Source organism: Glandiceps talaboti, chromosome 5 (genome assembly GCF_964340395.1).
Source record: "Glandiceps talaboti chromosome 5, keGlaTala1.1, whole genome shotgun sequence".
Lineage (NCBI taxonomy): Eukaryota > Metazoa > Hemichordata > Enteropneusta > Spengelidae > Glandiceps > Glandiceps talaboti.
In genome coordinates, this window is record NC_135553.1 from 18783184 (window position 1) to 18906997 (window position 123814).

Here is a 123814-nt window from a genome sequence, read left to right on the forward strand (position 1 = left end):
CCAAACTGTAGGATACACAAACTAATACTCAAAACAAGTAACAAAAAGTTCAATCATTTTTACCTCCCGTAAGGGTACGGGAGGTATTAAAAGGGGAATGTCTGTGTGTGTGTGTGTGTGTGTCTGTCTGTCTGTCTGTCTGTCTGTCTGTCTGTCTGTCTGTCTATCTGTCTGTCTGTCTGTCTGTCTGCCTGTCTGTCTGTCTGTCTGTCTGTCTGTGTCATCATTTTCTAAAAATCGGCTGGCTCAATTGTAATGAAATTTTGAATATATAATCTTTAGGGTAATGGCTAGACCTGATTAGGTTTTGAGCCAGATCTGTTAATGTTTAATTAGAGAAATTTGCATATTAATGAAATCAACTAATTATGCAATATCTTAAGACTGCATACTTAAATTTCAATATAATTTAGTATATTCGTTAAACAAAACAGCATACATTTGTCCTATAAAATTCGTCGATGTATCTTAGAGCGTTAATGAATAATTTGCATTAATTATTTTTGGTAATTAGGCTATATCTTAAGAATGCATACTTCAAATTCAACATAATTTAGAACATACATTAACCATAAGAAAACACATATGTCCTATCAAGTTTGTTGATGTACCTTATAGTGTTAATGAATAATTTGCATAATTAATGATTTTCGGTATTTAGGCTATATCTTAAGAATACATACTTCAATTTCAATATAATTCAGTACACACGTTAACCTTAACAATCGCATATGTCCTGTAAAGCTTGTTGATGTACCTTTCAGTGTTAATGAATAATTTGCATAATTAATGATTGTTGGTAATTAGGCTATATCTTACGACTGCATACTTCAATTTCAATATAATTCAGTACATACATTAACCATAACACATTGTGTATGTCCTATAAAGTTAGTTGATGTACCTTACAATGTTAATGAATAATTTGCATAATTAATGATTTTCGGTAATTAGGCTATATCTTAAAACTGCATACTTCAATTTCAATACAATTTAGTACATATGTTCTATAAAACTTTTGATATAGCTTACAGTTTTAATGAAAAATTTGCATAATTAATGATTTTAGGTAACTAGGTTGTATCTTAAAAATGCAAGCTTCAAATTTCGTATAATATGATACATATATCAACCATAATAATACGCACCTGTCTTATGAAGTTTGTTGCTACAACTTTTACCTTTAATGAGTATTTTGAATAATGAACGATATTCAGTAATTAAGCAGTATCATACACTCTTACATACATTAACCTAAGAAAGCACGCTTGTCCAAAAACAAAGCCTGTTACCATTGTTTTTTTTTTTAATTTAATGAGTTATTTGCATAATTAGTGATTCCCTTACGGGAGGCATTCAGTTTAAATCTGGTACGGAATGTCATGATAGTACTTGAAAGGTAGACAATATATATAACAATTTTTTACCTGTAACAATCCTCAGTACGAAAACCAAGCACAGTAGTAGTAAATGTTTAACTTTCACACAAGCCATATTTCCTGTTTAGACTCAAATCAACTCCGTTGAGACTATCAGTGGTAGTTCACACTATGCTTGACGTATTATCTGTACAAGACTATGAAAATTAATATATGCACTCTCTAATAACCATTAGGCTAATTAACACTCAATCTTCTTAGAACGATACTTTCCCTTTTCATTGACCGATCGCCGAGATTGATTGACAGATTCCATTGACCAATCAAAGAGCGTAATTCCGCCATGTGCACTTGCACGTGTCACAGCCTACGACAAACAAAGCAATCTGTCGTAGTTTCTGAGCGTGTATTGAATACAAGGGCCTTGACCTTACGATCGGTTCTCGTATATAATATTTGTTTACAAACATTAAAACTATCGTGAAATACTGGTCATGGGATCGGTATAATATCAATGATCACTATCCCGAAGGATAGAGAGGTTGAATATTATTTTTACACTTTCTGAAGCCGAAAAAATATCGACAATGTTGACCTACACGATCAAGAAGATGGACCGCCATTACGGCAATTTACGTGCATTTTCTGAGGTATGTATGTTGATATTACTGTGATTCAAACTATTTCACCGATCTATTCATAAAATTAGATTTTTTCAGCCCAAAATTGCCTATGATTAGTGCTTTATCTTGTCGGTCATGGTGGCGGCCAAATTAAATGTTGGCCATACCGCATACGATATTGCCGTAGCTGGCGTACAGACGTGCATGTACGTGCAATGTCATGGTGTCATACCCATACGCAGTTATTGGCGGTGTACCCCGTGCTTTCTGTGTGCCAAATTTTATACTCAACTAAAGACTTCATGTATATTTTCACATCTAATGCTAAATATTCCTCTCTCAAGTTTGGCCCGCATAAATCCATTGTCGACAGTCAAACTTGTATTTCTGAGTACGAGTGCATGCAGTGAATGGTTCGGCCTGTGTTTGAGCCGTACTACATCCATCCATGGTTTGACAGGCAAACACGATTAATCAAATGAAATTTTACTGTAAATGTGCAGGGACATAGTTTGGTAACATCAATGAACACCATTTCTTCATTTTTTTATACTGGCCTTCCCGTAATATCGGTATATAGCCCTTTGAAAGAAAGTCGTCATTTCAATTTGTGACCTTTTGACGGGATTGACACACAGGGTGACCTGCATGTTTTTATTTATTGTTTATATTTTATATTCATTACTCCCCATTATGTACTCTTTGGTTTCAGGGATCACATCAATAACTGAATTTTTATCATAATGTGATATATCTTAATGGTGAAAGTATATGTAATATTGTTGGGCCTACATAGGCTATATATGCATTTTAGTAACTACCATTTAAAAAAAAAAATTTGACTGTTTTTATACTATTACCACTTTGACAAAGAAGTTATCAAATTTCTTTTAGATGGAATAAGAGGTCTTTTATCTCTAGGTGTATTTCCTGTTTGCTTTAGTGAATCCAGATACAAAACAAAAATGTCAAGCAACAAGATTGCAATTAGATATCAGAATTTGTGTAAATACCACTGACATGGCTCAAAATCAAAGTTATATTGTTGAAATATTTTGCATCACTTCTTGTGCATCTGATCCATTTCATTTTCAGTAAATTTTTTATTGAAATAATAAAAGCAAGAAATGTGATAAATATCTTCTGCAAGAGCAACCCCAAAAATATATGAATAAACAAATGTAAGTAAATAAACAAAAAAACAAAGATGATTTGTATATGGGGAAAGTATTTATACTTGTACAGTAGTGGCCTATTTTAATTTGTACAACTGGTACCTTATTTCCCATTTAGTGTAATAATTTAGTCATGTAAAAGTAAGGTGACCTTTACCAGAAATTAAAGTGAAAAGAATGTTTTTATATAGTGAAACAACATTACTACATTTGTTACTATATAACCCTTTGTAGTAACAGTTTAAAAGTAATATCATGTCAAAACAAATGAAAAATGGTACTTCATTCATATTGTCAGGAAATTTTATTACAACTAATTAATTTATACTCGTGTGTCATGCATCATAGACATAATAATGTATATCTCACTGTTGTGACACTATGAAATGTTGAAAATAAAAAAGAACGATTGTTTTCAATATTTTCAGAAGACTTAGTGTTCTAAGTCGATGCATGTACATTTCCTTTATTCATATTCCTTTGATGACTTGTGTTGATAATCCATCTAACACCTAATGGTGACCTCAGCATAGCTACCCATTGCTGTCATAGCAACTTAACAACAGTCAACTCATATTTTTTAGAAACAACATCTCCACAAACAATGTTGCAGTCGATTGATGCCTTGAATATCAGATACAGAAGTTCTTCCTGTAAAATAAAACAAAAATATACATGAAACATGAATAATAATGTCATCTCCTTTCTTGTAATTTCAGGAGTGGTTTCTAGTGGATGTTGGTTTGCAGAGTGATAAAGTAACCACATGAAAATGTCTTAACATTTGAAATCCTCTGACTATGAATTAAAAAGGAGATCTTGTAGTGTCTCTGATTTAAAGTTAGGAATTTTGCAGCTGATGGATAACATGGCTTATGTATCAAAAATATTCTACAAGCTACATGAAAACTCATTTCATACTTTGCTACACCTTATTTCATGACAATCAATAGTAACAATTCCTTTGGAATTTCTTTTCTGTTTATAAATATTACAAGACATTATCAAAGACAAACAAACATTGGACTTATTGTCATTTTAAGGAGATTTTGTATTTGGTGTTGGATAATTAAATCACTTCATGAATTGTGAATTTCAAGTTCTTTTCCTTGTGTAATAAATTAGAAATTGTAAAAAAAAATGTCAATTACTATTGTGTAGTTGTATTCAAATGAACTTTACAAATTCTATGATCTAGGAATTTATTTTTTGCGTCTCTATATTTGCCATTTAAAAAAAAAATATCTGGGCTTCACTGGCTTCACAGTTTATATTGGTTCACTTTTGTCAGTGTGGGGGGCCAGTAATGGATGATTGCTTGTAAATGCCAGACAAAGAAATATCCATTTTTGGAGAGCTACAACTTGCTCAGTGCCACAAAGTTAACACTGACTAGGCAAGTTTGAAATAAATATACAACTAGAAAAAAAATTAACATAAAATTAGGAAGTATTTGTTGATCCACTGGACTTCAGAAAGAAAAGAACGTTTTTTTTATTACCATAAGTTATTGTTATGATTATGATTATCAGAAATTGATACTCTGAGAGTATCAGACAGAAAATAATATGCAAAATAACTACAGTTTGAGGTAAACTTAAACGAGTGTCTATTTTTTCAAGTCTAATATGTGTTTCTTTTTTTTCACTGTGCAATGCTTGTGAAAGAAATAGAATTTAGAGTAGAAATGATATGGTACGTTGCAGTTGACTTACGTTGTCGTGTGCAGTGAATAGTTAATTGATGGCGACTGTTATTTCAGAAAATCGTTGAGTTTTGCAGTTATAACGGTCGGCACGACTGACATTTAAAAAATTGTGAATTCAAGGGTGTTTTTTCCCCCTTCAGTTTGCCTACTATACGCCTCTACACTGCACGTACGTCGTCAACATATTACATACCGTGCAGGCCAGGACGCTTATTTCAACTTTTTGATACATCGTATCCTGAAAGTCAAACAAGTGACCTCTCATACCGTAAAATGCTATAAATTGCGCTGTTTCTACTTTTTGCATTTATTTGTATTGAAAGAATAGACATTGCTATGTAATACCATTGAGGATACAAATCAAACCATTTTTTTCGTCAATAACAAACTTGTTATTCATAATATTCTATATCGTAGCGATGCAACGGTGAATCATATTAGTTTACTTCTCATCTGATGATTTATCACGGTCACCTAGTGGAATTTATTGTAAAACAAAAAGTATTGCTATGAAATGTGAAAATCAATGAAAACATCAGTGAAATAAATAAATACGTACCCAGCTGTACAGGAACGGGGACGGCTATGATGTAAAATCTTATTCAACATGCATCTGCCATGTGGTTTCTCATACTTCGATAAAATTTGATGAACTGACACTACCCGAACTAAAATAAATTGTTTCCATCGATGTACCGACCGTAGGAAAGCATATGATACACCATCTTTGCCTTGGTGGCAGTGGAACAATAAAGAACTCTCAAATTATGAATAGCATTTTCAGCGATCGCCACGTTGGACGCCATGTTTTACCTACGACAAACCATGCAAAACGTGCGAAGTTGTCGTAGTAGCAACGGTAACTAAGGGGGGCGTGGCTACAGTGCTCAGGGCGATCGGTCTCACATTGAAAGGACAGGAGATTAGGGTGAGGTTTTTTTTTTTTGTGTTTCTCATCTCCAATGGAATAGTCAGGCGGGTCGGGCGGGCGAAATAAAAAAAAAGGGGGGGCAAGAAAAAAAAATGTATTTTTTCAGTTCTATTCTCTGTCCTTTCTGTCCTGTTAGTCTCTATACAACTTCATTTCTCTTCTCTTTATTGAATTCCTTGTTACAAGTCTCTTTCCTTCATTTTAGCAAGGTTGACAAGTCTAGATCTGTAGAACAACTTTGTAAGAAGATGATCAAATACTTATCATCCTGATGGGTGTATATCTGTAGCCATGAACTATTGTGTGATTTTATCAGGAGTACTAATACTTTCGTCCTATTAATCAAAGTGGCATTGACATCGCTTATAATTTTTTCAAGTTATTCAATTTAAACTTTAGTATGTAACTTTTTGAAACACTTGCGTGATTGTCATCGGAATGTCTTCAAAGGTCATGCATGTCATGGGTCATGAAACGCTATGGAGTCGGTCATTTCCCTGATAACTGGTCAAGAAATTAGGAATGCAGTATGACTTTTACCAATTTTAAGCATAATTTTGAAAATGATGGAAATATTCAAAGCTATTATTATATTGCAGCAAAATGTACCGTGTGACAGTATTAATCTTGAGCCCTGTCCCTCATCAAACCTCAACGGCTTCTGCCATGATGAAAGACACATGCTGCTCTGACGTAACAAAGGGGGTGGGTGGGTGGATGGGTGAGGGGGGGGGGGTTAGACGGCGGTGTTCTGCCAAGGTTTCCAACAAGTGGGGACACAGGCCCCTTGGTCATTTGACAGGGAGTGGGGTCAATTATTATTGTCTATGAAATATTCATATAAATTATCTCAGACCACTATAGAGATACTGTGGTCTGAGATATTCTATTACGTATAGACCATTACCTAACTACATAAAAAATTCCATTCATAATAACAGTTCCCAGTAAGCTATTTTTTGAAAATTGTGTACTACACATTACACCTTAGAAAAAGAAGGCAATTAAGATTATGTAATTTTAAGTGTGTATGTGTCTATATATATATATATATATATAGACACATACACACTCGGTGAGTATCAATCTGCTAAGACAGTGCTCTATACCGCAGTGGCAGAGCGTAATAGTTTTGGTAGTACTGGAACTCTTTCTTGGGTGTAACTCGGAGTTTCACGCATATTGCGATCATCAGACACTCTGATGATCGCAATATGCGTGAAACTCCGAGTTACACCCAAGAAAGAGTTCCAGTACTACCAAAACTATATATATATATATATATATATATATATATATATATATATATATATATATATATATATATATATATATATATATATATATATATACATACATATATAAATGATATATTGTTTAGAAAGATTGGACAGCCAGGTAGTCACAATTTTTAATCTGAATATCAATGAATAGCAGTGCTAGAATTTATAATTCCCTTTTTTCAGACAAGGACAATGAACAACTTCAAAATAAGTCACAGTGAACATATGATTGAATAAAAACTTTGAGAAATCCTAAACTTGAAACCACTTGTTTCATTTTTAAAATTGTTAGTACACTGCTGTGTTTATCATTCCCTCTTCAAATTCATGACATTTTGAAGGAAAAAAATCCCTGACATTAAAAAGTACCAAATGTGAACGAAAAACTTACAAATAATAGTCAAACAAACTTTAAAATACTTTATTTTTTATTAATTAACCGTTACTGGCTGTGTATCATGATTTGGTCCTGCTATATCAAATGACAGCATAGTTACGTACCGTAAACTTGCAATGATACGGAAAGCTGACATTAGGTGTCCTTGAAACTCAGAACTTGAATCTTTAACTATAACTATCAACAAAGTCAAAGTTGGGATGCTCTGTAAATATTACATTATTTTTTTTCTGATTTGCACAACAAGTTCGTTCTTCATGTCTGACCGGGCGCACATGCATCGGCCGTCTATAGCATGTATTGTGGCCATGCCAGTGATTACGCATTGATTCAGTGCCCAACATTCACATGTGTCACTAGCACTGTCAACATCATGCAACACGATCCCCTAACACAGCTTTTTCGGAATCAAAATACACATGTACTCAATACATTTAATTCAACCCATCAACAAATGAAAATCACAACCTGTCCCATAAATTTGGTTCACGAAGGCTTCTGAGCTGTGGCATGGCAGATAGATGTTCCGGTAGCAAGTTCAGTGTTTCGCACACGTCAGTGATTAGGTCAGAGGTCACGACAGTGACAGTAGACAAAACGTGTGACGAGAGACGTCCATTTCGACGTCTCATCTAATCCCTCTAATGTTTTAATTTGTAGATTAAGTTTATGAAAGTTGATCTTATTGTGGCATTTTTTATGTTAACAATAGAACTGCGCGTTGTCACTGTATCCTATATGACGTCAACAAAACTTTCCCTTACGCAGTCAGTATACTTCTTGTGGGATTCACGTCGAATCAGAGCCTGGCCTGGTCCGGCCGTGGACTTAGATAATTTTGATGTCTGCCGTAAAATGAATGCGCCAAAGCGACGCAAGGTGGGAAAATTATTGCTTCATTTGTAATTTTAGGGGGCCAATGTCGCAAGGTCGTGGCCTCGGCAGAACTGGCCTAATACGCCATGGGGAACCTTACAATTTTGCTGTGCTCAGGGGTCGGTCGGAAATAAAAAAACTTTTTTTTTTCTGATGTCGGAGCTGCAAATTAGGGTCGGTCGGGAGATGAGAAACAGAAAAATAAAAAGGGCCGCCCTTTATATACATGACGAAACACTATAAAGAAGGTATATAGAAACTGTTGCTAGTGGGAGGATGTCATTGAATGAACTTATGCTATCATAATTACGTACCAACAGAAACAGAGTATTTGCAAATTGGTTCGTGAAGGGTAAAGGTGTATTCAATCAACCAAATAAATGAGCCTGGGACTGTATTCCGTCCGGACCCGTCGCTTTACGTGCATTTACAATCGCAAAATAATTACGTACATCAGACTCGGTGATAGTAAAGGTAATTCTTCTTCATCAATTTAAAGGCGTAAGGAGGCAAAGTATAGAAATAGTTTAGACGATCAGGAAGCTGTCGACTATTGTATTTGATTTGCTTTTGTAGGATATGTAACTGCATGTAGCCATACTGTTAGTGGAGGTGTAAGTGGTAACGATACTGTATATGAACTAGACTACCGCCTTGATGTCTTTTTACTTGACTTTCAGTTTTAAGCGAACCTCTCTTTTGAAGCATGGTTTCTCATTTGGATAACTGCCAACCGCCTTTATTGCAAGATTCTATGCAAAAGCTCATGCAATATGTTACCACATCTGGCAGTAGCTTTGGAGACACATATAGTGATGCAGCAGGGCCGGCATTTCTGACGTCAACCGCAACCGGAAAATAACCAGCTTGATATATATATATATATATATATATATATATATATATATATATATATATATATATATATATATATATATATATATATATATATATATATATATATATATATATATATACATACACACACACACACACACACACACACACACACACACACACACACACACACATATATATATATATATATATATATATATATATATATATATATATATATATATATATATATATATATATATAACTCTTCGTTAGCGTCTCAGAATATGGAAATCCATGATGACAGAGCCAAAAATTATTACAAATTAAGTTAGAGCACAATATGTAACATGGTATTGGAAGACTAAGACCAACATTTGTTCGGATAAAATAAAGATACTATATATGTGTTGTGTTTGTGGATCATATTAAAGTTTTAATGTGTTCAGGTTGATCATGTATATGTTTTTCTGTTTGACAGGTATAAGCCGGCATACAAAAACCAGCCCCCCCAAAAAAAAAAAAAAAAATAATAATAATAATAATAAAAATAAAAAAAATAAAAAATATTTTTTTTTTAAAAATGCGTGTTACCATGGAAACGACCATCTTTTGAGCCAAATTATATTTTGTCTTCCTGAAGTTCAGCAATGGAAACCTGGAGAGCCACTTATTATAATCAATGTTTTGCAGGATATCTTTATCCTGACATTAATGTAAGGTTTCTATATATCAAATTCTTTCTTGGAGTCTATCTAAAGTATACGAAAAATATGTGATGACAGCCCTGGAGACAGATATAAAGAAAGTTACAACACGTTTTCTAATATGTTGCAGGAAGACTAAGACCAACGTTTGTTCGGATGACATACAGGTACTATTCATTTGGTTCGTATATCATGTTAACGATTTAATGTGTTTATTAGGTTGAGCATTTATATATGCGACAGGTATCAGCCGGCATACAAGAACCATTCTTCAAAAAAATATGCATGTCACCATGGCAACGGCCATCTTTTGAGCCAAAATCACATTTCATCTTCCTGTATAGTCCAGCAATGGAAACCAGGAGAGTCACGTAATGTTTGCAGGACAGCATTAAGCTGAGAATAATGTAAGGTTTCCATCTTTGTTAGAGTCTAACAAAAAAGGAAATATATGATGACAGACCTGGAGACTGACTGGTAGAAAGAAAGTTACCACACTTTTGCTAACATGATGTAGGAGGACTCGGGCGAACATTGATCAATACTAAATACTATGTTTCGGTGTCGGTTTTTGTACTTAAGATTTACTTTGTTTACATCGAATGTATACATATTTTTGTTGGTAATAAATGTTAATCTGTACACATAAATCATTACTACCCCTCAAAATGTGTTACCATGACAACTACCGAGGATTTAGCAAAGTCTAACATCCTTGTTCCTTGGGTGCCGTATGACAAACCAGACAATTGTCTATAGTTTGATTTGCAACAACAAGCAGAAAACATACTTGTTGTCACATATAAAACTCTTTGCTTAAGTCTAGGGAATGGTGAAATGCATAATAATAGACTTTAGAATGAAAGAACAGCTAAATGACTTTTGAGGTGTAATTTTAGAGTGTTGTAAAACTTAAACCAGATATAGGTTATCTTTGTTAGAGGATCATTAAGACACTATTGTCATTAAATTATAAAATACTGTGTATAAACAAGTATATATCATTATTAGCACAACAACAAAAGCATGTTACCATGACTACTGCCAATAACATAGCAAAGTCCCATGTTGTTGTTCCTATGAAATGAGACAAATTGCATATATATATTTTCCATGACATGATTTCCATGAACGGTAAAGATGTATAACTGTTATATTTCCATTGATCATCACCCATTTTGTTTTTTCATTTTTGAGCTCACATATCAATTTGTTTCTTGTCATAACAAATTGACTTAAAACCCAATTCACTCAACAAATAGGCATCTTTTGAATACCGTGTGGTTATTTTAGATATTACTTTGTCATAGTAAATGCTCGAGTAAACACGTTTTTTAGTTTAATCACTTAATATCATTAATATAATTGATTGTTTGACTGACTGACTGATTGATTGATTGATTGATTGTTGTTGTTGTTGTTGTTGTTGTTGTTGTTGTTGTTGTTGTGAGGTGAGGTTATGTTTACGTGTCTCTATTTCTGTGTTATATGCCATAATCTATTGGCCTCACTAATTATGCAACATGAACTGGCCTTTAGAGTCGTGTGCATTGGGATGGGACCCCTTCCATCGTTCATTTTGCCATCAGACTGTGTTTCTGACATTTTTGTCGTAGGCAATTTAACATTACTCACCATGCTATAATTCTCTAACCGCCGCGCACCCCCCCCCCCCCCACCAGCTTCTCCCAGCTTTCACGTTGAGAATTTACGCAATGACGTCATGACAGGTAAGGGGCTTCTTCGGTTGAAAGAAGAAAAGTACGGTTAGTCCATTAAACATATTGCTTTCCTACAAAATATTATTTATCCATTATCGTAATGTGATAATTAAATATGGACCTCATGGGAACTATTAAACCATAGTGTTTTTGTCAATGTACAGAATGTTGCTTTCAGAAATGATTAATTGCCATTTTCTTTATGTTGTTAGTGAAATTGCAATTATCTAATTAATGATTGCATTCCAACCAGTTGGCAAATACATAGCAAATAGAGAGAGAAAGAGAGAGAGAGAGAGAGAGAGAGAGAGAGAGAGAGAGAGAGAGAGAGAGAGAGAGAGAGAGAGAGAGAGAGAGAGAGAGAGAGATAATACATAAAATTTTGGAAAATCACTGACATAGTGATGTTCTTTAACATATGTTGTGTAAATTCCATTGTAATAGAAGTATACTTAAGATGAGAATTAAACATCCAGAATCAGACGAGCTCTCGGGTAGGTGATTCTGGCAAGCCGAAATCTCTTCTCAGTCGTGACTAATTCCCGACTTGGACCTGAACGATCCCGTACGAGAGAATGAGAGTGTGAGTGCTGGAGTGCAACGTTAGATCCATCCATACTTATACCGATCAACTCTATTAAGACACGCACCAATTGCAATTCCTCTTGTTGATAATGATTTGCAATTACTCTCTTGTTGATGCTTGTCAGTATTTATTTATTTATTTATTTATTTATTTATTTATTTATTTATTTATTTATTTATTTATTTATTTATTGTTTATTTGTTTGTTTGTTTGTTTGTTATTTTATGGCGGTAATTTTGATATCGTTCATAGGAATTCGTGGTTACGATCGCTTGACGACCGTGAGTTCGCTCGCCATCACTGGACATTCTGTAGTGTTTTTTTGACAATTTCCCTGTGACACGAAACGTACAGTTCAAACCCTTGTTACAACGTACACAAAGGATGATATTTTGTACGTTTGATAATAAATTTGGCATTCGAAATGCTGCATGGTTATAGATGGATTTCTAGTTGAATGTCTGTTAGGCCCGGCTGTTAGGTTTGTTTACATGGGGGAATTGCAGTAATCACGTGATACAACAAGCAAAAATACTGCTGTTAGTGAAAAATACGCCTCCATATCTGCAGGGCTCTCGACCAATCAGAATGCGAGTTTGGTGATACGTGACGTATAATATGTCATATGGTTTACGTTCTTCTTGACTTTTGTATCGCTCTTAATGACTTACAATCAAAATACAGACAACGTCGAGGTCGACGTACCCTTTAATCATTCTAATTATTCTTGCAACATAGAACATATTACTTATAATTTATTCATCACATTTTGTGAAATTCATACGGCGCTTAAAATTACCATGGCCCACAAATGGCACCACAAACTATATAGCTGTGAATAAAACGTTTACCTTAATTCTTTATAGGAAACTTATTTTCCAAGAATAAACTTTTAATTCTTTAAAAGAAACTTTATTTTTCAAGAATAAACTTTAAAGGAAACCTTATTTTTCGAGAGTTAACTTTTTATTCTTTTTACAAAACTTTTATTTTCCAAGAATAAACTTTTAATACTTTAAAGGAAAGTTTATTTGAAAACTTTTATTGTTAAAAGTTTAATTCAAAGTATTTGTCATGTCAAGCGAGAGTTTGTATGCAAAATAGTAATTACACCCTCACAGAAAAAGATTTGTCAGTGAAACTAAATTGCGCCCTCAAAAGGCAGCTTAGACGATGCCGATTTGTTTTGCTTAATTGATAAATGCACGTCTGTCGTCACACTGGTATATCCCATACACCATCTATTCATTATCATTATATAGGCGTGAAAGAAAGTAACACCTTCAGATCGATCTTGGCATTTTATGGCCAACTAATTTTTTGCATCTGCCGTCTCGTGAAATGCATAAACCAAGTTAAACTTCAGACCACTATGCTTTCTAAAGTAAATTAGATCATAACAATTCGCAGAAGCACACTCGGCTTGATCAGTGTCCTCAAATTCTAATTTTCTTTAATTTTAATTTTTCTGTTTTTTACACCACAAGCTTTACAAACATATGAAAATAATGTTTTCAACACAAGAACGACCACAATAAACATCATGATGATAAATGCGAAAACATCAATAAGATAATACTGCACAAAGGTTAGACGATGTGCTTGTGAGCGAAGATGAGCAGCGCCATCATGTTTAATTACGTGTTCTACCCAAAATGCTGCCTTCTCTGTAGGTCTCATTGGCTGATCTCTCAAGATATCGGATAATCGCTGGGCGTTCATCCTGTAGCTAAAATAAAAAAAAAATAAACGAGGTATTTCATGAATTATACCATACTCAAGCCAAGTTTTTGCCTTTGAACAGAAAATATGGATTATATACCCTGGTCGTTCTACAACTCCACGTCACTAGTATTGTGGTGCTCGAAATATGAGTCAAAACGTTCCAAATCACCTTTACTGTTAGCGACTCATAGTGACAAGACCATCTTAGGTCACTCGTATTTTCCATGGCTGAACGAAGAAAAACGTTTATAAATAATATCTAATTTTACCATTGGAATAATATTATTTAGATTAGCGGGTCGGAGTCGTACACTCATAGTTCTTGGTTTTAGCTTTTCTGTCATAATGTCATTCCGACTACTAGCACAAGTTAAATCCTCACCCGGTATTCATATACATAAATTTAGACACTGTGACATACTTTTGGGGGTATTAACCATTTGGCAGTCTCAATTAATAAACTTCTTCCTAGATCCTGCATACTCAACCAATTCTATGACGCAAACGTGACGCATGTAGCACTGATGCTGATTTGCTGTTATAAATTTGTGTGCATATTAAAAATGTATACTAACTTTAGATGAAAGTGGACTCTCGGTAGACTGTACCACTGTGACAGTACTCGAAAGAAAATATATTCTATATTACAAGGAGTGGTAGTAAGATATTGTCAGAAGTAGGGCATATCAATTATAAATACGGCAAACTCTTTGCTAGTGACAACGATAGCGGAATGCTTATTTCAAACTGAGATCAAATGTAGGCAGATGTACATCGCACAGGGACAATCAAAATGTTCATGAATGTTGAATATATATGTTCTAGTCAGCCTTACTTATTGTTGTCAATCACTTCTCTTACAGAAGTTATCAACTCGTCTTCTGTCAGTGTGGCAACACTGAGTTGAAGTCCCATTCCCTTCGCCTCGACGCGTGCCATGATATCAAACTGGTCACCGAACAACGGTATACCAACCACAGGTACACCATGATACATGGCTTCGTATATCCCATTAAGGCCACCATGGTTTATGAAGAGTTTCGTCTTTGGGTGTCCTATATGTATGATGCAAAAAAACGAGAACGTCGCAGAGAGCATTGAAAATCGTTAATTATGCAATTGACTCATTAAAAGTATAAATCATGTCGACAAACTTCATATGACGTGTGTGCATTGATATAGGTTATTATATGTACCAAATTATATGACATTTGAAGCTTGCATTCTTAAATGGAAAATCATTAATTATGCAAATTACGCTTTAAAACTAAAAACTATGCCAACAGCCTTTATAGGATAAGTATGCTTTGTTATGTTGATGTATATGCCAAATTATATTGAATTTGATGTGTGCATTCTATCTTAGAATATAGTTTAATTACTTAAAATCATTAGTTATGGAAATTACTCATTGAAAGAAAAAGCCATGTCGACAAATTTAATAGGACATGTGCTCATTGCCATGGTTAATATATACACAAATCTATATGACATTTGAAGCTTGGATTCGAAAAATGTACTCTAATTACCAAAAATCATTAATTATGCAAATTACTCATTAAAACCAAATAATATGCCAACAGGCTTTATAAGAAATGTGTACGTATTATGATTGCTGTATGTACGGAATTTGAAGTGTGTATTCTTAAGATAAAGCTTAGTTACTGCAAATCATTAATTATGCAAAATGTTTATTAAACTATAAGCTATACATCAACAAACTTTGCACAACATATGTGCTTTGTTATAGTTAACGTATGTACTAAATTATATTGAATTTAAAGTGTGCATTCTTAAGATATAGCCTGACTACTAAAAACAATCACTTATGCAAATGACTAATTAATGTTCATTGAATGTTTACCGAAAGCTAGTCAGTTTTGTCATTACCATATGAAAGATGTGTAGCAAGTTCCATTAGAATCGATGCAGTAGTTATAGACAGACAGACAGACAGACAGACAGACGTACTAAGTATAACATAACACCACCCCAACCCACCTTACGGGAGGTAAAAATCTGTATGGCCTTTGGGTGGAGGGCTACGAAAATTCTTAGGTTCATTACGTTGGGGCCATGAAATGTTATGAGAGCGCGAATGTAATTAAGGTAAGATCAATAAAAGTCAGATAGGAACTAGATCGAGGCAAGAACTAGTTTGAAGAACTGGATGCCGATCTGGAAAGTGGTGCTCGAGTAATCTCTTAACACAATGAGATAGTGTGTCTTGAGTGCATTGCTGTACTTAAACATGTACGTACGTACCTACACTTGTTATATTTCTGGTAAGAAAAAACTGTGAAGCGAAAATTCTTCTCTTCACCTACCCAATAAGTCATTTTGTGGCAGCCATTTTAATATCTTGGTGTTTACACCGAGGTGTTCTGGAGGATCTCCTTCATATCTCCATATCACCTTCTGTGGTAGCTTGGCTAACGCCCTAGCAAACATTTCCGCTTGCTGCGGTTCCATGGCTTTCACATATGTACCCAACGAGAAAACAACAATGCCGTGTCGTCCCGAACTCTGAACAAATTCTTCCAGTTCCTGTGACGAAATGAGAGAGAATTAATCTGCTACAGTCAGTCATCAGTTACCGTTCACCGGCTTTATTTGATACAACCACGCAGAAAACATTTAGGAAATTTAACTGCACAGCAAGATTCTTGCCAGTTTAGTAAATAAATTAACCAAAGTGCCACCATGCAAACGTCATGGCAACAGTGCACCCGCGTGTCTGCGATAGTACATGTAGTTGCAAAATGTAGCAAGAAACTGCGAACTTGCTGTCTTAGTATAGAATATGCAGTTTAAATTTGTTACTGTTTTCAGAGGGCCTAGGGGGTTGTATCAGATAGCTGGTGAATGGTAACTTGAAACGTGCTGTATGTGTCACACCCAATTATACGAGTTGAAGAGTAAAAACAAAATAATTGTGGGTAATAATTTGTGTAAAAACGAATATATAAGAAGGAAGCCAACGACAGCATCGGCTATTTCGACAGCATTTTACACCCAGCTCGATTTGATACAAAACAGCAAAAAAAAAAAGACGGATAGATTGAATAAAACTCCAAAGAAAGTAAAAATGTATTGATGGTGGGTTGTACACTTTCAGTATAACTTTCTCATTACACAAAGTTTACCTTGTTAAGTGGCGAACCTTCTTTCGTTGTAAGTCCTCCAACCAAGACAACATTTGGCATCAGTGGACGTGGGAATTCCAATGAGAAATCTGCATTAAAGATCCATAGCTCGGCATTGGCAATCGAATCCTTCAAGTGTACATCTGGGTTAATTCCATATCTGACCTTGAACTCATTATAATAATCTAACGTCATCAATGACAAAAAAAGTTGTACCATCAGGTACATCGCAGAATTTTTCAGTCTCTCTGTGAAAGTCATTTTGTCAGTTAGTCCAGACATCATTTCTGGCACATATGCCGGATTATTTGGTACGTTGTATAGACGTGCCATGACAGGTGCTATGGTGCTGGCGGTGAGGGCGATATACTTGACCGATAATACTTCCGCGATAATGGCTGGACAGATATATATCATATCACCGATCATTACATCGAATTTCTTCTCTCGTAATATATCTACGAGTACGTTGTCTCTGACAACAGATTCGCATTCTTCGACCTGAAATGTCAGAGCTTCTGAGCTACTGACGTTCGGGTTCATGATCTCTCCTCTGAGGCCAGCAGCTGCAACTTGGTATAACCAGTATTCGAAAGCGTCTAGAGTATGCATACTCAGATAGACTTCAACATCAAACATTTCTCTATGTTTGGCCGGAACTCTGTGTTCGTACATGTTGCTGATCAGTATTGTAACGTTGTGTCCACGACGGTGTAGCTCTTCCCCGATTGCACTAATAGTCGTGTAATGGCTACCCTCTCCTGGGCCAGGTAGTAGTAGTATCCGCGAGGCTTTACCTTCCTGGAGCGATGCTGCCATCACTGCCAACACAGTTATAAACACAACTTGGATAGAAGTGGTCCCGGTATCCATGATTCAAATGCTACAATCAATCCTTTCAAACCTCCAATACCCAAAATATATACAGTTCACTGAAACACGTACGTGCAGTGTGACTCACATTACAATTTACCTGACCTCATGGTGACCTATGCGTTATATCTATGCCATTGTTCCGTTACTAGGCCAGTTTAAAATATGGAGCACTTTGTACTTTGTCCGCGTTGGCACCAAGTCGACCCATATTAAAAATATTATCTCGTCAAAACTGGATTTACCAATTTTAAAAATGGGCTTACCAATCCTGCGTTGTAGTTCCCTCCCGGGAGTTCCCTTTATATGGCCTACTTTCTTTATGTGTATACCTACCTGATGTCTCAATATTAAATGGTATTTGTTCTAATGTCCCACAACCTTGACGAGCTATCTAATCGGCCTACACATTTTAACAACTGTATGGTTATGGAAATGATTTTCCTATGCACTACATCATCATTATATCTTACACCAAATGAAATATCCATATTATTAGATTTGTTCAAGTCTGTCTGTCTGTCTGTCTGTCTGTCTGTCTGTCTGTCTGTCTGTCTGTCTGTCTGTCTGTCTGTCTGTCTGTCTGTCTGTCTGTCTGTCTGTCTGTCTGTCTGTCTGTCTGTCTGTCTGTTTGTTTGTTTGTTTGTTTTCAGAATGTAGGTAAAATTGTATTCTCAATTGTTAATTCTCATGACGGGAGAGGTAACCATTGTAAATTGCGAACTGGGTTGAGTGATACCTGCTGCACAGGTTTTGTTATGATTCATACAAAAAACATTACACCAAATGTACAAGAGCCTTCATGTCAAGATTACTTGATCAACGCTTCTATTTTGAAGTTAAAATAGGTCACAGTTTTAATCTAAATTTTCTCTCTTTACTAAAGTAACCCCGTGCCTTTGTCTCACTCACCCATTAATTCGTTCATTCAATCATTCAATATCCATTCATTCTTTAGTTCGTTTATTTGTGTGTTTGTTTGTTTGTTTGTTCGTTCGCCTATTTGTTTGTTTGTTTATTTATTCGTTCGTTTGTTTTTGTTCGTTCGTTCATTCATTCATTCATTCATTCATTCATTCATTCATTCATTCATTCATTCATTCATTCATTCATTCATTCATTCATTCATTCATTCATTCATTCATTCATGCACTTACTTATGCATAACACGTCACACACTCATCCAGTCATCCTACTCTACCACTCATCCACTTACAATGATCTACAATGCTTTTATCTAGTCACTCAATTACAGGCTGAACTAGAGACATCAACAAGTTTAAGTAAAAATAGAACCAGAAGAATTAACACAGCACATTATTGTATAGAAAGTATATTTCTTTATTTTAACTGAAGGAAAAAAAGTATTATTAGATGCACCATGATTTATTTTATATGTAGCTACTAAATCTAAAAACAAAGTGACTTAGAATAAATATACAATATATTATAATATAGTCATCAATTTGTTAACTGGACACTCACAAGTGTTTAGCATTTAGGTGCAGAATCTTCTCAATATAATTTCATATCTTCGTCAAATGTTCAAATAACTTGCCACAATTAGAGTTTTGAAACAATAGAACCACTGACGTTAAAATATGATAAATGTCAAATTAACCAGAACGTACTTGTTAAATCCCATATACGTTTATGAATTAATTCGTTATTAGTGTACAATATAACTTTGTTGGCTGACGTTGACTTCAAGTTGGGATCACAGAGCACCAAATGAATTAACGTGGTGTAAAATGGGGAGCAGGAAAACAGATTCCGGTGAATATTAGTCCAGTATATCTTCTTATACAATCATAGCAATCTATCCACCAATTATAGATTCTTAGAAAGAAATTTGGAACAAGAAAGATGCAAAATTGATCCCCATGTTTCAAAAAGTATATTGCAGTTTGATGTCTATGCTCTGGCCAGTCTATTTCCGTCGTGTCTCAGACAAAAATGAGTGATCCATTGAAAAAACTTCAAATTTCGTTACATACTCTATACCGTATACATGTACATTTGTACTCTATTTAATAGTGGTACGTTCAGTATGACACCTATCATATCCCCAAATGGTTCTCAAGTACCCCCCCCCTCCCACCCTAAACCCCCCCCCCCCCCACCATCAAGTTTTTTTGTGTGAAAGCAGCCTTATCATTAGTCTTGCTGCTAGACGTTCGGGCTTTCTTTCGATGCTATAACTATAAGCGAACGAAGTTCGCATGTGAGGGCCTGCCCGAACACTCGGATGTTCCATCCTCGATAGCGTTGTTCGGCTGTGTGTCGTATTTTATCGGAAGAACATCCGAGGGCTAGCTGATAGACTACCTTATCATGTAAATATCAGACTTTCCACCAGGTCACGTCAAGTTCATACCTTGTCATTATTTGCATCCTCTGTGATATACATTTCAACTCGGCGGTCAAGTTTACTGGCTAATTCAAACAAAGTAGGTAACAAACTAAGTACTGGTCTTAAAGCCAACAAGTCCGGTGTTGGAGTATATTCCTTGGCAGTCTGGTGTATGGTAATCTGAGAAATATCACACTGTGGATCCAGTAATTTCTCCCACTCATCAAGGTGACCTTTGACCTTAGCACGACATTTATTTTGTACATCGGTTTCTACCTCGGGGCGAATATTTTGTATATTGCTAAGCAGGTGTTCCTGGGCGTTTTCATGGAGTTCTTTCATTGTACTTATACAGTTCATGTACGCACCGATAGCCCGTTTCATATTGGTGGTCTTCGAAGTACATATTTCGTAGTACTTCTCCACAATGAAGACCGACGCTACTTTCTGCACTGATGGTGGTTTGATTCGTTTCAACGCCGACACAAAGTTAGTCATGTTCAATTCAAATTTGTTATATTCTTCGATGGCTTCACGGTATTGGACCTTGTATTTGTCATGCTGTTTCTTTATTTGTTCCATTACCTCTTTTTTGGGACCTGTGAAAATATAAGTGAGAGAATAAGGAGAAAAGATCCTGAAAGTGGCATATGCTGAGTGTATAGGCGCCTTACTGAAGTGAAAATACTTACATAAAACCCCATCCTATAACATTACCATTTGTCTTCTGGCATTGTTAGAACAGCTGATTGCATAGTAGGAATTTGCTGAACATTTTTTGATACGTATGATAAATTACGTCATCGAATCGTTTATGAGTTTAATCTAAATACCAGATTTGAGTTCAGTCAATTGCAAGTGGTGGTTAAGTAGATGCTTCAGTAAGTATAATACTGTGAGTATCTTTTAAATATGCAGCAATAGTTACACCAAATGCGGATAAATTCAGCTTGTGCCCCTTTAATGTGAAGCTTATTGATGTCTCGGGTAATTTCCACATCCTAATACTAATGGTTTGGGGTTTGGATTAGTATAATGCACCGTAAAACACTATGAAACACGGGAGAAGAAACAAAACGTCATCTGACTCGACAACCTTCTTCTCACATTCTGTCGCAATAAATATCTTAAACATGACGAAAGCAGTCAAAATCAATATCTATACTACGCATTCATCACACAAAAGTGTATGATCAAAAGTAACATGGTAGACAACAGTGATAGACTAACTGACTGTGAGTCCTGTAGAATCTACCTATTGTTTGCCTTATTGTATAAACAGCAGTCTTGCAATGACTCTCTTTCTAAACTTTCTTGTAACATACTAAAACGTTAGCATCTGGCCGCATACTCAAAGGACATTCATTAGTAATCTCACAAGAGGAAATATGTTACAATGCAATGTAAACACCAAACAAGACTAACTAGAAGTCAGTTTATAAGACCACAGACAAGTAAGAAACCAGTGACTTGTATGTCCGATCATGAGAAAAACATTATACTAGTAAGTTCTAAAACGCACTTTCCAATTGACCAGGTATATACAGCTAGCATTGAAGTCACGTTCTACACACAGGTAACAAATCATTACTCTGCATACCAGCGTCTCGATATCAGTCCCACTTACTATGTGTCTTATTTCTAACACATTCCACAATTTCGTAGGAAGCATAGTTAACTTACGATAGCTGTAAAGCGACGAAGCTTGTAAGAACGAACTGATCTGTTTGAAGGTGTTCTCTTTCAGTGGATTTGAATTATTTTTACATACTCCTCTTAGAATTAAAGATTCACGATTATCGAACGCAATTATGATTATTTTAAGAGACGTGTGTACACCATCAAATAATTTATGACTCCGTTAATAGACTAGACTAAAGCAGTTTAAAAATTCAAAGCAAATAATTATTAGCTAGTTAATTTATGCCATAAAATAAGGACACCAAGGCTGTTGCCATGGTGATGTCGATCAGCGAATAACACTGTGTTATGAAGTGAACAATATATACATGGTTAATACAATACATAACTGACATTTACAATGATCTACAAAACTGACTGTTCGTGTACTCTTCAACAATTAAGTATCAAACAGTGCTGTATCGTAAATGTCAAAATATTTATTTATTTTATGAGTTCATTCTTCCACGATAACCTTGCCGTCGAACCAAGCTCATTAGGTTTTGTTTTTTTAAATTTCAGTACACTACACCAGGGAGGGTTAAACTACAAACAGTGAATATACAAAAAATGTTTTATTTATTTCCTTATTCAGCATTTTTACCGAAATTTAAAAGTTTTTAGCACCTTTTTTTGTTATGTACCTAATTCACTCAGTAATGATCTCAGATCAAGTATTCTTTTTATTTATCATTATTATTATTTCATTTAATTCATGAAACAATGCTCCACGTGAGAAGCTGAACCATCCGAGTCGAATCACAGCTTTTTTTCGTATAAAGTTCAATCGTACATGAGATCGGAGTCTTGTTCATTTAAGCCGTCATTTTCCCTGAGCTCTGGTGTCAGTTTCAAGAACAACAAAGTTCGGTGAACTTAACCAAGTGCATCATCAATATTATACAGAGAAATCAGCAGCGAATTCGTACAAAACTTAACATCTATTCGTTTTACTGGTATAACATAAATGATCAATGCCATGCCACACAGTGGCGTTCGAAGCGTTCTGGATATGAGCGTCGTCGTAAACCACAGCCTCTTTTACGGCACCGTCCATCGTCGTAAACTACAGCCTCTTTTACGGCACCAGCTCTGGTTTGCGAGAATGGGTATGAGACGCGTCACATTTTTTTACTGTAAATAATGCAGTAGAGTGTATGTGTAGTCTTACCGGCATACGACATCGGTATGTTCAGACCAGCGGCAGCAGCGGCTAATAATTCTTCTCGGCATACGTGGAATTCATCTTCGTCCATTGATATCTGTATAGCTATGTCCCTGGCGTTAATGTCCTTCAATAACGATTCCGTAACCAATGTCTTCTGCATCAACTTGAGAAGACGATCCCCATCGCCATATCTATCCCATAATGCATCAACGCCGTTTAGAGTTCGACAATTAACAATGAATGTCACACTGCCGTCTTTCAATTTCTTAACGTCGTCAACAGACAAGCTGGGATGGATAGCTGAAACGAAGGAAGCTTGTTAATTCCATCACAAACATGTAATATTTAGCGGATCTATACTTGAAACAAGGACAATAAATTAGTAATTACACCCTAATTTTAAAATCAATATCATTATAAATACATGTAAATAAACCTTTAGAATCGTTATAAGTAACCGACAAGAGAAAGGAACACACACAAAAATAATGACATATAAATAAAAAACTGATGAATTATATGAAATAAACTAGGAAAACTAGGTTGAAGTCTTGAAGTCGTCGATGGAGTTGATTTATTGATAAATTTACAACCTCGCCCCAGCTTCTTGTCAAATCTTATCGTTACTTGTTAGTATCACGCACGTTTGAATTCTTCGCATAGTATAGTTTCCCTATGGTTTTAAATTTGCCTCATATTACGACAATCACTAGATTTTCTTCAGCAAATGTGTGATCAATTGGACCCTTAGTACGATAGCGACAGAGGATTTCTCAAGGCATCCTTTGTACAGCCGTTATAGCCACCCATTATAGTATGATTCACTTGTAATAGCATTTCATGATTTGCATATGGAATTGGTCGAATAACACCATACTGTTTATTATAAATTACAATTCGTCTTTTCGTATTGGAAACCAACCACCGAATAAAAAACTGGCACAACTTAGTGATTAACAGGGTGGTGGCTGATCATTGACCTATTGAGACAAGGTACCCAACTCTTTCAGCATGACTTTCGTCTAAAACTGTGAAATATTAATTCGATTTTTTTTTAAATTATTAGTTGACTGATACCTTCAATTGCGTATCTCGTCGGTGCTGAAAGTTGTTTGTCTTGTAACACCTTATCCAGAAACGAAACCACGATTTCATCCTCGGAATTTCGTGGGATGGGTGATAATTCTACCTTCTCAACCGTGACGTGAACTCGCATCTCGCCTGAAATAGACAAATGCAGGGCAAATTAGCGCGCATACAGATAGTCATATTTGCCACTGAAATACACCATTTTATAATAATTACAGAATTGTGAGTGTTAGAAGCTTACATGGAGGTAAAAAGTCAAGCGTTTCTCAACAAGATATATAAAACTTAGACCCGGAGTCAGGGCCTAGGTATCAACATAAATATCAAACATTATATCGTGACTCATTGTCGAAGTCTAGACACTGTTGCGATGTAGCCATGGCAACGATACATTTAGGCGTAGCATATGAATTATTACAAAAATATTTCTTCCATTTCGTCACTAATTATATATATACTTGACTGTCTCACTGAAACATGGCGACCGCGACGATAAATAGATGTCGCGACCGAATTTCATTGAATTAAAATTATGTCTGCGTATACATCATTAATCTAGTTTTAGAAATGGAAATTGAATTTGTTTACTTCGATAAAACTATAATGGTATTCAAAATCCATCATCTCACTCTATTATATAGACTGCCTGTCAGACTCACGCATTTCTAAAATGAATTGTTTTTCCAAAATTGTTTGTACTGTCGTCAAAAGTTAACTAACGAGTTGATTTCACCCTGAGCAGGATAGTTGTCGAGATGCCTGAGGTCGACATGATTACGGTCGATCTGTTTGATGTTTAATAACGATGGGATTAAAAAAAATAAAGTATTAGACGCCTTGCTTAGGGCTATTATTAAATTTCCGTTGTAACATGGATTTCCCAGCTACAATTCCCTTGGAACGTTACAGACAGTATGAAACCTACACTGGGTGAAATAGGTCAGGTGAGGCAAGCCATACAAACACAAACTCATTATCCGTACAGTGTTCATATCCACACACTTGCGCACAAAACAACTCTTTATTCTGTAACATACAAACCGGCATTTCGTTTGATGGTTGTATTTGGCGCTTCCAGCAAATACTATAGCATTTATTTGTGTATAAAGTGTACTAATAACACAGTAGTCATGACTACCAAATAGACCCAGTACTCGTCTGTTTTCGCATTCAAGACAACCTTGTATCTGTGGAGAAGATAGGTATGTTCTTTCTTGCCATTACCTTTCACAATCTTGACAAAATAAAACATACTCGCCAAGCATATCCTTGTGCAATAGGTAACATCGTGAAATGAATAACTTTGTAATAGTGTACATGAGCGATGTATATTTCGGTATAGATGCAATTGGACATGCTATACGAACATTGAATTCAAATTGTATTCAGCGACGACATATATCCATTCAATGTTCACAGAATATACTGAGGGCAAACGAGGCATGTTCTCATTAATTATTTCATCCAAAATAAAATTGCTTACCAAGAGATCGTTTCACCAGATCTTCATCAAAGTGTACCTTCTTTGTGTCGCCTTCATCTGTTGTGAAAACGACGAATACGACGTTACAAAAGAAACTAATCAAGGAGAATTGTTTAGTGTACACACGTTCGTTACCACAAGGTGTGTTCCCCACGGGTATGCAGCTACAGTAAGCCAATCTGCATATTACCATATCGTATTTTAGGACGTGTTTATTTTCCATTACAGGTAGAGTCCAAATCGCATCTTAGTCGCATGTGTATTTGGATATATTGAACAACTACAAATACACATGAATCTCACTAACTTGTAAATAGCAATGCGTTTTTTAAATGAAAAACATGACTTAATTTGAAAGACATAGAGGTGTACAGAAAAATAATCCCCATTATGTTTAGGTAATGTAAATCACACCGTCTTCTATGTCGGATCATGATCGTGTATTGTTGATACAGCGTAGCCACGGAAATATGACGACGAATTAACATGATTAATTGGCAACGCAAATAGGTTCCAGTGTACTTATACCTACTTGACTCTTAATAGAGTAACTATGTACTTCTCGATTAACCGTTTCTCATTATGTAAACACTGCAAAGTAAATACACAACATGCAACCTTGAATTTACCTTGATCTTCAGCGTGATTTGCCTGAGTCTCTTGCTTTTTCCGGCGTTTCGTACGTTTTTTACCACCGACAGTCTGTTTTAATGAGCGAACTCCAGCGGTTGTGCCAGGTTGTCGTGACGGGTTCAATGTCGACCGAGTCCGCGTAGCTGACGAAGACCGGATCGGACTTTGTTTTCTCCTCGCACCTAAAAAGGAATGCGAAAATATTTTATGTCTCCTGTGTTTTGAAATGCAAGCGTGACAAATTAATTCGATGTAGACCTAATTAAAGCAAAGGTAACACTTCATCTAGTTTGGTTGTAAATAGCATATTTGATGTCCTAAATGTTTGCTCCACTGTGGTATACAGTATACTGCATGGCCGCCCTAAAAAATGACCCTTGTAAGCGATCTACATTTGTTTATACTTCGGAATGCCACCACCATGCAACTTAAAACGTTCAACTTACCTGCGAACTTGCCGCGTTTTCTTTTCTTCGTTTGGGACACTTTCGTTCGATTGAGCTTTTTGACGAAGGCTGCAAGATATTGACGGAATTAGAATGAGAATGAGAATGAGTGAGAATGAGGGGTGGCTCCGTATTAATATTAGGTACGGGGCGTTGCGAAATAAATGCAAAACAGTACAGAGCCTATCATAAAACTGTACCCGAGAGCATTATCAGGGAATTGCATTGTTTTTACAAGAATTCAGTTAACGTGCTGTGACTACCTTCTAGGTATATATGTCACCATTCAAGTTCACTTCTTAAATAACGGTGTGTGTGTTTTCTCTCGAATCATGTACAGTTGAGGGGATTACTGTCTGTGGTGTAAGTTTATATGCATATGACCAGTAAGTTTATACCCATTATGTAAAGTTGGAAGAACCCTGAACTGTTACGACCATTCTACCTGATCCATGAACACTTAAAACATGATAAAGCCTTACTGGCCTAATTCTAATGATTGTAACTGAGCTCATATATACATTCAATTGCATGGTCTGGCAGAGTACAGACTTTTATTGTGAATAGCTGCCACTGGTAAGATACCCAATTCAAAAACCCCAAAAACATTTACACTTTTTGTCTTGATTTCAATGCCTAGCATCTATTAAACTTTCGACTTGAAAGAATTTAGGGAAAAACGATAACTTGACGTATAAACTTTCATTTCCCCCATATCTCGCCCTGTCTACATTTTTATCAGGGGATAAATTTGAAATTATTTGCTGTCAAGATAAACATTTCAATCGCGTTATTTGGAAATACCAACTGGTTGTACGGTAACCCTGGCACCTTGATATCTATGCAAACACGCAGTGATAATAGGCATATGTAGTCTGGGTAACAAGGTGACAACATACTTGTAGCATAGCAATGACAGTTTGAGCATGGCTTCTAATTCGAGACAGGTGTAAACGACACATTTGGGATAAGATGTGGACTGGACTGTAAGATGCGTCGTGTTGTTCAGCCCTATCACTGGCTTCTTAACCATGAGTGCTGGCTGATAGCTAGCGTGGCACGAATGCCTGTATCTTACAGCCTAGATACGTAAGATGAAGTCGACAGTCTAGTGTTAGCCATTATTGTCATGGTCAATAGCTGGGCATCGTCTAGTCTGAGACGTTCGGGCTTTCTTTCGATGCTATAACAATAAGCGAACGAAGTTCGCATGTGAGGGCTTGCCCGAACATCCATCCTCGATAGCGTTGTTCGGCTGTGTGTCGTATTTTATCGGAAGAACATCCGAGGGCTAGCTGATAGACTAGGCATCGTCGTAAACACAACGGGACTCTTAACGGTACTGACGAGGATGTACATGTTGCAGTGGATTTGGCAGTGTATCAGCGGAAAAACTGTGTTCTCCTGTTTGCAACTCGAGAATGGAGCTGCGATAAATCCAACAGATTGGGACGTTTTATTTTGTTAGCTAAACAATTCCTCACAATTCGCTTCGTATGAGTTGGTTTTCGAAAAGTTTCCCAAATTTGATAATTTGACCTCGGTCTGATATTAAAAAGAGAAATCGTAGCCGCACAGTTGTTTCCATGACTACGAAAGTGCGTATACATGATGTGTAGCAGCTTATTCTCTTCACGAGCGTATATCTTTCGAGAAATCTAGTAATACCAGTTTCATGACAATCAACACCAAAGATCATCGTACTTTTCTCTTTAGGTTTTTTAGAATTGGTCTGTTTAGGAGGTGATTAAATTCATATAACATCTCACAGCGACATTGTGTGCACAACCTGTTCACAGCACTCCCATTAACACGCTTGAATTGTTGCATTGTCAGATCTATTTCACGCCAACTCTATTTGCAGATTAAAAGGTCAATGGAGGTCAGTCGACGACTCACTACCGTTAACAATCTGAACAAAAAAAATCCCTGAACAGTATTCGCAAATAACGGTACACACAGGTTGTGAGTGTCTCTTTTATTATGGTTCTGCACGTGGAACTTTATCAACAGGCTGTACATGCATATTATGGTACTTAGTACACAATGATTACTGTGTATGTTAATTGATTTTTTAAATGTCAATTTTACCTTACGAATTCTATGAATAGAAGTGATTGTTAGGTGTCACTTAGTTTTGTTATATTAACGAATCATTTAATTTACGCACGTTTCTTTCGTGTACCTAACTGTAACAGTTGGTATTAATTTTAAAGTATTTTAATCAACATGGTGACGTATTGACTTGATTTAACTCCACATGCTATGTATGAATCACTCAGTAAATCACGTCTATATGTATTTAGCCAAAAATAATTTTGAGTAAAAATATCTAACTTGTAATTTTTTAATTCTAATTCTCACGAGATCAGTGCGAGATCTTAAAATAATGGGTTGCCCAGATCCCCAGACAATTCCCCTCACACACACACACACACACACCACACACACACACACACACACCACACGCACGCACGCGCACGCACGCACGCACGCACGCACACACGCACACACGCACACACACACACACACACACACACACAATGCCTAATACTGTAATAGATTACCTGCTGCTTTCTTCATTCCACATCGCTGCAATACCTCAATTAGTGTTTTCACTGTGGCGTTGGCGGCGTCCTTTTTCTCCCATTCCAGAAGCCAATATAGAGCCTGTGCTCGGATGTCATCGGGATACTGTTCCTGTATCTTCGGTATGCAATTGGAAGTTTGTAACTCGTGGGCCAACCTCTTCCAATGATTTCCTAGTTTTCGAGATGCAGGGTCCCATATGTGTATCATATCTATCGTGGTGACGGCAAACAAAATGATTAATGGAGTTGAAATATAACTTGTAAATTATCAAATTCATGTGTGATATATGAAATGGCTTATGGATGATTAACGTTCAAGTCCTGGCTCCAGCTTAATAGATTAAAGACAATATATCCGAGGTACGTCGTAAAAAGGAAATCTCCGTGTCGTTCCTCGTTGATTTATCTAAGCCTCAATGGTGTGTTGTGTTGTGTTGTGTTGTGTTGTGTTGTGTTGTGTTGTGTTGTGTTGTGTTGCGCTGCGCTGCGTTGCGTTGCGCTATTGTGTTGTGTTCCCGGGTTGTGTTGTGTTGTGTTGTGTTGTGTTGTGTTGTGTTGTGTTGTGTTGTGTTGTGTTGTGTTGTGTTGGGTTGTGTTGTGTTGTGTTGTGTTGTGTTGTGTTGTGTTGTGCTGTGCTGTGTTGTATCGTGCTGTTTAGTTTTGTTTTGTTCAACAGTTACCTCGAACTCTTTGATAACTTCCCTCTATTGTTCTACAGTCTACCACAGCCCCTACTTAAATTTCGTGTAAATCAGCTTTATAGTGCGATGAATTCCATTTCAATCTATCAGTCATCCACCATGTCATGTGTGAAACTCTAGTAGTGATATTCGAGGCACTTACGAGACTCTATGAGTGAATCACAAAGAGGATGTCCTCAGTGTTCACTTACTAATGATAACATTGACAAATAGAAACATCAGCATCAATATATGTTACACCGGGGATAGCCATGACAATTAATATTGAGAGATAAACCACATTTTAGAAGGACTGACTAATAAATTATGTACAACGTGCACGTTTACCCAATTGTATCTCTTTTTACTAACGTAAGTCATGGTTACATCCATTGTCATGTCTAAACATATAGTTTATTACTTATTTACGAACTTTACCTTGAGAGAGCAATTTTATAATATCAATTAATGCGACAATATATCAACGTCTTTATGTGTTCATAATAGCACGGTTTACAGCAGTACGGGTATCGACATTTAGTATTCATGATTTTTGCCGAAAAAAATAACAAAAGACGTATTTACAACCCAAACCATTAAGTCTGATATGGCAAACAATACACATTTACCAAACATCCACTATACGAGATAATCGAAACAAAACGTTTTAGTTCAGCTTTCTGGTACAATTTGGATAATTACGCCCAATTAAATTTTACTGCTCGATTCTTTCGTTATGGTTATGAACTGACATTGTTAGCTATCTGCTTTGTATCGATTTATAAGTCTATCTAAGTTGTTTTACGACTAGGATACAGTTACCACGCTTAGTCCCCATTTTACAAGTTTAATTTTAATGAGGTTCCTCTTATGCCGAAACACATTCTCGTGAGTCAGAGTAGAGAGTATTCTACAGCTAACTGCCGCAAAAGGGCCTGGTTGTTTTGCAACAATTATGGAGCATGCCACAGAGTGCTATGCCTATAAACTTAGTACTCAAAGTATTGGCTGATTACAACTGACCATGAATAAAGCTATGTTGTTGAAATCATATTAATTATGTTGGTGTTTTAATAATGACCACTATTGCTTTGATGTTAGCCGCCACCCCCTGTAGTTATTATTAGTTCTAGATAGAAATTCTTTCAGTCCCAGCATTGCGGGGAATTTCGTGAAAATGATGGCCGGGATAGTATAGCCTCTAGACTAAGTCTCCTTATATATGATCATATAAAAGTTTATTCAGTGGTAAGATATTGGAGGGAGACTCCATCTATGGTTCGATCTACTGGCCTTTGCACAACTTAGGATAGGGGGAATTACGTGCTCCATTGCCAGGTTTGCAATGTGAAATTGTCCACGGCTAGCCTCTACACTAACGGAGGCTGGACGTGTATAACAGACCAATCCTACAACTGCCTAATACAATAGTGCTGTTATATATCTGTAATCTCAATATTGAGGTGTGGTTTTATGACTCATTGGTTGTGGTATACATACCGGCTAAGTAATCGTATAAGAATTAAAATCGGAGGAAATAATAAGAAAATATTACCTGAAGTAACATTATTCTGGACTAAATCAGCTAAGAATTCTTGTCCATTTCTCCGAATAATCCGACAAAGGTTGACAATGTCAAGGTCACCTCGACTATAGAGTTCTCCAATAATAGCTTCGTTCATTTCTTTATTCGTTCCTTTGCCAACTTTTCGTATCTCGTCTGCATTAGATTCTTTGAGTACCCTGTCTCTTACCAGTTCAGCAATTATTGTTCGTGCCCTCAAATTATTGGCCAGCACCATCCTATTGTGAAGCAATGCTGCTTTCAGTGGACTGTCGGCTGTGGAAAGAAAATACAAAATGAAGTCGGTCGAAGAGCTTTATCTTGGACATTCCCTCTGTATTATTTGTCCTCCTCACCGAGACTTTTCTCTGATTACACGATCATCGACTTTTCATACAACTCGCAATTTTATATTTTATATACGATTTGCAATTTAATATTATACTTTTTTTGTTTAAAAAAAAACCTTCAAGGTGTGCTCTAAGATCTGCAACTTGGCAGTTAAATGGAGCTTGTAGCTTCAAATTACTGACAGGCAAACAGCACTTGGTATCTCATTTCGAATTTACATGTAACAATATAAACGAATGTCTTGATATTTGGTGGCAAAACGATTCAGAATATACACAAGTATTGCAGCTGTTCTGTCGCCATGGGCTGTTATCATCCATAGCAGCCTTGTCTCGGAGTTCTACTTGTGACATGTATACATAGGCACACCATTTTGACGGTGGCGCCACAAATATCGAGTGGCTGTATGATTTATACTGATGGTATAGCCCGTGATGACGTCATCGCATGGTGAGAATCCATTGCAAAGTGAAATCACATCACGTTTGTGATTATGTATAATGTGTATTGATGAACTAAAATTGTATAGAATGTACGATCAATGACATAGATATATTGTCATTATGGCTGTGAGAATGTGATTTACAGAAATTGGATTCCTATACCATAAAGAATAAACGCAATGATTTTATTTTTTTAACCATTTTAATTTTTGTTTTTTTTGTTTTTTTGTTTGTTTGTTTTTTGTTTGTTTGTTTGTTTGTTTGTTTGTTTGTTTGTCTGTCTGTTTGTTTATTTATTTATAAAAGGCAATGCATCCAAATATAATATCCAAAATATAAAAATTAGAAATACAAGAATACAAATGCACGTGTCAGATACAAAAAAATATTGAACACCGAGAGGAGTGGGAGAATGTAGAAGTCATTAGATTGGTGAACTATTTACAATGGTGTATGCTATGTATCTGAAAGATCGGGTGTGGGCTTTAGGAATTTGGAATTTTGTCCGTGTGTGTGTGTGTGTGTGTGTGTGTGTGTGTGTGTGTGTGTGTGTTTGTTTGTTTGTGTGGGTGTATGTGTTTGCGTGTGAGGGAGAGAGAAAGAATAGCAACGAAGATAGTCTAGATACACATGCATAGTAAAAGGGAGGAAATAGGGAATGGCGTAAGAGATCCACCCTTTAGGCTGCATTCACAAATAATGGGCGGGGGGGGGGGTCGGAGGAATCATGACAAAATTAGATTTTTTTTCAAGTCCCCCCTTTATAACCAAAAAAAATTCATATCCCCCTCCAAATGGTCAGAAATTTTCAAGACCCCCCCCCCCACACATTTATTTTTATAACATATATATATATAGCCACACACATACACATGTGTACACACACACACACACACACACACACACACACATACATACATATACCTAAATACATACATATATACATACTGTTTTACATACACACATACATGCATGTACATACATACACACATACATACATACATACATACATACATACATACATACATACATACATATTCACATACATATATACATACATACATATATACATACATACATACATACATACATACATACATACATTGTCTCTAATGTAATTGCATGAACATGTTTACATTTGGAATCTCCAGATTTTACTCATTTGCACAGACTTTAACATTACTTGAGTGTATATTGAAGCTGAACACAGGGTAATTAATGTTAGTTGTTTTGTATACAGGAGCGTGTGTATACATGTTTTGCACCCTTTTTTTGTTAAAAGGCTGTCAAATTTTGACATGATTTTTAGTTCTCCAGTTTCACTAATGTTTTTTGGCTGAACAGTGCTGAATTATTTTTTAAAGCCATACTCCCACCCTGTTAACAAATTTACAAGAATACTTTCCAATATTATTTTTGCATAGTGTTTTTAAAATTAATGGATCTAGAGACAATTAGACTACTGTACAGTCTTTTGCAAACAGCATATACAAATTTGCATTCAAAATAAAAAAATACATGTAAAATTTTAAAATAGGGCAACTCTGTCCTTTAAGCCAAACACTGACAGTCTTGTATGTATTCCAAGCAAATAAATACACACCATGGTAGCTATGATGCAGATCCATGGAAATAACAGGTAAAATGGTGGCCATTATTGTATATAATGTTTCAGTTTGCAACAATTCTTTTGTAATTGACTGTCTCTTTGTACAACTATTCATCAATTCTTCTGGTCTTCCATGTTGTTGCTGTCCGGCCTGATCTTGTATACATATAAATTTCACTCTCACTGACTTGAATAGGAGAAAGTTTCACTCAATAATACTACACAATGAGCTCTGCATCTCTAGACATTTTAGATGAGTCTAATTTGCAAAGACTATTAGTCCGTGTGGTTATTATTAGCCCTATGAAGGGTCTCAACAACAATCTTATTTGTAACTATGTATTTGTATTAGTATCAAACCTGTTGATCCACCACCACCACCAACCAAATATCAGTGACAGCCTGACAGTACAGGCTATTTATACTCATTTCACATTTATCAAAATGTGCCTTCAGATGCAGAGCTTGATGTCCTTTGCTCAACACTTTCAATAATCAATCAGGTACAAATGGATAACAAATAATTAAGGGATGGTGCAAATTTAACTTTTAAACGATTAAACTATTTAATTTTTACAAAATTTATTTATATTTATACATTTTTTATTTACCAGTTTACATTCATTTTACAAATATAAATTGTAAGAAATGTCACAAGTACTTTCTGCCTGAAATCATAAGGATTTTAATTATATACATGTTTTTTGGAAGAGTTTTATTTATCATTGTTATTTATTTATTTATCTATTTATTTATGTAGTTCAAGATAGTTCAAAACGTTTATTTAAAAGATTAAAATTCACTTCAGGACAGTTCAACATGCCATCAGCCGATGTCGAGTATGATAAACAGTGCAATGCTTTGAAATTGTCCATAGACTATGTCATACTCATTTTTCAGTGATTTTGGGCTATCTATATTGTGCAGTCTCTTCCTGTGCTCATTTTACAGTTTGTTTAATAGTTGTGATCAACAATGGGCGAGATAAGCAACTCAACACACACTAAAGTTATTAAAAAGACATTGGGTATCTCAAAATGTGTTTTCATCATTATTATATGTGAAAAATATTTTTAGCCCCCCCCCCAACCCACCAAAAATGTTCAAGTCCCCCCCCCTCAATTCCTCCGACCCCCCCCCCTCCCATTATTTGTGCAGTGAATGCAGCCTTAGCTGCATGCTCTAAGAAGGTCACCGAAGTGTGGAATAGCAAACCCCAACTAATGACCCCACCGTCCTCGGCTCCCACCGTCCTCAGCTCAAAGTAATAACAGCACACACATAACTACATAACATATATAGCTGGTGATAATATACGTACTGACTGCGTCAATGTGATATCATATTTAATTGAACCTGTGCCTGTTGTTCGAAAACAGACATCTAAAATTCTAAATATAATGCCATTAATCTAAATGCAACTAATTGATAACACTGTGGGGTTATCTTGGGGATAATAATGTGCACGTGTTTCCTCCGTTGGTTTGATGTAAATGTACAGGCTAAATTATACGGTCTTTGAGGGGGTATTCAGTAGTATCGAATTACATATACAAAAGGACCATAGGATCGCTTTCACGACACCAATGTATAGATTATTTACCAAAATATTTACAGACACACGACTTTTTGGTATGGGGTTATCCCTCATATCTAACCAACCACGAAGAATTGATAACTCAGTTTCACACACACACACACACACACACACACACACACACACACACACACACACACACACACACACACACACACACACACTCATATATATATATATATATATATATATATATATATATATATATATATATATATATATATATATATATATATATATATATACAGAGATATGTGTATTGGATTTATTCCACGGCATTGTGTACCAAAATAAAGCTTAAATATATAGCATACATTAGCCCAAAGATATCGAAACCGATCGATTCATAGTTATTAAATGACTGTTCTCGTCTCAACATCTCCAGTTCAATATTCCTCACATAACAATATCATAACAGAATTATTATTTGGCAAACTTTGCTGACAGTGTTAAAATATATTATTTGGGTATTTTAACACCTTTTGCCCGACTAACACTTTTGAATAGCTTACACAATAAAAAATGTAACTAATAATAAAAAAAATATGTGAAAATATTATTAATTCACAATGTGTATAGTCTGAATATTTCATCTTTTGTAGTTGTTGGGTCATGTTGTTTGTATGCCACAGTGCGTTTGTTGTATTGCAATGTATTCGTTGGGGCCATATTGTAAATTTTGAATAAAGTCGCCACTGAATGTAAAATTATATTGAAAAAAGAAATCAGCACCACGCCTAGAAACATATTGCCTCGTGGATATTAATATCAAAAGTAGTTTGTTGGTATGTTACAGTAGTAGTCTCCGCTTCATACAAATTGAAATGCATATGTGTAACTATTCAGCTCAACGAAAATATGGCACAGCCATGGCAGAAGATAGAGAACGTATAGCCCTGGTGACACCACGTTATAAGTGGCATTGAATACAATAATAAGTATGGAAAATGAAATAGCAGTGTTCTATGACGTATAATGGCAATATCCAATTATTGCATATCATATGGCTTCTATATTAACCGCATAAACATTTCCTAAATGTCAGTTCTGAAATGTAAACTTCTTACAAGCTCCAGAGACCTATACGTGGCAATTCGAATCCCACTGGTATCATTACTGTGGGTATCAAATCATATTTTTGACCCAACTCTGTTGTGTGAACACAATATCGACTGTGTAGTGAGGCGTGATAATACTCTTACCGTTATCATTATGTGTAATATTGTGATTTTTGTTGCCACCAGACAGTTCAAATTATACAATTATACCATAAGGACACGTCGAACTCCAATTGTTCGGTGTGAACAACATGAAAGAGGCAGATAATTAGTGTTTCAAGTCGTTGTAAAATGAAAATAGGAGGCCTCTTAAACATGGTTCGGTATGTGTACATCATTAAATCAGCTAGTACGTAATAATTACCATACAATACATACCTGTGAAGTCTTTGATTGCATTCTCGGTGCTTTTCAGGACGTCTTGGCCACTCGCACCACTACCACCAGCACCAATTCTTGACATGTACGCTTTATCCATTTTTTGTCACGAATATCTTTCACAGATCGTCAAGTTGCTTTCTCCCACCACGTAATATATAGCGTACAAACACAGGAGGCATGAAGTGTTTTGTAAAGCGAATGTTAGTCCCTCATCGCGTGTTTCATACCTCAAACATTCGATGACAGGCTGCTGCTGCTGCTGCTACTGTAAACACATATTTGCAACTGTAGCGACGTCTAGTTCCACAATAGCAAATAAAGATTTGCTCGCTTAACCTATAAACAGTCGAACAATGTTTATGTGATGGGCTTAGATGGGATTTCACAAACACCGACTTCTCCAATTACCCAAGTCCCCCTTTGTGCATCGGGTATCAATTCCATGGAAGTGTAAATGTCACGTCAGAAAAGCATTCGCCCCATTGAGGAATACAAGATACAGAATCCTTCCTAACGCTATTTTGCCAGATGAAGGTATACATGTGCATTCATTGTGTCATTGGGATTTTGTAGCTATTCAAACAGACAATGATGAACACTATTTGATTACTAAACCCAATAGCACTTCCAATTTCTCAATATCCTCCTTAAATATGGAAGTAACTAACACCTGTGGACCACACGCTGGAAAACAACTTTAACGAATGAGTGTTCTCATAACTAGCCATGGAAATTGTTGTCAACACCGCCAACTTTTTTCTCACATCACATCTAATACGCCTTTACTCTTACTGCTTGAATAAAACACATCAATGACATGTGCAAACGCATCTGTAATATATTGGTCCCTCGAGGTTAGCGTAGCAACACTTGTTGTTAGGGAGCGACTGCGACTTCACCTTGATCGAATACCTTGACCATTTCAGTACGGTATGCGTCCCTGGAACACGAACCGCTTGTAATACGTTGCTTGTACATACAACGGCTATGCAAGGATAGAGTTGCTTTTCTAAAGCTCTACTGGTAAAACTAGATAGCCTTGCGTGTATCTGCCTGTGCCACGACGACGTCCAGCATCTGACTCGACAAGCTTATAACACAGACAAGCCTGTGCTTATAACAAGTTAAGTACGTTGGTTCTTCGCGCCAATCGATCAGGACGCACTTGGTACATTCAAAGTTCCAACACTCGACCGAATAGTGGACAATAGTGCAAAGATCTTTGAAAGATTTATGTTCACAAGTTATCGATTTTCTTTTGGATTATGCACGACAACCTACTCGTATTTCCACTATGATCAAAAAAGTGGCGACCCCATTCATGATTCATGTGTGTATACCCGTAAAAGTTTAAAAACATTGACGTTAATACAATAGATTTATGCGCACTGTTACAATGCGGTACATGTAAAATACATACCTTAGTTTTCCCGTGGGCGCCCCTTTCAATCCAGCATTATTCACCCTGTCTCGGTATTCTTACTTTTACCGATCAAAATCAAATAAGCAACACTCAAGTAAGATTAATTCATCGAAACTAAATGTACATGTAAAGTAGTTTGGATCATTTTAATGAAGTGACCGGATTAGTAGGGATCATAAGGTCCCCACATTTTTACGGTAAGGAATAATATCCCCGGTAGTACCGGTATTATATCAACAGGTGCATTAAATGTACAGGTGTGTTATGTGTCCCCCAGGGAATATAGGTATGTGTCTAGAAGACTAGCGTTCTGTGCATGTATTGGTATTATACAGGTCACCAGACTATTGGGGTTTAATTCGTGATGTCACGTCGTATAGTGTATCAATACCATCGAGAACTTCATCAATTATGAAGCAAAGACGAATATACAACGAGTAAGCGAGTAAGTAGTAGTTCAGAAGTTCAATATTTCATAGCATGACCAGATTCAGCAATTGAAGTAATAGCCCATGGAGAGTCTGTCTGTCTGTCTGTCTGTCTGTCTGTCTGTCTGTCTGTCTGTCTGTCTGTCTGTCTGTCTGTCTGTCTGTCTGTCTGTCTGTCTGTCTGTCTGTCTGTCTGTCTGTCTGTCTGTCTGACTGACTGTCTGTCTGTCTGTCTGTCTGTCTGTCTGTCTGTCTCTCTGTCTGTCTGTCTCTCTGTCTGTCTGTCTGTCTGTCTGTCTGTCTGTCTGTCTGTCTCTCTCTCTCTCTCTCTCTCTCTCTCTCTCTCTCTCTCTCTCTCTCTCTCTCTCTCTCTCTCTCTCTCTCTCTCTCTCTCTCTCTCTCTCTCTCTCATTGTCACTACAGTTTATTCTCCAGCACAATAAAACACACAATTTAGTAAATGAAATGTTGTTAAAATCAAACTTACCGGATGTGTTAAACGTAAACTTCACAAGTTTATTGATCATTCAATTTTTCTCATTCACTAACTCGACATTGAAGGTAATATCAACATTTGTGAGTGAAATCGATTATATATATTTGATACAAAAAGTAGAAATGAAGTCACAATATGGAATTTAACCATTTAAGTTTGTGGTCGATACTTTTAACGCGATTACACGAAGTTTCCATTTACTTTGGCAATGCATTCGGTCGATGTGTTCGAATTTAAATGTCGAATAAATCTTGAGAGAAAAATGAATAAAATTATAAGCTTATATGTTCGTGGAATCTTCTGGGAATGTATAGCTAATAAGCTGGGGTCAATATATAAGAGAGTCTCAATACTTCCACCAATCAACAGCTAGCAGTCTGAGCATTACATTTGTTTTCCATGGGTGTCACTGTAACACCTTAGTTAAAATTGATGATTCGGTCGGTCGGTTAAAAAGAAGAAGATAGTATATTTTTTTTTAAAAAGAAGAAGTAAGTGTGTGTGTTCATGTTAGTGATACTTTGAATTTATAATTCTACGGAAATGTATCTGGATATAATTTTTTCGATCAAACAACCAACAATATGTGTTCACTGAATATTGTTGAATGCCCAATAATTACATACTGTACATGTTAATTACATGTATATATGATTTATAAGTAGTATTAATCTGGTGAAATTGTGATTCAGTTGGGGTGCTGATTTTTTGGGTGCGGACTCCAAAATCAATTTCATTGGATATATCGCACCATATAATTTGTGTACTGCTATGCATTTAAAGGCGTTTACCCACAGGTGTACGATATTACGATTATAAAGGCATTGTATCTAAGAAAAAATTTCAAACAATGTTCTAATCGCATCTTTAACAGTCTATCAATGAAAATGAAATGACAATCAGAAGGAAACTTTTAATCAAGGCATGTATTTAATTAAATATCCATAATTTCAACAATAAACGGCTATTTTTGTTCAGATACGCGCTCGTTGGGTTGCCAACTAATAATATCAGTGACGTTGTGGTTGCTTTTAATTCTGGCGTGGAGGGCGTCGGTTTAAAAACAAAATCACCAGAATGAAGAAATACTAATACATGTACATGTAAATAGGATCGGCCGGGTCATGAGAAATACAAGCCTTGAGAAAGGCCGTCCTCATATTTAATGCATGCTTTTTATATAGATATCTTGCAAACAGACAAACAAACAAACAAACAAACAAACAAACAACAAACAAACAAACAACAAACAACAAACAAACAAGCATGCATGCCATGAGAAACAGAGACATGCATACATACATACATACATACATACATACATACATACATACATACATACATACATACATACATACATACATAGTTTACATACATACATACATACATACATACATACATACATACATACATACATACATACATACATACATACATACATACATAAATACATAAGAGATGTAAAAGGTTAAAACATAACCTCATTTTAACTGCCATTGACACACAAAGGTAACAAACAAATCATCTAAACGAAAGAAAAGATAAAGATAGACACAAATACTGTTAGGGGGTCAGTATTCAAATAAACAATAAGTTAAGTGGTTTGAAAATCCTACGCATGCGCATTTTAAGGCATTTTTCATCATGGCGGATGTTTGAAAGAAGTGGTCAGCTGTCGATGCAAAAGCGATAATTTGATAGAAAACTGCAAGCGATCCTTCTAGCTTGACATTTATTCTTCCCAGTAGTTCAACAAACATATAGAAAGTATGAGTAAGGTAAGAGATTATGACTTTCAGCGAGAGTTTTCGAACATGCAGGCCGTATTTACGTTAAAGGTTCAGTACTTAATCTAGCGTCCCTTGCAACCGTTGCTGGAATAAAGCCAAGTACATGAATGTCGTTAACTTATTCACCGTGTTTTATCATGAATATTTGTAGAATAGATATCAAAATTTGTACGTCTTCACTGTTTCTTGTTTGTTACAGTCATCTACATTTCCAGGACTTGGAGGTCGGAGAAGTGGTCGAGGTAAGTGTCAAAACAATACTTATTATTATTGACTGTTTAACAGTAATAGTCTAATACTAATAATTTGTACTTGAAGTCAACAAATGTCCAATTCATTGATTCAAACTATTGGCGCTGAATGTAAATAAGATAGTAATAATATGGTGGGTTAACCGAAAAGAAATGGAAAGAAGTAAAGTTTGAGAATTGTTTTGTGAATATATTGAACGAAGTATGTACATAGCCCATGTCAATCAGAATCTACTAGCCAAGTGCTTGCACGGCAAGTGTTAGTTCTGCTTGCACACCGGGTAATTCGGGACCCGATTCTGACAGTTGTCCCTCCCTTGTCATGTCAGTAATCTAGACCATACACTGTCTGCAAGGCAAGTGACGAAGTGTGAGTCTGTGACTTGATTCTGACTGTTTTCACTCAAGCTAGACGTGAATAGTATTGTATTTATTATCTAAATATTTATAGTTTATGACTCTGTTACAAACCAGAAATTCACCACTCTCAAAATTCCAAAACTGTTATTCATCTTTGCACAGAGATCTACACCAGAGCAATGTGCGGCAGTGCCAATCTCAATCCCTTTACTCACCAATACACACACAGCCTCTACTGTGCCACTATGCCTTTTCTTCAATTCTCATTAAATTGAATGTTTTACTTTGATCTTGACAGCAAGAGACAACTCATTAGATGACGTTTTGGGTGATTTACTGGGTAGTGATCATGAAGGTAAGGATTGTACATGCATATAATTAGGATCAATGTAGTTGGACTCAGTATATTATAACCAACACAGGCATAAACACATGCACACACACACACACACACACACACACACACACACACACACACACACATACATACATACATACATACAGAGTGTGAGTGGAATGTTTTAAATATACATAACAATAATTTATATTAATCATTGCCCATGTGATATCAAATTCATTGTTGAACAAAGTAACCCTAAAACTGATGAGATAAAGTAACCTTGGTTCAGTTTTGTGCACAATTATTGATGACATAACATTGTTCATACTTAAAAGCAATGAGTGCAATGTTCAACCAACTCTGATGACTATAAATGCCATCGGTTCTCACCTATGTGAGTTTAACCTTCAATCTTTTTGAATGATAGTCACTTAGCACCATTTAGTTAATTTTACTTGTCTCCTCTGAATGTAATGCTAGTATATGTACCTGTAATACTACTTACAACGAGTAACACCGAAGTAAAGCACTTTCTCTATGTGCTACACTCATTTATAGCATTCATGTCAAGTGTAAAAGTATATTTTTTCACTTGCTTTATTTTAACAAGTCTAGCATGTGGCCTTTCTAATGTGGTCAATTAGCAAATGAAACAGTATACTTCTACACTTGATATATGGATGCTATAAATGATTGTGGTACATAAAGAAAATGCTTTACTTTGATGTTATAGAATGTACATTTGTACTTCAATCATAGACCCATGAAGGGGCTATGCTTCAATGCTGAAATCACTGTTCAAGTGTCTGTTTTTAACCCTAAATTATGTCATGGACATAATCTTTTACATGGACTTGACTTGAACTTGAAGGGGGTTAATCATGTTCTTGTTGACTGATTTCTTTCAGATGAACCTCCTAAAAGGAAGTTTGGTGTACGTAGCAGTCCAGTGACAGTACCTAGTGCAAAAAAGTAGGTGATTTTCAACTTTTACTTGATTCGGAACAAAAATACTGTTAATACAATATCTTTCTGTCTAAGATGCCCAGTTCATTTAAATTTTCTTGAGTTTGGGAAATTTGTGGGTACCATAGGGAATTATGCAATTATGCAGATTTGATGACAAAAATGGCAAAGGTCATGACCTGTCGCATTTTCCAGTCTGATAAAGAGGGTACATTATAGGATAAAACAGAGGGTGAGTTCAGTATAAAAACTGATTGTGATGTGTTAGCCAGACTGTTTGTGCCACTGATCTGTGACTATGATAACTCTCATAGTCAGACAAGAGCTAGATGCAGTCACAGATGCAGTGCTGTAGACAGACAGTCCAGCTAATGGATTGCAAATGTCTTTTACCCTGAACGTGTCCATGGAAAGTGTCACTGATTAATCAATCTTATTGGGGGGTGGGGGTGGGGGTGGGTGGGGGTGGGGGTAGTGACTGACTAATGTTATACTTTCCCTGGTCATCACAATTTAGTCATTTCACAATTTCATAGTATGAATTTGTGTGCACTACTGTTAACCAATGCAATGCTTGAAATATTATGCGAGCCCTTTCAAATCAGCCATGACAACTAGAATGTTTTAGACTACCACAAACTTCAGAGACATGTTACGGTAGAGAACGCTTTGTGAACAGAACGAACATTTGTTTTTATGGATGACATGGGACAATTGAAGACAAGACGGGGCTGATTAGTGAAAAACAAGGTGGCAGTTGGGAACAAATCTGGGAACAAAAGGCTTTTAAGGCACTCTTGTGTCCTGACAATACCACTGTGGTATGTGTATGTTATGCAAAATTCTGAAGCTACATATAATGAGATGACTTTTATATTTGAATACATCTCATATACTAGTAGTTTTTCACATGTGTGGTAATATCATTCCAGAAGGGTCCCAATGTGCCATGGCAAAACATAGAAGCTCACTTTGTATCCTGAACATGTCCCAGTATTGCTGTGGGTCAGAGTAATATAATCATATATGGTATTCAATATTGACAATAACATCATCTCCATCTATCTTTCTCTATAGGGATGATGATTTCTATAGTAATCTAGCTGCCAATTTTGGTGAACCTAGTGAAATGGTAAGTAGCTCTTAACTCTCTGTACTCAAAAACGTTTGCTTTGTGTAAGGGGATAGTAGAGTAGCCTGACTGATTCATCGTTGAGTTGTAACTGAAGTTGTATACCCCAGTACAGTAAGACTATAGGAATGCAAACAACAATGAATATCTCAGCCTAACAGTAGTAGAGTAGATACAACATGAATATTCAGATATGCTTGCATATTTAACACAAACTATTATTCTGATTGCTCTTCAGTCTGATGTATCTGAAGCAGACCCAGCAGAATTAGCTAGAACATTAGAGGTAATGTACATCAAAATACTTTCTTTTACTACTGTATTTCTAATACTTTGTAAATTTCCATCAAGGATTATCAACATTTATTCTACATGAACATGTGTACTTCATGCGTAAATCTTGCTTCTTCTAGGGACGATCACACAATGTCACACAAGCTCCATAAATGAACATTCACAAGTATGACATTGATAGCTCATGCAGTGGTTCAATGACTAGTAATAATAATAATAATAATAATGTTGGTTTCTTATATAGCGCTTTCCCACTCCGTGCTCAAAGCGCTTTACAATTATTACCCCTGGCTCGGATCAGAACAGCACAACGGCCCTTTAGTCTTCCTCAACTCCCCGGGGAGCATACAATCCATTGCAGCCATTTAAGCGCATAGGATTAAAGCCTTCACATTGCAACCTACATCCTACCAGGTCCCCAGTTATACAGCTGGGTTGACTGAGGCACAGTCGTGGTTCAAATCTTGCCCAAGGACTTTAGCCACTCAGAAACAAACAGCAGGCAGCGACGGGGCTCGAACCTGCAACCTGTAGATTCCAAGCCGGTCACGCTAACCATTCACCCATCATGACTCCATAGTACACATGCGCATCCTATATACTATGCAATGGTTTTTTTTGGTGGTTTTACCCAAGGATGCATTGCAGTGCAATGACTACGCATGCACATTCTATATACATGTACTAAGTGCATTCTCCACTCGGAGGACACTATCTACAATATCATCATGAGGCAGCCAGTCACAAATGAATCTACCCTGCGCGAGTGTATGGGCTTTGCCTAGTTATGATATTACTTTTATATATGATGTAAACCATGATGAAACTTGCAGTGGTTACACCACTATGATCGCTGAAATGTAAAAACACCGTAAACACATTAGAATATTAACAGAAACCCAGTACTGTATATCACATTTATTTAGCAGTAAATTTTAATCAACTTATCGACATCTCGGTAGTAAATATAGAACCTGTTATCATTGAAGGCATGAAAGTTTTCTAAATTTGTATTGGTTAGAAGTGTTAATATGAAGTTCAGCAATTGCATTAATTCCAGGCCCCCTCCCTCCCTCCCTAAATGAACAAAGTTCGTTTATAGAGCTTTTGTGATATTATGCTATCGTTCCTTATCAAGTGTAAAATATAGGACAGAGGAATCAACTTTTTCTGAGGCAAGTACATTGTCCATGGGATGAATCACCAACAGTATGAATAATATACATTAATGAACCGTGCCTGATGTGTGTCAAATCACATATACTGTAATCAAAACTGTAAAGCACTTCTCATTATTATAAGGCCTAAAAAATAATTGTTTGGTTCCGATTACCCGACCCCACCTAGCTTTTTACTGCCGACCCTACACTTTTTTAACTTTTGAGAAAAAAAAAATAAAATCGCAAAAATTGTGAAGTCTCACAAGAAATAGTGGATGAGGAAAGTGACATCAACTTAAAAAGACAAAACTTCCAATCTGTAATGGCTGTACATCTGATAGGAAGAAATAAACAACACAGAGACCATTTGAAAAACAATGGAAAACCTGAACTAGACACTCACACATAAAAAATATGTAATATGATAAAATAAAATAAAAAATCTACCTACCCCACCTATTCTAAAATTGCGTGTAATCAGAACCACACAACTTTTTTTATTAGGCCTAATAACCCAGAAGAGAATTCAAAACTTTGTTGTGTTTTTTATGTAGCTCTTTCATTACAACGTAGAAAAACTGTGGTTGACTATATGGTCTATATCTGTATGTACGTGTAGTGATAATTTTGCATCCTTGCTGGTTGCAAATTAAACCATGCTATTGTGTGATTATATCATGCAATGAGTAATCTAATTTCAGAAAGTAATACTATTAAAGTGGTCATATGGATGGATAAGGATTGGGGTATTTATTTTGGATTTTTTAACTTATAAAACAATTTCATCATGGCTTCCTCTTTCAAAAATCAATGTGAAACAATGTATAGCAAGTCCTTGTTTGTAACTCAGTTAAGTGCAGAAGATTAATAGATGTGTAAAAGCGTTGTTATCGTACATACAATAACAAATTTGTTACACATTTTTCAGCTTTTTGCAATGCATTGAGTTACAAACACAGACTTGGACAATGTTGTTTCACATCGATTTTTCAAGTAGGAAGCCATGATTAAATTGTTTCATAAATTAGAAATCCAAAATAAATACCAAAACCTCATCTATATGGCTTCTTTACATGTAAGTCTTCACTGAATGCCACAGTTATCAATATTAAACAGAAATAACTTATCTACATCTTTTTGGTTATTCTGTGTATACATGCAGGCAGCTGATGACATGGACAATGATTTACTTGGATCATTGAAGAAGAAATCAAGTGCTCCGGCCAAAACAGAACCACACAAACTAACAAAACAGAAAACCTTTGACAGTAGTAGCAGTACTAGTAAAAAACCTGAAAAGAATACAGAAGGTGAGATGAACTATAAAAAGTTTTTTCACAACTTTGAGTTTATTCATTGTTGACCTGAGTGAGGGTGTTAGTCTATTAGTCATAATGTATGTTAGTGATGTGAAAAAAGAATGCCATAGTGTAACACTGTTATCAGTGAACAAAAAATCCTTACAGGATTTTCACCTAACTTTTTTCAAGGTGTGTAAACTAACACTTGTGCAAACAGATTTGTGTTTTACCAAATAAGATTTGTCTACTCACCCAAACAAAATGGCTTTATCATAATTTATTTCTCTTTACTATTTGATATTTTTGTCAGACCGTCTCTCTATCTGTCTATAAGAACAGTCTACAAACCCAAATACAATATTCAGCCCTATCAGGCTTCTTAACAGCGAGTGCTGGATGATAGCGTGGCATGAATGTCTGTATCTTACAGACTAGTGAATGATGGGAGTCAACAGAAATAATATATTCATGATTGTGCAATGAATATTAATGAGAAATGTTTTACTCTAAAGGTATTTAGCACTCAGAAGTCATGAATGTTCATTAATGTCTCACAGCAAAGATACCCTATAAATGCACAAGATAAACTTGATGTTTCTCTGAAATCACAAGTAATTGGCAGTGATGTCAATTCATGAAATGACTCTGTAGAACCCATACTTTGTGAAAACATCTTCATTTTCTGGAGTGGCGTTCCCTTTTAAAGGATAAAAGTAAATGATTTCATGATAAATCTGGATGATGAGCTAGTAGCATTATTAAATGAATTTTTGGAATGTACAACACACACACACACACACACATACACACACACACACATGCATGCAAACACACACACACACACGCACGCAAACATACACATACCACACGCACACATATATGCACGCAAACACACACACACACACACATATGCACGCAAACACACACACACACACACGCACGCAAACACACACATACCACACACACATGTATGCACGCAAACACACACACACACATACCCACCCAAACACACACACACACACACACACACACACACACACACACACACACACCACACCACACACATACACACACACATTCAGTATTCAAATCCAACCTATTCTGTTTTCTATCTGAGTAGACCTAGATGATGAACTTGCAACATTACTGAATGAATCCCTGAAAGAAACCAAAGCAGCATCTACAAAAACAACAAGTTCTGTTAAAACCACTCAAAAAAATAAACCCAAATCATCATCATCATCATTTTATGGAGGTAAGGAATCCCAAACCGTAATGGAAGACGTGTATTAGATATAATTGCCCACTGTTTTCTTTGTGACATAGGGGGCCTTGTCACTATGAGTCAAAGATGAGTAGTGGTAAAACTCAATTTTGTCATCAATATCTTCCTGACGAAATAATGACAAATTTTGGAGAATGATATAATTTATACCTACCCAACCTTAATTCAAGAGAAAAATGGGAACAACATTGGACATTATGATTTATATTTAGGGTACTAAGAACCAATCACATTTTACTAATGTTGGCTGTAACATAAAGGGGTGAAAACAAGTGTTTCCCCCATAGACTTAGTCTATGGTAGTTTTGTTTGGGAACCCAGGTAAAATGACATTGGGAACTCAGTCGATTTTACCAACTTACTGCCCTTAGCAAAAATACTGAGACAAGTATTGTCATCATGAAGAACAACCAGGGTATAAAATCCATATTTTCTCTTAGAATGTGTACAACTTTGTGTGTATGTACATGTATGTGTCAGGTTAAGGTTAAGCCATACTGCAAATTCTATCAAATTGTTGTGTGAAGATTGGTAAACTTAGCCGCTCATGTAAAAGTTATCGATATCTAAGGTGAAATACCTGGTACATGTACAATTGAAACATATTTTGATAATTTCATTTATATATAGAATTTGATGAAGAAGATCCATTAGCTGGGATACTTTCAGACGATGAAGATGAAAAACCCAAACAGAAAAAGAAAACGGCACCAGTGCAAACCCCAGCAGCTGAGAAACCACCAGCTATCAGTAGTAAAGACTCTTCACCAGTTGGTAAGTACCGACTAACTAGCCATCAGTTTTGTTCTTGTTGTGAGTAAGTTTGAACTATATGAAATGATCTGTCTTTCCTCGCCAGTAAAACTGAAAATTAGGCACAATAGTACCATTTGTGCTAATAATAATGTCTCACTTTTTTTCACACAGATAGCAGTAGTGCTAGTGGTCAAAGTGCAAGGAAAGCCCCTGTACAGCGGAAGAGAGATGACATTGACCTTGGCGATGATTTAGATGTCTTGGATACGCTGGGACTCGATGACAGTCCTAGAGGTTTGTTACAGTTATCAATGTTATTAGCCCGGTATACTGAGAGTGTGAGATATGCATACTGAAAAGAAGCCAGTATTAGACAGACTTGACGCCTTATGTCATGTAGAAAGTAGAACTCAAAACTACATTGTACTTTGTATAAAACCTGGATACACTGAATAAAAAGTTACTTTTATATATACATAGAGAAGAAATAAAAAATTATCACCCACAATAAATTTTAAAGTTTAAATGTAATGTCATCTAACCAATACATATAGAGTTACTTATGCTCCCTAAGGAGTTGAAGAAATTATATTGGGCAGTTGTGCTGATATAGGTCTGTACCAGGGTAATAATTGTGTTAAAATAGTGCTATGGCAATGACATCCATTATGGAAGGTGTGTAAATGTGTACCATGAATTGTTATTAGAAGCAATCGGGCACCGCCAGGAAGGGGCTATTACCCAAATGTTCATTGGGTTTTGCTTGTGTGTGTGTGTGCATTCACACTCATACACCGTATCTCTGGCATGTACCAACTGATTTCAACCAAATCTGGCACAAAGGTCACATACTATGTGAGACATGCATGTCACTTTGTTTTGTGACCAAATCAAATATGGCAGAATGGTGGCCATGTTTGTTGTAAAATTTTGCGATATGCATCATAACTTTGGAGGTGTAATACATAGTGACTCCATTTGAGTACCTTCTTCCATATTATCAAATATGGACTTTTTTATCAACTGATTCAACTTTTGTTTGATAAATTGTGCTTACAGGATGACAAAATGTCGGCAATCAGAAATTGACAGATTTCACCAGTACACATCATTTATAAATTAAATGAAATTGCATGGCTGTCAACACAGTCGTTACTTCACAGAGCCTATATGAATTTGCTGAATGTATGTCACCAATAGGCCATTCCAGACTGCAAACAGGAAATTGAGAATACAGCGCCCTCACTCAAATTGGGGGTATCATCACCTCATAGTACTGTTTCTTAAGAGCTTTGTTCATTGGTATTCTGTACTAGAAGTGTAAATCAGGGATGCTGTATGTATTGTTCAGACATCGGTAAAACAGCAATGCTCTATGATTAACCGAGTAACCTATACCATGTATCCCCTAAGGTATACACAGACAGGAAGTAGAGTGCCACCATGGCAAATTTTGGAAAGGCCTATTGGACATCACTCATAAAGGACATGTTATGAAAGACTGTGTCTAGTTATTAATATCCAAACATGAAATAAAGAATTACATTTTTGTTGTCTCTTGAACAGACAAGAAGAGTAATAAGGGGACAGATGATGAAATTCAGAGGGCCAAGTCTAAGGTCAACGATCTGTTTGGAAGGGGGAGCACACCTAAACGTTTAGACAGACCACCAACTGGTGAGAGGAGGGAGTTTGTTCTGGACAAGAAGTACACCAAAAATAAACCTGGTGAGTAACATTGAGTTCCATGTAGTGACATAACCCAACTTACAGTATGTCAGTACCAATCGGGGATCACAGAAAGCTAGGCAGTGTGCAACTGTCAAGTACTTAAGAATTGGTCACCTCACTTTGTCTTTCATATCAGTCATCTAGTAACTAAAGGATGAAGTATAGCTGTAAACTGGTTAGCTATCATGTGTTTGAATTACTGTGTTAGTGTAACCATAGAGAATTTCGTATTTATTGTGGATTTTAATTGATAACAAATCTGCAGCAGACTGCTATGTTTTTTCTATTAAGTTCTTATACCAGGGTCAGACTCTAACAGACCCCCATAATGCATTAGTACCAGTTTGGCATCAAATAAAAGGGTACTAAATCTCTAACTCTGATTTCACTTTTTATTTGATGTGCATTAGATACTAAAGAAGGAACTGAAGAGGATTTTTCATTTGGTGGATACATGCCATCAGCAGCCACTCCGCCGGGCTCTAGAGGGGGTACTGCTGGATCTAGGAGATCAGTGAGGTCAGTGTAAATGTTTTGTAAGAAATGAACAGAATTAGACAACTTACTAAAATACATATAAATATACCGTATTTACTTATAAGTTTATCAGGAATCAGATTCAATGTTTTCAGTATATCTCCACAGGCCAGTAAATGAAAGGGAGATATAAAGTAAAAGTGGACTTCAGTTTCATTTTAGCAGTAAGTTTTGAGGACACATACTGTAGTACGTATCTGTAGAATTTGTGTAAATTTTACATGTAACTAAAACTCTGAAATTCCTGTCTGTCTTCAAATACACAGCTATCAATCAGTTCAAACTTCTTGCTGATATATAGTCTAGCAGCTAAATCCCTTGAGCTATTCTGCTTACTTTAAAAGTGTCCAAATAATGCCACTGAGGGCGCTGCGCCCAAACAGAGGTACTCATCATCTTTCAGCTTTATTCGGCAACCCCCAAAGTGCAGATCCAAGGTGTTACTACAAGACTATTATTCCCCAATATTTGTCTTCGTTCAGTCAAGGAAAATATGACTGACTTGAGGGGTCCTTGTCACTAGCCAAGTATTGACAAACCCATAGATCACAAGTATTTTCTGGATGAATGAAGAAAAATATTGGGAAATAATATAATTATATCAGTGCCAGTAATATAAAAAAAATCGAGGAAAGTAATGGAAATTTTGAGCGTTTTGACTTATATTTCGAACACAGCAGAACGAGTGATATAGACATGTGTTGTCGTGACACAGAACGACCAGAGTATATATTCCATATTTTTTGGACAAACTTGGTTCTTGCATGGTATAATTGCTGATATTATGTGCATGGTTTGTTTAACTCAAAAATTACACAGCTTGATTGTTTAACACCTCCCACTTTTAACATGCTACAGTCACTTACATAGCTAACATTTTATTAAAAAATCACTTTTTTGTATTTTTTACATTTCACAGTCATCCATACAGCTAACTTTATAAAAAAAATCACTTTCTTTCCCTCTGTGATATTTTTGTATCTATTCCATTGTTCTTTTGAGAGAAGTCTCCTTAGTGTGAAGGTTAAGTTACTACAGTGCTATATTTGGGTGTTTGAGGCTTCCATTAAACTCTACCGGTCAGTTCTCTTCACATGCACTTCCATAGATGCATGATTCAGTGTAAACAGTAATGACACATACTATGCAATGCCAATGGTTGTAGTCTTAAAGCTATGTAGTCAGTGTTGTCAGTGTCGTGTCTGAGGTACATGTAGTACATGTTTTGTATTTTGTCTCAGTATGGGTTATCAGTGTTCTCCCCAGGAGAGATTGCAAGGATAGCAACTAATTTGCATATTAATTTACATATACAACATTGTAATTTGCATATTGGTTTGCATAGTGATCAGCATATAATACACATGCCTTCAACACTGGAACAAACTCTGACATGTTTATTTTAACACATATACACATGTACATTGAGGATCAGTCATTTCTCTTCATGTGAAAGTATTATTATGATTTTGTCATTCAAAGATTACTAAAGCTCAAGGATGGTAGAACACTTTTGAAGCACGGTAGAAACCTGCCAAGCATAGTGACCTAGATGGCAAGGACAGCGTTTTTGCACCATGCTTTCTCTATAGTGGGGAGAACACTGGGTTATGGAATGAAAAGAGATCGCTTTCAAATATGTTAAGCAGATCTCCTTTCTCATTCCATGGCTTATATTGAAAATGCATTTGTGGTAATGATCTTTGCATCAATCAATAACTGTTAATTAGCTAATACACTTTCTAGGGAAGATGATTTGTGAAAAAAAAAAACATTTTCATATTTTCATTATAAGTGACAAAATGTGTAATTCTTAATTGCATATAATCCCTTTGGAAATGCAAAATTACCTATTAGTTTTGATTAATTCTTTTAAATATCAGGTACAAAATGTACTTTCTTTAGTGATATGCTTCATCTTCAATTTGTTTTTTAATAAAATTTTTATAAAAACATGTCAATTGTTGATGTTTTGAGTACAACTCTGTACAGTAATTTAATCAATGTATTCTGAAACTTTTACTTTTGATTTTGTGTTTCATTCAGATTTGCTGACGATGGGGATTCTGGTGGATCTAGAGGAGGTTCTAACAAGCAATCTGATTGGTTAGGACTTGGAGATTCTCAGTCTAAATCAGACCAGACAGCTGATTGGCTGGGATTGACTGATCCTGAACCAGTGAAACCCAAACCAAGTACAACAACAGCAAGAACCAATGCTCCTTCACCTAGTCCTGCAGCAAAACGTAACGATGCAAAGAGTGGAGATTTTGGTTCATCTGCTGGTGCTGGTTATCTTGGCCTTGGTGCTGACGTTGACCTTGACTCACTTGCTCAGTAAGTTGTAACCTGTTAATACAGTACTAGTGTTGTGCTGTTTATCTTTTTTTTATCTTTTGTTTATCTGTTTACAACTGATTCCAATAAGCCGCACCCCCAACTGTTGTTATTAAACACTTGTATGTTAAATTTACATGTAAATTATCACATGCACATTTCACATGTGTGAACTCCTGTGTTCATCCACAGATAACTAACATATCTCTTGTGTATGTATGTGTGTATGTACATTTACACAATGACTTCATATGAATAACATTGCCACAGTTGTAATCAGGTTATTGGGTGTACACTTACATAATGACTTCAAGCTGTGTTACTAAACCTTGCCAATTTTCTAAATAGTCACCTCATTTGTATGTGACTAGTACAGTATTTGGCAACATTCTATTTGTCTTGATTACAGACCACAGCCAGTGACACCACCAAAAAGATCAACCACTCCAGATGAAAGTGGACTGGACTTGTTCTCTCCGCCAGAAAAGAAAGATTCATCGTAAGTTGTTGTCAGATCACTTGTAACATTATGCTGTCATTTATAAGAAAACGTTGCCATTGTTTAAAAAAAAATGTTTGTTTTTTTAAATTTATTTTAAACCGGTAGTATAAATATCTACAGTTTTTCCAAAGGAAATGTGTCTGAAACCGAAGTTTATTTACTACTAAGGTATAATGTTTTGAGAAATAATATACAATACCACGTTATACAATGATGCTTTTATTCCTGTAAGTTAACTTTAAAAAAGTGTAGAGATATGTAAGAACCATGTATCATTTTAAATACTTTACTTGTAACCTTAGTACTGACAGTAATCTTTTTCTGTTCATGAAGCATGTAAAATGGATAGTATAATCTAAATACATTGCTGGTAATCCAGTCTTCGGTTTACTAAGATAGATGCAAACTAAATATATTGTTCTTCAATGTCGTAGATTACACAAGTGGGTGATAGCAGTTCCTCTGTTGCTTGATTCTAATCACCCTTTGATCAACATAGTGTAAACATCGTAAGTCTCAAAACAGCACTTCAAGTTCATGGTCCTCTAACTAAACTAGTTTTCAGAGATGCCTCCCTACTAAGACTATAATTAAACCAACATCCATTCAAAAGCTTATCACTGTCGTATCAACATGTTGTGACAATAGTTTTAGTTTGTGTCTATCTTAGAAAACCGAAGGTTCAACCACCAGGGTGATATTTGGTGTTTAATTTTCTCAGAGTAAAGACGAGTGAACAATGACTTGATATCAAGTGTAGTTCTGTATTCAAACTGTACTTTGACAGAACCCCATGCCACTGATATGCACACACACACACACACACACACACACACACACACACACACACACACACACACACACACACACATACCAATACAAGCAAATTACTGGTACATATGTAATAATATCTATTATTGATAAACATGTATTTCATTTTCAACCACCAGGGTAATATTAGGTGTTCATTTTCTCAGAGTAAAGACGAGTGAACAATGACTTGACATCAAGCGTAGTTCTGTATTCAAACTGTACTTTAACAGAACCCCATGCCACTGATATGCACACACACACGCACACACACACACACACACACACACACACACACACACACACACACACACACACACACACACACACACACACACACACACACCAATACAAGCAAATTACTGGTACATATGTAATAATATCTATTATTGATATACATGTATTTCATTTTCAGTTCATGAATCGTAGCTTTAAATCACAACATGCATGTTCTTTGAGATGCGTTATTACTAAACACCTGTATCTGCAATAGACCTGAATTATAGCTTGTTTAGTTTTATCTCCTATAACTGTAACTCTAATCTCACCAGACTTCCCTGTCTAACCTGTTTGAATGCTTTGATTGAGACATGCTTTGTTTTTTTTTATTTCCACGGCAACCAACCTACTGGGTATTCAACCACTGCTGTAAGTGCTACTATACCATGCATAACAATTTGGCTCTCTGTTAGTCTAGTTCCTATACGATGCATTACGATTACTATGATCATCTTCACTCACAAGTCACATATAGAGAAAGTCATTATTCTAGCACAAAAATCTGTGCTACCCCCGACTGCGTTCATATAAACGTAGTGATGCTATCATGTCTGCACATGATTTTAGTTTCAGACTGGAGAGGTGGAGTTCAGTTAATGAGCAACTGTCTAAAGGAACTAACCAATTGTAACTGCCTGTCAATTTGTGATGGATTACTACTGACATGCATCATTTACCCTTTGCCTAGCGGGAGTAGCACAGATTTCTGTGCTAGAATAACAACTTTCCCTATACTCGAGTGGAGATGGTCGTATCAATAGTAACACGTCGTATAGGAACTAAACTAGCTCTCTGTCCTCTACATCAATCAATTCATGATTATTTCAAACTAATCCTGTAATGCTTCTAATCCTAGTGCAGCTACTATTCAGCTTATCTTCTTGGCTGTGTTTTGTGAAACGGTTCTCTAAATGTAAATAAATCATTTGATGTATGTTTTGTAACTCTATGGTGTACATGTGGTATTATCTTAAACACATAACTGTAATCTGGGTAAAGTTTTCCTTGTTTAATTTTCAAAATGTATCATAGAGACAGACAGTATTTTTAACAAGTTTTAACGTTTAACACAACAAATTGCATTTTTGAAAGCAGTATATATGAAAAGAAGTGCTCGTGATTGTGTAATACAGCTGCTGACATCAGACAATCGACAAATAGAAACTGCTACAAACATTTATTTGTGTAGCATACCTAGCATCTCTGTGATAGCACTGTCACTGGCATAGTTTACACCCTGAATAGACTTTAACTTAGCACATATACCTGAGAGTTTTGGCAACTTAAGTTATATATACGGTACCTACATGTATTCAAAGACAGTTTTTGCATATTCTTACATGTACTATATGTAAAAATATGCACTATAATAATGGTCGGACTTTCCTGTGTAAATGTACGAATTATTTGTGTCATTATCACTGCCATTATTACATTATCACAGCTTTGTCACTCTCACATCAGCAAACATTAGCATCATTAAAAAACTATTCTCTAATAGATGTATGTCAATGCTGTTGACAATCTTGAAGAAACAAGATAACAGCCTCGTTCCACAACACTTTTCTGGTCATAAATCTTTGAATTCCCTTTCTTTTTGTTTTTTAAATAGGTCATCATTTCCCTGGGAATCTTCAAAACGTGGTCATCCTCACAGACGAGGAGTTCCTGAATACAGAGATACTCAGGGTTAGACTCTTTTTACATTGAATATATCATTAAAATTTGTTGGCATGTATCGTAAATGCAAACAAAGTCACACAGTTCAAATCAGAAATATGGAATTTATTCTGTCATCATTTCCTTGTTCACAGAGACTACAAAGTCAGTAATATCTTTGTGGATAGATAGTTTTAGTCTGTAGGACTTTTTAGAATGTTAAGATTGGTAATCACAAAGATGGAAGATGTAAAGCTCTCAGACTGTCAGTTCACATGCAACAACAGAATACATCCAGGATAAAAATTGAACTGTATCCCATTATAACTGTGGAGTCATGATGGGTGAATAGTTAGCGTGGCCAACTTGGAATCTGCAGGTTGCAGGTTCGAGTCCCATCGCTGCCATTTGTTTCTGAGTACCTAAAGTCCTTGGGCAAGATTTGAACCACGATTGTGCCTCAGTCAACACAGCTGTATAATTGGTGACCTGGTAGAATAGAGATTGCAATGTGAATGCTTTAATCCTATGCACTTATAAAGGCTGCAATGGATTGTATGCTCCCCAGGGAGTTGAGGAAGTATAAATGGCCATTGTGCTGCCATTGATCTGTGCTAATAATTGTGAGCGCCTTGAGCTCTAGGAAGAAAGAGTGCATTATAAATTTGCATTATTGTAGCATTTTAAAGCAGATTACTTGCATATATTTTACTAGATTCATAGTTTGTGTGACTTGGATGTTGTCAGTGATAGTATGTACTCTTACAACTTGCATCTAAGATAAACTTTTTCTTATCTGTCTCATCAACATACACACAGATGATTATGATTTAGATGACTCAATGAAGAGTCCCAGAGCTGCTGCAATGGCTGATCATTTAGCTCAGATTACAAAGATGGAAAAGGAGTCACCTAGGAAACAAGAACAACCTCGACCAGCATCTAGTGATGGTGCCAAGAGGGTGCCTCAGTGGAGACAAGAAATGAAACAAAAACAACAACAACAGCATCAACAACAGCCAAGACCTTCATCTAGAGATTCAGCTTTTATGTCACAGCAACCTTTGTATAGTATGCCAACGATACAACCTGGAACTGATTTACTGAAACAACAGGTGTGTGTGTGTGTGTGTGTGTGTGTGTGTCTGTGTGTGTCTGTGTCTGTCTGTCTGTGTCTGTGTCTGTGTCTGTGTGGCTGTCTGTCTGTTTGTCTCTGTGTGGCTGTCTGTCTCTGTCTGTCTGTCTGTATGTCTCTCTCTGTGGCTGTCTGTTTATCTCTGTCTGTCTGTCTGTCTGTCTGTCTGTCTGTCTGTCTATCTGTGTCTGTGACGTGAGCTAAAAAAAGACTTCTCACAAGGACAAAATTAGGTAAAACAACAATTATACAACTGATACAAAAAAAACCAACTGTGGTGCCAGTGATGTAGGTTCATGTGATGCTTTTTATCAGTTTGTTTACATATGTATATCTGTGGAAATTAACTTATAATGCAACACTATTAACAGTTGTATTTGATTATTAACATGTAGCATTCCGTGTATGCATTGATAAGTTATCAACAATCCTGCTTACCATGAGCAAAGAAAACACACTGGCGTTTTTTATCACAGGTTGCTTTTTGCTTAACACCCCAAATAAAATGTCATGCAATACAACTAAGTTTCAGAGGAGCTAACTCAAAGATCTTATCATTAAATTCCAAGACAATATTGTACATTTTTTTTTAGGATGACATGCAGAGACAAATGATACGACAACAGGAAGAACAGATGAGAATGTTACAACAGCAACAACATGCTGCACTGGAACAACAACTCAGAGAACAACAACTAAAACAACAAGAAGAACAACACAAACTTCAAGAAGAACTCTTGAAAAGACAAGTCAGTCTTCCTTTTTAGTAGTGTTTGGTTTTCATTTCAAAGTTTATGTCCAGTTTTAGGATAACTATGGTTGCCATTTTATACAAGTAGAAGTTACCCTAACATGCATGATTCAGTCGCAAACGACCTATAAATAACGGATGATCCACACAATGTCATACAAGCTCTATAAATGTTTAGGGGAGGGAGAGGGGATCTGCCATCTGTTGTCAGTGTGATTGCTGAACTTCATTTTCACACTTCTATTAACCACATTTCAAAAACTTCATGCCAAGGTTCTGAGTGCTTGTGTGACTTTGTGCAATCATCCTTAATGTAATTTATTTGATACACTGGTGGAAATTCAACTGTTGTGACAGAATCTGATTCATGAGTACTAACATTTTTAACCAATAGACACAGCATAATTTGATATAAACCTGACACCTTTCAACTGTTAAACTGTCAATCTTGTTTACTCTGTGACATGAGTACTAAATAAAACACAACACACTATGAACAAGACTGCCTGTTTTCAGTCGAAAGCGCTCAGATTACCAACAGCGCCCTCTATCATGAGTGAACAAGACTTGACAGTTTGCAGTCGAAAGATGTCAGCTTATCAAATTATGTTATGTGTATTGATTAAAATTTTAGTTCTCATAATGTAAATTGTTATTTAACCACCAGCATCAATTTGTACTGGATGTAAGGGTAAATATGACTTTCATGGAGATCATTGATGTTGCATTTGAAAACCATACCACAGTTTTACATTCTCATGTACTATTTAGAATTATAATATACCTAGTGATAATGCTGTGCAATGATTCGCTAGAATCAGTCATGTGATAGGAAAATAGAATGACTTCCATCAACTTTTACATGGTCACGTGACCACCGCGCGTTCACAGCAGGTCAAAATGGCAGCTTCTGACGATGTCGTCTGCTACCGCGGGTTCACAGCATGAGGTATATTATAAAACACATATTGCCTGGCCTATATTCGGGCTATAGCACCCGTTCATTACCCCCTCGTGACTATGAGTTACCAGAATCACATGCTATTTCCCTCGGCCTTTGGCCTCGGGAAATAGCATGTGATTCTGGTAACTCACAGTCCCTCGGGTGTAATAAACGGGTGCTATAGCCCTCATGGCCAGGCAATATGTGTTCACTATAATATAGGACATATTTGAAATAGGAAATAATAGTACTGGTGCTGAGAGGGATGTTTGGATGAAATCTTGAAGGGAAATTGTTGAAAAGGCATTACAATTTTGATAATTTGTTGCTGACAATTTTCTGTATATTTTTTTCAGATACAAAATGCAACACCACAGATGCCATTACTAGCTGATATGTCAATGAATATGACGGCATTATCTAGTCAGGTATGTATCGTATTTTATCTTTGAAGTAAAATCTTAAACTTTTGCTGTGATGTAATCTTTGTTCAAGAAAACTAAAACCTATCGACATCTCAGTTAAAAATGAGCAAAAAATGAGGAGTCACTGTACAAATTTTTTAAAATAGAGGTCAAAAGTATATCAAAATTAAGCCATTGTAGAATCCAATATGGCCGTAAAATCCAATATGGCCGCAGAATCCAATATGGCTGCTGAATATTGTGTTAACTTTATGGGAAAATCAAAGATTACTGATTTCGTTCAAAACAAGATGGTGGACTCCCTTATATGGATGTATTCTCATACAAAAGCAGTCATAAGGAATATTTATAAATGTTTTTATGCTTTGTTTCCTTTTGTCATGTAGATTCGTAGGCTGGAGTTGGAAAAAGAATATCTAGAAATGACACTGGATAACTCCAAGAAAAGATTTCAGGAAGATCTCCATTCACTTGAAGCAACTCACAGGTACTGTATTGAAATAGAATTGAGATAGATTAAGTTAGTTTAGTAGAGCAATTTATGTTTAGGCTGCTGGCAATCTCCTCAGATGAAAACTAGTGCTGAGCATCCATAGCAACCACTGAGGATGGTCAAACTGAAAGTGTCAAACGCTTAGCAACACTATAGTTCTCAACGTCATCACACATAGCCATGGCGAAAGCTTGACGACATGTTTGGCAACTGTTGTTGCTTGGCATATTTGCATATCTTTTGAGATCTGCAACAAGATGTAAAACCCCTTATTAATGGGAAGAATGCCAGAGTCTGTGATAGTGTCTGAATTGGTCACTTTGTACCATTATAATACATTGAATGAATACTTGTCTGTTATACCCTTAATAAATGACAACATTGAAAGAGAAGGACATAATTAGTTTTGTTACTGCAGATCTAACTATGTCATGGAGTAACAAAGGCTGTCTTGTGTCACAAGAATTTCCAGCGGAATAAGTGAAATATTTGAGAATTATTAGATTATTACTTGTGAAAATCAGTTTCTGAAATTTGAAGAAAAATTGTGCATGTCATTCAGAACCATAGAACTAATAATGCAAACAAAAAAGCCTAAAAATGAGGTGTGAGAATGAATGTTCATGGACTCTGAGTTCATATTTTAATAGTTATGAAAATTTCTTATTTGGGATTCACTTTCAAGAATTTTTTTTGAGTAGAAATTTTCATCACTAACTAAAAATGGGTTGTTTATTTTCAAATGCTACCATTTGATATGTTATATAGTATGTAAGCATATGTATGTAACATTACCCAATTTGTTCTGTTTCGTAAAAATGAATGTGGTTTTTTTTAACCATGGGTTCATGTTAGTTAATTAAACATCAAATATGGCTATACTCACAGAGAGGTGTTACCACTAGACACATGACATCAACCCACTGTATCACACCACACCCCTGACAATACTGACAAGACAGCAATGAAAATTTCAGTTCATTCAGATTAATTTACTGATTCTGTGAGTTGTAATATTTTATGTTTAGATAGGAAAGGTTGTCAGATATAATGTAGGAAACTATGTTTATTTATCTTCATTTTATTTGACCCATCAGGAGACGGTTAAAGCTGTATGAAGAAGCCTCTGACAGTAGAGAAAAAAGACTAAAACAAGAGAATGAAGAATTAGTGAATGGTTATACCGCTAAGATGAAACTACTCGAACAACAGAAGTCAGATTTAATTACTTCGCATCATAGAAAGATGATGGAATTTGAAGATGACAAGACAAGAGAAATCAACAAACTGAAAGAATTGCAAAGGTAAGAGTAACTCTGTCTAGGCACAGGACCCTCAGTGGCAACCTTTAGTTGTTTGTAAGCAGTCTAGCCCAAGGGGTCTAGTAGCTAGACTAAACTGCTTCTGGTTTTAGTCTAGCTGGTAGACCCCTTGTCGGCTATAGTGCTTACAAGCAACTAAAGGTTGCCACTGAGGGCACCGTGCCTAGACAGAGGTACTCATCTCTTTTCAGCTTTATTCAGCAACCCCCCAAAGTTCAGATCCAAGGTCTCACTACAGAACAACTTCAGGTTTAAGGTAGAAATAGTGAGATCAAAGAAAAATTCAAGACCTGAATGAAAAATTGAACATTTTTGAAATGTAATATTCTCTCTCAAATTTTAATTCCCTATGTCGATAACAATAGACGTTGTAATAAAAATAGTATTTTTTCATCATTTATTTTGTTTCAGGTCAGCACTAGAAGATCAAGTGAAGGATCACCAATTGGAATTACTGAGATTGAAGAGATCTCATGAAATACAGCTAGACACACTGAAAGGAACTCACACACATACACGGTATTAAATTTAAACTCATCAAACTTTTGTGCTAATGTTTTAACAGTTTACTACTTATTCTGGTGACTGTGGTGGGATAAAATCAAAGATTGAGTTCATTTAACTTGTATGAGTTCTTGGACCAGATATAGCATGCACTGTTTACAATGTAACAAAATAATGCTCACAGAAAACCTTGCAGAAAAAAAGTGTAACTACAATATAACTACAAAATTGGAAAAATATACATATCATTTGAAACATTTAATGAGACTTTAAAGCGATTGTTCTTGTAAACAGGCCCTCCAAAAATTACTTTGAAAACAAGTAAAATATTAGCAGCATCAACACCAATGTCATGTTTGACTTTGTTTTTTTTAATCTATCTAACAAAACTTTGAATTGTTGAGGGTTCTAGTATAGCTAAAATGATGTAGGCTTGGTTTCACTAATGGGACATTATGAGAGCTATACATATTTCAACTCTAGACTAACAATAACAGAGACACAACAAACACAGCAGGATCCTTTGCCAAATCACATTGAACACTGATAAGCATTGCTATTCTTTCGCAGTGCAGTAGAACCAGGCTTCTAATGAAAACATTACACATGGACTTGATGATTTTAATGGCTGCAATTGTTTATTTTCTAACTGATAATCAACATTGCAAGTTGACTACTTCTACATCCCAACTATGCACCACGGCACCTATGTAATTGTCTCTTTTGCATTAGAACTTGTCTGAGGGTGTGTATTAAATGTCATGTTACATGAGTGGAACACTAAGCCTACATCATTTTAGCTGTAAAAGTGTTATGATCATGACAACACAGAAGTGTCCTGGGTCATGCCATGCATGCAACCTTGTCCTTTTTTTTTCATTTGTAGACCATGTATGCTAGAATAGCAATGAACATTACAATGATTGGCATATGCAAAGTATCAGCTTGTGAAATTTGCATATATATATATTTGTATGACTATATGTACGTCTGTATTACAGGGCTCTACAAACTGTGATAGACCAGGTGCAGGCCAATGCCCACGAGCTAGGCAGTCTACAACAGAGAGTTGAAAACCAACACTATGCTAATCTGGATGATAGGGAGATTGAAGCAAGACAGAAAGATGAACAACTTAAAAGTAAGTGTAAAACAACGTGAAGTCCAAGGTGATTTTACAGAACCATTCATTATGGGTTGTTGGTGGCCGAGCAGTTAGCTCGTATGCAACTTACCACTGCAGTCTGGGTTTGAATCTGCCCAGTGCCAACTCTGTTTGATTAAAAATTAATGCATTGCACTAATATAAAAGAGCATTTTTATCACTACATACTGGCTTTGTAAAACAATTTACTGTATCAATTTTGACCAATTAAGTTAGAAGGGGGATCTGAGGCATAACTAAAAGAATGAATGTAGTTTTTATCCTACATAGAACTATTAATGAGGAATGATCTCACATCTAATCCTGTTTGGAATAGCATGGGCTGTGCTTGTTCTGGAGGTCTGTATTAAAATGCCAGAATTATATTGAATTTGATATTTCATGAAGTGAAACTTCAAATGTCAACATTCATGGAGCTACTGTTGTACACAGCTTTATGAGGTGACATTACATATTAAATTGGTTCCATGACAACAACCAGTTCTGTGAATATTCAAACACAATGTAGAACTCTTGTTTGTGTTCGGAAGATAGAGAATTACTTGTTTTCCTCAAGAGTGAATTATTTGCTTCCTTTTCTTAAATATTTGTAGTATTACAACAACGTTTGGCTCGGCAACAAGAAGAGAATGACCAAGAAAGATCCAGACTACAGGAACTAATAAGTCGTATGGAGAGTCATATGAGTGAACAAGCCAAACAGTTAGAACAGGTATGTATGGCAAGTCATATGAGTGAACAAGCCAAACAGTTAGAACAGGTATGTATGGAAAGTCATGTAAGTGAATGAATCAAACAGTTAGAACAGGTATGTATGGAGAGTCATATGAGCGAACGAATCAAACAGTTAGAATAGGTATGTATGGCAAGTCATGTGAGTGAACTAGTCAAACAGAACAGGTATGTATGGAGAGTCATATGAGTGAACTGGTCAAACAGTTAGAACAGGTATGTATGGAAAGTCATGTAAGTGAATGAATCAAACAGTTAGAACAGGTATTACTGAAGTACAAATCATGATAGCTTGCAATGTAATAATGTATTTCATTTCATGTGAGTGGTGGACAGCTTGGAATCTGCACATTGCAGATTCAAACCTCTAAATGTATCTATCTGTAAACAAAGTTGACTCATTGGGAAGGATAGACCTGTAGCTGATCCTATCAGTCAATGAAATGTCAATAAAATTTGTGTATATTCTAATTGTGACACCTTTAGAGTGAGCACTACTGGGCTGATAATTATACACTGTTATTTTACACCTGATGTGAACGTTCTAAGTGAATGGGTTGAGTAGCTGAACACTTGATTTTTCCATTATGTGTTGTAATTCTAATTCATCTACCAGTAACTACTGGTGGTTGAATTTCTGCAAATGATCTCACAATTACTCAGGAGATATACAGTATACAGATACATGTATTCTAATTCATCTAACCCGTCTAGTAATTTCTCCAAATGTTCTCTTGGTTTCTTAGGAGAGATGGAAAGTTAAGCAAGAACAAGCCAAACTAGACAGTCTTCAAGTGGCTCTGGATGGAGAAAGAAGGATCCTGACAGAGAAATTAGTAACTGAACGGGCTGAGATAGAGAGAGCTAAGGTAGGGAGTCTATAATGGGACACACAGCGTACATTACAATGCCTATTGCCTCTATTCATCAACAGAAAGGAACTTCCTACAAATTGGGACATGGCATAGTATCTCTGTAGGCTATTAACAAAAAGGCAGCAAATATCAGTAACATAACACTATGGCAGACCGACCATATGTTGCAATATTTAATAAAACATATTTTTCATGCATTGAATCACATTTATATTCTTAAATTTCATGTTTTCATTAATTTATACATTTGTATTTTTAAAATTGTTATTTGCATATTTAAATTAAATGTGTGTATTTGTAAATTTCATGTTACTATTCGTAAGTGTATTTTTATGTTCATCAAAAATGTATTGGTATTGCGCAAACATCCATTTGTATTGTATTATTTTCAATATTTTATATTGTTGAATCGTTTTTGTGTTCACAAACAATATTTACATTCATCAACTTATTTTCGAATATTGCAACACATGGCTAGCCATGATATAATAAGTTGTAAATTTTCAATTTCTCAAAAGTGTGTTTTGCCTCTCGGTAAAAGTTAGAGTTTGTCATTTATTTACTCATAGGACAATCTGTTAAGTGAACAGAAGACAGTGATGGCACAATTGTATGAAGAGAGGAAGACACTGGCTACAGAGAGAGCCCAGTTATCAGCAACTCAGAAAGTGTTAATGGAAACCAAACAGAGAGAGTCTGCTAAAGCAATGCAGGTAAAATAGAATGGTGAAAATGTATCATGATTAGGCCAAATAAGAAAAATAATGTGTTGCCGTTTACCTGACCAACCCTATTTTAAGCCCCAGACGCTAAACATTTTTTATATGCAAAAAGGTAAAATGGTAACAATTTACTTCTGTTTCTGTGTACGCCTTCATGCCTTTGCCTCATTTGTGGTCACTTTAAAAAAAAAAAAATTGTGTTCCAGAGAGAAACCAGGTCTTTTTAGTTTATAATAGTACAGTCTGCGTAATGTGTTTGTCTACTTATTATTATCTTCATGTGTAAACAAGGCTTATCGTAAACAGACTAAAAAGACTCTTGTCTGTATATTCTGTCTGTAGGAGGATGCTGAAAGAGAAGGACTGTTGAGATCACTGGCAGAGCAGAAAGCCGAGGCTGTTGGTAAAGCCACCATGTTGAGACAGGAAGCTGAAAGACTCACAGAACAAAAGAGAACACTACAACACTATAAAGAAGAATTAGAAACTGAGAAGTTGAAACTACAAGATGTCGCTGAACAGATCAGGAAACGGTCAGAAGAGGTTGCTGATAGTGTCCATGTGAGTTTGCTATCATGATTTTAGATATTTTGTAAGACAAAATAAAGGAATAAATAATATGTTATGAATGTTCATGGACTCTTGGTTCATACTTAGTATTGAAAATATTTCTACTCACAGAATTAAAAAATTTCTTGGAAGCAAATTCCAAATATGTTAGTTATTTGCAATTCAAAATTCTAAGCATAATCAGTCTAAAATCAGGAAAATCAACATTGTTTAGTTATGTGTAATTTTATAAAATTAAAAGAGATTCATCAGAATTCTAATTCAAAATGGCTGCCAATCTCAATATTACACATCAATGTACTCTGTAAGGTATACCATGTTGGGGCGCCCTCATGCATTGGCCAACCCCTTTCATCAGGTCAAGACTTTTGAGGGCACAGTGACATGACATGTCTTGCAGTCTAATGTCACGGTAGTGTTATGTAAAAATTCAAGGAATTTCATATTTGATGGAAGGTAAAAATGTTTGTTTGTTTGTTTGTTCAGGAGGCAGCAAGGATCAAGGAAGAAGGAGAGGCAGCCATGAAAACTGTACGTCAAATACAGGGTGAACATGACCTCAGATTGACCTCTGTACAAACTCAAATTCAACTACTTAGGACAACAGAAAAACAGATTGCTCAGGTATGTATACAGTAACATAGCATTGATTCTGGTGTGTCAGAGTGAAATATGAGTGACTCAAGGGACCTTATCACTAAATTTGAAGGGTAAAACTCCATGAGATATACCTGTTTAACAGTGGGAAAATGATCAGATTCTGATGCCTTGAAGCTAAAGCAGGTCTAAAAATATGATTATTTACGGTCAAAAGATTTCAACTTAGCCAGAAAATCTCTGGTCAGTTAGGTTCCCCTGGTATTGCTAGTTGAAAGCCTGATCTGAACAGTCAGATACTAGTACCCTAACCAGCACTAGCAGGATACGAATTGGGACATTTTTTTCATCAAATAACCAAAGATAATTCATTAGAAATTGGTCAGTATTTATAAAAAAAGACAGTGGTCAGTATCATCCGTAGGTGGTGTAGTAGCAAGTTTACAATTTGAGTGAAAGCTTGGTTTTGAATCTGTCACCATTTTGAAACTGTTACAGTTGTAACTGGAGTATCATTTTTCGATTAGACAGCCACGATATATGCAATTGATTATAAATACCAATAATCAGACATTGTACATATTAATCAGTGGTTATTATTATCCTAGACTCTCTTGCCAGTCCTCGGGAGCATAGCTATTAGCTGTTTTGTATGTACCACTATCTACCGCATAATTGTACCAGAATATCCATGTACTATGGGCCCTCATCGACTACATAGGGCTACTCATTTGTTGAAGTGTCGCGATGCCCTGAGCGCATCGCAGTAGCACGTCAACAAATGATTAGCCCTATGTCGTCCCATGAGGGACCACAGTGTAATTATGCAGTAGATATCAGTACATACAAAACAGCCCTTTAAGCAATGCGATGCGCCGAGGACTGTGAGAGAGTCTAATATTATCCATAAGCAATAATAGGTTGAAATGGTGATCAAGCTCAGTGCTAAAAACTTTGAACTGTCTGTTCATTATAAGCTTTGTAAATTAACAACTAATTTGATATTTTACCAATACTGTTTCCATTCATAACCTTACAGGACCGTTTACAGCTGGCCAAGGAACAGAAAGCACTAGAAGACATTCGTAAAACTATTACCTGTACAAAATGTGGTGGTCCAACCAATGTTTGTAAGTAGCTGTCTTGTTGATTATGATGGTAGTGTGGAAGACACTTTTTGAGATTTAAAGAGTAATTTGATCATTTACTTGGTAGTTGTTGTAAACTCGTTATGATGATAGTGTAAGACAGTATTTCAGTGCGAAATCATTACTGTAACATATTAAAGTAATTTGTAGACTGCAAGATACATCATGTCAATTCATCCTCAGTGGCCTGTGCTGAAAGGGTTGACCAATGTGTGAGGACACCCTGTCTTGATTAGACTGTAAGATCACCATTCACTCTGCCCTCAGCGGCCTGCTATGAAAGGGGTTGACAATGTGTGAGGGCACCCAGATCTTACAGACTAAGTAATTTGATGTAATCTGTCTAATAGGTGTTGTTTATTCCAAGGGTACAAAATATCTATATGTACTGTACTGTACACAAAGAGAACAGCAAATATAAAGTCTGATTTCATAATCTAACCTTGTAATAAACAGATGGAGTTTACAGAACCAGTTCATATTAGGATTAAAATTTAGTAATGAAAAACAGTTATCTGGCAGAGTTTAAGAAAAAGCTTATCATTCCAATTACCCGACCCCACCTAGTTTTTCACTGCCGACCCTAAACTTTTTTAATGTATTCGTGAAAAAATAAAATAAAATCGCAAAAATTGTGCAGTTTCACGAGAAAAAGTTGACAATAAGACAATATAAAACTGTTCTTCCAATCTGCAATTGCTGTACATCTGATGGAAAGAAACTAAATAACACAGAGACCATATGGAAAACAACAGAAAACACAACAACCTGAAACCCATCTATTCTAGAATTGAGCATAATCGGAACTACACAATTTTTGTTTAGGCCTGATCAAAACAATGATGCTATATATGCCTCCAGTGGTAAGAACCAGGATTAAAACCCTGGGAAGATTTTCAGTTTACATTTCTTTCTACATATGTGAGAGTTGTTTTGAATGAAGGGGGCCATTACATGTAAGAGAGACAATATTTTCAAATGGCAAAATAGAAAATTATTTATGTTTCCATGTACAGATGCACTAGCCAATCCAGCAGTACTAAGCCAATCACAGATACTGCAGCCAGTGTCTACCCCGCCGACGCAGCAAACAGCAACTCTGTTGTCAACAACACCTGTGAAGGACTCCCAGGATGCAATACAGGAACTAATAGCACAGGCTGAACTTGACAGAACTCTAAGAATGTGGAAAATGTCAGCTGAAAAGGTGAGGACAACAGTTACTATTTTAGATAAAGTGAAATTGAACTTTGATATTCAGTATTGAGCCACTTTATCAACACTAGTGTCAGTGGAATGCTTGTGAACATAATATAAATTATCTAGGGCTTTTCTGAGGTCTGTATATAGAGTTCTTGGTCCCACATTGTAATTCTGACACTCTGCCCTCACTGGTCTGCTCTATCTGAAAGGGTTGACCGATGTGTTGTGACTGTTGTGACTTTGTGGCATAAAAGTGAATACAATTCAGGTAAAATGTCCCATTTTATCATAATACATGTATGGGAAATTGCAATGAAAAGCCTAGAGATGAAAACTTCAAGATACAAATTCGTGTTTAATCAAAGCAAGAAAAGTCAAATAATAAATCTACCAAATTGTATTAATTTGATATGAATGAAAATAGGTACTTGGATCCTAAATAATTTAATTTTTTTTTTTTAAATTTGATGTATCTATTTGGCAATAAAATATTGTACAAATATACATAATTGTATAAAAGTATTGTCAAAGATAACACAAGGATGCAATAAAGTATTATCATTTTGGAGTGAAAGAAAACATTTTTCGAAACATTAGAATACACTACTCAAATTCATATTATATCCGTAGGATAACTTGAACAGTTCTATGATCGTTTATATGCTAATTTCGATATTTAAAGTAGGGGTCATGAGATCTGACCTTAACAAGCTGTTCTTCTAAACTCCACCAAAAACACTGTCAGATGTATATCCCCATTCAGTTGTTTATATTGGTTTTCATATCTAGTGCATGATGTGTGAATAGTTAGTATGAATTTATGCTAATTATATCAATGACCACTATATGCTAATGACTAATAACTACTATGTAATGACAATGGCTTGTTAGTGGTCATGCTTTATATAAGATTATGTTTAAGTAAAATACTCTAAAAATCAGAGAAACTATTTATCTCTTCCTCCACCCCCCACCCCCATGCACCTGTGCATCAAGATATAACATAAACAATATAGCTATTTGAACACTATATTTAGCAAAGAAGAGTGAAAGAATGTTAAAGTTGTATGAAATTCAAAATATTTACTTTTCCCATGACCCACTGCATATACAGCAGTCTTGTTTGTTATTGTATTTCATTCAAAAATATCAAATGTATCCACAAAATAGGACAAAGCACATGGAATTTTATAATTATATTTCCTTTAAAGTGGCCATATGGATAAGGATTGGGTATTTATTTTGGATTTTTAATTTATAAAAAATTTTTATCATTGCTTCCTATTTGGAAAATCAATGTGAAACAACAAATGCCAAGTCCTTGTTTATAACTCAGTAAATTGTAAAACATTAATAAAAGTGTTAAATATTTGCTATTGTATGTACAATAACAAACTTTTTACACATTTTTTTTTAGCATTTTGCAATGTATTAAGTTACAAACGTAACACAGACTTGGTCAATGTTGTTTCACATTAATTTGTCAAGTAGGAAGCCATGTGATAAAACTTGTTTTAGGAATCCAAAATAAATATCAAATCCTCATCCATATGTCCACTTTAAGAGTTAGTTGGCTTGTCCAAATGAAATGAATGAAATCTGATATAGCTTCATATAATTGATAATATTTCATTGACAGTCTGTGTGGAGCTATTTATATATAATTATATAGTCCATCATCATCATCATCATCATCGTCGTCAGGGATATGATTATAGTACACAAAATATAAATAAAACAAATATTAACTACTGTATTTATGAGACATTTAGGTATTATTTCCCAATAGTTTTCTTCGTTCAGGTGAGGAAATTATGAGTGACCTAAGGGGCCTTGTTACTACAAGTCACTTATTGAGTAGTGACGAACCCTTAGGTAAGGAGTATTTTCAGCTGAATGAAGTAAAATATTGGGGAGTAATATAATACCTGCTAAAACCTAATTTGTGAGAAATTTGGGAAAAAAATAATGGTGATTTGGAACGTTTGAACTCATATTTCAAGCACTGCAAAACCAGTGATGTAGACACAAGTTGTTGTGACATACAACAGCCAGTGTATATAATCCATATTTTCTGTTCAGAGACAATAACTTAGCTTGAGTATGGTGTCAAGGAGTTGACCCAAATATTTTGGAACGTCTATTATGATATTTGCAAAAGCAAAAGAATCCATAGTAAGAAAATTTTTTTTAAAGAATTTAAAAAAAGAGAGCAAAAATTGCTTTTTTAATAAAATAAAAAAATTTAAAATTTAAAAATTGCTGGAAAATGATATTCATAATACCAGTAAATATAGTCTTATGTCTAAAATACAGAAGAAACCAAGTAAGAATTTAACTAGTGTCATAATTAGATATTTTCATTACCACATGAATATATAGTGTACATTATTGATTTCTGATGAAAAAAAATGGATTAAAATCCTGTAAAGTCACTACTGAAAGTGCCAGAAAAAGATTGAGAGAGATTTTCACATAGTTGAATTATGAACATCATTGTGACAGTTGTGTACTTGTTGGTACCTGAGGCATTTTAGCATAGCAAGCACCCTACTATGATCCTGTTACTTGCATCTAATTCATACTCTTGTGTTTCCATGACAACAGGACAAGGCCTACTTAGAAGACGAGAGTTTCTACCTGGAGACTCTGAAGAATTCATCGTTGAAGAGCTCGCCCACCTATGCTTCAGCACAAAGAGTATAAACTTTGATATTTATAGTATAGCTAAAATATGTAATTCAAATCAAAATGTATTTTTATGTATTCCCGAAGAATCCTGTAAATTGTACAAAATGTTAAATATTTTAGTATTCCGTTTCTTTTACTCTTTTCTTGTAATTTATCCGTTTATAAGATTTTGAACAATCAAGTATTAAAAGCAGTATTTTTGATAGCCAGGATATGCGTGTATGTGTGTATGGTCGTATTGTATGTTTGGCACCTCAGTGGGCTTTGTTCTGGGAATTATACTATTAGTACACATTCCACCCTTGACGTTCTGTTGTACCTAGCCGACAGACTGGTTGTGTTGACTCTCACAAACTGCTAGTTTTCACAGTGTAATAGAGAAGGCAGCAGATCTCTAGGCTACCCCATGCCCACCCAGCCTGCCAACCCAGCTAACAGAAAGTCTCTGGGTTACCCCATGCTCACCCAGCCTGCCAACCCAGCAAACAGAAAGTCGTTGGGTTACCCCCATACCAACCCAGCTAACAGAAAGTCTCTGGACTACCACATACCCAGCCAGCCTACCAATCCAGCTAGCTAACTGAAAGTCTTTAGTTAATACCCCAAACCAAGCCATCCTACCAACCCAGCTAGCTAACTGAAAGTCTCTGGGTTACCCATACCAAGCCAGCCTACCAATCCAGCTAGCTAACTGAAAGTCTCTGGACTACCACATACCCAGCCAGCCTACCAACTAACCCAGCTAACTGAAAGTCTCTTATTAAAGTAACCCATACCCAGCAAATCTACCAACCCAACTGACTTGTATGCAAATTATTATAAGAGCTAGCACTTGGATAATAAATTTGACAATGACATGCAGTAATTATATGCATATGAAATGTACAACAAAAATAATACTTAGATAACTAACTACCAGTATATGTACATCTCTGTGGAAAGTGGTGGAGACTGTATATGCCATATGTACATGTATAATTCATGTCAAACAGGTAGGTATATGTATCGACCATGATACTGTGATCATCACATTGCAATAAAATTGTCCTAAATTCCAAATGTTCAACTGGGAATTTTACAGCAGTGTGTTCATTAGAATGAAGGTGTAAGGAATTACAATAGACATGCTGGCTTTGTAGAAATGGTTTTTAGTTTATCAGCTGTGTATTCAGAAAATGTCCTAAGGGCTTCACCAGCTCTGACGCAGTCTTTGACATATTCATCAAAAATAGCACCAATGGCGATGTGCACAACCGATACTGAACTACAAGCTGTTGTTATAAGGATTTCTTAGTATATAGATTTACCAAGTAGTTTCAAAGTTTACATGTAAATTTTGACCAAAACTTAGAAATAATATGCATGAATATTTGTATAATCTTTTCATCAATAGTTATTCATCTAGATGGCCCCAGAAATATCCCCACCAAATTTCAAATAAATTAATTGGCCTTGCAGGTTTGAAGTTTTAGCTTTTTGAAAAGAAATCCCAATTTTAGACTTTACCTGCATATCAACAATGGGGGTTCACAGTGTCTTGATATGGACACAGCACACAAATATTTCCATCAATTTTCAGGTGAAATTGCCCTGTAGTTTGGGTATTTCAAATTTTTTACCAAATGTTGAATCTAAAGTACTGTAGTATGATAAGGCCATCAATACATCATCAGTATTCAAAAATACACCGACATCCTATGAAGTAAAATGCTCACCAAAACACACATGACATGCATTTCACCAGGCAGACTATAAGCTATATTGGTTTGCACTGATCTTACTGATGTGTGTGGACCTTGACAGGAAGTGATTTTATATTAACATATTACACACTTCATAACAACTTCCACTGTGAGTACAGAAGGAGTTCATGAAGTAATGATTTCATTTTTTTTTTAAATTCATTTACATAATATCTCCACCAAAGACCAAGGCAGTTGGTCCGGTGGTTTTTAACTTTGTCATCTCACACTTGCACACACACACACACACACGCAAGCGTGACGCACACACGCATGCACGCACATACTCACTCACGCATGCATGTATGTATGTTGTATGAATGTACGCACACACTCACACACACATCTGCAACACAGACTTTTGCCATGGCTATAGCACGACTGAACCAGTTTAGTTGTGCTAAAATAAAAAGGGGGTTGGGGGTTAATATAGAGGCATTTGCTGAATACATTACTGGTCAAGTTGATGTAAACCTATGACAATTCAGTTAAGACAGTGGACTGACAGTGAGTCTAGGAGGTAAGTCATAGTTATTCAGACATGACCAGACTGTTGAATGAATGCATTGGTCGTAGAATTTGACTGGGGAGCTGGGGGGGGGGGGGGTCGAATTGATGCATCTTATGGAGTTTTACCATACACAATCCAGAATTCCTACTCATTCCTGTTACAAGTCTTTCCTCAGAATACATTAGTGAGCTATAGGGTATACAAAAATCAACCAACAACGTCAGTATATTGACAATGAGTTTATTAGACAGTCAATTCTTCATTCATTCATTCATTCATTCATTCATTCATTGAAAGACACTATAATTACAAACACAGCTGGGTCTAAAAAAATTCTCTTAATTAATAACACAATTAGTATAATCACAGCAAGCAGAACTGATATTATATTAAATTTGATACAACACAAAAACTGTAAATTTTAATAGAATCCAAGATCATTTACTTCATTTGCATTGGAAATACATTGGTCATATTTCATTGGTCAAAACATGTAAGTTACACTTTTATACAAAATACATTGTGGTTCACCTATGATTTGGGAGGAAACAATTCATTTAATGATTTCATATTCATTACAAAAATCTTTATATCAGCGATAACTAAATTATTGAACCAGTATGTACATAAATAGAAACCTGGGGTAAAATTTGTCACAATCTCAATTTGTGTTAGAAAGCTGCAGATTTTCATGTCAACATCTCTATACATCTACCGGTATCTCACAGAACAACAATATTTCATAGGATATATTTACAGAAAAAAGCTGATAGTATGGTATCAAGTAAGTATATTAAGACAAAGACAGACAAACTTTGGAGATGCTAACACAGGAAAAAACTTAAACTACTATTGCGACATGTCTGTGTCTGTGTGTGTGTACATCAACGTCCACTGATATACACACACACACACACATTGATATCATTGCCATTGTGGTGTCTCTGCAATGCTCTGATAGCAATTTTTTTTCTTAAACCACAGTGGGCTACGGCTCAGTTAGTTTTGTTTTCAAAAACAAATACTAACAAATACAATAAACAAAAACAAACAACTACTGACACCCCCCCCCCTCCCCCATGGTCACAATTGTATACCCCGATTGTAAACACTTGGGATAGCACAATTGTGACTATTTTTTTTTTTTTTTTTTTTTTTGGGGGGGGGGTCAGTATTTGTTTGTTTGTATTCGTTTGGTTTTGTTTATTTATTTGGTTGTTTGTTTATTTGTTTGTATTTGTTTGTTTTCATACACAAAACTAACTGAGCCTGAGCCCCCTGTGCTCAACCGGCAACACAGTCAACCCCATTTCTGGAGTCTTCAACTGTTTGCACTATGTTGATGACATGTTGATGACACCTGCATACAAGCCTAATGTAACCACATCCAACAATAATAGTTTTAGTCTGTGTATATATCTTAGTTTGCCAATAGTACATTTACCATTGTAATATATAGAAAGTCATTCATTGACAGAAATAAGGTTATCAAAAATAACACAACTTTCCTTAGCTATAATCAGAATATTATCACAAAATTTTTTTTTTCACAAACGTTCATTTTAAAATCTCTCACACAATAGAACTACCACGATAGAAAGCAGAGCATGAATTATTGAACAACAAGAATTTTCAAATCAATATTTTATCAGTCTATTTCAGTAATATCAATTTTCCATTAATTGATCAAAAAGTTTTATACCTATAGTTGAGATGTTTTTTCTTTAAAAGTACTATTTAATGAAAATGTTTTATATGAATTTCATTTCATGATTTTCACTAGTCTAGTTCCTGATGGAATGTATTCCGTATTACGTTATCTTCATACAATTCTGTCTAGAGTCAATCCTGTTACTCTCGCACAGAATTCTGTGCTCCCCCTACGGCGTTCATATATTATTAAACATGATGATGTCGTTATGTCCCTATGTGATTTTAGTTTAAATAGACTGGAGGTGGAGTCCTGGTTAGACATTTGCATATCATAGTCAAAACTGAATCAGCTGTACCAAATGAATATTAATGAGCGATGACGACTGCCTATCAATTTGTGATGGATTACTACTGACATCCGCCGTTTGCGCTTCGCCCACCGTGGGGGTGGAACCACAATTAACGCAATGAGTAATGGGATTGACTAGACAGAATAGTATGATGATAACATAGTAACAGAATACGGTCTGTCAGGAACTAGACAAGATATTCACTAGCTGTTGACAAAAGAAATACATGAAAACTGAATATCAGCACATAACTTTTTATCCATTTCAGCAGCTTTTCACAGGTGTGAATTTTCTAAACAGTTGAAGTTGAATTTAGACAAAATGATGTCACCTATCTTAAATGTCCCATTCTTTATAGTACTAGTACATGATCTTTGACGGGAGAATATGTCATCCTGTTGAGGACCTCGGCCTACTTCCAGAGGTTGTAGAAGGAAGGCGTCATGGTCTTGTTATAATATGCTTTCTGACGGATTTTTACAGAATTTCTGATTCTCAGGAGTCATGTATAATTTGTGCATTCAATCTCTGCAAATTCCCTGACAAAATAGGTGCTGTTACAGTCTTTCAAGTCCTAAAATAATGGCTAGCATTATATCTCCCAAATGTGCCCATTTTTAGGCACTTGACTTTTGGAACAGATACATGCACGAATTTAGCCTTGAATCCAGGCAATTGCGGATTTTGAATTCTGACTTCCTCATTTCAAAATAACGAATTCATAACCCCCATTCGCATTAATTCCAGGCTAGCAAGAATTTGACATGCTAGGATAGGCCATATGAGATGGCCACCTAAAAACTTTGATTTTCACTTTAATGTGTATTTCTTTTGTCAACAGAGGTTAAATGGTGTGGATATTATTTCTATCAAGTTTCATTGTTTTTCTCTCTTTTTTCTCTCTACCTTTTTTTTCTACTTAATCTTCTCAATTTCAAATCCATTTATACTCAAAGGAACAAGTATAGATTTTTGTCCTCATTATTTAAAGTTCTTGCTTTAGAAGAAAGGTATACTAAAAAAAAAACACACTTTACAGTTCAAATATAGATATTGTAGAAATTGGCCCATGACACACAAACATACATTATCTTGTATTTTCAGTGCAAAAAAATAATTCATATGTAAACAAAACCCATAGCTGGACTATATCACAAAGTTGACAATATTGCACCATGTCAGTGTACTTTTAAAAATATTCCACCATCATCGCATTGAAAAATCTAGATTTTACTACCAAACATGAACTAGCTGGCATTATGAAAACACTACAATCAAGGAAAGACTGCAGTTTGGTGAACCCATCATATAACATATACATAATTGGCATCAAGCTAGGGAGTTACAGTCTGGTTAGCGTATGAGTTGGACTCCCTAACATCAATTTGTATCACTGGCCACAGTGGGGGCCATCAAACTATAAGTATCCTAGCAATATAAAACTACAAGATATAGTACAAAACTAACTTCTATTTGAATACAAATCTATTTCTAAAGAAATCTGCTGAAAGCGAGTTGAAACACTAAAGACTATACTGACTACACAGTTGAAAGTAGCTATCTTACCTACCATAGATTTGAACAAATCACAGCAACCACTCACAACCACAATGGGTATATACATACACTTTAGTTGTGAAAACAACTTCTAGTAACTGTAATGTTCCCATATTGATAATGCCCACTGGGTTTTCAACATCCATTAAACATATCTTTGGCATCAAACCAAGTCTGCCAATACAAGTGAATATGGGTCGATGTGGCATTAGGATTAGTATTCAATGGAAAAACCGATGTGGTGGGATTCTGTGTACGGTTTGCATTTTCATTTTCATTGTATCCTTAATTTAGAAACTATACAGTACATGTCTATCACTACAAGCATATACAGTGGTCTTATTTTGGATATATAATATAAAAAAAAATATTATAAACTTGTTTTTTCTCAGACACTTTCTTTTTTAAATTCAAATACAACAGCAAAACATAAACATTTTACAAATTTTGCACTCTGATTATGTCATGGTACTATCCAACACGTATGTTGCACTATCATAACTTGGTACAAAACTACAGTATTACAACCACTCCTAAGGTCAGCACACTATGCCTTGGGGACAGAGAACAATGGGGGGGGGGGGGGGGGGGGTTATGTTTTGAGGTCAAAACACTGTTTACACTTCAGCTCACTCATGCCATGATCCAGTGACCCTGTACTTTAGATTGTGTGATGAGATAATATTGTTGGTATATACCATAAACATACAGACAATTCTTATAAAGTCAGAAATGGTTACATATAATTAATTCTCATATATCAACTCATTAATTTTCAATTGAAATCAACACTTTAACACACACACACACACACTACATATATATATATATATATATATATATATATATATATATATATATATATATATATATATATATATATATATATATATATATATATATATATATATATATATATATATATAATACATATATATATATATACATATATATATATACATACATACATACATACATACACACACACACACACACACACACACATATATATATATATATATATATATATATATATATATATATATAGTAAATTTCAATATGAAACAGCATAATCACACCTTTCATCAAAGTAAACACAACAAACATAAAATTATAATCTCTGTGATATCTGCAAAAATATACATCCAGTACTATTTGTACGTATGTCTTCTTGTTTCATAGTGAATTTAGTACATCAGTATATTTTGATTTCAAATCATTTAAATTTAAACAGTATATTCGTTTTCAATTGCAATATTGTCTCTCTTTCTTTGTTTATAATATACAGGAATTTACCCTTTCAATAATGTCACAGACATATGAATGGGATCCTGACAATATTTGCTATACATTTATTTTATGTGCTATGTAGATGTGTCACAAAAATAAAACAAAATCTTTTATGAATAATTTTCCCATTCAAAAAATCTAAATACCAAGATCATTTCAATTGGGGAATAAAGTGGAGGTTTCGCTGCATAATTGATCATATATTTATAAACTATCCAACTTTGCATTTGGTCTGGTTTCAGAATTGCTGCACTGCAAGGTACAGAAGCTCATCAGTGCATCATGAAATTAGTTCTACAATATTTCCTTGTATCATTTCATAGATTCAAATTACAACTAATAAAATAAGTTCATGAACATAATACCTGGAGTACAGAAGTATCCACAATTTTGATAGTTATTTAATGTGGAGTCAGTTTTTCACTGTAAATCAGTAAAAAAAAAAAAAAAAAAAAAAAAAATATATATATATATATATATATATATATATATATATATATATATATATATATATATATATATATATATATATATATATATATACTGTATATATATATATATAGTAACCACTGCACTCATATTTGTATCAAAACTTCGGCAAAGGTTTAAAAGTATAAAGCAATCCTGTGCAAAAATCAAAATGATATAGACTACCTGCCCCAGTTTACAGAATCAAAACATACTCTAGATTATTATGGTCATGTGAACACTGCATTGTGCATGTTTTACCAGGGAAGTTTATCACTAAAATGTTGTGTTCACTGGACCCTAGTAATCAGTACTATATCTGATATAACCATGAACTTGGAGAGTTCATTCCGATAGGCCATTCAAGATTGTAAACAGGAAATTGTGAATACCGCACCCTTGCTCAACTTGGGGGTATCATCACCTCATTGTACTGTTTCTTAAGAGCAGCTGCTTTATCCCTTCGTATTCTGTAGAATGTGTATTAAATCAGGGATGTTTTTCGTATTGTTCAGACATTAAGGAATGCAGCAGCACTCAAGTAACCTATACCATGTATACCCCCAAGATACACAGAGACAGGAAGTAGAGCGCCATCATGGCCAATTTTGGAAAGGCCTATTTGAGGTACAACTACTGGCACATCAATGCATGCATAAGAAGCTGTACTGTGTTTGTTGTGTGATTAGTCTCACTTCTATGTATACCCTGAACACATTTGCATTTTTAGTGATTCACAAACTCACCATGCATTGTAAGTTAGTAAAATAGCACCCATAACTTCAGTACATCATTGTAAAGTGCATTGATAAGTTTGTTTCTTCTCTTTAGGAGCCCTTGGATACAATACCTGGTAAACTATAGATGGTCATTTCAAATATACAAATATGGAAACTCCCAAAATAAATGGAATGATGGGTTCTAAATTCTGGCACCATATAAAGGTTAAGTGAATTAAGTTTGAAGTCAAAGGAATGAAAGGTTTTGACAGAGTTTAAGTTGGTCAAATCAGTACATAAGTATAGTGGTATTATTATTAAAGATCATAATACATGTGATAAAAAAGTTGAAAAATTACAGGTCTCTTTTGATTTGAAGTCTTATTTTTTGAGATTGCATATTACTTTTTTTAGATTTCATAATGACACTTGAGCGGATTGGCGTTCTTAAAACATTCTCTTTCTTCCACAGTTTAAAGATTAAAGTGGAGGTACGCCACTCCAGGAAATAAAGGCACTAAAGAGTCATGACCTGGTTTTACATCACCCACAGTAGATGCAATTTTCGACAAACATCAAGTTGAAATAGTCCCCATTTGAAGATCTTTGCTGTAGACCACACTGCCTCAAATGGGAGCAGTGTGCCCTCTAATGATTTCCAAATGTTGTTGTTCAGGGTCAAAATGATAAAAACTGGCATTTCTTGTGAGTCACCACATAGTAAGAAATAGGGGAACACCAAATTTTGGTGTGTCACTAGAAAACGTGTGCATCAGTGGCGTGTCAAATTGGCTTAGAGGGCACGACATATCAACAGAAATGTTTATGCAATGGTTGAACAATGAATATGCATGACCCCTGTGAGCCTATTACCTTCAGTGAAAACATCATGAATATTCATTGTTCAACCATTGTAAAAACATTTCTACTGACTCCTGTGAGGCAGTATGGCCCACAGGAAAGATCCCCAAATGGGGACAACTTCAACTTGATGTTTCTCTGGGTGATGTAAAACCATGACATGACTCTACGGAACCAAGACTTTACAAATTAGCCATTATTTCCTGAAGTGGCATTCCTTAAGAGGCAATTCTATGGACGCAAAACACATCAACATCTCTCATTGTTGGCACCTGTACATCCCATATCTACATGTTCAGATGATTGGCCAGGTATTGTTTGATCTGCTTCAATGACTGGCATTTTTCATCATACTGCGCGAGTCAGCTTTCATGACCTTTGTGTGACCCCTAGGTATATCAGGTGTCATTTTAAATAAATTTACATAAATTGTAAACATACCCTCCAAAGGCTGTGTGCCTAACTGCAATGATACCTCTTCCAAGAGCAAAGATTTACGTTTAATTATTGTCTTCCAAAGTGAACTAAGACATTGAAAAAATTTGAAACTCTTGGATAGTTTTTTTTCCATGTGTCTTCAGGACTCAGGGGGTCAATCAGAGGTCATGAAAATGACACTAATTATTCATCACAGTCATTCACTCTCATTGGCAACACAAATAGTTCAAAACCTGTCTTCATATCTTCACCATCCAACTTCAAATGCAAGCACGTATTTGGAATCTGCATATTCAAAGTAGGTTCAATAATGACAGTACCATACGGCTCTAAGTATATAGGCCATATCAGACAAACTTTACCGTCATGTTCTGTAAAATTGCATTGAGTACAAATTTTCAGGATACCAGTCATTTCTCCTGACAGCTGCAAACATTGGTAGTCTTTGTTCACAGTATAATCCTGGCAATGGAAGGTAAGACTTCACCTTGTATTGGACCGTAATCTACTTTCTCTCCATCCACTGTCATAATCTCTCCATCAGTATCAGGCTCAATTCGGAACGCCTTCACATACTCAACTTTCAAATGTGGTGACTTTAGATGATCTCCCTTCTCCAATTCAAGGAAGAGTTTCAGTAAGATTTTACGTGGCACTGGAGCTTTTAGGTATTGCACCATAATAACACCTTCATCAAATGCACGATGTGGCCAACAACACACGTCAGTGCTGAGATGACTCAGATAGACGGCAGATATGTTGACGAACTCTCCTTCTTCCATTACCCAATTTGATGGTATTGGTTGATCAAGAGGTGGAAGAACAGACTGTCTTTCTTTCCTACCTTTCTGATTGGCTGGGATTTCCTCCACTGAGTTATGATTGGTTGTAGGTTCTCCACCATTTACCTGATTGGCTTGTTCACTTTGCTGTGATGTCATACCTGACTCTTGATTGGCCAAAGGCTCCCCTTCAGAATTCTGAACAATAGAATTGACATGGTCACCATTCTCACCTGACTGCCCTCCTGAAATATGATTGGTTGAATTTATCACTTTGTTATCTGTTTGGTCATCTGATTCATCACTGGTAGGGTCAGTCTGTTGTGACCTCTCGTTGGACCTTGGTGCATTAACATCAATAAAATGTTCAGAATATGATACACTCCTATCAATATTGGGATATACTATTTCTGATGTGGTTCTCATCATCCTTGGTCTGTCTCCATACCCTCCTTCACCATTACATTCTCTATCTTCAAGCATGTGCTGTAGATCTTCTTGGTTGGCCACACTGCGAGTCCTGCTCATATGTGGTACGTCTCCTATATTCACCTCGTTGGTTTTTTCAGGATTATAGTTCTCGGCTCTCAAGAAATACAACTTGCCACGATAGACCCTTAACTTGGCAATCCTTGCTGCAGCTTGGATTGTGAAACGAGTGTCACCTAGTTTACGGTACTTCTCACTTTCAATGTCAATATCAGAAATAATTCCCCAGCAAGTAGATAGGAAGGAATACATAATAGATTGGGAATTCTGGATCTTGACAAGATCTAAGGGTTGACAGCTACCTTTTAGCAAGGAGTATGTTGAATGTAGCACCAGGTTTGTAAGAGGTTCTCTGCAAAATATCAAGTAGAATGCAAACAATCAACTTATGACTACATACATGTATCAGTGCGTGCGCACGCACACACACACACACACACACACACACACACACACACACACACACACAGACACACACACACAGACACACACACACACACACACACACACACATGCATACACAACACATACAAACAGACAGACAGAGACAAACACAAACAGGGCTCAAAATTAACAGTAGTCCCGTCTCCACAGACTACCAGTTCTTGTCATGGGGCTACCATAATTTGCAGCTGGTAGCCCACCTGAGCTACAATGTACATTGATTATGCAATGATTTAAAGGATGGAAGATTTATGGCCATGTACATATTGCCAATAGAGGAACTCTGTTTTAACTTCAGGAATGTGGGACTCCTGGTTACCATAGGTACACCCCACAGGTACTACAAAAAAGTAAATTTTTGAGCCTTGTCCTGATATACACAGGTACCTACCTACCTACCTACCCACTCACCTTATCCTACTCTACCCTACACTAACTACCTACATGTACCTACCCACTCACCTTACCCTACTCTACCCTACACTAACTATCTACATGTACCTACCCACTCACCTTACCCTACTCTACCCTACCCTATACTAACTATCTACATGTACCTACCCACTCACCTTACCCTACTCCTCTACCCTACACTAACTACCTACATGTACCTACCCACTCACCTTACCCTACTCTATCCTACACTAACTATCTACATGTACCTACCCACTCACCTTACCCTACTCTACTCTACCCTACACTAACTACCTACATGTACCTACCCACTCACCTTACCCTACTCTACCCTACTCTACACTAACTACCTACATGTACCTACCCACTCACCTTACCCTACACTCTACCCTACCCTACCCTAACTATCTACATGTACCTACCCACTCACCTTACCCTTCTCTACCCTACCCTACACTAACTACCTACATACCTACACATCTCATACAAACACTACAAAGATCATATCTACAAATATTAAAAGAACAATAGACAATGAAATACAGCTTAATCATAATAATGGTCTGTACATTAACTGCAGTATTTGTTTAATTTTAATCCACACTGGTTGGAATAACTGAAACATCGACCAAGTCCTTGTTTGTAAGCAAAACATTATAAATATGCTAATACTACAAAGATCTTATTGTATGTTAATACTGTACAATAACAAATATTTTACACTTTTATAAATATTTTGCAATTTATTGACTAACAAACATACACTTGAGGTCAATGTTGTTTCACATTGAATTTTAAAGTATGAAGCAATGATAAAATTGTTTTATAAATTAAAAAATCCCAAATAAATACCAAACCTCATCTGTATGGCCACTTTACAGTGATTTCTTTTTTGGTAATGACAGCCACCAATGTGACATGGTTGGGTGACTCATCATTTCATGTGGTTTAAACTACTTAGTCATATGATGTTGAATAAACACTAGTTGTGTACATACATTATTTGAAGTAGATCTTTGTTTTAAATAGTAAATAAATGTCACTCACAATGTAGGAGTATGATTGAAATTCAGTCATGGTAATCTAGTCTGAGATAAATGGGCATTGGGGAGGCACTGGTTCAGTGTTGCTACTCATATCAAGTGCCCTTTTCATTATGGATATCTGGATAAAGTACTGATTGGGGACGGAAGGGAATGGGTTTTCATTATGTATATTTCTATACTATTTTATAGTGAGCAGTGGTTGATTGGGAGAATATTCTGACAAATGTATGAATATAATACAAATCTTAGACCTTAGTAGAATAAAAATTGATACTTAACTCCATTTTGTATATGTTATAGTACAGTTACCGTATTGGAATCTACTGTGACTTTCATCCAAATCACTCAGACCAAACCTATCAGGCTATGTATGGAAACCCTCAATCATACTTCATCGACTAGTGCTGTGTCAAAAATGTGGACAACCGAAAAGAAAAACTTACCCTCTTGAGTAGAGAATTGCAGTGGCCAAAGCATTGCCAGATCCTCCAGGAATGATACCAATGGGTATTTTGATAGCTTCATCTCTATCTTCCCTTGACATTAGACCATTGATTACCTAACAAACACAAAACATACTATTTCGGAACACCAACACAAAACATACTAGTTTGGACTACCAACACAAAACATACTAGCTTGGAATGTTATCAAAGACATACATTCAACAATATGCTGGAATGTGGTTTCATTGGAGTATTTTCACTTGAGTAAAGTGCTTATAAACTCAGCTTGCGACACTTTAAAAAGAGTACTGGTAGTGAGTAACCAAAGCTTGTGACTGCTAGTTCTAGTTCTGTGAAAACATATTTATTTCTTTTTTTTATTAGTTTTTAACTTTTTTTTTGTAAAAAAAATATTTACAAGAGGATGACAATGGATATAAGTTTTTAACTTTTTTTTGTTATGTTCAGTAAAGTATTTTGAATGTTTATTTACCAAGTAAAACAAAAATCAACACTGTGACACTATAGTGAGAATGACCTTGAAGGATGTCACAGGTGTGTTCCTTACATAATTTCTTTTGTGACTTTCCATGTATGTAGAGTTTCTCACTAATGTTCATTCATGTACCATGACCCCTTCTCGATGACAAATCAAAGTTAACATACCTCATACACCAGACCATCACCTGATACAATGGCTATCCCATCCCAGTCACTCACTTTCAGATTTCTAGCTACCTTCCTTGCATGGCCTTGGTACTCTGTGGAGATACAATGGCAGTCAAATTCATTATCATAATGCAGTTATTCAAAACACTTGAATAGGGTTAGGCCAGGAAAATGATGTTGATCACTGGATAAAGTTTTTTGTGAGACTAGATTCCAACACTATAGGAAATGACTGCAATTTAATTGAGTTAGTTGAAAGATATATAAATCAATATATAAAATACTTAAAACAAGCATTCATAGTGGACATAGACACCTACTAGTAAATGGTGTGTTGTATGGCAAAGGTATTGTTCAAATTTGAGTGATGTCTATAAAAACAAAACTTCATAATTTATTGTCCAATTTCCCATTTGACCTTGAATATGGAGGTCAAGTTAAAGGTTCAGGTATAAAAAGAAAGCTTGCTTTTGCTTATATGGGTATAGCTAGTTAAATGGAGTCTTTGTGTTTTCAATTTCTTGAGTTCATGTAGAAAGAAAAATTCAGTCATAAAGTCAAACGTCAAGGTCTCATTAGAAAGCTTACCAGTGATGACATTGGGGTAGACACTTGAATGGTGTCCATACTTATCCAACTTTTGGAGATAACAGGCTAATTTTTTTTTATCACAAATATTGCCGCAATTAGCTATACAGGTCAAGGTCATGAAATTATGTGACATACATGTATGCATATGTCCCAAATAGTAAAATTCCATTATCATGATTACAATTTTATCATCATCTTGAATAAAAAAACCTATAAAGATAAACAAAGTTTGGCCATCTGATCTTGAAGACTTTCAAGGTCAAATGTCAAGGTCTTAAAATGCTTATCTTTGATAATATGGGTGTTGGCACTTGAATGGAGTCATTGTATATTACACCTCCAAAGTTATGATACATATTGTGAAATTTTACAACAAACATGGCTGCCATTCGACCATTGATTTAGCCACAAAACAACGTGATGTGTGTATGTCTCACATAGTATGCTACATTTGTGCCAGGTTTGGTTGAAATCAGTTGGTGGTGCATGCCAGAGATATGAGGGTATATGCACGCACACACATGCACAGATGGACAGAACCCAACATATTAGCTCCCTCTGGGATTAAATACTAGCAAATTGTGATTCACAGGGTATAGGGAACAGAAGAAAATTCAATAATTCAAAATGTCAGTTAGGATAGCGGAACAGTGTAGCGATAGCCATTCTCAAGTCTATGATTGTGAAGAGATACTTAAGAAATGCACTATTGAAACTACTTGTAAATCAGTTTACATGTAAATTTTACTTCTAACCCACATGACTTATTGACTTCATAGCTCACAGCTTTCATGAGAATACGATTATTGACCAAACAGCTGCACAAAGAAAGCCAGGCAACCACTCAAACATGTTTGTCTGCCTTAGTAATGATAGTAATTGATGTCTGGTTCTATAGATAGAGAGGACAGAACTGTGTAAAAATAAACGTCAATTGCCTATTACTGATCATTAGTACATTATTCATACTTTTAACGTTACAAACAGAAATTGTGTCGATTGAACATAGACAGATAAACATTGCTTCCAAAAATAATTAAGAAAATTTGCCACAATCATACTGAGTGGTGTTCCTCGTAACTAGAAATCCATGTTTGCTAATGGACATTTTACTTCCCATTGTTTCACTCACAGCAGCACATGAGAGTATGATTTTAAGGCTATAGTGTTTACATGCATGTACATGGTAATTTCATTTTTTACAGAATTACCTGGTAAAAAATATTTCAGTTCTTTCATCTTTGAAGAACATATGCCATGCCCACTTTATATTTTTTTGAAACCCACTAGTACTGCCCATTATATTAGCGTGGTACATTGTAGTTGAAGATGTCATACGATGACTATTTTATGACCAAAATGGAGTTGGACTATACACTTTGTAATGAGACACTGAATCTGATTATCCACCTAATCAATATGATTAATAGAAGCAGAATACAGGTGGTATGGCCATGGCTGCAGGCTTACAGATTTATCTCCAGTTAGTCAAGGCCTTTCCATACACATGATTACGTTGAACTTGTCAGTAAATCTTATGGCAACCAAGACATATTTACAGACTTCATAATACTACATTTGTATGAATATAACATGATAGAACAAAATAGATGGTGATTCCCTCCAGAGTCCACTAGATAGAACCAATTAAATGAAGTCTTTCTCATGCATTGGGATCAGTACACAGACTTTAATACTAGCTAACTATTGTCATAAACCCTCTATGAGGTACTTCTGGTTTTCTATTTGCAAGTGATCTCTGTATGAGTATTAACCAATGGCAAGGCACTGAGGCCTGTTGTAATTCACAAGGTGCATCTTGTTAAAATCAAAGTGATATTCAAACTCGGCAATGAAGTGCAATTCCTGTACAAGTGTATTACTAAAACTATAGTAGCAGTGCAATGATGATTCTTGTAATTTATGAGGTACCCTCATGTTGAAATCAAAATTACATTTGAAACCACTTTAACATGTCAAAAGCAGTCATTGAGAATCTAGTGGCAATAAATTTACTTTTGCAAATACCAAAATATCCACCTTTAAGAGGGGAAACCGCTTTCCTGGCTGCCAACCAGTGACTGTGGTGTTGTTGGTGGTCGTCATCTCTTGAGAAAAGGTCCTACAGGAAAACAAGGATGCATCAAGGTCATCATTTCTCTGTGATGCTTATATCCTCAGACCACTTTTGTTTTATCTCCTCACACAACTGAACTTGTGACTCAGTGTACCTGTGTTTGCATGGTACCTGATCATAGACAGGAGGTCACGACCTTACTGTTCTTCATTGACAAGCAGTGATATGGCAATATTTACTCACTTTGTATCAATTAAATAAGCTTTTCATATCTTGAAGATTATCCGAAACTCAATCCTTTCCTTTGCAAATATTCACATTCAGAGTTAGGGGCACAATTTTTTTTCCCTATGGTATGTAGCTAAACTCTATGTATTTAATACCTATGATGGGAGTTAAACACAGCTAAACTACTTGATGTTTGACGATCTAAATATTGCTCTAAGCTTTATAAACTGTTCACTAATTAGATGACCCAATCCTTGGTGAAAAAGCGTCACGATCATATATCCACTATTTAAGAAATCTAAATATTGTACTAAACATTTTTCTCTGAAGAAGGCCTTTCCAAAGAGCAGATTGTTTATAAAGTTTAGAATGATGTGTACATGAGTTAAATAGCGGATAGTGTATAAAATTTAGAACAATATTTAGATCATCTAAATATCAGTAATTTATGAATTTTAGATTCAGATGTAAACACTTCTAATTTAGCTTGCTAAACTGACTGAAACACAAATTCACACCTTAATGAGTTAGATGGCTTCATTATTGTGACCTGAATGGACGGGATGGGCTGAACAGTGATGTTATCTTGTATTGTTTTTAATGATCAACCAGAACACACCACTAGTTGAACTTCAAACTCCCATAATCCAAGCTTTGCATATTTGTTCCGACATTTTTTTTCTTGTCGTTCTCGTGTCTGAGTTGAATTTAAATATGGCTAAATGAAAGGTTAAGGTAAGTTTTTCTCAAAATATTGTTTTTGCATGTTGTACATAAAATACTCCTACAGCTAAAGCCTTCTCGTACTTTATCTCAAAATTGTGTAATAGGAATCCCTATTGATATTGAACGCGTGAGATGTAGAATGGCTACCATGAGGAAATAGTGATTCACATGCACTCCTCCCCTTCAAGCTACTAAACAATCACACCTCCTTACTTACCTGTGTGAATGTGTTTATAGTCCAATTCGCTCTCCCCTAGAAGTGGTAAAACTCTCTCTCTGAACAACCTGCCTGCCTTCCCCTGTCCACTGAATGGGTTTATCAAAACTAGGATTTTCTTAGCAGGTGGTATTTGTTTCAGTTGAATATCTGTCGATGTATATCAAACATGAAGGAAGTAAACTGTTAGATGAAAAATCTGAGGTTATTGTCCATGGGAAATTAATATTTATTCCCATGGTACAAGGAGACACCTAATAGCTATGCACACCTAAATGTGTAAATATTTGGTTAACATATTAACTACATTTGTTGCTATTGCATTGGTGTTAGTAAATTTGTAGTAACTTCAATACTTTCCTCTCTAAATTTAGTCATGCTTATTTGTAAATCTGCTAAAATAAGTTGAGAATTTCTACATTCCTTTTCCTTATCTCATCATTTATATATTTGACAGGTTGCACGCAATTATTAACATGTCGAGAAATGAATCTTTAAAAAAAAATGATATGAGATTCTCTTGACCTAGGATGGTGATCTCCAAACAAAGAACCACATAAACTAACATCAACTGAATTTAGAAAAGAAAAGAAAACACATCGTGTTTGTTTACAGGCAGTTTGTAATTGTTCTAAAATAATCAAACCTGACACAACGAGTCGTACTGAAGAGCTAATAAAATTTGTCACTTTACCTTCTTCATTGTTTACGTCTATCCCTCTTAACAGCATGAGAATTCCACTTCGCCACTTCTCGGCCACTACCATATTGGCTTCAAATGTATCAAAACTGGTTATACGAAAGACAGTGACCTTTCGTTGTCTAACTTTGCTACCCCCAAAAACTTTCCTTCCCATAGGATATGCATAGATACCGAAGTAAGCCGACTTGTCGCCGTGTTGACGTCCTCGCATACAATGACAGCCGATGATGTCGTCCAAATCAAAAACTGTTGGAGAAAACGCGTTCTCCCCATTTTTCACTCTTTGAATACTTATGGCTTTCCTGTATAATATCACCGTGTGTAGCACCTTTTTTGGATAAATGGTAAATTCGTCTTTCAAAATTTTATCACCAAGGCCATTAGGCACTTCGCACTCATTTGTCTCAGCCATGTTAACCTCAATGAGTACCCCCAAGTATGAACAAAAAGGTAAAACTGAACCCCCAAACTACTGTGGATTCTCACGCTGGTTACTACGCTGGGCGTTTCATTGTTTATTAGTCTTAATCATTCGTTTTCATTATACGTTTGTGTTTTCAGAAGATATTTGGCTCTCATACCCTGAATTTAGACATTGTCTAAATGGATTATGTACTTTAGGCAAAATAAACCCGTAGGAAGAGTGGGCGTGTCGAATCATCCCTATCGCTTCCGTATTCCCATGATGCTCCACTAAGCTCAGTCTGTGTGTCGTGTACAGAAAGTACTTTTTAGTTTTGTCTGTTTTTATTTGCCGGATCGGAATAACTACAATTCACTTTATTTCAGCGTGATCCAGTCTTGATACTGGATCACCATGCTAAAAAAAGAGACAATGAAGAAACAATTTTTACGAGTGAAGCAGTTAGCCAACCAGAACTTTGGCAGGTAGGTACAGTCAATGTCATGTCCCCAGGACTCAACAGTTGAGGAGTTCCTGACTGAATGTAGCCTGTCCTAAAGGCCTTGTGAATGGGACAAGCTTTAGGCGATGTGTCGTCTCTTGATACTGCATCTCGTGGAGTTCTCACAATTCATTAAGTATTTATAAAATTTGCAATAGTTCGATATAGATACAGCGGAATAAAATGTTGAGTACACAAGTGGAAATGCCAATTTGGTGTAATAAGATGTTTGGCTTATGACAATTGACATGAATATTTCACAAAATGTGAATTACACAAGTCATTTATTTGCAATTTGAACATTTTACAGTTTTAGCAGACTAAACATTTGTAAGACCACCGTAAACACATTCATGTATCGTCCTTTTCATGTTAATTTTAAATTTTCAGGACGTTGTTCGAGTGTTTATGCTCAGTCCTATCAAGAGAGAGAGAGAGAGATTCACATTTGTATGACATTTAATACACTCGATCATAAGAATTACCTCTCAAGTTTCAGAACGAATGAGGAAATGAAAAAAAGTGACAGCGCCCTTAGGTTTTTATGATAATGATAATGATAACTTTAAGCCATACTTTTATTGCTTTATAGCCATTGTGTTCCTTTGATAGCATTGCTGCATGGTGCTGTCAGCCTGTACAAAATTTATTATTATAAAACAATGTTCAAGTGTGGCATTCTACCCCAGTCTCGTAGTAGTATGGACGTTGTTGGGAGCGCACCTCAAATTTCATTTCTAAATATAGTTATGAAAAACAACAACAATATAATTAGCAAAATTCCTAAGTTATCTTGTCACATCTCCCAGCCTAGTCATGTCTTGTATTCCTATGATGTACAACATTTGAATTTAAGTGCTATTGACTGAGGTCTTACCACCTGCATATAGATTACATTTAATTCCAGTCATTTCATCCAGCAATACTTAATGAGAAAACAATTAATTAAATCAGTATTGTACCATTATTATATAACACTAATAAGTTAAATGAAATGGCAATCATATGTAATAAATAGTTTATCCAGCTATCCTGCATTTAAACATTGACAATGGGCCATCTGCTGACAACCATAATTTTTTTCTGGATTCCATTATAACAAAAATACTCTGTATAATTTACAATAGGCTTTCCATCCAGCTATTTATTTTTGTAAATGTTTGCCTTAACATGGCTATGCATGGCCAAGTAGTTGCTGTGACTACAGTAAATGAAAATTTATCACACACATAGCCACAGACCAGAAGTGTCCTTTTTAGTACAGAACTCATGCTGCATGTTTTGTATAGGATTGGATATTTCTGTTTCCTTTATAACACAATTTCTTATCTACTCCATATTTTGTAAAATGACCAGATTTATACACCTGCAACAAAAACTCGATTAGAAGTTCTTCAGTACCAGCAACTTTATACAATCATAGAAATTATAAGAATGTGCAATTTGTCTAAAGTTTCATTTCAAACAAAACAAAAGAATAAAGAAAAGATATACATTCATGGCAGCGAAAGAAAAATTAACCTTGTATTAGAAGTGGTTTTATTAGACTTCCTCCAAAGCTGTATTGTTCAATCAGTATTTATAGCACATACTTTCGTTGTACAGGACAGACAATTTGTACAAAGAAATTCAGATTTTCCTCCAGACCATCAAAATATAATAATTCATGTTTAAAGTTTTCTTGGTCAAGAAGACAGAAGTATAGTTTTGAACTTTGTTGCATTTTTTGGTACTGAAAATGAGAATGCCCAAAGAGTTGAAAATTGGTACTTGAAAACTAATGCATGTACATGTATATACTGTAATCTTTATGGCCCGGATATGGGTTTTGTGGACAGGTTGTACATGTACGGCGGAAGGGCCTGACTTTATAGGAGGGCCTGTAAGCCATACTACAAAGGTCTGCAAAACCCATATCTGATATGGGCCGCTCAAGTTTTATGCATATTCCTCATGTAGTGGCACGGAAACATAACATTTGAATCACATCACATGAATTGGTGATGAAATATTATTTTATTTGTAAAAATGTAAAATAGTGAAGATATTAACATAGCCAAACCACTGAATGAATGGATATCGATGAGCGAGCCACTAGCCATATTTGGGCAAAGTGTGATGGGGCGTGATGCAGAAAATTATTGCCGGGTTCGAATCGATGCACATGCTTTCCATTTTAATTGCATTGGAATTGATACCGGGTATATGATAATAGTCATTATAGCATTGACTTGTAGGAAGTCTGGTGTTGAAAAAAAAAATTGTCATTAAATTGGTAGGTTTTTTTTAGACAATTACAAATATATTTTATAGTATAAGTTTTCTATAACATAAGATGACATGAGTCATTAGAATACCATCTACATGTAACTTGTAATTTGATGTGTTCTCTGTGTTATTCATTGAAAGACAGACAGACAGACAGACAGACAGATTGATACAGAATAGCGATGGTGACTTTCTAACACGAAGTGGTCTTAACATTCATTTGTCTTAAAAGCGTTTTATTACATGTATACAATGGGAAAACCTATGGTGTTGTGTCAGAGTGTAGACCCTCCACCAACATGGAGGGTCTATGGTCAGATTTACATGTATGTAATGAGAGCTCACGAAGAACAAACAGCAGTAAACATAAGAGTCAAAAAGAAATCACAAAGTGTACACTACATCGGATTTTAATCAGATAGAGTACTACCCAACCTGTCCAGTGCTTGCTATAATGTACAATGTCAAGAAGTTTGGTTTTATGAATACATTTGTAGAATCTTGACTCTTGCCAGCTATAATAAACCCCAATAGTGACGACAGTTTATCAAAGAGTTATTGTACAATATGTCATCATTACATGTATTCAACAGTAGTAAAATAAATATCTCGTAAATCTTCAATAATCCTTTGATATTTTTTTTTAGACTGATGAATAATTTATGCCAGCAAGTGCTATCTCCTATATAAATATTAGCATCTTGGTGGAGGATATTTGTATTGCCAAGTATGTTTCATATTACATAAGTGGGATAAACATATTTTGTCATCCATGAATACAATATGTTGGAATGCAATATTCGAACACAGTCTTTATAGATACTATAATAGAATTTTGAAATCACACCACTTTGGAAAGTTTTGAACATATATTAATATTTAGCTAATTTTGTATGATTTATTGCTTGTATTTACAGAGCAGAGAAGACTGAGGTTCTCAGTGATGAGTTATTGCAGGTTAGTACACATGTTACAATGTATGGTACACTATTTGTATGAAAAATTGTGAAGGTTAGATGGGCATATCTTTAACAAATTCTTTACAATACAGAAATTGCTATGATGAAATTGAATGCTGTCTTTGTAATAATCATGAATATACCATGAATATCATTTCATGATATCCAATATACTTATGATATTATAAAAACTATGACAGCTCTTGCAATCATTTTGTATTTTTACTGCAACCAATCATTTAATGTTATATATGATGTACTGCCTTCTGAAAATGATATGAAGTGACATGTATGATATCAGTGTGCCCTCTGATCATAGCCAGATTTTGTTGTGAGTCAAAATGATAAAAACTGGCATTTCTTGTGTGTCACCACATAGTAAGAAACAGGGAACACCAAATTTGGTGTGTCACTAGAAATTATTTGTCAGTTGCACGTCAAATTGACTCAGAAGGCACACTGCATGATATGATGTGAATATTCTTATCCTTTCATTTTTATTTTGATGTTACATCTTGATGGTAAGTTTAGAGAATAATGTGTGTGTGTGTGTGCTTTAAAATCAGTGCTCCCTGAAAAATGATTGAATATATGTAATATTTTGAAGAACAATTTGCCATTTTGAAGTTCTATTTATCATTTAAAGAAATACTTTTCAGCCAATTTATTTGTTTTACACAAGACTCTTGGCAGCCACAATCTGGTGATTTAGTATGCTGCCAGTCTGTGTTGACTGTTTGAAGGGGTCCATATTTATTGATATATACCATTCTTATTTGTTTTGTAGTGTGAAAAGAAAGTAGAAACCCTAAAACATGCATCACACAATACTACCAAGAAACTCGGAGCCTGTCTCCAAAGTCCAGGCTATGAATATGACAAACGTCTGGTAAGTTCATCCTACATCAAAATATACATGTCATCTTGACAAGGAGAGGGTTGAACACCCATAAAATAATGACGGGAAATTTGTACAACAAAGATTCATAGTGTTGTGTTGATTATTTACATTGTATCTATGCTTTTCTGGAGGTCATAAAGCTAATCTGTAATGGCATAGGGAGAACCCTGAAGGAAAACAAAACATTAGAATTCACAGTATTTCGCAAAGGAAAACTCCATTCCAGCATCTTTGGAAATCAACACATACCGGGTATTATTATGGTTTAGAAAATAAACGATAACAGTAATTATGATAATCAAATGTTTTCATATGCATATATTAATGTAAAGACTCTATCAACATAAACTGAATTTTAAAAATGTTGAAAAATCTGTTTCCTTGCCTATAAATAAGAAGTGTAGCAGCTTGATTATGATCTTACAAAACTATGACATAAAGAAAAAAAAAATTGTCTCCAAAAGATCTATCTGTGAATAAGAGTCCTTCAAGTATATCATGATACCTTTGTGTATGCATATAGATAATTAAAATCAGAGGGACAGGAAAGTACAACAAAAAAATGAAGATTTTTCATTTATGTATGTTTAGTTTTCATACGTAAAAGGATGTACTTTACAGCAAAGTTTCACTTAAATACAATGGATGTATGATATCATTTGTATTGCTGCTTTCAGTCAAATCCTTTCCAGTCTACATGTAGTCCCTCGATGTACTATGATCATCTTGATCATCTCCACCGTATAGTCAAATTGATTTCTTTAGCATGATTGATATTCTGTTCTTACCACCAACAACAGCATTAGTTTATGCTTTTGGAGCATTGATATAAACATGATGATGTTATCGCATTCTCAAGTAACTTACTTTAAGACTGGATGTTGAGTTTGTAGTAAACAGAACAAAGTAACCAATTTATATAATACAACTGCCTGTCAGTGTGTGATGGATTACTACTAACATGCACTGTCCACCCTTTCCCCAGCAGGAGATTTAGATAAAATTTGTCAGTTTCACTCTACACGTATGTGTGTGTGTGGGGGGGGGGGGGGAAAGAACAGACAGACAGACAGACAGACAGACAGAGAGGTTGTAGACAATGAATCTACATATATAGTAACTAGACTAAATGCATTCCTTAACTGAAAAAGTATTTGTTATTTTAGTACAAAAATACTCAAATCTTCTGAATTTCTTGTCTGATTTCCTAAGTTATAACTTTCTGAGATGCAGTTTAAAATTCATCCACAGCCACCCACACAGTCATTAACATGGTGTCTTTGTTAATCAATCACAAAATTCTAACCAATAAAGTTAGTGTTTATTGGGGCAGTTATGTAATGTCCAAATATTGCATATTTGTCAGCTCAGGATGCTACTTATACACAGTTTACATCACTGCAACAGTTGGGATTCACTGATTGGATGAACAACTTTTTGTGTTGATTGTGGGACTTTGACCAGACGTGGTTTAGAGACCATATTGGCATCTAGACTACTGACCTGTATACATACATGTATATGGCCAAGCACAGGCACTCAAATCAATGTGTATGATTTTTTTTTTAAATGTATAGTGAATAAGAGAAGGTACGAAGGTATTCAACATTTAAACTGCAGACCCTTATTAGCATACAGTTGTGGCTTCTGATTGGATGACAGCGCAGCCGGCTGTACGATTTGAAATCAAAATAGATTACCATTTTAAGCGCAAAGTATGCAGCGATGGCAACAACAAGTTATTATTTAGTACCTTTTACAAAATGTAGCTATTCATTAGCTAGAATCGTTACTTTATATAACATTTTTATGATGAAATGTCGTAATCCAGGACGTCCAGCCTTATGTTAATGAGGGTGCAATCGGGGACAGCAGTTCAAATGTTGAGTACCTTTGTACTCTTATTCACTATACATTTTTTCCCCCAAATCATACAGATTGATTCGAGTGCCTGTGTGGCCAAGCTAATGAATGAAGTGAAACAGAGAAAGAGCAAGATATCAGTTTCACATCAGGGGGCAATTATACAATTTCCTGGTTAGTCATTGATAGGTCAACAGTACATTTGTGGAATGTTTATATACAGAACTGGCAAGCACCAAGGTTACGACCAAGCAAAGCTGAGTTTTGGAACAATTGTACAGTTTGCCAAAGGGTAGAACTTCATAAACATGGAAAAGGAAATCTGGTTTATAAAGGCCCTGTTAAGACTAGGATTAGAACTTAGGTGTGAAAAACAGTTGTCTGATAGTGTTATTGGAAAAAAAGTAGGTCCAGAAATCAAATGACTCTATCTATTATTAAACTATACTGCAAGAACCTGGGATTGAAACCCTGGCCATTGCATGTATGTTACAGCACTGGTTATCAGACACTAAACGTAAAATTTAGTGAGGTCGGAACTCCAGTTAACAAAAAATGGGAATGGAGGTAGATTTTGGCATGAATATGTTGATTCGATGCCTTCTAATATATAATAAATCAATGAAATACAAATTTATTTTGTTTGACTTTTATTGCAGAAAAAATTACCAGAAAGTACACTGGCATCAACAATGATGGAATCAAGTACAACTCTAGGCACCAATTCAGTTCTTGGGTAAGATATTATACAATTATGATATCAATTTACACTTGTACTTCCATCTTACATTAGCAGTGACTCTAGTAGATAAAAGTTATCAAAATATAGCTGTAGACATCAGACCATGGACAAACAGAACCTGTTACAAACCGCCAGCAAAGTAAACAACTAAATTGGATTAATAACACTTGACACAGCATGTTGGAAGTACAGAGACATTTCATCATTTGATAAGAACAGTTGTGTAACCACTTTACATAATAGTTCACTTCGCAAACAAATTTGAAGTTCCTTTGCCATTTCATTTACACATAAAGATGCCATAAAACTGTTGTTATCAACCCTTGAAATTAGACTCTCTTACAGCCCTCGGAGCTTCGCTTTACTAAAATTAAAGCTAAATGAATTATTTTGTATGTACCGATGCCAGCTAATTAACCGTACTCGAATATCCTTGTACTGTGCGCCCTCATCGACCATGATAGAGATAACCGTTCATTGACGTGTGACTGCGACGCTCCGTGTTATCGCTACGGAGCGTCGCAGTCACACGTCAACGAACATATATCTCTATGTGGTCGATGAGGGCGCACTGTACAAGGTTGTTCGAGTACGATGGAGTACGTTATGTAGATGGTATCGGTACATACAAAATAATTCATTTAGCGTCGATTTTAGTAAAGCGAAGTTCCGAGGACTGTGAGAGAGTCTACCCTTGAAATGTAATACAAGTCTCTGCTGTTCCAACCTGCCAAGTGTTATTAATCCAATTCATTTGTTTACTTTGCCTGTTTGTTTACTTTGCCAATATATATAAATCAAGTAGGTGTTTCATTTGAATTAGCCAAATTGGAATTTGTTATATCAAATATATAGCAAATACAATGAATAACACTGAAGCAAAGCACATTCTCTATGTGCTACACTATAATGCTATGTTTATAGCATTCATATCAAGTGTAAAAGTATACTGTTTCAATTGGTTTATTTACAAGCCTAGCATGTGGCCTTTCTAATGTTGTCAATTAGCAAATGAAACAGTATACTTTTACACTTGGTATGGATGCTATAAAAACGATTGTGGTACATACAGATAACACTTTACTTTGGTGTTATGGATTGATAATTATTCTTATATACTTGCATTTTCATATTGATCCAATTCACCATGTGTGATTCAATTTAATGAATTCTTTAGAAGCAATACATGTTAAATTGTATGTTATGTGCATCAAAGCTTATGGGACCTGTTGCTTTACAAGTCATTTTTGTATGAAATATCTACTGTTCTCTAGTATACATGTATGTATATGAAGTTGGACAATGGGCCCTGATGAAAATAACACCAGTTTAAGATATTTCTCGTTCCTAATTACTGGTGCATGATAATAGTTTGACCATGCAAAGATTGCCAAGTTGTCTCATAAAATAGATTTATTGCAGTGGAATGCATTCATCTTAGAAACATTCCTATTGTACATGTAACTTACATGTAATTGGTACACAGTAGTAAATCTTTAAAAATCAGGTGTGTGTCATACAGGTGATGTTCATTTAACAGTAGTGTATCCTCTAAAGCAAATTTGATGTGCCACAGACTCACAGCCTTTTCTTGTGACATGCCAACATTTGGTGTCCCTTATCTCTTACTCTGTGGTGATTCACAACCAATATGCTGTCTAAAACCCATACATGTATGATACCGTGGCACCCCAATATATATAGCAATTGCTTATGACACACCAAACTTTGGTGTTCCCCTATCTCTTACTATATGATGATTCATATCAATGCGTCCTCTAAAGCCAATGTTTATGTGCCACTGCAAATTCTTGTGGTGAACCAAACTTTGGTGTTCCCCTATCTCTTATGTGTGATGATTTACAACAAAACTAGTTTTCATCATTTTGACTCAACACAAAATTCTGACCTTCATTAGAAGGCTTACTTGTCAACAGTCTTTTCATGTACTAAAATTCCATAATTATTTGTAATACATATTTGTATTCAGTTGTGTTGCCACTGTGCTCATTCAGTCATTGCACTGTTTGGAGGAACATGTAGTCAAAACATAGGGAGAGAGAGAAATGTTACATTGGAGAGGTAGTGGAAATGTGTAGCTGATAGACAGAAGAAAAAAATTTTGGAAAATGAATTCGATTTTTCCCTAGGAAATGAAGTACAAAGAACATTTAATCTTCTCTGCGAAATAAAATACGTACTTTTGTTTGATTATACATTGTGTATTCTAGCCTAGAATAAAGATTATAGAGTTTTGATTTCGCAATCAAGTGGGGAAATAATGAATTCAAAAACCTATCCGCATGGATTCCAGGCTACATGTATTCATGTTTTGTCTATTTCACAGAACATGTGAATGAATGTACATACTTTATATTATTATTCTACTTAATAATCTCTTTTTTAAAGTGGCACAAGCCGAGTTTATTAAGTTTTTACTCAAGTGAAAATACTTACAAAAAACTTCGATTAAATTATTCTAGTATAATGTTAATGTCAATGCATGCCTTCTATGACATTATAGTTTAATCTTCTGGTATTGTCAGAACTGTTGATTGCATAGTAGAGAGTTCCTGTACATGTTTTGATACACATACTAAATTATGTCTTCGGATCATTCATAAGTTATATCCTAATACCAGGTTTGAGTTCAGTTAATTGCAAGTGATGGTTAAGTATACATTAGTAAGTAGAATACTGCAAGTGCCTTTGATATGCAGAAAAAGAATACATCCCCAAAAATATATAAACTTGGCTTGTGCACCTTAAATCTATATAGTTCCCCTAACTGAATCATCACAGATGAACTATTTTAGAAATGTGTTTTCACGAATTGGAAAATAAGGGAAGGTAGTAATTTGAGTCCTTTCTGTGAGATCATGTGTAGTGTGATAAGTATTTGCTGAAAATATCTTATTTCTAATCTGTGTAAAACTACCAGTTTAGAAGTTTTTGCAAACAGAAATATTTAATTTGATAGTTTTATTGATGTCTCAATTTACTGATTTTTTTTTTTATTAACCAAGATTCATTTTTAACACTAAAGCAATGCTTAGATGTTATTCCCCAATACTTTTTCTTCATTCTGCCAAGGAAAATACAAGTGACCTAAGGGGCCTTTGTCACTACTCCTCTAGTGACTTGTACTAGTAGTAGTGACAACCCTTAGGTCACGAGTATTTTCTGATAGAATGAAGAAAAACATTGGAGAATAACATAATTATACAAGTGTCAGTAATATCAAAGAAAAATCGGGGAAAGTAATCACATTTTGACTGATATTTTGAACACAGCAGAATGAGTGATGGAGACATGCATTGTCATGACATAGATGCACGTTGCTGTGACATAGAATGACCAGAGTATATATTCCATATTTTTTGTTCAACTTGGCTCATGCATGGTGTAATATACATGTACTGTGTAGATTATTGAAGTTGATATTTCTCCTTGTTCATCATGATAACCTTTTTTTTTATTTCATTTTTTCTCTTTACCAGGGCAATGTTAGCAACATGTGGTGAATGCCAGCAAAACCTGGCAAAAGAATTAGCACAATATGAAATTGATGTGGAAAGTAAAGTGTTACAACCTTTGAACACACTTGCTGAGGTAGGAATTGAGTCTAAGGACAGTGCTCAGTATTTTGATACAGAATCAGAACATGAATGTTCTTCATATTCTAAAAATGATCAAGACCAGTGCATAATTCATTTATGAATTTAAACAATGGAGGGGGGTTGGGGGGGGGGGGGGGGGGCAAGGCGAAAAAGGGCCTTAATGTTGTGATCCTAATTAAAAACACTTCCGAGTAAGATACTTAATAAATGGGTACATTATTAGATCAGGCAGGGGTAGCTATGATATTTACATTAAAATTGTGGACGCCTGCAATAAATGAGTACAAAGACAATTGTAAACGTCTGACCAGGTGTCATATTAAAGCATGCTTCAAAATGTAAAACTGTAATCATCATAATTTGTTTTATGTCTCCCCAGGTTGACATTCCAAATGTAGTTACACTTAAGAAAAGACTAAGCAAAGCAGTTTTAGATATGGACTCAGCTAGATCAAGGTAAGTCGTGTTTCATTATCACTGTGAAAATTAGACAGAAACAAAAAGATCTGTGTGTGTCCTAGGGGGCATCACTTAGTGTATATGCATTTATTTGTATAAATGTGGGTGGCACAACACAACAATATACATCTTGTATTCATTGATTTCATGTACTAAGTATTATGGTATTAGGGATTATTTTCATTATTTTGATTATTAGTAACCAATGTACATATCAACACACATGACAGCATGGTAGTCATTTAACCATACGTAATTTTTGTGACATCAGTGTTCAGCTGTTGTTAGTTTGTTGGTACTACTTTCCTATGTTTACATGCAGACAACTTGGCATTAGTCTTATTGCCTGTACTGTTGTGTATTTGCTTTACAGACACCAGTCTGCAGTCAGAGCTACCACAGCTGGTAGGGGAAATTTACAAGAACAAGTTGCCAAAATAGACCAACTCAAAGAAGATCTTGAAGACTCCTGCAATAAAATGGAATCAACAAGGGTAGAAATACAATTAATTGATATAAATAACAAGAGTGAATGTTTTTAGTATCAAATGAAAATTTTTTCTCAAAGTGAAAAAAGCGTTTGGGAAGTGATTCCCAAATTTTTGCTGATAGCTCATCACCATTGTATGGTGTCACGTGTACTAACTACAATAGGATGTTATCACATGTCTCATATCACATATCACATGTGTGATATGAAGAATGTGATATGAAGAATGTTAAGATCTTTGACAAAATAGACCCCTTATATAGGCAGAGGTTCAAGGAATCCATAAATATCCACCAGAGGAGGCCCAATCTCAATCGGAATGCTGGCACCAAAATACCAGCTTTATCACACCAGGTGATTGATTTCACTTGTCTCTTCTGAGAATGTGATAACAGCCCACTATAGTGCACCCCTGACAATGCTGACAAGATTTCAATGACAATTTGAGATTTGCTTCCAAAAAGTTTTTTGAATCTGTGAGTACCAAATTTTCATTTGATGATATAAATAAGTTGTTGTAAAAATATCAATCACAACTTTCTGTACATATTATTTGCCACTTCAGTAAGTACGTAATGGTTGTGAATGAAACAGGAAATACTGGCAGATAATGCCCCTCAAGTTGTTAATATTTCAATAACCCATTTGAAAACACATTTAAACTGTGATAACCCAGACATGCAGCTGTCACTGTAATATAAAAGTGGGTGTCACAGAAAACTATGAACAGCTTGTCTAGGTGCAGGTCAAAGATCAAAGTTCAAAAGGTCATTTACTGAGGAACTAACTGAACAATGAAGTCTAGTCAGGGAGGACTGTCAGCTCAGTGATAAAAACATGCTTGTTAAATATTCAAAAAACCTCAGTCAAAAAATCAAACTGTAGTGTAATACTGAAAAAATATTACTGCATACCTATATGCAAATGATATGCAAATGAGTGCATAATCCCACATGCAAATACCCTGAGTACCCCACACTGTCACCTGCACATCATGGGGTACCGTTCTGTCGTAGTATTACTTCACATAAAATGAGTAATACGATAAGGAAACCCAATCTCAGAGATACATGTACTATTTTTACATTGCACTGTAATTATATGTTGTCTGCTCTTTTTAATGAAAACACCCACATTGTCTCTGTTCATAATTTTGTCATTTTGAAAATTTGAAGCCATTTTATTGATCAAAGTTATTTTACTCATTTATAGAGATGTACAGAAATAAGCTTCAGAAACTTTATTTATACTATTTAATTTTGATCACGCGTGTGCTTCAGCATAATGAAGAAAAAGATCAACAAAATTCATCATAGCCAACATTGGAAATGTTACACTACATAGTGTATCTGTGATGTAACTTTCTCATTTGACAACTGTAATTTGCAGTAATGGAATAATAGCTCATTTACTGTACTGACTCAATAAGTACGACATAAATTGCAATGTTCAGGGATGGTATTACATCTAACACACTGTTTTGTTGCCTTTACAGGATGCCTATGTCACAGAAATGTTAGTCCTTCTTGCAAGAGAAGGAGAAATAGCTGAAAAATTTATTGAGGTAATTCCCATGTTTATCACAATCATACACATTTGTGAGAAAATGACTATTTTTCAATTTTCGTATAAACCCATGCCAGATATTAAAAGTCATATGGTGTTTAAGACAGACATTGATATTCATGGACATGTACCAATATGTTAATGATATGCAAAGTAATATGTAAATGAGACCGCCCCTCTATTTTTCAAATTTGTGGAAAACACAGTTTACTTTATTTGTAACCTAGTGCTATCCTGCATTGAATCTCACAATCTCTCTGTATGATGGTTTGATGCCATGTGGTACATGTACATCCAGACTAATGTATAGAATGATTTGACAGTTTGTAGAAGCTCAGGCAGAATACCACAAGAGGGCAGCAGATAGCTTAGATCTACTATTACCAGCGATGAAAGCATTGCTAGGAGAAAATCCACAACAACCCGTGTTTGGAACATCATTGGAAGACCACCTGAGGGTGTCAGAACGCGAAATAGCATTCCCACTAGAAGCGTGTTGTGAGGCTATACTACACATGGGTACTGATGAGGAAGGCTTGTTTAGGATAGCTGGAAGTTCATCAAAAGTTAAGAAGTTGAAGGTAAGACATTAGTACCTGTATTTTTTTCAGTCTGCTGTGTTGGTGTACAATGGTGGGAATTTATGGGAATCTTGGTTTAAAAGGCCAGGGTTTCAATCCCAGGTTCTCACATCAGTGTTACATGTATCTTATCAGGGGGGCCATAAGGATTTTATCACACGTCATAATTCTTCTGTTCTGATCCAATTTTGTCTACAGCTCTGCTAGACAATTCTTTTAACACATAAACTTCAATCTTAATCTGAACTAGGCCTTGAAGGTGGTGTTAAACAAACCAGCGAAAAGTTTAGACTCACGACACAAGTCATTCAAAAAGACATTTATTATTTCTATGTTGTTGAATAATGTTTCTCACTTTCTCTTTTTTTCACAAGGCTTCCTTTGATCTTGGTGTGCCTGATATGGCAGATTTTGTGGATCAAGGACAAGTCCATGCAATCACAGGTAATATGGTGTTAATGTAGATCATCAAATATACTTTAGTGAAGAAGTCATCGTCATCCCATGGCAAGTGGTCAGAAAGGCTAATGTAGCAGAGTGGCTCTAGTAAATGATAGGAATATTTGATATGCAGTGTGATGTGATGTGATGTGATGTGATAGAGAAATGCAACATAATGTGATGAAATGCAACTTACAGTGTTATTTGATGTTACATACACGATTGTAATGATGTAAAATGTTGTCTGGTATGTGAAAGGCGTGATGTTTCATAACCCATCACTGTTTACTGTAAACACATAAATTAACACTGTTAATTTGTCTTCCTTTCACTGTTGTGTAGGTGTTCTTAAGCAGTATCTTAGGGAGTTACCAGAACCACTACTAACCTTTGCCCTTTATGATGAGTTTGTCTCTGCAAATAGGTAAGTCATTGCCAATAGTATTATACTGTATGTCAACAATTGCATTTTGAGGTCAAAATTCATCATTATATGTAATATCAAATTGATTGATTTAGTCATGAACATGAAGGAAACATGATATAAATAAAATCCGAAGGGATATATGTGTGTGTGTGTGTGTGTGTGTGTGTGTGTGTGTGTGTGTGTGTGTGTGTGTGTGTGTGTGTGTGTGTGTGTGTGTGTGTGTGTGCGTGTGTGTGCGTACATGTGTGTGTGCATGTGTTCTTCTCTGCTTTCTGTAATGTAATCAAGCACCAGACCGTCGGTTTTTTTTTTGATGGTTGGAAGGATACATGACATTGTATAGTGTACTACTCTCAAGATATCACCATCCTAGTCTGATTAGATAATAATGTCATTCATATTGTGTGTTTTGCATATTAAAAAAAGAAATAGAAAAGGCAAATATCATATATTCAGAAATACAGTATTTACATTGCTGTTACTAGATATTTGTATCTGTTTGTAGAATCATGTTTATCTGTTTGTTTGTAGATTGTACCATTTGAAATATAAACCACAATAGAGCAATGCTTTACAGAGGAGGATGGAAATGAAGTCATTTTCATAATATATCACTTTACTAACAATTTGGTATTAATAATGTCTTTTCAGTATTCAAGATACAGATGCAAGGCTGCAGGCTTTATGGACAACAGTCAATAAACTTCCTAAACCAAATTTTGACAATCTTAGGTAAGTTACTACTACTGGTCAAATAATACATCAAATTCCGCATCCTGAACTTTCTGCCTTTTGTTTGAATAAACACAATGTTTTACACGGGAATGCTACTCCAGGAAATAGAGACATTTTCATAAACTATGTGTTCTGGAGAGTCATTTCATGATTTTACATCACCTACAATTACTTGCTATTTCAGAAAAACGTCAAGTTGATCTTGTGTCTTTGTAGGTATCTTTGCTATGGGCCATTGCATCATGGTAATGAGCAGAAATAATTATATTCAACAACTTGCACAATTAATGTTCATGAGAGATGTCTTACACTGAAGGATATAGTCACTCAGGACTCGTGAATATCCAGTGTACAACTTGAATATATTATTCCTGATGGTATACCCCATAAGTGAACAAAATCAACTGAAAATGTTTCTCTGAAATCGCAAGTGATTTTAGCTGATGTAACATCATGAAATGACTTTGCAGAATCCATAGTTTATGCAAATGTCTCTATTTCCTGGAGTGGCATTCCCCTTGACCACTAACACCGTACTATTCTATGGCAGGTTTCATATGAAATTTGACAGACACTGTACTATTCAATGTTGAGTCATATGAGAATTATTTTGTTAGATCTGTATGAACACTGACACTTTTCTGTTGCAGGTTTCTTATTAAATTTTTGCACAAACTTGCTGAATACAGTGACGTTACAAAGATGACATCTAGTAACTTAGCACTAGTTATTGCACCTAATATAATGTGGGCTAAAGAAGACACGTAAGTATATCAACATATTCATGACATTGATGTATAGCATATTACACCATGCACGAGCCAAGTTGAACAAAAAATATGGAATATATACTCTGGTCATTTCATGTCACAACAACCTGTGTCTATGTCACTGGTTCTGCTGTGTTTGAAATATGAGTCAAAACGTTCAAAATTACCATGATTATTTTCCCTAACTTTTTTTCATATTACTGGCAATGGTATAATTATATATTATTCTCCGATATTTTTCTTCATTCAGCCGGAAAATACTCGTAACCTAAGGGTTGTCGCTATACGTCTAGTGACGTGTAGTGACAAGGACCCCTTAGGTCACTCGTATTTTCCTTGGCTGAACAAACAAAAATGTTGGGGAATAACATCTGTTATTCACAGTACGTGGTATGCTAGTAATGGGTAACTCTATTACTCTATATTATCAAAAGGGACATAATGTTGTACTGTGATGCTTACTTTTGCAGCCAGGCTTCAAACCTCGTGACAGCTGAATGGACTTGGTTAAAATTACTGATTTAGAAGCAAATACCTGTAGTACATTAAAGTATATTCTTTTGGTGAAAATCAGTGATATAGCGATGAATTTAAAAACAAACTACTGTAGGGTAATTCTTTATTTAATACAAACAAACAAACTAACAAAGAAACAAAAACTTAACAAAAATAACACAAAATGTGATCAAAACAATGATTATGCAATGTAGTGTTGGACAGACAAGTTTTAAAAAAAAAATATTTCATTTAATAACTGAGTGTAGTGTTTGTCTCTCAAATTTCAATGACAGTGTGTAACTTTGTAAAAATTTGTATTTTGATAGGATATCTATGATGTCGACAGGCACAGCCACCACAATAGTTGATTCCCTTATACACCATGCTGCGTGGTTCTTTCCTGGTGGTAAGTTGTTTTACCTTGATGTCTTATTATAGCCAGTTTAGTGCTCTTTCGAGATACGTCGTCAGCTGGTCATACCTCCTAGCCCTCATATTCTTCACTTGTGTTTTGAAAATTTTCAAACAATCCACATAGCCATACCCAAAAAATCATCATCATGGTTATGCAGCACCCATAGGATTAAATTTACATAAAGTATATGTAAATGATATGTAAATTATCATATCACGTGGTGTAACGTGTGTATATTTACGTACTGATTCATTTGAATAATGACAGTCTGACTAGTTGTCATGGTTGAAGGGGGACTGCACACTGTCATCGACCAGGCTATTTGGTGAAAATTTTCAATTCGTCATTATCAGTTTTGACAATGTAATAATTACAAGTGGACAATGTGAGGGCAAGGAGGTATGACCAGCTAACCATGTATCTCGACAGCACAGGGAACTGTTTTATGCATGGGCTAGGGAGGTACGACCAGCTAATCATGTATCTCTATAGTGCTGTAAACAAGATAGGGCTAGAGAGGTACGACCAGCTAGTGATGTATCTCGACGGCGCAGTAAACAGGCAAGTCTTGACAACATAGTAAACAGGCTAGTCTTATTGTGACTTTAAGATATTTAGGAGAGAGGATAGAATTTTTATTGGCTTTTATTCTTTGTGAGTGGATAAACGAAAGTGTTTCAGAAAAATGTATTGAATATATGTGCTATGTGCCTATGCTTAGAGACTAGTATAGAGGGTTGTAAATAATCACAATGATGACTTAGAAGACAGAAAGGTTAACAAACATAAATAAAACAGAATGTAGTAGTTAACATATACCACTGATATCAATGTATAAGTTAGTCCCAAGGACCTACAGTTTACAAAACAAAATAGAATATAGCATTCAGATGTACCAATGACATCACATGTGAAATCTCAGCACCTCCTCTTACAGAACAAAAATTATTAAAATTCAAGAGGTAGTACTCAAATGTACGAGTGACATCAACAAGTGTATAGTCCAAGGAGGTACATTTTACAAAACAAAAATACCTAAAATTAGAATATAGTGTTCAAATATAGCCTTATACCAGTGACATCAAAATATGTATATAACAGTCCAAATGACCTACACTTACCAACCAAAAACTTACTAAAATTAGAATATAGTATTCAGATATACTGTCACTGATACCAGTGACATCACCATGTGTATATAACAGTCCAAGGACCTACACTTTACAAACTGAAACTTACTAAAATTAGAATATAGTATTCAGATATACTGTCACTGATACCAGTGACATCACAGCGTGTATATAACACTTTACAAACTGAAACTTACTAAAAATAGAGTACTGTATTCATATACACCAGCGACATCAACACATGCATAGTCCAAAGACCTACATTTTACAAAATTTACCAGTGACATCAGTGTGTAGTCTCAGCATCTCCTACATTTTACAAAACAAAAAATTATTAAATTCAATTGTCCCTGTGATATGAATACATTGTGTAGTCTAAAGACCACACTTTCCAAAATGAAACATACTAAACGGCCAGACATTAAAAACAATACCATGACTAATGATGCAAGAGAATACACACAGAGATATGTGTAAGTAGATATACCAGTAGTGTAGGGACAAATTTGGTACAGATATGCAGTCCATACATTCAAGTATTGTGAACAAACTGTATTTGACTATAAGCATTCTACAACTGGTAACAGTCAACTAAGTGCTTTCTCTGCTTGTCACAATCGTTTATAGCCATCCATATCAAGTATACAAGTAAACTGTTACATTTGCTTTAATTATCAGCCCAGTATATGGTGTCTCTTAATGTAATCAATCTGTAAACAATGTTACAAGTACAAAGCACAAGCTAGGCATAAAAAGACTACTAGAGAGTAAACGTAAATGTCACAAGATGTCTTGGTCTCACTAAGAGCAATAGATACTCACAGTTGTGGCACTTTCATTACACTGTAATCAGTTTGCTGTTTGTTAGCTATATGTTATTATTAGATTTATAGAATTATGATCAGTCAAAAACTTGACTTCATGGACTTGACTGTTTTATTTATTGCATTTCTTGACCATTCAGAGATAGACTTTGGTCAGAATATGCCAGCTGTACAGAATCGACTGAATGCCAATGAATCGCAACAGGAGACTGTCCAGCCAGGTCAGGTAACAACAGTACAACATGTCAAGAAAACACCTTCACAGGAAAACCTTCAGTTAACAGACAGGTCACCTGACAAACAAGAAAGGTACTGTGGCATTTAGGAATGTTTTGTTTTTGTTTGGGTGTAATACAGACACAGACACAGACAAACACAAACACAGACACAGACAAACACACACACACACACACACACACAGACACACACCCATACACACAGACACACACTCACACACACAGATACATACACATGCACACAGACACACACACACACATATCATAAGTTGGGAAATTTCATTAGGTTTTAGTCGAAACTGTGAAATAAATGTGTTATTAAAGATTATTTTTGTTGATGGGACATGAGCCAACTTGAGGCAATTCTGCTGTTAAATATGCATAGAAAATCCAACTAGTATCATGTATTTGGCATATCAATACTTGAAATGAGTAAGAAATCTTAGTGGAGTGTTGACAAGATTTTCACATATGTAGTTATTAAAGACAGTTAAACATAATTCAGTAATTACAATAGAAAGTATAGATCAAAGAAAAATAACACAGAATCACATGTTCAGATCTGGACCTTATATATTTAATATCAAATTAAATGACCTATCAGTTTGAGCCTTTGCCTATTAACAAAATGAAATATCTTATTTGCTTTCATTATGCCAAAAATTTGAGGATTACAGTGGCTGTAGGCTAACAGAAGTAGTCAGTATTACATGTGGACCACCCCTGATATTACCAGCAAAGATAGAGTTTGATGAGAAGTCAGATCACATATGTCATGTACATGACAGTTTATTGGCTAATAGGTTCTGGTTTCCATTGATTGTAAAACAACATTTGCAGCATTCCTCTTATCATTTGCTATGGACTTACCCTTAGCTATACTTCATAGCACAAAATTGTTTGCTGTTTTTCGTCTCGCGGCAGATCTCACGAGATCCTGCATGAGTAATTGGATCCAGAGCAACCGTGTGAGGGTGGTCAAGCTGAAAGTCTCAAACACTTAGCAACACTATTGTTCTCAACATCATCGCACATGGCCACATGACGAAAGCTTGACCACTATCACATGTTTGACAACCGTTGTTGCTAGGCATATTTGCATATCTCACGAGATCTGCAACGAGACGTAAAATCCCTTATTTCTGTGGCTTGTTTCTTAATTTATGTTAGGCCAAGATCTGTTTATATTTTACCTGTCTCAAAAAACAAAAAGGTCACACATGAATCTGACAGCAGTACTTCATTGATTGTTTGAGTTGAAATAGGCCCAACACAGAGTAAAACAGGCTCACATTTATACATTGAAAAATGAGCACGTACAGTGTCTTAGCATGACACAGAATTAATATTTCTATGGTTTGATAGTTGTGTGTTTGGTATTGTGTTAAAATGTAACATTCAATTACATTTGTACTAATATTGTTTTGAGAAGTTTCTGTGTTTATATAGAGAGTAAAACTTGCATTGATATACATCGAGGTACATCTCAAATCACTTCATCATGTGATCAGAAATACATTACCGCTATGTGATCAGATAATATACACTCCCACTATGTGTTCAACTGAAACGCTACATGTAGGTGTCATGAAAACTGCTAAGTTTTAAAGTCATAGCTGACAAGCATAGGTATCGTTCGTGCACAAAATAACATTGCTTTTTGTAAGTTGATGTCAGTTGCAAAGTATTGCAAACACTTTCAGTGTCAACACAGAACATATGGGACATTTTATCATATATATGGTTAGCACTATACTCATATGCAACATTGCCTTAAAATGTTTCCATGGAAACCCTGCCCCAACTGTCCTGTTAAACAACAGAAATATGGAGTTTCATTTTATGGCATCAGTCACTCAATATACAACATGTGGTTTGAATTGCTATTACTGAGACTAATAATTGCAGAGAGAAATTGTCATGGTTTGACTATGTCATTCTCTTGAGTGAGTATGTTGAACCAGATAGCCAAGTCTCTGGGCTAAGAGAAACTCTAAAAACAAACAAAACTGTTAAGAAATACATGAGTCCTTATGCAAAGTGAGTGAGTGAGTGAGTGAGTGAGTGAGTGAGTAAGTGAGTGAGTGTGTATGTACTCATGTGAGCATGTGGGCGAGCGTGAGTGAGTGAATGAGTGAATGAGAGTGAGTGAGTGATGTATGTTTATTTAGTGAATCTTGCAAACACATTACATGTGCTCTACCCTTTAATCGTGTTTAAATTTTGCATCCAAGGGCTCATCAATTCATAAGTATGGGGGGGGGGGGGGGGGGGGGGCAAGACATCTATGGAAAGAGTTGTGCAAAGTTGTAACTACCATCGCCATAGATGTGCGTTGTCAGTGCTGTTTGATAGTCAAGAAATGTCCATAATCACTGACAGTGTATGCGTACAAGTTCTTAAACAAAGTTGACCTGATGTGTAAAGTGTTGAACTTGATCCCTGTCATGTCATTTTGACCCCTGAATAACAGTGTAAAGCATCAAATGTATATCTATTACGTACCATTGCAAAATTCACAGAATGGTCTTTTAGGGGCAGTGTCGACCAAAATATGTAATAATTGTCAGTTTTTAATGTCTTTTAGAACTAAGAAATGAAAAAGGTGTGACTGTATGTTAAATTTTAGTGCTAGGCATAGGTTTGGGTTTTTTTCATTTCAGTGACTTGCAATATTATATTGAATATAATTTAGAGGAATCAAAATCACACTGCCTAGCCAAAGACAGATTGATTGGGTCAGATTGACAGGTTGGGTCTCCCCAGGGATAGTGACTTGCCATGAAATGAAAATTTCAAACACCTACATAAATTTCACTGTACTTATTTCCAATATACGTATACCACTCATAAAGCAGGGAACATGAAGTGCTTTCGCAGACAAGTGTGTGTTTTACTTTTCTTTGCCAAGTTTCATTTCACCTCCTAATTGCTTCTATCATGTCTAATAGTCCTCATTCATGTCTGCAGACTCTATGCTTGTTTGTCTACACAAATCATAAAAAAAAAAAAAAATTAGAAATATGAATTAATGGCATTTTAGATGTCAACTCTGTGTTATTGCTAATTATTCCATATTCCAGTTAGCTGTCAGTTTTGAAAGAAGTAACGTGAGGACACCATGGCTTATGTAAGGGCACCCTGTATTAGGGTACATCCTGGTAACACATAATTTGTCATGGACACCAATTGCATGAACCTATTAACGAAATATGAGTTCCTTACATCATTGAAAATATAAGGGAGATACTAATTTAGAAGGCAGAGAATGATATCAAGTTGTACCATAAAACCCTAGCAAAGGTCAATTTTCAACTATCAGTGCACTGCAAACAATTCTGGCACTCATTTCCCAATTACCCCCCCTAGTGGCTAAACTATGCAATCTTTTGTTTTTCTGATAACTGGAATGTGGTGTAATTGCCTTTGTCTTGTCAAATGCCCTCCCATCATATTTGTTTAAAATCACTGGCACTCACAAGGCTGAAATCAAAAAAGAGTAAGTTTAAAGCCACTTTCATCTATTTGTGTGACCTAAAAACTGTGTGTTATCTCTCACTGACTTGTAGCCAACAACACCTAGCCACGCCACCAGGGAATGTCTCTCCTCAACAAACACCGGTCGTAGTAGGTAGCCATCCTCGGAAACCCCCTCCACCGGTGCCTACTAACAAGCCACCACCTAAACCAGCACCCCGTCCTAGAACTTCTATAAAACTACACGCTCCTCATAAACCTACAACTGATCATTGATAGTAGGTATTTGCATGGTTGATTTTTATGTGTTTCGTACACGTTTTCTCTCTTGCTTCAGCACTATAAATTAGACTGTCTTCAACTTAGCCAACTAAATTAATGTTCTAACGACACAAGTAAGCACTTGTCTGTGATGAAAGACTTCTACGTTCCATCAAAATGTTTTTTTTTCTGACTAAGTTAGCACCAAAGCACCCAAAGTCAGCATCAGTGGTAACGGTTAATCAAGGCAGGAATCAAATCAATTTAGTTTGTAAACCATGAACAATAATATTACGCTGGTTGTTGAACCTTCGGTTTTCTAATCTAAGATAGACACAAACTAAAACTATTGTCACAACTAATTGATACAACAGTGATAAGATATTGAATGGACATTGGTTTAATTTAATTGTCTCTTAACACTAGACTAAGTTTATTTACAGTTTTTGCTGTTTTTGGGACTTCTAATGTTTACGCTGTGTTGATCATAGGATGATTACAATTGCGCAACAGAGGAACCTCTATCACCCCACTTGTGTAATCTACAACATTGAAGAACAATAGATTTAGTTTGCATCTATCTTAGTAAACCGAAGGTTGGGTTACCAGTGTCATACTAATCATATGTACTAATATTAGCGTAGATTATTTGATAATTATGGGTGTAATCATGGTGTTGGGGCTGATAAATTTTTTGTTTTTACAAAGAACAAGCTTAATGCTTAGCCATATAATGCACTGTTTAGATCTGATGTGCTTCATACATTGTCTGTATGTCCCCAACTTAATTATCTGTCATATTTCTCAACAGTATTCGGCTTAGCCTTAGTCCTGATATTGACATCAATAGACGAAAGAGCAAGAAAAAACAAGCACCTCCTGTACCAGCCAATCGGCCAACAGCCCCAAACAGACCTCCTCCCCCAGCAGCCAAACAGGATGGTCCTTGTCACCCCAAGGATGCCCCTCCCCCACCTCCTGTTATCAAACTAGATGATGCACAGCAAAATGAGGATGTGGAAGATGTCGATAAGACACACAAGAGAACAGGTTCTGCACCCATTGCCATTCCAGAAGACACCACACTTCCAATGTCACCGAAACCAGAGGCTGAAGACCCAGCGTTGAGAGCTAAGAGTCTACCCAGCAGAGCTAAACCAACATCTGCACCACCACCCCCACCTGCTCCAGCCAAAACAGAAAGAAAAAACAGTGACACAGATGACACAGCTTTCTAAATATCAATATTATTGTAAGTTGCCAAATAAATTAGAGAATTATAACTTGAACGCAAGGAATTTACAAATTTTTTGAATAGTTTTATAAACTGTTAGAGGTAAGCTTTGTATAATATTTCACAATGTAGAAGCAGTGCAAGTTGAATATATATTTGAATGATGTCATAGCTTCAGACATAACACATTGTCTTAAACCACATCCACTTTTACGGCACACCCATCAAGAGGTGTTATTTCGCAGTGTCGCAGAAGAAATAACAGCTCTGGTTTGCGAGAATGACATAATATAACCATTTAGGATATTTCGATATGCTATTCAAGAACTGCGAGTCAAGATCAATGGCAATTTCAGTTTATCAACTGTACTTTCTGAAATTCAGTGAGTGAAGAAGAAATGAACTTAATTTGAGATACAGAACAAAATGGCAGGTTACATTTCAAAAAGTCCAGAATATTATATAATTCTATAAAACATGGAGTTCAGGGAAAGAAGTAATTTTCGTGTATAAACTGCTCTTTTGTTGCAATTACAAAATTACACCTCAATTTGTAAAAAAAGTTTACAAGAAAAACGTTTAATTGCATACATACCGAATATTGTGCCACCATTTTTTAATTCTTTGAAGTCGGTTATTTTGTATTGTTGAAAGGATACATAATATATTTTAGTATCATACATATTGGTATTACTTATTACAAAATTCAAAATTTAGTTTCTTAAAATAAGGGTATCCCTACATTTGTGAAACATAGGGTGAGTTCGGGATAATGATTTGTGGTCTGTTAGCTAGAATGTCGCCTGCGCTGAACAGCACTAGTTCTTGTAGTAGACGAGGGCTAGCGCAGTCATAGTGCCAGCAATGTGAACATTCCAGATATCTGATCGCAAATCGTTTTTATCCCGACTACATAAAAATGATTTGCATTCCATTAGCTAGAATTTCGCCGGCACAGAACAACACAAGTTCTCATACATTAGTAGACGATAGCTAGCGCAGTCATAGCGCCAGTGATGTGAACATTCAAGCTAACCGATCACAAACCGTTTTTATCCTGACTACACCCTTCGTGATGGCCTGTAATATTAGTACAGCCACCATTGACTGTATTTTACAATCGTATCCCAGGTATATCTGAAACAATACAATGTCGAAGTGTGCATACATTTGAATAAATTATCAACTTGCCCTACTTCTGCCAGTCGGTTGCTATGCTTATATCAGCAATACAATATTAGTAAATATGTAATATAGGAATTGAATATTTCATCTGTAGAGACTAATTGACTAAAATGATTGACATATTATTGTAATAAACAGAATATTTACTCAGTAAGATTTCATCTTGATTTGTTGAAATTTAACGACAGGGGTCAAATAGATGAGGATGGCATACATACATTTATTTGGGTTTTTGTTGACGGTTTGTTTTTTTAGAATTGAACTCATACGGCATTCAGTATTCATTGAGGTGTTGAAGTATTTCAACAAACTGGTTGCATTTTGTAACACTTAATTATCATATTAGTCTGTAAGATACGATGTGTCATCCCTGTCGGCCAGCAATCAGTGATTTGAGAAGCCTGATTCAAACTGAACAACATGACGTATGACTGGTAATCAAGCTTCGGTTTACTAAGATAGGCACAAACTAAAGCTATCGTTCCTCAATGTGGTAGATTACACAAGTGGGTGATAGTGGTTCCTCTGGTGTGTGATTCTAATCACCCTGTGATCAAGATAGTGTAAACATTGGAAGTCCCAAAACACTACACTACAAGTTCCTGCATAAACCCTACATGAGTAGGCTCTGTGGTTCATGGAACTCTTGTCAATAAAACTCAGCTGACGCCTCCCGTCTGAGACTATAATTAAACCAATGTCCATTCAATAGCTCACATGTATCATTGTTGTGTCAACATGTTGGGACAATAGTTTTTCGTTTGTGTCTATCTTAGTAAACTGAAGGATCAATTAACAGTCTGAGAGTAATATCTTAGGGTCTACATTATAAATAAAATACATGTTGTTTTATTTTTCTGTATATAGGGATATCGGTGTTCACCTTTATTTTGAGGGATTTAATATCAACTGGAGTGATGTTTAGTAAAAACTGATTGTATAAAAAATAAAAAATGAAATGAATTAAATAAAAGTGAGGCAAAAATACTCAATATACTGTATGATATTATTCAAGAATTACATAATTATGAGTCACAGAAGATCAATTTTGTGTTAGTCAGGAAACATGATTTTATGATTTTAAAAATTTTAATGTCATGATTTGAAATATGACGAAGATAATGCCATGTTCATCTATTTCACTTGATAAATTAGCCTATAGACTTGTCTACGTTGTATAGCTTGTAGCCTTAAGATCCGTCGTTGTTGCCACTTACGTAATATAGGGTAGCAAGTGGTTACATAAGTAGACTGACCAATGATGGGATCTTTCAGACTGAAGAAGCTCGCTACACTTAGCAACGGCAAAGCACAGAAATTTGTTTTGAATTTGAATTACCACCAATGGGTTTGCTGAATCTAAGTGGATTTTGTATGTAAACCTATGATGTAATCACAGCCATATAATGTAAACCTATGGTGTCATCATGACTATATATGTAAAACTATGATGTAACCTAAGTCAACATATGATCCACTTACGACAGCTGAATGGAGTTCTGTGCTTGCAAGGGCACTAGCCTTGCCTTGGTGTAGTGAGCTTCTTGAAATCATACACCAAGACAAGTCTTTGCTTGGTGTAAAGAGCTTCTTGAGATCATACACCAAAACAAGTCTATACTAAGTGTAGAGAGCTTCTTGAGATAGTAACACCAAGACAAGTCTCTTGGTGTAGAGAGCTTCTTGAGGTAGTAACACCAAGACAAGTCTCTTGGTGTAGAGAGCTTCTTGAGATAGTAACACCAAGACAAGTCTCTGGGTGTGGAGAGCTTCTTGAGATAGTAACACCAAGACAAGTCTCTGGGTGTAGAGAGCTTCTTGAGATAGTAACACCAAGACAAGTCTCTGGGTGTAGAGAGCTTCTTGAGATAGTAACACCAAGACAAGTCTCTGGTGTAGAGAGCTTCTTGAGATAGTAACACCAAGACAAGTCTCCTGGCTTTGTGTAGAGAGCTTCTTGAGATAGTAACACCAAGACAAGTCTCTGGTGTAGAGAGCTTCTTGAGATAGTAACACCAAGACAAGTCTATACTAAAGTGTAGAGAGCTTCTTGCGATAGTAACACCAAGACAAGTCTCCTGGCTTTGTGTAGAGAGCTTCTTGAGATAGTAACACCAAGACAAGTCTCTGGTGTAGAGAGCTTCTTGAGATAGTAACACCAAGACAAGTCTCTGGTGTAGAGAGCTTCTTGAGATAGTAGACAAGTCTCTGGGCAACTTATAAATCACCTTAAAGCTAATAGTTACATAGCAAAGTATCATATCAGTACTAATGAAAGTGTTTCAAACTTTCTAGACAATAAACTTTACTTACAATGACCTAGAGAACTAACAGGGCTGCAGGGAATGGCGATCAAACTGAGACAGGAGTTTGTTTGAGATAGTAGATTTTATTAATGATAGAAATACTTGTAGGCTTTATCATTAATGATTGTCTTATTTTTGTGCAAATGTCAAAGTAGAATAGTAGTTGGTGAACTGACTTTAATATCGGATTATACAGGACACTTACAAATAATTGGATGAAAAGACGGTTTGATCTAACCCAAGTAACATTGATCACAATTTGAAATATCAATTATTTTGAATAGTAGACTAGATGAATGCTGCTTGAGGTGAGAAACTCGGCAGCTGTTTTTGTACACAATTATTAAATACAGACACACTTGTACACTTGTGTACTTGGCAGTCAGTGATTGCACATCCCGCCCTACAGTTACAAGAAAAATTTTGATGCACAGCAAATATTTTAATGAAATATAAATATTGTCACCTTGTAGTTTGTGATCAATGGTATTTACATTTTTGTGTCATCGATTGTGATCATCGTTGTTAGCTTTATGTTATGACATCATTTGTGATCAAAGTTATTTGCATATTGATGACATCATTTGTGATCAAAGGTATTTGCATATTGATGACATCATTTGTGATCAATTTCATTTGCATATTGATGGCATCATTTGTGATCAATTATTTGCATATTGATGACATTCGTGATCAAAGTTATTTGCATATTGATGACATATTTGTGAACAATTTCATTTGCATATTGATGACATCATTTGTGATCAGTTTTGTTTACATATTTGACATCATTTGTGATCAGTTTCATTTGCATATTGATGACATCATTTGTGATCAGTTTCATTTGCATATTGATGACATCATTTGTAATCGGTTTTGTTTATATATTGATGACATCATTTGTGATCAGTTTCATTTGCATATTGATGACATCATTTGTGATCAAATAAATAATGATGACATCATTTGTGCCCAATTTCATGTGCATATGTTGTGGCATCATTTGTGATCAATTTCATTTTCATATTGTGACACCATTTGTGATCAACGTTATTTGCATATTTTATGACATCATTTGTGATCAATGTTATTTGCATATTTTATGACATCATTTGTGATCAATGTTATTTGCATATTTTATGACATCGTTTGTGATCAATTTCATGTGCATATTGTATGACATCATTTGTGATCAAGATTATGACATCAACATTCATGTGTAGCACCGTCAGTGTCACCACTAAATCTTTGTATTATAGATAACTGAAGCTGTAAATTGGAATTGGGAATATAAATAACTAAATGTGTATAACATGTAAGGGCTATATTTTGTATTTTGTATTTTCTATGGAAGGGAATCAAGACGATATTTACTGTGATTGCTTTATTGTTGACATTTTGGTCAAAGTAACCACTATAATACTTTCGAAGAACCTTGTTAGATTTGTCCATGCAATTTCGGATAGATTGATTGATTTGAATGATATTTTTGATGGTTTTTTGACATGAATATCTCAAATAATAACGCTTTATGTACACATTATAAGTATGTGTAATGATATATGGTACATGTCTAGGACTTGTTGTGTTGAAGTTACAGATTTAACTCATTTGTCACTGTCATGTAAACGTTCACTCACATCTTCTATTTTTTATAACACTTTTAGTTAAAACTTACATAAGTTTGTATACATTTCAGTTCAGAAGGCTATCACTGTTTTGTTTTGTAAGGAAGTTGTAAATTTAACTTGTCTGTCAATGTTGGGTAAACCTTCATGCAATTCTCTTCAAAAATGCCTTTGTTAAATTTTCTGTAAACAAAAAATACACAACTCAGTTTATATAGCAGACATATCTCGGTGACTTTATTCTAGAATTGTCTGTATAAAGGTAAGCTGTGTTAGGGCGCCCTCACACATCCTTTCACAATCAAGACCATTGAGGGCGGAGCAACTCAATGCATCTTACAGTTAGATACATGTAGTTGCAAATTTAATTACAGAATCTAGTTACTGCTGTGTGAACGTTTCAAAACATTCAACTCTTTTCTTCAAAAAACAGATTTTCAGTTGTATTTTCAGTACATAAACATGTAAAGCTAAGTTAGAGTAGATAAACCAGCATATACCAAAGGCTTGCTTCAGTGAACCTGTTTACTCTTTTTTAGAACTACCATGTAAACATTTAGAAATAACATTTTATTTCCACCGAAAACACAAAACTTGTGTTTCTGTGCTTCATGTCTGATTGATAGACATCTTGTTAGAGTGTCGAGCAGATATCAAACCCCATTTTACATTTATTTTGAGTGTGGTGACCATTATTTTATTTTATTTTCAGTGGGTTGAATTTTTGCTTAAATAAAGAAACTGTAAGAAATATTTCAGTGTTTGATATTTGGGAGAATGTTTCTTATTTTGTAACATAATTCAGTTTAAAATTTATTTGGAAGCATGTCTTGTATGGTAGTGATAACATTTGGTTGGAAATTATCCCTAGGGCTACTCTCCTTATTTGAGTATATATATATATATATTCCACCCATTGGGTGTGTTTTCTAGCCGTTTGGTCTAAAATAGCGTCAGTTTTTTTCAAGCTGAAGAGTCAAAAACGGGGTCCACTTTGCATTATTTTTTATTCTGCTTGGTCTAAAATGTGGTCCATGGTCCTTTATCACATCTTAACTGCCATTAACTGCCCAAAAATGCATTTAGGTCTAAACTTTAAACTTTTAGAAACCTGTAATGGGGTATTGATTTTTGGCCTGGGGTTTCCAGCACTGGCCACATACCCCTACCATAGGTGGCCACTTTTACCACCCTGGGGTTTAGACATGCTGTAGAATAGACAATTATCTAACCCAGAGTGCTACAACACCATTTGACTGAATAGCAAATAACATGGTTATGCCTGGCCCACATCTCACAAGATGTCTGTTCATAATCTTTACAGATATGGGTTTTGCGGACCAAGGAGGTCCCATAAGCAGTACTACCGAGGTCTGCAAAACCCATATCTGGGCCATGAAGGTTTTATCATATACCCATGTAGTGGCATGGAAACATCATGTGAATCACATAATCACACAAATTGGCTCCGAAATATTACTTTATTTGCAGAAACGTCGAAATAGTGAAGAAATTAACACAACAAAATCACTGAGCGAACAGATATTCGATGAGTATGCCACTTGCCATATTTGAGCAAAGTGTGTCTGGCTGTGATATACGGAAAATTATTGCCTGGGTTTGATGCGCATGCTCTCCATTGAGTTGCACTGGAATTGATACTGGGTATATAATAATTGTGTTTACCTCTTTCCAGAAACTTGTTGTTGTTTTGGAGCAAGATATCTAACAAAACAAGTATGTGGGGTTAACAGTGACCAGGTTAACTGATTGCAGCTAAACATAATTTGAAATATGAAGAGAGAGAAAGAACACTTATGTGTGCGCGTGCCTTCACCTTGTACATCTGCAGCTCAGATGTGCATTGACTTCAATTGTACCATTTGCTTAAATAGAAAATTACATACCTTGCCCACATCTTGCAAAATGTCTTCATTTCGTACGCTCCATGTATATATACAACTTTCAACTGCATAGTGTGGACAAACAGAACCCGTTATAGACAGGAAAAGTGTACGGACTACATGTAATCGCACTTGGCACAGCAGCTAGATGAACGGAGACATCGTTGTTTGATAGGAACGGTTTTATTGCCTCTTGACATAGCAGTTAGATTTAGAATGAATGTCAAGTTCTGCTGGTATTTCATGGATACGTTGAGGAGTGTGTGTGTGTGTGTGTGTGTGTGCGTGTGTGCATGCACGCATGTGTGTGTGCTGTACTTAGTGTACACTTGTTGTTTATCAATGGTGAAATGTTTTTGTGTACATGTGAGGATGAAGGGTGGATGGTTGTTAGAACATTTGTACTAAGTATGTAGCTTGTACAAATACCCACCTCTGTAGATAATGCTAGATTATCTTGGTTGTACCATATCATTATTGTTGCTGTATAAGAAGCGTCCCATAGTTTGTTTATCAATATAAGTTGTCGTCTTCTTACCTTGCATTGTACAAATTAGACAAATACTGTGGACTTGAACTCAAGTGTAACAAATAAGTGCATACCTGTAACAAATGGACAAATGCTGCCAGTTGTAGAAAATGAACAAGAAACAAAAATGTCAACAGTTTTAATAAAATTTGGCTCATGTAAAAAAAAAAGGTGATCACCTGTGTTTGATATGCATACACATCTTTATTCGTCATGTTAGTGATTGTAACACTATCTAAGTCAAATATATCTACATGTATCCAGTATCATGAACAAAACTATTCATCAGCTTGGTAGATCAAGTGTTCAGCTGTAACTATGGAACTTTCTCATCCTGTGATCGTCGACCAAGACAGATCATACCGCCACCTAGTGATCAGTTGTAACTATGGAATTTGTTATTCTGATGAGGATCGTCGGCCAAGACAGATAAAAAACTGAAGGCTAAACACTTTGAACTGCTTGTGCATGATAACCTATGAAAATCATAAAGTACTAACCTAACCTAGCCCTAACTTCAAACCTTGAATGAAGTTGTGTGTATATTGCACTGTCAGTCACGTATTGTTCTACATGTTTCATCTCAGCACCTGAAAGCCCCGTTTCTGCTCTCACCCCGTATTGGGTATTTGTTCATTATAAGTTGTGGAGCAGACATTAAATTATAATTCCAAACTGCTGTATCTGACTGTTTTACTCTCCATGGCTGTAGAGATAACAAAAACAAGAAAGAAACTAGTTGGGAGGGTCAGTGTACGTTATCATTCTTTATTTTGCTTGGTTTGCTTGTTTTGCTTTGACATGTCGACTAAATGTGACAAGTGACCACTGCT

At 35.6% G+C, this 123814-nt stretch overlaps 7 protein-coding genes across 9 annotated transcripts; 2 read left to right on the forward strand and 5 right to left on the reverse strand.

Annotated features, from left to right (window-relative positions):
- Nucleotides 1–13516: 13516 nt before the first annotated feature.
- LOC144434808 (UDP-glucuronosyltransferase 2A3-like) lies at nucleotides 13517–14921 on the reverse strand. Its single transcript, XM_078123311.1, has 2 exons — nucleotides 14784–14921; nucleotides 13517–13952 (listed from the first exon to the last, which is right to left on the reverse strand). Exons 1-2 carry the CDS (start codon nucleotides 14885–14887, stop codon nucleotides 13667–13669), a joined length of 390 nt encoding a protein of 129 aa, XP_077979437.1. The 5' UTR covers nucleotides 14888–14921; the 3' UTR covers nucleotides 13517–13666.
- A 2348-nt stretch (nucleotides 14922–17269) lies between these two features.
- On the reverse strand, nucleotides 17270–17967 carry LOC144435447 (UDP-glucuronosyltransferase 1A3-like). Its single transcript, XM_078124043.1, has 2 exons — nucleotides 17375–17967; nucleotides 17270–17279 (listed from the first exon to the last, which is right to left on the reverse strand). The coding sequence occupies exons 1-2, from the start codon at nucleotides 17965–17967 to the stop codon at nucleotides 17270–17272; spliced, it is 603 nt and encodes a 200-aa protein (XP_077980169.1).
- Nucleotides 17968–20338: 2371 nt separating this feature from the next.
- Nucleotides 20339–23328, reverse strand: LOC144435448 (uncharacterized). The gene is made up of 2 exons (XM_078124044.1): nucleotides 23172–23328; nucleotides 20339–20919 (listed from the first exon to the last, which is right to left on the reverse strand). Exons 1-2 carry the CDS (start codon nucleotides 23326–23328, stop codon nucleotides 20339–20341), a joined length of 738 nt encoding a protein of 245 aa, XP_077980170.1.
- A 2389-nt stretch (nucleotides 23329–25717) lies between these two features.
- LOC144435449 (uncharacterized) lies at nucleotides 25718–29618 on the reverse strand. Its single transcript, XM_078124045.1, has 4 exons — nucleotides 29387–29618; nucleotides 26820–26888; nucleotides 26370–26555; nucleotides 25718–25797 (listed from the first exon to the last, which is right to left on the reverse strand). Exons 1-4 carry the CDS (start codon nucleotides 29616–29618, stop codon nucleotides 25718–25720), a joined length of 567 nt encoding a protein of 188 aa, XP_077980171.1.
- An 11470-nt stretch (nucleotides 29619–41088) lies between these two features.
- LOC144435224 (fas-binding factor 1 homolog) lies at nucleotides 41089–72411 on the forward strand. Its single transcript, XM_078123807.1, has 30 exons — nucleotides 41089–41218; nucleotides 41430–41472; nucleotides 42140–42196; nucleotides 43090–43153; nucleotides 44225–44279; nucleotides 44518–44565; nucleotides 46896–47043; nucleotides 48155–48289; nucleotides 48950–49093; nucleotides 49247–49369; nucleotides 50642–50803; nucleotides 51217–51325; nucleotides 53390–53680; nucleotides 54090–54179; nucleotides 56884–56960; nucleotides 57750–58045; nucleotides 58659–58814; nucleotides 60116–60187; nucleotides 60571–60671; nucleotides 61775–61981; nucleotides 62411–62518; nucleotides 63505–63644; nucleotides 64262–64380; nucleotides 65147–65269; nucleotides 65845–65988; nucleotides 66340–66558; nucleotides 67054–67191; nucleotides 68204–68294; nucleotides 69329–69519; nucleotides 72123–72411. Exons 1-30 carry the CDS (start codon nucleotides 41210–41212, stop codon nucleotides 72219–72221), a joined length of 3759 nt encoding a protein of 1252 aa, XP_077979933.1. The 5' UTR covers nucleotides 41089–41209; the 3' UTR covers nucleotides 72222–72411.
- Nucleotides 72412–82244: 9833 nt separating this feature from the next.
- LOC144435450 (sphingosine kinase 2-like) lies at nucleotides 82245–91039 on the reverse strand. The gene is made up of 5 exons (XM_078124046.1): nucleotides 90619–91039; nucleotides 89925–90074; nucleotides 86083–86177; nucleotides 85414–85529; nucleotides 82245–83418 (listed from the first exon to the last, which is right to left on the reverse strand). Exons 1-5 carry the CDS (start codon nucleotides 91037–91039, stop codon nucleotides 82245–82247), a joined length of 1956 nt encoding a protein of 651 aa, XP_077980172.1.
- Nucleotides 91040–91342: 303 nt separating this feature from the next.
- LOC144435002 (rho GTPase-activating protein 44-like) lies at nucleotides 91343–119483 on the forward strand. Of its 3 annotated transcripts, none has more exons than XR_013480871.1 (17): nucleotides 91343–91515; nucleotides 94718–94757; nucleotides 95547–95648; nucleotides 98183–98259; nucleotides 101766–101877; nucleotides 102265–102341; nucleotides 102718–102838; nucleotides 104330–104398; nucleotides 104724–104981; nucleotides 105356–105425; nucleotides 105765–105846; nucleotides 106501–106581; nucleotides 107235–107348; nucleotides 108179–108258; nucleotides 110362–110530; nucleotides 115007–118302; nucleotides 118527–119483. XR_013480871.1 is itself a non-coding variant. In XM_078123536.1 (17 exons), exons 1-16 carry the CDS (start codon nucleotides 91445–91447, stop codon nucleotides 114208–114210), a joined length of 1707 nt encoding a protein of 568 aa, XP_077979662.1. In that variant the 5' UTR covers nucleotides 91343–91444; the 3' UTR covers nucleotides 114211–114212; nucleotides 115007–115043. The 3 variants fall into 3 exon arrangements, 2 of the variants coding, with proteins under 2 accessions (XP_077979662.1, XP_077979661.1); XM_078123536.1 differs by lacking the exon at nucleotides 118527–119483 and adding an exon at nucleotides 114027–114212 and having other exon boundaries at nucleotides 115007–115043; XM_078123535.1 differs by having other exon boundaries at nucleotides 115007–119483.
- Nucleotides 119484–123814: the final 4331 nt, after the last annotated feature.

Bases quoted from the DNA above. Each gene is read 5' to 3' on its own strand.
- LOC144434808 (XM_078123311.1), bottom strand. From the start codon at position 14,887: ATGGCACGCGTCGAGGCGAAGGGAATGGGACTTCAACTCAGTGTTGCC. The intron at 13,953-14,783 runs GTAAGGCTGACT...TTTTTATTTTAG, and splicing joins GAAGTGATTGACAACAATAA to CTACAGGATGAACGCCCAGC.
- LOC144435447 (XM_078124043.1), bottom strand. From the start codon at position 17,967: ATGGATACCGGGACCACTTCTATCCAAGTTGTGTTTATAACTGTGTTG.
- LOC144435448 (XM_078124044.1), bottom strand. From the start codon at position 23,328: ATGCAGAAGACATTGGTTACGGAATCGTTATTGAAGGACATTAACGCC. The intron at 20,920-23,171 runs GTAAGACTACAC...ATATTTTCACAG, and splicing joins CATACCGATGTCGTATGCCG to GTCCCAAAAAAGAGGTAATG.
- LOC144435449 (XM_078124045.1), bottom strand. From the start codon at position 29,618: ATGATACACATATGGGACCCTGCATCTCGAAAACTAGGAAATCATTGG. The intron at 26,556-26,819 runs GTAAGTTGAACG...ATTCCTTTTTAG, and splicing joins AAAACGCGGCAAGTTCGCAG to GTGCGAGGAGAAAACAAAGT. The intron at 25,798-26,369 runs GTAAATTCAAGG...TTTTCACAACAG, and splicing joins AAATCACGCTGAAGATCAAG to ATGAAGGCGACACAAAGAAG.
- LOC144435224 (XM_078123807.1), top strand. The intron at 49,370-50,641 runs GTTTGTTACAGT...TCTCTTGAACAG, and splicing joins ACTCGATGACAGTCCTAGAG to ACAAGAAGAGTAATAAGGGG. The intron at 50,804-51,216 runs GTGAGTAACATT...GATGTGCATTAG, and splicing joins GTACACCAAAAATAAACCTG to ATACTAAAGAAGGAACTGAA.
- LOC144435450 (XM_078124046.1), bottom strand. From the start codon at position 91,039: ATGGCTGAGACAAATGAGTGCGAAGTGCCTAATGGCCTTGGTGATAAA. The intron at 86,178-89,924 runs GTAAGTAAGGAG...GTATCTCCACAG, and splicing joins CTATAAACACATTCACACAG to AGTACCAAGGCCATGCAAGG. The intron at 85,530-86,082 runs GTATGTTAACTT...TGTGTTTGTTAG, and splicing joins GTGATGGTCTGGTGTATGAG to GTAATCAATGGTCTAATGTC.
- LOC144435002 (XM_078123535.1), top strand. From the start codon at position 91,445: ATGCTAAAAAAAGAGACAATGAAGAAACAATTTTTACGAGTGAAGCAG. The intron at 91,516-94,717 runs GTAGGTACAGTC...TTGTATTTACAG, and splicing joins GCCAACCAGAACTTTGGCAG to AGCAGAGAAGACTGAGGTTC. The intron at 104,982-105,355 runs GTAAGACATTAG...TTTTTTCACAAG, and splicing joins CAAAAGTTAAGAAGTTGAAG to GCTTCCTTTGATCTTGGTGT.